The sequence below is a fragment of the Molothrus aeneus genome, chromosome 11 (genome assembly GCF_037042795.1).
Source record: "Molothrus aeneus isolate 106 chromosome 11, BPBGC_Maene_1.0, whole genome shotgun sequence".
Taxonomy (NCBI): domain Eukaryota; kingdom Metazoa; phylum Chordata; class Aves; order Passeriformes; family Icteridae; genus Molothrus; species Molothrus aeneus.
Window position 1 is genome coordinate 710,530 of NC_089656.1, and position 144,179 is coordinate 854,708.

Consider the following 144,179-nt stretch of genomic DNA (forward strand, 5'->3'; position numbering starts at 1 on the left):
CACCCTCACTCAGTGACACACCCTCACTGTCACACCCTCAGTCAGTGACACACTCTCAGTGACACACCCTCACTCAGTGACACACCCTCAGTCAGTGACACACTCTCAGTGACACACCCTCAGTCAGTGTCACACCCTCACTCAGTGTCACACCCTCAGTCAGTGACACACCCTCAGTGACACACCCTCAGTGACACACCCTCACTCAGTGACACACCCTCACTCAGTGACACACCCTCACTGTCACACCCTCAGTCAGTGACACACTCTCAGTGACACACCCTCACTCAGTGACACACCCTCACTCAGTGACACACCCTCACTCAGTGACACACCCTCAGTGACACACCCTCACTCAGTGACACACCCTCAGTTAGTGACACACCCTCACTCAGTGTCACACCCCTCAGTACCTGCTGTGTGCACAGGGCTGGGCTGGTGTCATGGCTCATCAGGACACAGCCCAGGGCTGGTTGGTGTCAGTGTTTGCCCTGTTCAGGTCCTTGTCACCTCTCGTGCTTTCTTGGGGCTGAAGGGCAGCCTGAAGTGCCACAGGAAGAAAAGCTTTTCTGTTCTTGCACAGCACATTTTGGCTGAATCCTGGTAAAACTGGCTGAGCTGGAGCTGCACAGCTCCCACCACACACGCTGTCCCTGCCAGGCCAGGATGCCCAAGCACCTTCTGTCTGTTCAGCTTTACCCACACAACAGCACCTCCCCTACCAACAAAACACATCAGCATCTCAGAGCACAACCAAAACTAAACTGTTCTCCACTAATGGCCTCTAAGCTTTGGTCTTGGCTCTGCCTTGGAATCATGGAGTGGTTTGGGTTGGAAAGGATCTCAAAGACCTTCTCATTCCCTGCCATGGACAGAGACATCTCCACTGTCCCAGGCTGCCCCAAGCCTTGGGCACTGCCAGGGATCCAGGGGCACCCACAGCCTCTCTGCCCACCCTCCCAGGGAGGAATTTCTTCATAATATCCAATCCAAACCCTATAGCTTCACCCCTTCAGCTGGGATGGAATTATCTTGTCTTAGGGAGAAAGATCATGTTCTGCCAAAGCTTGGCATGCAGGAAGAAAATATTCTCCCCCTCTTTTTCTGTCTGAAAGTGTTTGAATAATGTTTCTGTCCTGGGATGGATATATGTGGTACGTGGCTTTCTGAAAGCTACAATATATTTTGGAATTATTTGCTTCCATTGTGGTTTACTTATGGCTAATTTATTCTTTGGGTTTGCTGTTGGTTTTGCTTATTAAAATGAGGTTTGATAGAAATTGTGTTCCTTTTAATGAGTTAATTCTTATTATACAAGAGAGGCAGGAGTTTTGGCTGTGAAGCAGAAATACTGTGACCTGTCAGGTACAGAATTCCACTTTTGTAAAAACTTTTTCTTCCCTACTGCTAATTCATCACAGATAAACCTAGCTGATAATGCACTTTGATACTGCAAAAATAGACATTGGCTTTCTTTAGCTTCTGAGGAGAAAAGCCTCAGTAACAGACCCATCAGAAAACCTCAAAAATAAGCCAGGTTTGCAAGACACAGGAGTATGTTTACAAGTCTGTTATCAATAATTTAAGCCTCACTTGTCAGAACAGAAGATGGAAATATATAAGCTGCTGTGCATTTTCCTTATGTATTTGCTAATCCACCGCCTGCCTGCCAAACAGATTTAAAAGATATTTCCATTTCTGAAAGAAAGTTGCCTCCGACTTTCAAGGTTCCATAGATTTTGTGAGTGTCTTGGAGTTAACTTCTGCTGAACAGCACACTGACAGGGAGCCTGGAGTGTGCATTGTTTCTCCATGGCTGCAGTCGGCTCTGTTGTTGTTCTCGTGATGCCTGGAAGTACCTGGGAGCAGACAAAAGTGAATCTGTGGCAGCAAGAGCTCTTCCTGTACTTTTTAATCTGGTGCTGGAGAATGCTCCCAGAAAAAGTTCTCTGCAGGTTGCTTTTGAGCTCTGCATCTTTTCTGAGCATCTTCCAATGAAGTCACTTTGTTAAGGAAACTTGAAGGGATGTGTTGTAGCTGCACTGTACACAGCAATTAGGAGTCAGGGGTGATGTGTCTGTCAGAGTCACAGGAGCAGCACAGGCTTGCTCAGTCAGCTCTGCAGGCTGCATGGCCATGTAGGAATGAGAGGGACATTGCAGAAGGTGTGATTTTAGGTATTATTTTCAAGAAATCTGCAAATTAAATTCCTGCTCCCTGGTGTGTACTGATGTCTGATCCAAGGGGACTGCACGGCTGGAAACTACCACAGCTCATTTCTGCAGTGCCCAGTGCTATCCCCAGCAGATCTATTTCTGCTTTAAAGTCAGTAAGAATGGATTTCAACTCTTATTTTTCCCTTCTATTGCTACAGGAGAGAGAAATACTTCCTATGGCAAGCTCAGAAGATATTACCATCATCACTAATGAAGACATGGCACGTTCCTGGTACATCCTCTCCTTATTCACATCTAATGCAGCATTCCCACCCTGTGAGGGTGGGCAGGCCCTGGCACAGGGTGCCCAGAGCAGCTGGGGCTGCCCCTGGATCCCTGGCAGTGCCCAAGGCCAGGTTGGACACTGGGGCTGGGAGCAGCCTGGGACAGTGGAAGGTGTCCCTGCCATGGCAGGCATGGAACTGGGTGGGGTTTGAGATCCCTTTCAACCCAAACCATTCTGAGATTCTGTGATTTATGATTCTCTGTTAGTTATGTAAAGAAGTGGATCATAAGGCCGCCCTTTGTCTCATGCACTTGAGCCAGCAATGGTTTAGCAGAGGGAGCTCTGAGAGAGCCCCAAGGATTAACTACAAAGGCAATCTCAGCTTCTCTCTGTCTCTGTCCCGTGTGTTCTGTGTATTTCCAGGCTATAGAAACCATTCTGGTTTATCATCTAAGAGGCAAACAGCACAGACCACAACTCTCCCTTTTTCTTTTTTTCTTTTTTTTTTCCTCCCATGACTGACTATTCTGCTTGTCCCTGACAAGGCTCCCAGGTAATCCAGAACAGGGATGAGCAGTGGTTCCTTATTGAGAAGCTCCCAGCCTTTGTTCCAGTATCCCAGGGGCCCAAGGGTAAGAGAAGCAAGGTGTGAAAGAGGCAGTGTTGTGCTGAGGGCAGAGCAAGTGGAACGCTCCTTTTTCCAGGGAGCAGCTTGTGTCCCAGCCAGGCAGATCTGTCATTTACAGATCCCTCTGCCCTAGCTTTGACACTTTGAGCAGTTGCAGATGAACATTAATTGCCCAAATGACTCCAAGCTCAGAATATCAGCTGAATTGAAGCAGACAGCCATCTGACAGAGAGATTTCCATCAATATTCCCAGTCTTTGGAGTGCAACAAAGAAGATTACAATGTGATCCTGAGCTCACTCTGGCAGAGATGGGCCCACATCTCAGGAGAGGACTGCACTCCAGCCAGGAGTTCTGTCCCAGCACAGGGATGCACATGCAGATACAGCCCAGCCTTGGGGAGGGTGCAGACAGTTGTCACATTTCCTTCTCCATGGAAGGGGGAAACAATAATGCTCTTTGCTTGCCTTTTAAAATAGACATAAAATTTCAAACCAAAGGGTTTTTTCAGTCTAGGTTGGCAGCTGTAATTTTAAAGGAAAATCTTTTGTATGTCTGAATTTGATCAGTACATTAAAAAGTAAAAGAGAAGCATGAATTGATGAATTGGTGATTGTTCAATCACAGAATCACAGAATGACATGATTTAGAGGGACCTAAAAGCCCATCCAGTGCCACCCTGCCATGGCAGGGACACCTTCCACTGTCCCAGGCTGCTCCAGCCCCAGTGTCCAACCTGGCCTTGGGCACTGCCAGGGATCCACGGGCAGCCCCAGCTGCTCTGGGCACCCTGTGCCAGGCCCTGCCCACCCTGCCAGGGAATATTTTTTTTCCCAATATCCCATCTAAACTGACTCTCTGGTAGTGGGAATCCATTCTCCTTTATCCTGCCACAACAGACTCCTTTAAAAAAGACCCATCTCTATCTTCCTTGCGTGTCTTTTTAACCTTAAGGCTACTGGAGATCCCTTCTTTCAAGCAGATAATGATGAAAAAAAGTGGTCTAAAAAGATATCAAATTATGGCTGACCATTGGATATCAAGTGGCATGAACAAAAAAAATGCACAGTCAGTCTTGTACCTGCCCCAGAGCAATAACCTCAACAAAACTCTGATGCCCACCAAGACAGCAGAAAAAGCAAGCAGGGAAGGGGATTTGGTAGAATTATGTTCTCTCTTTTGCCCCATACTTGTAAATATTTACATGTGCATTGCTTTTGAACTGCTCTATGTTAGTTTGGATCCAGCTAAGCTGATTCCATTTCCTTTAAGAATGAGACAATATTCCAGACTGTTTAATGTTCCTGAGGTGGATTTCTCCAGGATGTAACACACTTATTGGTGTTCTCAACTGAGCCTTGAGCACATCTGAATCATTTAAGGGTTCACCCTTGTCTAGTTAAAAATCAGTGTTTGAATATCTATCAGTATGCAAAACACTAATTTGCTAGCAGAATTAGAGCTCCTTATTATACCAGGAAGAATTTAAGTTTTAATTAGCATTTCCTCTAGTGTACTAAACCCACTGAGACTACTAGACTTACTAAAATTTAATTAACTTGACAAAAGATCCTAATTGTTTTCATGCCACTAGTCCTTAGTGGGACTAAAAATAATACCCTTCAAATTAAGTGTCTGCAACCCACCTTCCTTTTGGATGTCCTACATACATCAAATTGGTTGGCCTACATATAATTATAGCTGGTAGGAAGCCTTGCCCACTCTGAATCAAGATTGTTTGCTCAAAAATGGATATTTTTATGGCAATGCACAGTGATGAAAACCTATTATTTAAAAGGCCTCACCTAACATTAATTCTTTCCACCATCTTATTAAGTTTTGGAGGTTTATTGATTTATCTTGATGCACAAACTAATCATCAAGATGTAACATTCATTTAAATTAATATAGAAGCCTAATATTGGCAATAGAAAAGAAAGATTAATGTATTGGTAGTGCAACTATGATAAACAGTATATATCTATATGAAGTGTAGTGTGAAATTTGGAATTAAAATAAAAGTACTCCCTGCTCAGGATGCTTCTCATATTTTTATCTCTTTCCCAGTTGAGCTGCTCACATCATTCCAAAGCTTTGCTCACTTTGAGACACTCATCATGAAAGAAATGTGAGTGTGGAAAGCATTAGGACACAGCCTTAGGAGCACTGGGGACAGCTCTGTTACAGGAGTTTGCATGCAGAACAGAGGAACAGCAATCCAAGGAATGCTTTGGCTATGGATGTCTGCAGACAGGGTTTAAGGAGAAGGGATCAAGGAAAAGTACCTGAGCTCTTTTGCCCAGATAAGGATTCCTTTGCGAGCATCCCTACATTACAGGAATCAGATCTGTTTGTCTTTTACCTCCAAAATTTAAAGAATGAATCAGCTTGGAAATCAAATAAAATCCATCACTTGTTCTTCCTCTGCTGAACTTTGTTGGGACAGAATATCCCTGAAGTGCCCAGAAATCAGTGCTCATACAGATGTGTGTTTGGCCATGTAATCCATTATGTGGATGTTCTTTGAAGAAACTGGGGTTTTGGGAAGGCTCAAACTCCACTGCCTCCTGCAATAACACAGTTCAGGCTGAGGCTGCACTACTGTGAATGCAAGAGAATATAAAATAGCTGCATTGTTACATCCTCTCAGCACTGGGAGGGAGAAACCTGTAAATCTCTGTGCATCCACAGCCTTTGGCTCCTTTTTCTGCCCAAACATCTGGCTGCTTTCTCACTTTCTCACATCTGAATACTAAGGAGATTATCTTGGCTGATGAACCATCCAGACTGTCTGTTCAACACCTCTTTTCCGCTTTCCTTGCCAAGTTCCTCCTTTGTTTCCTTCCCTCTCAACTGGAACCACAAGGTACTCTCCACCCCCAGTTTCCATCCAGATTTATGGATGTGAACTCAAGGTACCCAAGTACAATTGCATTGTACTGCAATTATTAGAATCTCCTGAATATACGTACATAAAATATTTTTAATGAACAACACCATAGAGTTCACATTCATAACTTTTGCCCTAATAAATAAAGCCTTTTTTGTGAGCCTTTCACTAAAAAACCACCAGATGTCTGTATGTGTCTCTTTAAGACAAATATTTAAAATTAAACTCTCATTAACTTTTCTCTGCATGTATAAAATAGTGAACTCTAAACACTTGTCAGAGGCATAAGTTTAGTACATAAAATTTAAAGAAAACCTGGTATACAGTCAATAACATGGGACTGCAGGCCACCAAATAGTCACTGCAGAAACCTTTATGCATTTGGAAGAAATTAAGTTCATGTTTGTAGGAAAATGTTCACCTTTGTCCCTGTAGATAACATCTTATGAACAATAAAAATCTAAAGTAAACTTCGTTCCTCTTCCCATCTCTGCCTTGTATTTGATTTCTTTCCTGTGGCTAATGAATCATTTGCAACTTTAGATAAAACACAGGGATTTTATCTCCTGGGTTTAACAATTGTGAGGATCAGATTGGAATCCTCTCACATACTTATCATCACTTCTTAGAATGCACTGACTTTTAAAAAAGCTGCTTTCAGCAGTTTTTCGTGGCCTGACCTCCTGTTCACCTTGAGCATTCAGACACATAATATCTCTAATGAAAGAGAAGGTATTTTATTAAAACAATTCATTATAATCCAGTTTTCTGATCCAGCATTTTTGCACACCTTTAGAGCCTTACATTTGACCAGAACAATTTATGAATTTAGAAAATTGAAGCGTAATTGAAAATTATAATGTGCAAAAGCAGTTGTGATTAACATAATGTGGAGACAGGTAATAGGAATGGCAAAGACTCAGAGAAGAAAATAAATTACTTCAAGCTTGTGAAGTTTAAATGTCTTTATCCAAATATAAGTCATCAATAACAGAGGGTTTTTTGAGAATGCTGAGAACACTTACAAAATCATCTCATTATCTTTCACTGAGAACACTGATAATTTCATTTGGATGTAGTCTTGCTCTGTTCTAACATCTTTCTTTTCTTATGCAGATGAATAGTTTTTAAATGGTGTACTTTTGATATTTTATTTTAAAATTGTTTGTCCACTATAAAGTAAAAACAATTGGTACTAAATTCAGAAGGAACCTTTTGAGAGAAATTTTTTAAAAAGAGAACACATGCTCAGTTTTAAATGAGTCTGGGTGTCTTAGGTACACTGCAGTTTCTCCTTTTTTATAGAAAATGTAAGATTTAACTCTGTCTGGTTCAAGCAAAGGAATAATTCATTATGGATAATTTATCAGGACTTTATTTCTTTTTTCTGTTAATAGGTGATGGAAGGATAGATATGGTATAGTTCCCTTAATTGGAAAACTGTGATAGAAAAACAAATCTGTGGTTTGGATTGGGATTCGATTTAGGAGAGATAAGAAAAATATATGATTGGGATGAATCTCTGATATTTGCCCAGGAAAAAAACTTTGTATAACAGTCTCTTAACCAATTTAAATATCAGTATAATGAATATTCATTTCCTGCTGCTTAAGAAAAAGCATTAAAAAAAACCTGAAGAAGGAATAGCCTAGTAAGTGTTAATATCTCTCTCTTGAAATCAGTTATGCTGATTTACACTTCAGGCCTGAACAACAGAAATCATACATTTTTGTAAAGAAAAACAGTTTATACTTTAATTATCAAATCCCTTTGCAATTCCACAGTGACAGATTTTTCTGGGAATGAAACAGCATCAGGCTGGAAGAACATTGGTGCCATGAGGAAGGAATAGCTGCTTCTCAAAGGTTTGCCAGCCCTGAGCATAAGATACAAAATTGAAAAGAAAAGTCAATATTTGGGTAGGAAAAATCCCAAACTGATGGAAAAACATCTGCTCCATTTAGAAACTAATGGAAAATATCAGTGCAATCAAAAGAAATAGTGCAATTAAAAGACAGGGAATTGCTGAGGAAATATAGTTGGTGGAAAATGTTTATTAACTTTGAACATCTATGAGAATTGTGTAGGCATTCCTCTTCAATCACCAGAAACACAAGTAATGCTCTAGTACATGCAAACAGTGATTTTTAAAGCATATCTTACCAAATTTAATATTACTTCATAGAAACCATCACAGCCTCAGTGTTACAGGACTTTTTCCTCTGGATTTTTCAATAAATGGAAGACACGGATTCTATTTACAAGGGGAAAGAGCATGTTGTTCTTATTCAAGAAAATATCCTTATGTTCTCTGAACCTAAACAAAAAGTAATAATAATTTGTCTTCATGTCTGCAACAACCACAAAGCCATGAGTATATATAGGTATTTTCTGAGTATATTGGCCAAAATCACAGGGTTCTCTTCCAAACTTTACAGAATTCAGGGAGTTTTGTGTGCATGGACAGTTTGGTTTTCATTACAGCAGGATATGGGATGGAAGAGAACTCATCCCACTCTTGACTGCATTATCCCAAATTCATCCACAGCTCCCCAGACTTCATGGAACAGAGGCTGCAGAGCTGGAATACAAATATGAGCTGAAGAAAACCCAGTTAGAAGTGGATCTGAGCATTAACCCATGGTAACTGTGATTAGATTGGAAGGCAGAGCTTGCAGCAGAGAGTTCAGGCTGCATTTATTCCCCTCCATCTTGTTTCAGACTCAAAGTGCCCAGGACTGTGGTCATCCACTGGTCTGAGCCCATTGTGACCGTGTTCACAGGGGTTCTTGGATGAGGCAAGAGACAAGAATGTTGACTCCATGATCAGAAGGCTTGATTTATTATTTTATAATATATATATATTACATTATAACTATACTAAAAAGAAAAGGAAGGAAAAGGTTTCCTCAGATGCTAACTAAGCTAAGAATAGAAAAGAAAAGAATGATAACAAAGGCAGCTGTCTTGGACTCTGTCCGAGATAGCTCGGTCCTTGATTGGCCATTAATTATAAACATCCAAGATGGGCCAATCACAGGTGGACCTGTTGCATTCCACAGCAGCAGATAACCATTGTTTACATTCTGTCTCTGAGGCCTCAGCTTCTCAGAAGGAAAAATCCTAAAGAAAGGATTTTTAGTGAAAAGATGTCTGCGACAGCCCATCATTGCTCTGAGCTCCACATGGGACCTCTCTGGACAGAAGAACTCAGTTCCTGATTTAGGATGCAGGGTGAATATCAAAACTCTCAGCTAAAAGCTTATACAGCTTATACAGTTCTCAGTAAACATGTGGCCCTAAACCCAGATCATCTTAATTCTCATGGGTTTAAGACTTGACTTGATTCAAGTCACTCATCAGTGACAAAACTGATGTTTGTGACTTAAAACCTGACCCTGGCTGCTTCAAAGCAGGACCTGAAAATCAGCTCCAGAGGTTATTGAACTCCCCTTAATCTCATCTCTGATTAAGTTCTATAGGAAATAGTAACCACAGAGAACCTCAAAATTTCCTATTAGATGTAATTCAAGGCACATATCTGAATTTATGAATCCTGTAGTAAATAGCTAAATATTTTGAGAATGATAATATTATGTGAGAATATTTGAACCTGATGGAAAATTTTAGCTGGAATTTTCTTCTAAAGTAATGTGACATCAGATATCCTATTCAATCTCTGAATATACTAGATAAGCATGTTCATTACCATTTCTGATTCAAGAATTTGCTTAGTTAGCCATCTGTTCTTTTATTTGTAAGAATTAATTAGATTTAAGTATTGATATATGATTGACCACAAATCAGGAAGTCTCTGATTTATGCTTATACTTTTTTTTGGTCTTGGTTTTGAAAAATTGATTGTAGTAGGAAATAGAAAAAAAAAAAGAAAAAAAAAGAAAAAAAAAAGAAAAATAAAGGTAGGCACATGCTGACCACCTTGAAACATTGATTGGAAAATGCTGGGATCTGTAGACCCCAACAGGACTTGATAGGCAGGAGCATTGTCAATATATGCAACCTGAATTCTGAATTAATATTTTAATAGAATTTATTTGCAGAGCTAGAAGAGCAGGATATAGGACGTCTGTCCTTGTCACCTGCTGATGTGTGATCCTGTGCATGTCCCTTTGCACCTCAGATTTCCCAATACCAGCCAAAGTCCTGCATTCCCTTTTGTCTCCATTTCCCTCTGGTTCTGTCACCTCTGGAGATCAGCTTCATTGTGGATCTCAACACACAAAGAGGGGGGTCTGACTCCTGATATTGGGCTCCCAGGGAGATGGGTCACAATTCTCTAGTCCCAGGCCCAGGCCCATAAAATGTAATGCTCAAATTCCAGTTTTAAATGTCCTGCTGACTGTCTAACCATGGAACCTGACTGTGTTCACATGATGATAAATCTAGGGCTGCTCTCCTTGTTGTTGTTATGTTTATGTTGTCTATCTGCCTATATTAAAACCAGACTTCCCTGGTGGAATGTTGATGTTAAAAAAAGACCTCACCCAAACCAGGAATAGCTCAGAAAATGCTCTCTTTACTTGTCATGGTTAAACTGGTCCTACTAGTTACCCTTCCTGAAAAGATGGAGATCTCTCAAGGAGCTGCTGCTGGTGCCTGATGGGCAGATCATTCTGTAGATAAGCAAGTCCTGGAAGCCTTCTTCCAAAACAATGTCCAAAAATGTCTGAAATGCTGGAAAAGGAGAGCTCCACTGACCAGAAATTAGACCCAGCAGGCCCTGCAGGGACACTGGGGATGGAGAACTCAGAACTGCAAAATGATTTCTTGGTTATGCACAAAGCCTGTTCAGATTTCTTTTATAGGAAGATCAAAGGCTATGGAGGGAAATGCAGTTTGAATCCCTGTAGAAGGGAGTGTGCTGCATTCAAAGCAACCATGCTCTGGAGTGCAAGGGGGGGGAACTGAATTTATAGTTAATGGCTCAGTTGTACATTGTCTCTTCAGAGGTCCCAGGTGCCACCAGACCTCAGTTCAGACACTGTTGTTTTGTTTCCTGAGTTCACTTTTTGAAGTTTTATCTCAGATCAAGAAAGGGGTGGACAAGAATATTGATGGTACCAATGGAAGCAATCAATTAATATGCTTGGTATTTTGGTTCTAAATTCATAATTATAGGTGAAATCACCCTTTCTGAAGAGCTGCCAGGAGCACTCATGTAGGGCACAGGCTTTATGCTGGCCTGCACAGAAGATAATTTGTGTTTTCAACAGTGTTTTCTTGTTTGATTTATGTAGATCATGCAGCCAAATGCTTTGTATTTTTAGCTGACATGAAAAGACTTTCTCAATACAGTGTGGTTTAGAAAAATCCATTCAGTCAGGAAAAAAGGTTGTGATGACCCATTAAGGAAACATTCCTTAAACCCCAGCAGTTTAATTTAAAAACATCTTCTTTCTTCAGTCTGTTAATCCTAAAGAAGCCCTGGACATTTTTGAACTATGCAACTAATCCTGAGAATGCTCACCCATGCAAATTGTTGCTTAGAATGGGAATAAAAAATTATGCTGTCAGGTTTCATATCTGGGATATAGAGTGTAGCATTGTGTGTCCTGTATGGGTTTATTGTAAAGTTGGTTATTTTTTATAAGTTAAGAATTTGGTTTGACCCTCAGTTCCCCCCATGTTCTCCCTCATAATCGTTCGTTCCTTCCACCAGTTACCTGTCCCTCATTGTAACCAACCCCCTTTCCTTTCTAGAAATTTCTACGTCAATCTTCCCTTACCTAACATATGATTTGTCCCCTGAGCCTTTTCCCTCCCCTGGGCCCTTCCTATTGGTTCTGTGTGTCCCTCACTCCTCCCCTGGGTTTTGTTCATTGGTCCCTGGTGTCCCCGTTACACCGTCCCCTTTATCAGTGCCTCCCTAACGGTTTTCCCTGACACCGTTACTGGCCCCACCTGAGTCAAATAAAGCGCCTTGGCATCCACATACGTGTCCACTCCTTCCTTCCTTCCTTCCTTCCTTCCTTCCTTCCTTCCTTCCTTCCTTCCTTCCTTCCTTCCTTCCTTCCTTCCTTCCTTCCTTCCTTCCGCCACTTCCGCCACTTCCGCCACTTCCGCCACTTCCGCCACTTCCTTCCTTCCTTCCTTCCTTCCTTCCTTCCTTCCTTCCTTCCTTCCTTCCTTCCCCTCAGTGCTTTGCAGTCCTGCTCTCGCCTGCACCACCATGCCGCAGACAGAGCCACTACTCAGGGTTCTCGCAGAGGACCTGGGAGTGGCGGGATTTGTGCTCTCCAGCGGTCACTCTGGGAGCGGCTGGCCGGGACCTGTCAGCTCCAGTGGCCGCGGTACGGGACTGCAATAGAGGACTTCGCATTTTAGATTATAGAAATGTCACTAATCTTCTGAGGGGATGAAACACACTTTAACCTTGTCCAAGTACTCCTTTTGCTGTCATTAAGGTAAACAGAATGAATATTAAGAGGAGAGTTTGGCCTGTTAAGGATGGAAGGCAGTATCTGTACCAAAATGCAGTTCAGAACACTGAAGTTGGCCTGCTTGGCTGAAAATCCTAAAATGCATTAACCTGCCAAATGCCATAAGGAGCTGATGGGAGTTTTTAAAGGTATGAGGCTAAAACTTCCTTCAACACTTGCAGAGTAGAGGATGCCTGCTGATGGAATGGGGCAGGATTGATTTGCTAATGGATGTTTGTCCATTTACATCCATGGATCTTCCAGCCACAAGGTAGCAGATATGGTGGGAACTTCCATTTGTTGTGGCAAGAGGAGGAGAGCATGAGATCATGGCCCTGGATAATATGGCCATAGTAAATCATTCATTATTGTGATGTATATATAGTCCTTGCCTTGGGTTACCTTCAGCAATGTGAAACGTGACAGGTTGTTTCTTTATTTCTAATGATTAAATAGACAAAAAGCATAAGATATCTTCTGTTTTCCATTTCTCCTTTTTGGGACTTTTATCTACCATTGTTTTCAGCTTCCTGAGGGTGTTCTTTATTTAAAATAATGGAAGAATGGGGAAGAAATGAAGAAGGAAGGAAACAGCAGAGAATGGAGACAGAACTCCTTCTCCAACCACTGTGTGAATCTTCTGACATGCCTTGACATTGCTCCTCTCATACAGATTTAAAATATGTATTTCAAAACTTCTCCATGCCCCTAAGCCATAAATATTTAATTCTCAGTATTACCATCAATCAGCTTAGAGGATCTATGAAAGATACTGGTGGTAAAAGCTTCTTGTGCTATTTGCTGTAGACCTCCAAAAGCACTCCAGTTTCTCAGAGAGCTTCTGAGGAGCTGCTGGCACAGGGGGGGTGTTGATTATTGGCTCCCTGGGACTCTCGGACACCTCTGCCTGGATCAGAGAGATGAGAGGCAGCCCAAGAGCAGAGCTTTGTGCAAGGCAGGCAAAGGTTGGCAGCATGCAGGAATTCCTGCAAGGAGCAGGAGAAAGGCAGCAGCTCCCTCTGGGGCAGGATAATGGGCTGCAAAGGGGAGCCAGACAGTGAAGGAGCATTTTGTAGTACTCAGGCAAAAACAAGAGACAAGACAGATGATGTGAGAGGGTTAGAAAAAAGGCAATAACAAGAATCCACAGAGAAAAGAAGCTTAAAGTGTGTCAAGTTTTGGGGTTTTTTTATAAAGTATAGTTTAATTTATCATCCATAACAGAGGGCTAGTATCAGGAGGGTTTTTTTTATTTATTGGTTTTGCTACCAAAATACACCGTACTTTGGACAGCAGGTGAGGGAGGGGATTCTCCCCCTTTACTCTGCTATCCTGAGATTCCACCTGGGCTGGGGTGGTGCCACCTGTGAACAGTTCTGGTGTCCAGACATAAGAAGGACATGGAACTGTTGGAGAGAGTCCAGAGGAGGCCATGGAGGTGCTGAGGGGACTGGAGCAGCTCCCCTGTGGAGCCAGGCTGGGAGAGCTGGGGCTGCTCAGCCTGGACAGGAGAAGGTTGTGTGGAGAGCTCACAGCTCCTTCCAGGCTCTGAGGGGCTGCAGGAACCCAGAGAGGGACAATTCCTCAGGAACTGCAGTGACAGGAGCCAGGGAATGGCTGCCAGTGCCAGAGGGCAGGGCTGGATGGGATCTTGGCAATGAGGAATTGTTCCCTGTGAGGGTGGGCAGGCCCTGGCACAGGGTGCCCAGAGCAGCTGCCCCTGGATCCCTGGCAGTGCCCAAGGCCAGGTTGGACACTGGGGCTGGGAGCAGCCTGGGACAGTGGAAGGTGTCCCTGCTCTTGGCAGGGAATGGAATGAGGTGAGCTTTAAGTCCCTTCCAACCCAACCCACGCTATGATTCTATAATTTGCCATTCTGATCAAAGCTCATTTCTCTATCCCAGCAGTATCACCAATTCATCCAGTACATCTAACAGTCCAGTATTTAGTTAAAATAATGCTCACACTCAGGGGTACAGGAAAATTCAGATAGGTTGGTTAGAGCAGCTTGTTCTGCAAATGTGAGCTATTTGTGATAATTAGCACAAAACATCTACTGTAGCCAGGCAGTTTCTGTGTCTCAGGGACATTTCTTCCATGTAAAGCAGAACAGAGTGCAGGAATTTGCATTGCTCAGTCGTCCATGTATTCCAGTGCCATGCCATGTGAAGAGTCCAGAAACACATGCTCCACAAAACTGAAAAATTGCATCTTAGAGTAACTTTATCGTTTTCTCAGCCCGTGCTTAGAATTTCTGGTACAGAGAAAGTAGGGTTTTTTCACTCAGTTTCCACTTGAAGTCACTGAAATACTTTTCTGGAGTAAAATGCCATCCCACAGGTTGCCTTCCTGACCAGCCAGGGAGCTTTGTTATTTACAGATCTAACTATCTGTAAATGCCCTGCATGGAAATAAAGGTGGCTTTACTTTGCAAATGACATTTGCAAGGCAAGGCATGAGGCAGTCTTGGGAGAATTCTGTAAATAGGGGTTGATTCATAGAACCTGGGAGTCATTGGAGGGGAAAAATAAATTGGCTTTAATGAGCTTTGATTTAGTATTCAAAGTAGGAATTTTTGACACGTTTGGGAGTACTTTGCATTAGTGTGAATGAGCCAGGAGCACAAATCCTTGGAATGGGAATTATTTCATAATGATGGTAGGCTGACATCACTGAATGGGTCTAAGTGCATCACTGTTAGTGGGAAAAGTAAGGGAAAGAGGTCCTTCAGGGCATGACAATATAGAGTAGAGCCTGGCATGGAGTCTCAAGAAGGGAATACCTACAACATCTCCCAGATGTGGGTGGGCACTGCCTAAAAACCCAGGGGTGCTTTCTTCCATAGGAGCCTCTATTAACTGGTGGCCATGGAGGGAGAACTGCAGAAAAATGACAAAAATGTCAGGGATATCCTGCTTGACATGGAGGTATGGCCACAACTGAAAATCACCTCCAGGAACTCAAGGAAAAATGGTTTCTTTGGGTCAGGAAGAAGGGTTTAGAAAGGTTCTCAAGGAGCTTTTATTGGAAGAGTCATTTGGAGTGACATTTTGAGGCTGCAAGGACACATCATCCACTTCTTACAAGTGTATGAGTCCTGAGAGATCCCACACCACCAATGTGTGCAGTACTCATTTCCTAAATGACAGCAGCAAAACATAAACTTGGGAAGCAACACAGTTTCATATGGAGTTGGTCTTTCTGGTGAGGATTAGTTACTTCTAATTTGAGACAAAGCAGCAAAAATAAAAATATTGCATTTTTTCATGGTAAGAAAATGATTTTTAACATTTTGGTGTCAAATTATGTGCAGAGGGTACAATGATCTTATTTGCTGCTGGGCATAAGTGAGCACTAAAATTTGTGCCATGCTCACTTCTGAGAGGCAGCATTCTAATCCAAAAGCATAAGATTTTTAAAAAGGCATTAAAGAGATATTTTTATTGGGCAAGTGAGAATTTTGGTGCCTATAGATATTTTTAAAAATCCCACTAAATGCCCTACAACAGTGAAGTAGCTTAAGAATGAAGGTTTGTAATTCCTCAAGGAAGAGAAGGCACCTCCTTCACCCCCAGGTCTGTGAGATCTGGCCATGCCTTTCTCATGGACTTGGGCCTTTAATGTCAAGGCTGTTATACCTTGACATTAAAGAAAAAGAAAAGCAACTCTGTGAGGGGACTTTTGCTAGTTTAAAAATCTTAAAAGTACCGTCTCACTAGGGAGGACGTTTGGAAATAAAGGGATAAGCTAATTATTTATAATTAGGTCAGACTGAGTAGGCTGATTGCCATAATTAACACAGCCTAATGACTGGCCGAGGGGATTGTACTTGGCTGTACCGGGTGAAATCTGGTCAAATGGATCTTGATTGTGCTGTGCTGGTGTGAGAGCATCCCCAGCCCAGGCAGGCTGGGAGCAGGGAGTGTGTGGGTCAGGGAAAGAGGTGTGGGTGACTGTGCTGGAGGGCCCAGTTGGGATGGTGCTCCTGGGCGGGCTGTGTGGGCTGGGACAGCGCTCGGAGTGAGCGGTGAGGGATTGGGTGAAGGTTTAGAGGGATTGGGTGAAGGTTTAGAGGGACTGGGTGAAGGGTTAGGGAGCCATGCACCAAAGCAAACAGCAGCACCCGGGCTGGGTGAAGGTTTAGGGAGCCCTGCACCAAAGCAAACAGCAGCACCCGGGCTGGGTGAAGGGTTAGGGAGCCATGCACCAAAGCAAACAGCAGCACCCGGGCTGGGTGAAGGGTTAGGGAGCCATGCACCAAAGCAAACAGCAGCACCCGGGCTGGGTGAAGGTTTAGGGAGCCCTGCACCAAAGCAAACAGCAGCACCCGGGCTGAAAAGAGATCACTGGAAAGCAGAGGAGCGTTCCTGCGGCTCAGGGAACCGAGGGCACGTCCCAGACTGAGCTAACCCAGGGTAAATACTGCTCAGAGAGAATGAGCCAGGAACATTCCCAGTCCCACAGCCACTTGCAAAGTTTAAAAGCTTCTTAAGTACCTTTCATCAGTTTTGCTCACCTTTGGGCCGTGGGAAGGGAATTGAGGTTTCTTTCCAGAGGACTGTTCCACCAGGCGAGGCCTGATGACCTGAACATCTCATGAGCAAAAGATAACAACCATCAATGACCATCAACTCCAAACATCGCTGCCATGGTTGAAAAAGAGAGAAAAATGGTCTGGGAAACAGAGAGAAGAAAGAGGACCTAATCAGCATCAGAGGATCCATATGCAATAGGAAACCAAATACTGAGAACTGCACAACTTACGACCAATGAACATTTAACCAATGAATTTCTATGGATTTTGACTGTATAAAATATGTGAAAAATATGGTAAAAATCATGTATCATGGAATTATTTTCTCTGCACAATGTGGGCTATGTGTGGATCAAAGTATTTCTGTTGCACGTCCTAGCCAGAACAACATTCTGGCTAGAATAAAGTAATGCCTAACACTAAAAATTGATTTTCTAACTCTAGAAATGTTTTTGGAGAGTTTTTGTTTTCCCCACAGTTTTGGTGACATCAGGCATCATTGTAGCACAGGAAAATGCTTGCTCTTGTGCTTTGCTCACCAAATAGAAGTTGCCTGAGAAGAGAAGACATAAAAATGACTGGTATAAATAATTTCATACATAATAGGTGATAGGAAAGAGACCTTCCTGAGACCTTGTGTAGCTCAATAAAAAGATTATTTCCATCTTTACTGACATCAGGCCCAAATGTTTTAATGTTTTAAGATCTCCTCGTCTTTCATAGGTATTTGGTAGGATGGTGAGGGAAAATAAATAGTCCCAACTCCATTGCTCTGATCTGAGTAATGTTGGTGCCTCTCTGGTGCCCCTTTGGAAATGTGGCTGGGTGTGGGGGTCTGTACTCAGAGTTGAAGTGGTTGTCTGAGGAAACAAAATTCTTAGAGGATCTGCAAGACCCACAGTTGTCAGATGCACAACCAAAATACAGACTACTGGAGCTGTGTGACAAATACAGACTCTTGACATTGATGGCCATTTTCCCATCGCATATTGCTTTCATCAAAGTATCCATGGCTCCCCAAAAAGACAAACACAATGCTTTACAAAAATCAAAGGGGTTTTTTTGACAATTTTTAAACATATTTCCCTGCTCCTATTTGCATAAGATTTCATTTGGAAGTTTATTTCAAATTCAGGTAAACTCCCTTTGAACTGTACAAAAGTGTTGTTGAAATACTGAAATACAAAATGAAGTGTTCAGTGCAGATCAAAGTAAAGGCTTCAAATACATGCTTGCCCATCCCCCAAACTTTAAAAATATCGTTCTTACAAACTTACCTTTTTTTTTTTTTTTTTAATTAATGAAAAGCAAGGCAAAAACTTAATCTGGAGGTGACATGGACAACCTCCTGATCAAACTCAGCCAGAAGCTCCCAGTGCCACAGCACTGTATGAGCATCTCTCACTAGAATGACTGTTAAAAATGACCTTGGAAATGCAAATTTTGGTAACTTAGCACAGTTAGGTGCTCAGAGGGCAGTTTTCCCACTTGCTTCTCTGATGGTCACTCTCCCCAGGCTACCACCAGCACCTCATTTGTCAAAACCCCAATTATCCAGTGTGTTAAACATTCTCTGGGGTGCAGAGCTTTGACATGTCCCGGGACCCCAGGAACAATAATGCTGCACTGTCTTACAGCCACAGAGTGCTTTAGAGAGGGGCATTGTACCCTGCAACCCCCAGGTGATGTCAGCCTGGAATTGGCCCTTGGAGGAGCCACAGCAGAACTGGGAACGCAGTGAATGAGAGCCATTGGAACTGGTGCTGAAAGAAAAGCCCTTGTAACCAAGACTGGTCATTATAGATGCATATATATACATATCTATATATATATATATATCGCACATCCACATTTTAAACTAATGATGACTTTTAGGCACGGTGTAATTACAGCACCAGTGGGAACCCATATGTCAGCAAGCTTTCAAATGGAAAGGTTGTGCCTACAAAATGAAGCCATATATTCCCATTAATTGAAGCAGTTCATTTCCAGTTACACAATATTAGTTTTAATGGTGGGACTCATAGAATGTCCATGATTTTTTTTCTTTTTTCTATTGCTCTATGGTGTTAAGGTGGCATAATTTAAACTGAGCTGAGTGATACTGGTGCCAGCAGGGTTGTGAATATAAGTGACTTTCAGGGTGCTTGTCTGTGAGGTGGGGTCAGAATAACCTTGGAGGAATGGTCTGTCAGCACTGCCTGCACAGCCAGAGCAGAGAGGATTAGCAAGAGAAATTTTGATTAAGGTATTTACTACTAATGACTGCCTTCAAAATTGCCTTTTATCTACAGCTTTTCAAAGCATTTTCTATTCATTAGGCCTTATAAAACCTTGGTAAAATTGGTAGAAGATATAGAAATGCAGATATCTCTGTGCCAAAGCACACAGAAACACTTTGACAGAAAAGGGCAGCGGTACACACTGAACATTATTTAAAATAGGAATTGCACAATGTTACAGTGATGCTATCATTCCGTTAATTAGAGTTAGACCAGAACAGGAGAACAGTCCTGCTCTTATGAAAAATAGTGCAGAATGATCAGTAAATAGTCCTCAGGGCTTGTGTTTTGTGTAGTAGCAGTGAGACAGATGTATGTTATGCAGTGATATAAAAAAAAAAAAGTTAAGAATAAGAATGGCACCTGTTCTTTTATTGTAATGAAATCTGCTTCCCAAACTGCCATCCCCAAGAGATAAAAGCAGTGAGTCAGACCTACTAAACTGCTAAGCTGAAAACACTTAGTTTTAAAAAATTATAAATGTAGGGTCTTTTTTTAAAGAGCCTTTAGAGTCAGTTTTCCTTTTCTCTGCAGCCTCGAAAGAAAGAAAGAAAGAAAGAAAGAAAGAAAGAAAGAAAGAAAGAAAGAAAGAAAGAAAGAAAGCTGAAGACAAATCCACAAAGATGTTCAGTCTGGTGGTGTTCAAGAGAGGCCAGGACCAGTCCTGCAGCTGCTTCAGAATGTGAGGGCAGGGAAGAGAAGTTGGTATTTGGAGACTCTGTTATGGCAGTCATGATCAACAAAGACTTAGATAACAGATTTTTTGGTAAGCTCTATTTCCTTCCTTCCTTCCTTCCTTCCTTCCTTCCTTCCTTCCTTCCTTCCTTCCTTCCTTCCTTCCTTCCTTCCTTCCTTCCTTCCTTCCTTCCTTCCTTCCTTCCTTCCTTCCTTCCTTCCTTCCTTCCTTCCTTCCTTCCTTCCTTCCTTCCTTCCCTCCTCCCTCCCTCCCTCCCCTCTCTCTGTCTCTCCACACAAATTCAAACTTTAACAGGTTAATTTTCACTGTTGATGTTTAAATTCCTCCTCCTTTGGAGTACCCCAAGAATTCAGCAGTTGCTATAGGAGCAATGTTTAAGGGCTATCAAAACCATTAGTCTATCCTATAAAAACACAAGCAGTTTAATAGTTGAAGGCTGCCAAAAGATACAGTAATCTGTTGGAAACCTGAAGTTCTGTGCACATGTGTCAGAGTGAGTCAATTTACATTAAATAAAAAAAAAGAGCAAATTTTTTACATGGAAATGATTTGTGGAAGGAATCTCAGAGAATGTCTGAATATTTTTAAAGGGAAAGATGTACAGATAATGCTCAGGATGACTTGCAGATTCAGCCATGCCTGCTCTGAGGGCCACAGGAATTCTGTGCATCTCTGAATGCCAGCTCCTCCCTGCAGGGCTCTGAAGATGTGGTAAGAATGAAGGGTCATCATCACAGTGAGTAAAATGTTGCATCCAGCTTGGGTGGCTTCCAGGAAATTCTCATATTTAGTTCATTTGCTTATTGCTTTACCATTTCTGCTTGTTAAACCAGCCAGTGTGAAACTCAATTGCAGATAAATAAATTAATTAATTGATAAATATTCAGTGATGCAGAAGAAGGCTGGATAAGAGCTGGCACACTGAGAGCTGAGGAGGAGGGTGCAAGAAGGCTCTTTGCAGCCCTCCCCCATAGCTTTTCTAATGGTTGGTAGAGGGAATCTATAGAAATTTGCTTTTTGATTTTTGGACACTGTGAAAATCCCCACTAGACTTGTCTAAGGGCCTGACTGTGTCCATAATGGTTGTATTAAGATTGCTATGAAAAAATGACCGAAGGGTTTTCTAGGTAAGTCAGTCTGTAAGCTTAGGAAGAAGTCAGATTTTTTTTTGTTTCTCAGGGCTGTAAAGCTGCATAATTGTTGATTGAGGAATCACTTGGTGGGTGAGAAGTACTCTCATTCCTGAGTGCAGTTCAATTTGGTCATCCTGATTAAAAAATTCCCATGCTGCAGTGTTAAACTACTATTAAATAGTTTATTTTATATATATATATATATATATATATATATATATATATATATATATATATATATATATGTAATATTAAATACTATTAATAGTTGAACTACTATTAAAGAATAGCCTGGCCTTTGGCCATTGGAATTCACTGTAGGATTTTTTTTCACCCAGTTTATTTCATAGCATTTTGGACTATTTTGACAAAAAACAGACAACCAAGCAAATACAAAATTGCTTCGTTTCACAAGAAGATGGAAACTTTCAGAAAGGTTCATGGAACACAGATCCTTATACAGGGAGGATCTCAGGAAATGCTTTGGGAAAAAAGGACACTGTATTTAGGGTCTTTTGAAGCCTCCACCAGGCACCAAAGAGCTTTGAAGTTTTTTAAATGGTTCAGTTAAAGCACTCATCTAATTTTTAATCAGATATATGAAAAAGCGTAGAATAAGAATGTGGATTTCTTTTCTGAGGCTTGTTGGTTTTCAGAGTAGTGCTGGAAAAAAGGCAGCTCCATTTTAGTGCTTAATGTGCCTTAATACTGCATGACCACAAACCATTAGGTTCTTCATCTATAGGTGATTAATTTCCAGGGAACATATGCTAAGTGAATGAAGTATATCCCCAGATTTCCTCCCCAAAAGGTTCTCACCAGGCAATGTCAGTGTTTTGTATTTACTGACACAAAAATGAAAAAAAGAAAAAAACCCAGAGAGATGAAAAATTAGAAGAATATTTTTTTTCAACAAAACTAGTTTTAGTCATTACAGGGAAAACAAATATTTCCCAAAGCTCTGTGAAGCAGTATGGTGATGATGAGGAAAAAAATATTGCAGCTAACTTAATGTGAGCATGAAATGCATCATCACTGTTCCCTGACTTCTGAAACTGGTAATGCAAGTTCATAAAATGACTATAACTTCTTAGGCAAACCCCCTATTTAATCTCCTTTCAAATAAGCAGAAATGTAATTATGTTGCCCCTTTCCTACTTTAAACAGACAGCTCAGTGCTCAGCTCCTCTGTGGGGGCTGATGCTGAGCCTGGGGAGGACAGGGGCAGGATGGGAAAACTGTCTGCCCAGACTCCTGAGAGAATTTGGCTGCCAAGTGCTAACAGGTCTTCACTGACCATCTGTAAACTGAATTCTGTTCCCCTCCTCCCCACCCAGGCTTAGACATCTTCTACACTGGGATGGGTTTTCTTAGGGCAGGATCAGTGATGAACGGACGTGGTTATCCAGGATCCTGCCAGCCCCCACAGCTCAGCCCCTGAGCAATGCTGACATTCCATAACAAAACTATTGCCAGGATTCTCTTCATCTTAGCTCTACCTTTACATTGAAACTTTTCACCCGCTTTATTTCTCCAAAACTTGGTGTTCTTTGAACAAAACCAGGAAAAAAATAGTCTAAATAGTTTATATTTGACAAATTATGGATGTTTGTTTGTATGTGTGTCTGTTCAAGGCAGATCTTAGTGTGAGGTTTCAGTGCTAGCTCCAGTATTGTGTAAGGACAGCCCAACAGGGTTTTCAAGTTATATCAGTGCAATTGTTTGAAAAATTATGTACAGCTAAATCTGTCTTTAAAACTTCCTATTTATTGTGTAAGCTTTCAACAGATGGACCTAAATATCAGTATTGAAGTCATCTATTTCACCTGTCTCATTAGAGAATTAAATGTAAGAGCCATAAGAATGTAAGGGTTATATAAAATTGTATTCACTATTTATGTATTATTGTCTCCAACACATATGTCCTTTCCATATGGGATGTTCTCACTGTACAGAACATGGTCGCTTCCAAGTATAACTCAACAGAAGCACTCAACCTTTGATTTTAAAACTGTGATCATCCCCACTTCAACAGCCCACGTTGGGAGGAGATTCCAGATTGTGGGGGGAGGGGAATGGCTGCCAATCTGAATAAGGAGGAACGTCGTCAGATGGCAGGGAAGTATTTGTACGAGTTGTATTAACAGAAGCACTGACCTTTACACACTCCAAAACAAGCCAGATGGGCCTTGGATCACAACACCCGTTTGTCAAGCAGAACTCCTGAATCATCTCAGGCAGTGTTCAAATACAGCCAGGAGAAGCCTGAACACAAAGATCTCCCCTAAAATACAGCCCTGATGCAGCGAAGGCACACCAGGTTTTGAGGTGAATGCTATTCAAACCTTCAAATCCTAGGCACTATTTTGTTGTGTAAATTTTGGCCTATCCATTGTCTGGGATGGAAAACAGATGGGCTGCAGTTTAGCTTTGCAGCAAGAATCCAAATTCAATTCTCTGGCTTGTTGTTAAGAGAGTTAATGCAAGTTGAATAATATGCACTGGCAGCCCCTAAAACCCTCTGTGGTTTTCTTTCTCTTTTCCTTGGCAGGGAGAGGCCATTCTGCATTAAATTTGCATATGGCCACCTTTCTCCCTAGAGTAACTCCAGTGGTTCTTCTGACCATATTTCTCGTGGATAAGGGTCCTAAACTTCAGGAACTTTGCCCTCACCGACAATCCCCATGCTCCTTGCAGCTCCTGCAAGTGAACTAGAGGGACCTGCAGAAGTGAGCAATGATTTAGCATTTACCCTGTTTATTCATTAAACTGGTGAGGGTGATATTCTGCTCCTTTATGACAACACTGATCTTTACCTGAAACAAATTAAACTTTCTTAAGGGAGAGAATACATTGAGTTGTGGATGTTTGTGGCAGGGATATTAATAGATTGCTCAGGGTGGCAAACAGAACACATTTTAAATGGACTCTAAGAGATCAAGGAAGAAAACACCATCTTTCTGGAAAAACAACAATAAAAAACCCCAGACAAATGGAGCATGTAAGCTTTGTTGTGAGTAGTGTGAGTAGAGCAAAAAAAGTACATTGGGTTTTGCTTGGAGAGTCCGGAGGAGAGGAAGGGCTCATGTGTCAGAACTCAGAGCTAAGAAAACACCACAAACATTGCAGTCTTCTGAATTTAAATGATGATGGGATTCAACCTGATAGACTAATTTTGAAGTTTCTGAGAGAGATGGAAACTCTTTGCCAGATAAATAACTCTGAATTTGGCCAATTAGGAGCAAGAGCCTTCTTCCAGCTGGACACTGTTTCCCTGCCATTTCATTTTGGGCACGGAAGCTTTCCAGAAGGAAGGACTGGAAAGATTTATCCTGCTTTTGTTTTTCTGACCTGCCTGACTCTCTTCTCAGACAGCAGTGATGTGCTGAGCCCATGGGGAGCCCTGGAGCACAAGAGGGTTGGAAGGAACACAGTAGAGAGGGGATGAAAGTTTTCAGGGGTCTGTCACTCTTAAAGATCAATGGGCTCATGAGAGAAAGGGATTTTAAGAGCTGCAAGGTGATATTTGAAGTCAGCAGGGACCTGGATTCTTTCAAATGTTGCACCCTAACAGACCTGCAGGGCCTGTCAATGGAGCTGGTCCCACTCACCTGGGTGTAGAGCAGCCCTTCCCTGTGGCACAGAAGCCAATCTACTGCCCATGGCTGTGTGTCCCCTGGGCTGTGCTCTGGAGCTGGGTCTCCATCATGGCCATGCAATCAAAGTGGTGGCTGAGGTGAGCATCAAGGCCTGAGTCCCTCTCACTCCCTCACACATACTCAGATTATCTTGTTGGCTTTGATTTCTTATCCCATAGGACATTGAGCCAATCAGACCAAAAGCACTTTGCCTGAATCTTTTCTTCTCACGCTCTTCTCTGAAAGAATTTTCAAGACAAAGAGTAAAGCTCAGAGAGACCAGGATGGTTGAAGGTGAGCTCCTCCTACTTCCCCTGCAGTCTGGTATTTTCAGGCAGGCTCCCTTCCTTAGAAATGCTTTTGTCCCACTGTTTCCTGATTCCTCAAATGAAAAAATGTTTTTTCTGGCTGCAAGGTGGTGGTTTTGGTGGTGTGGTCACAGCACATCATTCTCTTGGAAGATGCAGCTCTGCATTAGCTTGCCTCCACTGCTGCCAGGGCAGCCCAGGGGTCCCATCCACTGGGCAGGGAGCCCTGCATCTCTCATCCATCAGTGGCTGTTCCAGCTTGCAGCTCCCAGGGATATTTCATTAATGCTGCCCTCAGAGTGTGCACCCAGCACAAACTGGAAGCAGAGGATGATGACACCTGCGAGGTGTGAGGGAGGTCACAAGAAAGGAAATAGCCTGGGCTGGTGGAGACAGACGATTCCAGCAACCCCCACAGCACCAACAAACAGAGCAGCCGACTGCTCCTGGGTCTGGCTCACCTCTGGAACGTGTGGTGGGAAGGGGCCATGTCTGCAGTGAATTGCTGGCATCTGGCTTCCTACATTGCATGGGAAGGGTTGGTTTGGGCTCTGAGTTTTATAGGTACACTGGGAGTCTAATGCTCTTTTATTAGCACGACTCCACTCTGACCTCCATGCTAAAAAAAGCAGGGACTTTCATTTCATCTCATAATCCACCAAGGGCAAATAAACAGACAGAAATTCTACTCTTTCTTTTTTCCCAACTCTCATTAAAACTGTGGTCTCTGTTATTACCATGCAGACATTTTGCACTAGTTTTTTATGACAGTCAAGTACAGATGCCCTTTTTATTTTGAGGCAGAGTTAATAGCAAAGGGTTTTTTTGCTAAAGTTTCTGATTATCTGCTATGGCTGAGAGCACTTTGCCAGCAATAATCTCCTTGGAATATTCAGGGTTATGCACAGCTTTTAATTCTTTAAAGAGTTTGTCGGTAAATAGCTTGTGAACACTGTGATCTCACTTGAAAAGCAGCCAGCAGATTTCTGAACGTGCTTGTCCACTTCTCCCTCACCCAGCCACTGGTCCAGCATCAGGAACATGAAGCTGCTGATGCAAAAGGCACATAGTGGATTTAATTTAGGGGATTTTACAATGAGCCATTTGGCACAGCACAAGCCGTGCCCCATGTCCATTATTTTGGTATTGTTGTGGCTGTTTGCTCTCTAGGATATCTCTGTGCTCTGTAGGGTGGCTCTGTGCTCTGTAGGATGGCTCTGTGCTCTGTAGGGTGGCTCTGTGCTCTGTAGGATGGCTCTGTGCTCTGTAGGGTATCTCTGTGCCCTGTAGGGTATCTCTGTGCTCTGTAGGATGGCTCTGTGCTCTGTAGGGTATCTCTGTGCTCTGTAGGGTGGCTCTGTGCTCTGTAGGGTGGTTCTGTGCTCTGTAGGGTATCTCTGTGCTCTGTAGGGTGGCTCTGTGCTCTGTAGGGTGGCTCTGTGCTCTGTAGGGTATCTCTGTGCTCTGTAGGATGGCTCTGTGCTCTGTAGGGTATCTCTGTGCTCTGTAGGGTATCTCTGTGCTCTGTAGGATGGCTCTGTGCCCTGTAGGGTATCTCTGTGCTCTGTAGGGTGGCTCTGTGCTCTGTAGGGTGGCTCTGTGCTCTGTAGAATGGCTCTGTGCTCTATACGATGGCTCTGTGCTCTGTAGGGTATCTCTGTGCCCTGTAGGGTATCTCTGTGCTCTGTAGGATGGCTCTGTGCTCTGTAGGGTATCTCTGTGCTCTGTAGGGTGGCTCTGTGCTCTGTAGGGTGGCTCTGTGCTCTGTAGGGTGGCTCTGTGCTCTGTAGGGTATCTCTGTGCCCTGTAGGGTATCTCTGTGCTCTGTAGGGTGGCTCTGTGCTCTGGAGGGTATCTCTGTGCCCTGTAGGGTATCTCTGTGCTCTGTAGGATGGCTCTGTGCTCTGTAGGATGGCTCTGTGCTCTGTAGGGTATCTCTGTGCCCTGTAGGGTATCTCTGTGCTCTATAGGGTGGCTCTGTGCTCTGTAGGGTGGCTCTGTGCTCTGTAGGGTGGCTCTGTGCTCTGGAGGGTATCTCTGTGCTCTGTAGGGTATCTCTGTGCTCTGTAGGGTGGCTCTGTGCTCTGTAGGGTATCTCTGTGCTCTGTAGAATGGCTCTGTGCTCTGTAGGATGGCTCTGTGCTCTGTAGGGTATCTCTGTGCCCTGTAGGGTATCTCTGTGCTCTATAGGATGGCTCTGTGCCCTGTAGGGTATCTCTGTGCTCTGTAGAATGGCTCTGTGCTCTGTAGGATGGCTCTGTGCTCTGTAGAGTGGCTCTGTGCTCTGTAGGGTATCTCTGTGCTCTATAGGGTGGCTCTGTGCTCTGTAGGGTGGCTCTGTGCTCTGTAGGGTGGCTCTGTGTCTTGTGGGAGGTTGCTGGCCTTCCAGCTCTCACTTGGAGGTGGCATAGGAAAGGTGAGGCGAGGGCAGCAAGAAAGAAAAAGCGATTCTGTTTTGATCTGTGTGCTGGAAGTGCCCAGGACCAGGCTGGGCAAGGGCTCTGTGCCCTGGTCTAGTGAAATGTGTCCCTGGCCATGGCATGGGGTGGGAATAGGATTGTCCCCAAGGCCCCTTCAACCCCAGTCATTCTGTGATACTTTGATACAGTGGCTGGACAGTCAAGGCTGACCCTGCTGGAGATTTACAGTGGCTCTCAATACAGCAAATTTCTGCTGATTTTTTCTTTCTTTTTCAAAATATTGAAAAGCAGCTCCTATGTCTTTATTTGTTTTTGTTTTTATTCTTACTACACTTGTGTATTTTTACTTAGGTGAGTGAAATAGTCAGCTCTCTTTGGGTGGCCATGGGAAAAAAATCTGCCTTTCTACCTGTTCTTAGTGGAGGACTTAGGTGTTATTGGAGGGATTTCCTCATGAAAGGAATGGCTCATGACACCAGGCACTCCAGAGTAGTCTGCAGCGCAGTGGCAGCCTGGGTGGGCACACAGAGTGTCCATATTGCTTCATTTTATGATGTTTAAACACAATGTGACACAGCAGCCTCAAGGAGTGTGGGAGCACTTGGATTCCAGCAGTGCTAGCTCATTACACTGACTGTCCTGAGTGCTACCATTTAGTCACAGTAGTAAACACTGTGCCAGAGCATGTACACAGGATCCAGGCTCTACAAAATGATACAATTATGAGGACTGAGCAATCCTGAGAGACTGTGCTTAGTGGAAAACATTTGCTGGAGAATTGTATAAAGCCACAGAAATGGGCAGTTCTTAGATGTCAGGAGACTTTCCAAGGTTTTTTACCCAGATAAAAAACTCTGATAGAAATTAAATATCTGAGATTAACTATGATTCATTAGTGAACAAAACTGCAGAACTTGGGGGCCATTCAGTACCTGAGCTCCTTTAAGACTCTTAGCAAGGGTGAAGGATGGCTGGCTGAGGACAGCCTTTGAAGCGTAGATTTCTGCTAAATCAATGGACAAGATTTATCAAATTTCCAGTCATTTCCCAGGGCTTCTGCCAGCCCCCAAAACCAGCTACTCTTTCATTCATTCTGTGCTAGAGACACATAACAGGAGAGCAAACCGTGTTCTCTGGGGTTTTACACTTAAAGGCATCCAGCTTTCCATTTTAGAAAGCAAAGAATGTAAACAATTGTTTTGTTTCTATGTCTGGCCAACGTACAGCAGGTCTAGAATCAATAACAGAAAATGTTCCTGAAAGGCCCAGCAGACCTCAAAGAGATAATGTGAATTGTCCATTAACAGTAAGTCATTATGGAACTTATTAAGTGAAGCCTTGGGACTGTCATAGAGCCTAAAGGTTGACATAAATTTTTCATACACATTGAACTTTGCTAAATGTGCTTGCATTTGATTAATGATTACTTTCTCCAGTGTGCTAATAAGAAGAAGGAAAATGTGATCTGGGGCTGCAGCAGGGAGAATGGGCTCCTACAAGGAAGGGCAGTGTTGGCAGCAGGAGAACAATGGGCTTTTCTAGAGATGCCCTGCCAAGCAGGAGGGAGTTTATTACTCCCTGAAAAACTGCTCCTTACCACCCAGAGACAGGGCACTGAGCACAGCATGAAAGCCAATTTTGTAATTGTGGAAGTAAAAGCCTCATAGCTCCAAAATACTGGTGGAAAAATCCACCTCCCAGCCCCCTAAAGCACTCATATATCACAAAGAACAACCCGAAACCCCAACCTCAGCCCCTAAAGCCCCCCATACATCACCAAGGACAACCAAAAGCCCACCCTCAGCCCCTTAAGCCCTCATATATCACACAGAACAATACAGAAGATCTTCATATTCAGCAAGAGAGAGGACTTGTCTGCAAGTCCTGCTGGAGACAGAACTGCAGGAAATTTGCCTTGGCAGCAAATGCAGTGAGTCATGGACTCATGGAATGATTTAGATTGGAAAAGAAGACAACAACAACAAAATAAAGCCTTCACTTGCAGCTAGGTCTGGACAACAGCATATGGATTTGTTCAGTTAAAATAAACATGTTTTTCCCTTGTTTGGAAGTAGAACAAAAAGGGAAAGCAATCAGCAACCTCAGTCCAAAGCAGTCACAAAATCCAAGACTCTTTCACTAACCACCAAAAAATGCAAGGCATGCCCTAAAATTCAATTAAAATTGAATTCTTAAAAAACCTACAGGGTAAGTTTTTTGGGATTATTTTTATATTTCTAGTTTTAAAGTTGCTAAAAGCCAAACTTTTAAGCTTTTATTTTGTTTTATTTTAAAAGAGCACCCCTTTGAACAAGAGTCTGCCAAACAGCCATAGCAAAGAGGACTCAGGATGAAGTCTTCTCCTGGCTTAGATAGCTGAGCAATCAGGTATTGGTCCTGATTTTACAAAAGGAAGAAGAAATGCAGAAAACAAGAGATGTGGCTGGCTATTCCATTTCCTGGCAGCATGGGGTAGAAGACAATAATTGTTTCCCCATCACCATCAGCTATAAATTTGCCACTACAGAGCAGTTTTCCCCCAGCCATGGCACACTTTACCCATAAACTTGGTTGGTGTATCAGCTGTTGCTCTTCTCTATGCAGTTATGAACACTGCAAATGGACTAAACAAGTACAGAAAACAAAAAGGGGGTGGGGAGGGGAAGTATCAGGTTTTGAGTTTGACAGTTAAGAGAACTCACAAGGACTTTGAAAATCTCAGGTTCAATTCCCTGCCCTGGATAATATTTATTTATAAAACACAAACCGGCTTCACTGGGAAGTCTGAAAGACTCTTGAGAAAGACCTTTGCCTGACCTGGAAGGAGTTCTGAGAGCCACTCACAGTCCAAACAAGTCTCTCTTTCTCTCCTCTTTCTCTCTTGTTTTCTTTCCACGGGGAAGCATGAAGTGCTCTGTACCCTCTGCAGGCCACCCCCCAGCCATGGATCAGGAGCTGTCCCTTACAGCACATGGCCCCAGCAGGAGGAGGCGGTCTGGGGCATCAGCAGAGTCCCCTGTGTGTGCACACACATGAAGTTCCCTTGGCAGGGCTACTGCAGCTTCTGCCCCTGCTCTGTGGGACAGGGCAGGACACCCACTGTGGATGTGGGATTTGCAGCTCATTAAGGGAGGGAGTACAGAGATCTAGAGTGGGTGAGCAGGCAATGCCCAAGATGCAGAAATACAAGAAAAATGTTTTTCAAATTACGATGAATTCATGAACTGGAGTGGGCTAAAATTGTTCTATGGCTTGGGTAATTGTAGCCAGTGCAGCTAAGTCAGGTTTGAAAGGACCTTTCTTATCAAACACAGAGACCAATGACAATAAATAATGGAAAACTTGGGCACTTGCATGCAGGGAATGGAACTGGAACAAGATGGTTGATCCCCAGTCTTGAGCTATAAGAGTGAAACAATAATAGAGCTCCAGAGACCTGCAGCTCACTCCCTGAAAAGCGCACTCAGTCCCTTTCCCAAGCCATTTCTTTTGCTTTTCTCTCTCTCATCTTTTTCTTTCTTTTTCTTTCTTCTTTTTCTTTCTTTTTCTTTTTCCTTTTCTTTCTTTTCTTTTTTTCTTTTTCTTTTTCTTTTTCTTTTTCTTTTTCTTTTTCTTTTTCTTTTTCTTTTTCTTTTTCTTTTTCTTTTTCTTTTTCTTTTTCTTTTTCTTTTTCTTTTTCTTTTTTTCTTTTTTCCCCTTGATACAGAATGTGATTCTGATGCCAATTAATCAGTTTTGGTTACAGTAGCTCAATATTTAGAGCAAAGACCAAAGGGAAAACCTGCACAAGTCCTACCTGGATTTTTGCTTACTGACTCTTTCATTACAAAAGTAATTCTGACAATGCAGTTAGATGGGGAAGATGTACAAGAATTTCACACTTTTGGGTCCCCGAGATTGTCCCTTTGTGAGCCTTATTTAAATTCCTACTGTTCTCTTTACCTCTGAGCTTACCAGCAGCAACACGATAAGCTTCAGCATTTTATTTTGCCAGTCAGTCAACAACATGGAGCCAACAGAACCTATAAGCTCTTTAAAAAGCTTTTCTCATCTGAGTTGTAGCAGTCTCTGGGGCAGGATCTCGCCCGAGATCACAGAAATGCTGGTGGTGAGCTTGCAAGCTTGTATCCCTTACCATGGTATCAAAGACTGCTTGACATGGTGGCAGGAACACGGCAGAGGAGATCTGAGAATTCCCAAACAAACCCTCCCCTTCCCTATCAGTGCAAGTTGGGAGAGCTCCCTTAGCAACCAGCCCTGCACTTGCTTCCCTAATTGCTTCTTGCCAGGAGGAGGAACAGCGTTCCAAACACTGCAGGGACACCGTGGCACCTCAGCCTCCTGCTCTCCTGGTGATACCCAGCTAGACCAGGAGCTGAGCAGTTCTGTCAGCTGCAGCTCAGGATTCGCTCAGTTCACTACAAAATCCCTCTGGTCAGGTTGTCTGTTGCTGATGGTGTTTGGAGGGGCATTGCTGTAGGCCCTCAAATGAGCCTCAGGCCAAAGCACCACCTTCACTTGCCACCGTCCCCTGCCTTACCTGGCTCAGCCATGGTGATCCTCCTTGTGGTCAGGGTTTTCTCCAGACCCACTGAGGTTGTAATTAACTTTTCAGTTGTCTTCCATGGATGTGAGGCTCCATCCTTGGGGAAGGCAGTGCCACTGCGCTAAAATAACTGGAGTGGGTGAATCCTTTCCCAGGTGCCTTGGATCTTTGGAAATGCTGCAACAGCCCAGGGCCCACAGCAGCCTTGGGTGTGTCAGGACTAACCCGGAGCCGCCGTGCTGGGCTGGGTTTTACCAAGCTCGGATTAAAGACCCGAGGCTCCCGCGAGTGCCGCGGTGAAGTTCAACGCAAAGCAATGTCCTGTCGTGGTGCCAGAACACGCTGCTCGTCCAAGGTGCTGCCGACAGTCCAGGGTGAAGACAATTCCCAGCATTTCAGAGCTGGCCTTGGCTGAGAATAGCAAGCATAACTTAAAAAAGCACTATCATAATTGCACGTTCACTGGGAAGGGGAAAAACAATCAAATGAAAAAGGACAAAACCAGCAGGGAAAGAAAATTTATTTCCAAGCATCTACGAGAGTGCTACAAACAATAGAGACTAAAACTCAAAGCATTTGAAACTATTAAAAAATGTAGTTGACAATGTCCTTCTTAAAAATTAAACATAAAAACGTAGAAAATGCAGTTATTAATTCTAAAACTTGCTCAAAAGTGAAATAAATCCAGATAGCATCAATGAGGATGGAGTCCTACAAATTACCTTTTTTTTTACTTTATTTCAATTTGTTAATTTTCAAAGTGATACTCATTTACTTTCTCTTTTTTTTAATGTTTATTTAAATTTATAATGGAGAAATGTGCAAATCTAGCAAAATATTCTTTGGATTATAAACAGAGAAAAATCAGCAACCAAAGAAATTTGAACCAAGTTAATAAAATGCTATAGAATTATATAGAATACATACAGCTATAATAAAGTGAAATATTACAATAAACATTGTAGAGCAAATCTGCTAATTTAGCAAACTCTGCCTTATAAAACATAGGGATATAATGGGACAAGTGAATATGTTAGGGATGTAGAGCTGAAACATCAGTCATCATTTTGAGGAGTTAAATTTTAATCTAACTACATATATGAGGGGTCTTCAGAAAAGCAACACACCAACAAATCAGATTTCCTCTCAGATCAAGCAGTTTAGTACCCGACTGCAAATGAAGGACAGGGTCTGTAAAACAAATGTAGAAAAATGTAGATAATTTTTATTTATTGCCTCTTCCCATATTGCAGCTGCTGATCTCTGACCCTAAACAGCCAACTATATTAAATTCAGCAGAGGTACAGCTGTACACAGATGCAGAAGATGTTGATGTGCAGAACATACCCCAATCCCATGCTTCCTCTGAACTAATACTTAAAAGAAAAAAAAAAGTTATAGATCCCTTTTTTGATTAAAACATGCATTACAAAGAACAATTCTGAAAGCATTCTGTATTTCTGTCATCACAAATTAAAATGTTTCCCTATCTGCAGATGATGCTATTCTACTGGAAATTAGAAGAAAAAGAAAACCAAACAAACCACGCCCCCCCCCCCAAAAAAAAATAAAAAAAGCAAAGAAAAAAAAGCCAAAGGAAAAATAGGAATTAAGTGCTGGAATCTTAATTACTACTCAGGTAAGGTAATTCAGGTGGAAGAGTCCTTAGGGAAGTCACAGCTAAACTGGGTCAGATTTCAGTCTCTAGAACCTGCAGAAGCTCAGCACAGATACGGAAACTCACAAGGCTGGAGTAAAGTGTAAGCACAGAGAACTCCCGTCCACCCAAAAAGTCACTCCTGAAGCCTCGGGAATCTCTAAGATATAAGATAAATGCTAGTACATGGGAAATATTGAAAAATATTACACTTAATTTAATCCAGAAAACACAGTAGGACTATATGATGATTCTTACTGTGTTCTGGGAGCAGCCACAAGCTGTAGATAGAGAGGGTACAAAATGTTCACCAGACGTTACATTTGTTTTAATCTAAAAAACATTTGTAAAATGTACTTGATTTTTAAATAATCACTTAACAAGGCAACAAACCAACTACAAACACATAATAAATAAGGCTATTAAAAGGTCACAATTGTAGTAAATTAGTCAGAACTATAAATGGGACATTAGAAACACTATGTTTTTCCTTATATGCTTAATAACCAGAACAAGAATTAAAAAAGAATCAGTTTATTTCAAAGTTTGCTTCTTATATTGAAGCACATATTAAAGCAACAGTACAATGTTCATAAAATATAAGTGTGATGCTGTAACATTTCTTACATGTCAGAATACTGATATTTGTATGTATACTAAAATAAGAATTTTAAAATTGTACAAATAGATACATTAAAAATGACATAGAAATAGGGTGCCTCCCACCGAACAAGACAGAGTTTTTATATCTGGCACGTATTAGTTTAAGATGAAAGAATAAGCAAAAAGATTTACAAGAATCAGCAGTAACAAGTTTGATGCTCAAGAGACATAATAATTGTACATTGTACTGTACATACATCATATGGGTTTAAGCTGGCTGAATATTATATATTTCAAGTTTAAAAATGCACTACCATATAGAGTGTCCATAGTTTAAGGCGAAATTACAGCTCAGAACTGTTATCTTTTCTAATTTGTGGAAGCTTCTTTGAAATAAAAGATTTAGATGTTCATAACACGTAAAAGATTTCCCTTATTTGTAGGTTTGCTTTTAGCATTTTCCTTCATTTAAATATTTCGCATATCTTAAGTGGGTTTTTTCCTTCAGTGAAGCTGGCAGCCAGCTTCCAGATTTGCCTTTTGTAGGAAAAGGTACTTCACAGTATTTACCACTTTCATGTCCTTTTTTATCAAAGGAATCCTCTCTGTCAAACTTAAATGTTTAAACGAGATTTTTCTTGATTTTTAAAAAAATACCTGCTTACATTTCCTCTGGATTCTTCAGAACTTCGGACACAGTTCTTAAGGCCAAATCTTAAACTTTATTGTTAAGAATCATCATCAAAAGTGTCTTTGGAGCCATACAAGTCTGCAAGTTTCTTAAATCGAGGTCCCCAGTTTTGTAGATAGTCGTAGTCCAAGTCAGAATCTGTTGTTGCTGACTCCAAGGAGCTGAGGGACCCAGCCACGGAGCCCCTGCCCTCGTAGCCATAGATCTGGATGGAGTCATAGGGAGGGGCAGTGGGGTCGTTGTCAGCCTCCTGTATCCTGCTGTTGATGAAATCATCCACGTCCACGCTGTTGGGCGCGGGCCGCAGCCCCGGCCTGGGCAGGTACTGGTACTCGGGCTTGATGTCCTTGCGCGGGATGAAGCCGTTGATGCCGTCGGGGTTCTGCAGCGTGGCGATGTCAAACGCCTCCGTGTCCTCCTCGCCCCCGCCCTCGTCATCGTACGTGATGATGTTCTCCCGCACGTCTTCCTCCTCAAACACGATCAGGGGCTCTTTCTTCTGCCTCTTCAGGGTTACAAACAGCACCACGATGACTGGGAAAACAAAACATGGGTTAGACTGCACTGTCAAACAGCAACGCCTTTGTAAGTAATTATTGCATCCCCGAGCCCTTGGCTTTTCTGCTGGATTGTTGCAAACTTCTGCATTTTTAGTGCTCCTTGCTAGGTAAAAGCAGAGATGTTTGTACACAGAACTAAACATACTGATCTGAGGCTTTCTGTCTGAGCTGCATGCCAGTGCTCTTACTAATTGCTCATTACTGCAACACTAATTCAAGGGAAGTGTTTGTGGGGCCTCAAGTGCTGCAGAATACTGTGACACTGCCTTTGAGTAGCCCAAGCACATAAATATCTGCAACAAAACAAAGATGAATCTTTATCCTCTCCTGTATGCCCAAAGCTTAACTCTAGTTCCAGTGTGTCATTTCCATTAAAATGGAATTTTTTTAAGCAACACCTTCAAAGACATGTTTGTTATGCATTCTCACTTCAAATTTCTATAAAATAAAATACATGAAAAAAAAAAAAAGAAACTACAAAATATTGCAGGGAAATTAGAAAATATTGTGTAATTTTTTTCCAAATAATCAGGAAACATTTTGCAGCACTTTCTTAAAAGCAGGTCTTCCAAGCCACTCATCTGGTTTCAACACAAGATGGGTTTGAGGGAAATAGCTGTAAGGGGCCATTAATCCTGGATGACCTCAATAAGGAACTTGTCATTCAGGGAAGATCACAAAACTTGGAACTGTATGTCATGACCTCCTTTAAGCAGTGTCCCTGATTAGCTGGCATTAGGCCACGGCAGGACACTCTCTGAGCACATCTACACAAATTCATTGGTGTTTGCTATTGAAGATATCACAGAAGCCCAGAATGGTTTAGGATGGAAGGGACCATAAAGCCCACCCAGTGCCACCCTCTGCCATGGCAGGGACACCTTCCACTGTCCCAGGCTGCTCCAAGCCCCAGTGTCCAACCTGGCCTTGGGCACTGCCAGGGAACAATTCCTAATTCCCAATATCCTATCTATCCCTGCCCTCTGGCAGTGGGAGCCATTCCCTGGCTCCTGTTCCTCCAGCCCTTGGCAATTGTCTCTCTCCATCTTTTCTGCAGCTCCTTCAGGCCCTGCAAGGCCACCCTGAGCTCACCCCAAAGCCTTTCACAGCCAGGCAGATCAGCACTCCCTATAAAAATAAAAGCTAAAAAATTCAGATTCATTTCTCCATCCTAGAGCAGAGGGCAGGATTACTTTTTTAACACAAGCCCAGAGAAGCAGCATGGATGGAGCATTTTTCACCTAGGAGAATGACGATGCAGGCCAGGATGGCGATGAGGGCGCCGGTGCTGAGCCCCGCGTTGAGCACGTAGGCCTCTGCGTTGCAGGACAGCAGGGAGCCGCTGCCGTCGCAGCCGCACACGCGGATGCTCAGCGTGTTGGTGCTGCTCAGCGGGGGCACGCCGCCGTCGCTGATGACGATGGGGAGGAGGTACAAATCCTGCTTCTGCCGACTGAACCCTTCTCGTCTGACCAGCACACTCGCTGTGTTATCTGGTTGAAGAAAAGAGAGGATCATTGTTAATTCTTCCATAGTTGTCCTCTGAGCCAATATTGAAAAGGAAATTATCTCGCTGCAAAGGCTCTCAATTTTCTGGGGCTTTAGCGTCATTTCTACAATAAACCAGTAGAAAGTGCTGCCTTTGTAATGACCTAAGAGCAATTACAGATTGTATTTAATTCATATAGCACCACACTCAGCTTTAATTCTTTAATTAACACAAGCAACACAGATAATCTCTGTCTGATAGCACCTATTAGTATCTGTAACTTTCTGAGAAATTCACAATATTTTTTCAACTATCCAAATGGCTGGACCTTCTTTTTGCTGTCTTATCTGGTTTTACTGTCTCTCCAGAATTAAAGCTTTCAATGGAGGGGTAAAACCAGTATCTTCCTTATGTGTTCTTGGAGTCACATCCAAAAGCGTGGTAGATGCTGTCCCCAAATGGGTTCTGATAATGAGACTCCCACCATAACGAAAGCCAGTATTTGCTGTGTATGAGCAAATTTGAGCCTTGTTTTTTCAGCAAGAAATGCTGAAGGTAACAGCGTTTTATCAGAATCTGGTTTTCACCCAAACTTCCAAAGCCGTAATTCAGGGAGCTTGATCATACATGCACAGTATGTCTGGTCACATTTTGAATCGTGGATGTGAGGAAGAGTTAAATCACAGTCTCAAAAATGCTCTGAGTTGGAAGGGACCCACAGGGATCCATGAGTTCAACTCCTGGCAGTATTTCTGTAACTCTATTCCCGTTGCCCTCATGAGAGGTGACCTGCCATGGTGCAGGACATTTTGGATGGTCCTGCATACTTCCTCTGGCTAGAGCCTTGGAAAGGGGACAGTGTGAGATGACACTCTGGGCTGAGGCAGCCCGTGCTTCCTGCTCTCAGTGGAACACCAACAGGGCTCCCTTGTTGTGCCCCTCCTCTGTCTCTCAGCTCAGCCTAAACCAAAGTTTATAACAGTTGTAAACATCCCAAAGTAAATAAAGGGAAGCAATCACATCCATGGTTTTCAGACCTTCAAAAGCCAGTTTATACTGAAGATTTATTCCATGTTCTTTATTTTTCACTGTATAACAGAAAGGGAGGGGAAAAAGAGCAGTTCTTTTATCTTCTGAGGGAGGGCTGTTCACCTCCAAAGGTACCTACTTTACTGCTGCCTCAGGCTTCTGCAGATTAATCGTTTTCGTGTTGAAGAGTCAGCATAAATCCCAGAATTTAATAATGCAAACCATAAAACCTCTCCTAATGATCTAATCACTGTGATTTCCATGAAAATCTGTGAATAAATTATACCTGAAGAGAAGTGTTCTTGCCTTGCATTAACCACCCTCGCAGGCAGTGCCCCTGATGTAGGACAAGGTCTGAAACTGCCCCCAAATTTGGTCAGTCTATGGGATGAGAAGGATTGCACTGCTTGACTCTCCCAGGAACTTCACCAGAAAGGATGAATATTTAAGGTAGGAGCTGTTTGTTACACAGCAAATGAATCCATCCCCCATGTCTGCCCCCTGTCCTGCTGCACCCCTGGTGCCCTGAATGGCCACCTGGGCTTGACACAACTGTTGCTTTTTGGTGTCGAGTCTCACAAAAACAACAACTGGGTAGAAAGGAGCTTGTCAGCTTGTTAACTTCTCCTTTGCACAATGTCACATTTGCTAAGGACAGAGAGGCTGATAAAGATCTGATTGTTTATTACTTGTGGCTGTTGGAGGTGTCTTTTGTCTCCCTCAGAGTCCTCCTAATCTGAATGTTTACATGCACCATCTAAACTTTGAGGCACAATTTTTTACGGGACCTTGGTGATATCAATGTCTGCATAACAAAAGCCTTATTTTAGGACTTTAATGGGCTCGTAACAATTTGGTACAAATAGGAATGCAACATCTAATATCTATTAACTTATCAGCTAACTTGAACTAATAACAGGGGAGCTGAGCTACAGCTGCCCCGAGGCTGCCAAGGCAATGCGTAAGGAATGACAATACCATATATTAGTATATATAGTCTTTGGCTATGCATTTTTTTATCGTATATTTTATTTTTCTTATCTTTTGTTGGCTGAAATAGTATTCCTATTTTAAAATAAGAAAAGGATGGCAAATTATTTAGCTGTTATGCAGACTGGCCTGGTCCACTGCAGTCACTTACACTAAACAAAACAGATTTTGATCCAATGGCTGATTTATCTGTTTTAATGGGAAGCAATTTTTGGTTTAACATAAATTTTTAAAAAGAAAAATCCAATCAACATGCCTGACTAATGTTTAAAAAGGACTACAATACATCAAGCCCAAAAGGTCATTTTTTAAACTTTTACTGTTTATGTTCACTTCTCACATTTAGAAGAAACATAATATCCATTATAGGAAAAAAAACCCCTTTCTTACCTAGATAAAAGATAACATATAATCCTAGCTAATATTCTCATCCTTGCTTTTTTATTATTTTCAAGGCCCAGGAGTAGAACTATAATCCTGGTAAAATGGCATTTTTTAAGCCAACAGAAGTTAAATGTCAATACCAGCTTAAAACTATTACTTAAAACATATGGGAGCTACTTGACTGTCAGTCCTAATTAACACAATGGGGGTTAACACAGGAAGGAAAAGAACAGTCATCTCAAGGCCATTCCCAAAATATATCACATTTTTCCAGCTATTATTGCCTTGGCTGTCCAATATCCAGAGATGCTGCAAGTGAAGATTCCCTGTGCTCTCCATGAAATCTTCACAATTAGAAGCTAAAATTGCATTATTTTTTGGTGATACTTATACTGATCTCCCTGACCTTTGATTTTTGTCTTTTTCTCTGGTGATCTTATTGATGATTTCCAATTTTTCCTGTGTGCATAGACAAATGTAGCTTAGTTTTTGGGGCTTGTTAACACATAGATTGTGTAAGGAGGATTCTAGATTACAGGAGCTGACTGCAGTGTGAACTTTATCACCTATATCAAGTGTGAGTGCTGATTCAGCCAGAAAATGAAACAATTTCAGGGGTCAAGCTGTCTAAAATCCTTACCTTACCAGGAGTGGCAATCACTGTGGATAATCCATGACAAAATCCTGTGACTTGATTGTGTGTTTCAAATTTTCTTGTTGAAAAAGTGTGAAGCACATGTTTGAATTTAAAAAGCGGACTCTAGTCACTGATTTTCGGGGGCTCACAAGTTTAATTTCAGGCTCTGTAAAGCTCTAACTTGTGAATTTGGGACTGCAGCCATTCCAGTAATGCCGTGCTGAGGGAGCCCAAGGAAAGGGCATCTCAGCACAGGACCCAGCAGGGTCAAAAGCAGGAAATCCATTCACTCAAAATCTGCCTCTCTGCTGTGAAGTGCCACGAGCCTCTGCTGCTGTTTTGAAGGCCTGAATTCAGTGGGAGCGGAACTGAGCAGAGCCCGGGCAGACAGTGCTGTTTGTTTATGAGCTATAATATAAGGAAACAGTGCAAAAGTAATTCTGTGTTTTATCCCAGCGTGGGCCAAGCCATTATCTCATGTTTTCTATGGGAGATGGGCTCAGCTGAAGAGTTGGTAACACAGTGGGCTATTAATAGGATGTAGAACGTGATTATGCTTTTTTGGATTACTGCAATATGTGATTACTTTCAGGAGCTGGTAAAAAGAAACTCTATTAAATGATAATTATGAGACTGTATGCACTTTAAAGTTCTGTAATAGGCCCAAACACTGGAGTTTTCATTAACTGTTCTCCACAGTTAATAAAGCCATTTTTCTCTGAAAGTAGCAATTCCCTCTGAAAGCTGTGGCATGGCTTATAGAATACTCTGACTTACAACTGAAAAAACAACTTTGAATGACCATGGACATTATTTGACTTGCAAATGGTAACACATTCTCCCTAAGAAGTTTTTTCATATGGGAGTACACAGAATTTTAACTTTTTTACTTTGTTCTAGTATAACTTACTATAAAAAACTCACAAGAATATGTAAATAATAACATAATTGCACTGAGGATTGAAAATGAGGGAAGGAAAGGATGGAAATGAATGAATTTCCTCAGACTATTCATTTCCTAAAAAGAAAATTATATGGGAAGATTCAATCCCTTAATACTATCTTCTTGAAATAACCTTTTGCATTATTGTCAGGTAGAAGCCTTACATTAAACTGACATCATAATTTCAACTACAACACATTCTATCTGAGTTAATTTTGTCAGAAACAAATTTTGCTGCATATGGAAATGAAGGATGAGTGGGATTGGCTGGACTCAGAAACCATAATACCATTCAGAGTATCTCCACTCTGAGCTGTGCTTCCTCTGCTAGATTGTAAAATCTAATCTAATTTCAGTTTGATGTGGTGACCATAAAATGTATTTTATAGCAAGACTTGGCCTCCGGGCCTCAAGCAAAGAATACATGCTTATTTACTCCTTTCTAAAAATACACCCATGAATTTTTCAAAACTTGTGTTTTACTACTTTAAAGAGAATAAATATATGCCCTGCACTGGCTCCTTTATGAATTGCTTAAGTATGTACAAGTGTCAAGCACCAGGCAACAGTGTTACTTTGATCAGTCAGGAATAACAGAGATTCTGTTTGGGAACTCTGATGATAATTACACTCCCTTCAGATGAGGAGAGAGATATAAAGTGTGCCTCAACAGAGCAGTTTTTACTGAAATCATGTATCTGGATTGTGTTGCCTTTTGCATTTCTGGCACTCTTGGATTCATTATTTAAGCCAGTTCAACCAAGTTTTACTTTTCAGAAAACAGTCAAGTTTCCTTCAAACATTGAAGCTTGCTAATCAAAACAAATTCTTTAGAAGCTGAACAGGTTTGGCCCTGTGAAGGGAAATAAAAAATGAGCATTTGAAAATGAAAAAAAAAGAATCAGAATATAATTAAATAAATTGAATAAATACATATAATGGCCAAACCTGTCCTTTTTTTTTTTTTTTTTTTTCAGTTTGCCCACTTCCTCTGGCTCCCTCAGCCTCTGGCAAGTTCAGGTTACTGATGTTATTATATTGTGATCGATTGAATTTTGACACTCACCCAGGCCTGACAATTTTTGCTTACAAATTTCTTACATCTTGCCATCAATCTGAATGCAAAGCTCTACTTTATTTTGTGAATATGAAAACTGACAAAGGGATCAGGATATGCAGATCCTGAGACAGCCAGTGCAGGTATGTTCCACTGCACAAATCCCTGATTCATTTCCTGCACTGGGCAGTGATTTGATTCCATTGGGAATCTAGCCCACGTCTCGTGATCCATAATTTACAAAAGCTGGCAGGCACAGTGGTGAACAAATACAAGCAGCCTAATAATTTATGCTGTCTCAGCTAATTTTAGGTTTGTCTAATTCAAGGAGATCTGCCAATTCCATTTACTGAGTGTTTGGCAGTGTTTTTATCCTCTTCCTGGGAGATAAAATGGCAGTGGATTCTTCCTGTTGGGTATTATGATGTAATTTATAATATGTATTCAAGAAAATTAAAGTGAGTTAACAAACATCCCATTTTCCCAATAACATCCTTGTATCTCAGCTGTATGCTTTTGCTTTCCTCCCCTAAATCTTGGAGAAAGACACTCTGCCAAAGTTAATGACAATGCTGTTACATGACATGACATTGGCCATTAGTTCTACTTTGTCATTTCTTTGGATTCTGGTAGAGTGGGAATCTTCACACAAACCTCTGTTGTCTCTGAGTGTAAAATTTGGATTATGAATAATTTCAGGTGGTAAACTGAAGATAAATCTTGGTCCATTGGCCGAGTCATCCTTATCATCAGCACTAATTGTAATAAATTGCTGTAAAAGAAAAGCACTCCGTAAACAAACAGCTCCTTCTCTGGGTACATCACATACAGACAGCATTCTGAGACAGCCCTTGAGTAAGAATTGTAAAATAGCAGAATCCCCCTCAAATTCAAATATAAGCAATTAGAAACACAGAGCTGACTCCAAACTACAACAGGCAAACTTTAATTACTATTGCATTAACCACCCCAGAACTACAGCTGTAAAAGCACACATCTTCAACATTCTTATACACAAATATGTGTTAATAGTAACACAACAGATTAAATAAAACTCTGCAGAAAACTCAGCAGCTGAGAAAGTCTCTTTTAAGCTTCTACACTGACTGCAGAGGCACAGATCATGTGCAGAACTGAATTTCTCTATGATCCTAACCCCTCTTGTCACAGACTGCCAGGAACAAATTGTTGGCTAGACTCTACAGGCACTGCACTGCGATTCTTCCCATAAGACACTGACCATTTCTGTAATATCCAAACCAGTCTCACAACTGGGAAAGCTGCCCCCAGCTCCACTGGCCCTGTGCTGGTGGGAACTCCCAGCCAACACCAATCCCACTCCATACACAAAGCACTGGATAACTGCTGATAGCAGTTCAGAAATAAAGTGCCTTTCTGGGTGCTCAAGGCTTTCTGGTCAAAACCTCAAAACAAATGTTCATTTATTCCCTCTCATTGGAGCTGACAGGACAAAGCTGGGCTAATGCCTGAGGGAGGAGCTGTGTGTGCAGGGAGGTGGGGGGAACAAAGAAGGTGGTGGGAACAGTGAAGGTGTTGGGCACAGGAAGGTGGTAGGAACGGGAAGATAGCTGGAACAGGAAGATGGTAGGCACAAAGCAGTGGGCAGAGGAAGGTGGTGGGCACAGGGAAGGTGAGGCAGGGGAGGGTGGTGGGCAGAGGAAGGTGCTGGGCACAGGAGGTGCTGGGCAGGCCATACCTGGTTGCTTCGGGCATTCTCACACACGAAGGCTTCATAGGCAGCTGCAAACTTGGGAGCGTTGTCATTGACGTCAACGACCTTGATTGCAACGGGAACTTTGGCTTCCTGGTGCTGTTTATCTGAGGGAGAGGCAACACTGAGATGAGACAGAAACAGGAAAACCCCTCAAAACAAACAAATTCCCAGCTGCATCCAAGGAAAGATGAAATATGCTGATGTAATTCTGCTGAGATTTCTTGCAGTTTATCAAACTGAGACAATTGGAGGATTACAGATTCGTACCACTGATTCTCAAACACCTCAGTGAAATACTCACGGACTTCAACTGCAAAGACAGAGATATTATGCCAAGCCATTTCTTCCCTATCCAAAGTCTTTATTGTCTTGATATTGCCATCTTCTGCATTAATAACAAAATATCTTTCAAGGTCGGTGTGTCGATCAATTGAATATCTAAAGAAGATTGAAAGCCAGTAATTAGAGAAAAGAAGGACTTAGGAGTTTCATGCATCCAGATTTGTTCTATATAATTATAATTTCTAAATAATTGTAAGTAGTACACCTATTGTTGTCCTCAACATCATTGTCAAAAGGACAATATGTGTTCTTTTAAAAAGGAGAATGACCTGGTTGGTTTCTACATTTAGAAAAACAGTACATCAGAATGTTTGTAATAAGTGAAAATGCTGGCCTTTGAAGTCTCTATATCAAAGCTCTGATATATTCTTTATTTTCCTCTCTTATAAAATATGATAAAAATATCTACTGAGATATTTTTTCTCTTCTGTTTCATATTAAACTTGATGATTTTTTAAGTCTTCCAATCTTTGGTTTACTTGGAATAATAATTGATCCTACCAGTTTATCAGATATTATCCACTCTCTGCACATTTGTACAGCTTTACACAACTCTGACTTTCATAACTTCACATTAAAATTCTTTGAAATTTTAAGTATACCCACAAAAGAGGTCTTCATAATTTAAGTTACACTGAGAACATGACAAATAAAATTAAATTAATAGAAAGCTATTATAATATAAGAATTCTTTACTATGAGGGTAGGCAGGCCCCGGCACAGGGTGCCCAGAGCAGCTGTGGCTGCCCCTGGCAGTGCCCAAGGCCAGGTTGGACACTGGGGCTTGGAGCAGCCTGGGACAGTGGAAGGTGTCCCTGCCATGGCAGGGGGTGGAAATGGATGAACCTTAAGGTCCTTCCAGCGCAAACCATTCCATGAGTCTGTGATTCCAAGACGATCCAACATAACTGCAGTAAGTAGGGGTCTGTGTGGGCTTGTCTTTAATAATTAACACTTAACAATTACCCAGCCCAATCCCTAATCTACATCTTAGACTTTGATATGATGAGAAAAATCCATGCTGTGATAACAGCACAAGATATTTGTGGAAAATTTAATTTAGAATAGAGTCTACCAAAGATGCCCTTAAGTATATTTGAATTAGACATAGTTATAGTATGATACAGCCTTTGAGAAACTGGCAGCTTGTGGAACAGGCACATAAACAATGCTGGATGGTTAAACTTTCAATATTCTGGATGTCTGTAGATCTGTCGCACTGTCTTCAGAACTCGCCTAACAATTCCATAGCTAATGCTCAGAAGGAAAGAGGAAATCCAGCAAACCTTATAGCACTGTTGGCAGCATCCGGATCTTTGGCATGTACTTTTCCAACCACAGTACCAGATGCTGCATTCTCCTGTACTTCAAAAATGTAACTTGGCTTCAAAAACACTGGTGGCTCATCAGCATCTTCCACTGCTATTTTCACTGTCACCGTGTCCTTGAAGGGCCCATTGCTGATGAACTTGGGGTCAATGTGGACATTGGCTGCCTCCACCTTCAGGCTGTAGGACTTTTTGGTTTCATAATCTAAGGTCTGTGAGAAACAAGAGGACAGTGCGTTCCAGAGTCAGGGAAACCAGGCTGTAAGAGCAGCAGGCAGTGCCCTAGTGTTCAATGACATCAAACAAAGGTGAGCGTCTGTCAACGAGCTTGGACTGAAATGTGTGTATTTAAAAACATAAAGACTCAAATGGAAGGAGCTACATTCTATGTATGGAGCAGCATAGAAAGGCACTCAAAATATCACCACAGAGTCTTGGTCTTGCTCTTTGCTTGCGGTATCACTCAGGAAATCATCTATACTGGAAATGTGAATTTTGTCTCCATCCAGCCTTCTAGGCAGCACAAAAGTGCAAGGGATGGGAAAGGGGCTCCCACAAGAGGCCTGGCTTTATCCAGGTTGGCAGGCATTCCATGTGGATGTGGTTTCAGGTGCTCCTGGGTGCACCATGAGATAGCATACTGATGAGTTAAATTATTTAGGTAGTGGAGAAAATACAAAGATGGTTTGGAGTGCTTTCATTCCTGTAGTTCTTTCCAGCACAGAACTCATAACACTTTCCAAAGGGGAGGTAGAATAATGCCCCATAGTCCTTTTGGGAGCCTGATCAAAGCCACAGCACCTCTGTACCTGCATTGGCATGAAGCGGCTGCGGGGTTGCACCTCAAAATGATCACACAGGTGCCAATCACAATTACAAAGTATGTTAACACCAGTAGAGTGGAGTGATAGCTTACCCACATTTCAAAACACACAAAAAATCCATTCCCACCTCTAGAACAGAGACAGAAATCAAACCAGGGCAGTTTTGAGCAGAGGAGACCTCTGGGTCCCTTTCTGATGGTCTGCCCTAAAGGGCAGGGCAGGGTTGACCAGAAGTTGACCAGGCCTTCTCCTTTGATTTCTGATTATCTTCAAGAGAGATAAATAGCTCAAAGATACAAAGGGCAAAATGATGATGCTTCCATAATAGTAAAATTTATGTTCTGTAATTTGCAATTTAAAATTAATTTGATAATGCTTTCAAAGCTCCCGCTGACGGGTTGTGTGTGAAATCCCCTCTGCTGCTTTTCCCATAGCCTGTGACTCCTTCAGAACACTATTGTGGACAATGCACAGCTGAAGAATTCAAACTATAGGGTATGAGGCTTTTCAGACTGAACATAAAGCAACAGTGAATGTCTGCTACTTATCAGCACTAGGCAAAACTTCATTAACAATGAAGCTGATGGCATCGTATTTTACCGTGACTTTTTATTATGAATTCATTTAGTTTGTGCAATTAATCCACTGTACAGTATTTATGTAACTCTTCTTGGTTATTTTCTTCCATTCCAATTCAGCTAATGGGGAAATGGAATATTAAGAGTTAATCACACCTTGAAAAATTAATTAAGTGAAATTTGCATTTAGTAATATTTTAGCTTAGGTGGTAATCCATTATTACCAAATATTCTGTCAGCAAAAAACATTACATAGCAATAGGCATCACTCACCTTCTTAAGCTTCACAACCCCTTCCTGAGTCTCATAATCTGTGGTGATTTCAAACATATCCATGCCATCTCCATCGATGATGCTGTAAGCCACCAAGCCATTCTCCCCAATGTCAGGATCTTTGGCCTTCACTCTCCCCACTTCCTCTCCTGGGACAGCTGCTTCCGACACCGACATCTGGTACACACCTGGGCCAGGGAGAACAGGGAGAACCGGCGTGTGCCCCGAGTGAGCAGGTGCTCCCCACTTGGGTGTTTACTCTTTGAACTTGGGAGTTCCAATAAACACAACACAGCGATTTTTGGCATTGTCACCCCTGTGAAGGAATGTTGTGTTGTGCTGTGTTGTGCTGTGTTGTGTTGTGCTGTGTTGTGTTGTGTTGTGTTGTGTTCTGTTCTGTTCTGAAGAGCTTTGAGCAGCAAGTCAGCTGTGAAACCTTAACCCACATGGATAACGTGTAGAACATGACCTCCTCCCTGTTATCCCTCTGCTCAGGGAGGGGCTTAAAAGGACAACCAGGCACCCAGAATGCAGCAATTGTTGTGGCATCAAGGTTACCATGGATAGCAGAGATGTTATTACAAAAATGGAAGGAAAACTCTCTCACATGTCTCATGGTAAAACCTTCATCTCTGTTTCTCATTTCTGCCCATTCATTCAAGAGCCATAAATTAGATACAGTGAACTGGATAAATCCTGTCTGCTGTGCTGGCTAAAGTGTAAATCTGCTGCTTTCTATGGCTTGAATTTGGAGTGTGAATGTAGAGCAACAATGATCATTAAAATTTCACACCACAGAGAGTATGCACCAATTTGTATGTGATTTCATGCCAAAGAAAAAATGGCTTTCCCATGGCAAGCTCCAACAGGAAAACCATCCCCAAACATCCCCACAGGTGTTTCCCTAGCTATTCAGGGACACCAGAGAAGAGCAACACTGTTCCTGGGTAAATATCTCTCCAACAGTTGTCCTTTAGGCACTACTGATTCCAGAACTTTCCATCCACTTCCAGAATTCAGATAACATAACCTGATCCTAAATAGATAAATCTATGTCAGCATTTTCTGCCACATCATCAACAGTAATAAATTGGGGAGAAAAAAAAGGAGGATGATGAAATAAAATAATCTAATTTATTCCCCTTTGTAATTGCTCTTCTTTGCTTCATGGGCACCCTAGGAACATTAGGAGACTTACACCAGGCAGGGACTTGGCTCATTACCCATAAAAACAATTGCCACATGTCATTGAAATAGGTCATTAACTCCAGTCACAAAGAACCCAAAATATAAGCATATAACTCATTAACAGCTTGAGCAATGAACATTAAAAAAAAAAACACAAAACAAACAACAGAAAAAGGAAAATAAGAATGAAAATATCAGTCATTTGGCTGTTTATACAGACAGCTAAACCCTGGTTCTGAGTTACAAAACATTCCCAAATCAGATTTAACCTGGGGATGAATGATTAAGTAGAGGAACTGCTTTTGGGCGTTTCTGATAATTTAGCATGTTCTTGCAAAACACTCAGTGAAGGGGCTTGAATTCATATAAAAAAATCCATAATTTGATGGAGTTAACAAAATTTTGTATCCTGGTGTCCCAGGTTATGATGTGGAGGGAAAAGGCTTGTTTGTAAGGTACATAAAACCTGATTTTTTATTATTTAATCCTTATCTTTTTGAAGGGTAAATAATGCTGACACAGATTTTTGCATTCAGCTCTTGCATGAGAAGTCAGGGAGCTGCAGCACTGGAAGAAGAGCTTTTAGAGCTGTTAGAGGGATGGCCATGGCCAGGACACATCAGGGTCAGAAGTGCTGCTCAGAGGAGAAACACGGTGGGCTGAGACAGCTTTGAGTGAGTCTGCACTGCACTCAAAAAACCCCAAACCCACGCAGAGATGAGCTGCAGAACAGATGTGTGGGCCCATTAATGTACTTCCACCCAGCTGTGAAGGCTGAGTCTGGTAATGTCAGCCCTGATTAATTTTATATGTGAAAAATAAATTGCTCAGGTATAAAAAAATTCCTGTATTCGACCTCCATTAATACACTTCAACAATTTAAAAATGTAATTGTGCAAAATTTAGTTTGTTTTGTCATGGTAACTATGAGTCTTGAAGAATATATACATAGGTCTCTCTGCTCATGCAAGTTACACAGCATGGCCCGGTAGCTTCAAAAATGAAGTGTAGGGTCAGGAATCTTTGCAATTCAATGCTGGCCCTAAAAATGTCTCACTTTGCAACACAAAGCAAATATTCCAGACACTAAAGTTCCATATTTTACCAGCCACAACTTCTTTATTCACATGTGGTGCAATAATCCATCAGTTATTGCCCCTTCAAGCCTTGGGTGTGTCTGATACTTCACAAACATGGGTCCTGGTAGGAGATGGGAGAAGGACTGTGTTGGTACTCACTCTGTGGGAACTTTGGTGGGTTGTCATTGACATCTGTAAGCGTAATTGTCACTTTGGTTGTCCCTGAGAGGCCTCCCATGTGTCCTCCCATGTCCTTGGCCTGTATCACCACGTGGTACTCCTCCTTGGCTTCTCTGTCCATGTTGGGAAGGGCAGTTCGGATGATTCCTGCAGGCACAAAGGAAAGTGGTAAACACAGATTTAATGAAAACCTGGCTGCTGCATTTGGAGTGCATTAAACACAGCAATATTTTCAGTGATGGTGGAGGTTCTGCTTTCCCTGAGCATTGCTGTGAGGAAAGCAGCCCTAATATTCCACACAGAGGACAGGCCTGCAGAATTACAGCTGAGCACAGAAACAGCCTTTCCAGAACACCCAGAAACAGCATCAGATTTCTGGTGCAGGGGCTCCAGCAAATGCAGGAGAGCAGCCTGCAGCAGAGCAGGAAGATGTGCTCAGACCAGCAGCAGCTGTGCCCAGCCAGTACATTCAGTTCGCTTTGATGCACTCTGGTCATGAGGTGCCACTCAAAGAAACTGTTTAACAATACCTGTTTGAGCCTCCACTGAGAAGTAGGGCTGACCTTCAAGGATACTGTAAACCAATTTGGCACTGTTCCCATAGGTAGGGTCATCAGCATCTGAAGCTGTAACCTGAATAACTGATGTACCTAAAAATGGAGAGCAAACACAGGAGGGAGAGTCAGAGCACGTCTGGAAGGACCATGCAGAGATGCTTTCAGTCACACAGCAGAGCTATTCCTAAAATGTTTTCTTTCCATGTTTGGTAAATGAAAATCAAAATTACTTTACAATTTCTACATGACAAAATATACTTGTATGATCCAAGAAGATCTGTCACCAGCTGTGATGTGGATTAATGTTCTAACCAGTGAAGATATAAAAGTCAGCAGTCACCCTGCACCGTTATGGTTTTTCCCCTCAGTAGTTTAAGCCTTATATTGCTTTTGTCGTTAGACAGCCAAACAATAGAGTTTTCCTTTACATTTTTCTCAGTAAGTTTCAGACAAATCATTCCTGTAGAAATCTCTGAGACAGACACAAGCTCAAACAGGAGATGAAAATGGAATAGTTGGTGAGGCAGTAACTTCCCAGCTTTATTACACAGCTCTGCCAAAGGAATGATCTTTGTGTTTACCCCAGAGGATTCACACTCCATAAATTCCAGGGGACTCTTCTGCTCCTTCCTAGGAGGAAAAATAGTTCTATTCTAGGACTGTCTCCCAGTTAGGAGCTGTGCAGGGTTTGTTTTGGGCAGCAGATTAAATACATCAAGTGAATGACTGGCTGAACATGAAAGTAAATTTTACTTCCCCGAATCCTTGACAATAGGAATGAAATAAAGCCAAGATATCCTGACAGTGCAGCACCTTCCACAAGGGCAGTGCCCTTCTGAGTACTCACCTACATTTGATCTCTCGGGCACATTGGCATGGTAGTTTTCATGGAGAAACTCGGGCGGGTTGTCGTTTATGTCTTGAACTTTGACAATGAATTCAGAAGGGGGTTCCAAAGGTCTGTTTGTGTTCCTGTCCACAGCCTGAGCTGTCAGGGTGTACTGAGCTCTCTCCTCCCGATCCAGTGTCTTGGTTGCATGGATGTTCCCTGATTTGTCATCAATAACAAAAATGATTCCTGCTCCTTCACCTGAGAGAATGTATTTAATGTTTCCATCTCCAGAATCAATATCTGAATGAAGCTACAAAAGGAGAAACAGACATACCTTAACACGGGGCACACATTTCCTGGATGTGCTTATAAAACAAAGAATTGCTATCATTTCACAGTTTTCAAGAATTGTGGCTTCCATCAGGCAATAATCCACACTCAGGGACACACTGTGACCATGGGTACCCTGCATCCAGGGCAGTGCCAGCCCAGACATGCCTCCTGCCAAGTGCAGGGTTCTTCTAACCCCAAAATTTCAGATTTAAGGAAGAAAATACACAAAAAGATGCTTAGAGCAGGTTCTATATTCGCATGAAATTGGTAGGAGGAGTAATTTTTACAAAGCTTTTGTACACTTCAGTGAACCATGTTCTACTGGGTTGCATGTAAAATGCTGTTAAATAACAAATGGGATGAGTTAAGTGATAAATGAATGAGTCCAGCTGCACCCAGGTGTGCAAGAAGGCCAAGGGCACCCTGGCTTGTAGCAAGTACAATGTGGCCAGCAGAACCAGGGCAGTGACTGTCCCGTGTACTGGGGACACTGCTGAGGCCACACTCGGGGCTGTGTCCAGTTCTGGGCCTCCCCATTCAGGAAGGACCTGGAGGGGCTGGGGGTGTCCAGGGCAGGGAACAGAGCTGGGGAAGGTTCTGGAGCCCCAGGAGAGGCTGAGGGAGCTGGGCAGGGGCTGAGCCTGGAGCAAAGGAGGCTCAGGGGCCCTTGTGGCTCTGCACAGCTCCTGCCAGGAGGGCACAGCCAGGGGGCCGGGCTGTGCTCCTGGGAACAGGGACAGGAGCAGAGGGAACGGCCTCAGGCTGGGCCAGGGCAGCTCAGGGTGGGCACAGCAGGAATTTCCCCATGGAAAGGGGGCTCAGGAACTGCCCAGGGGGGTTTGCAGTGCCCATCCCTGGAGTGTCCCAGGAAGGGCTGGAGGTGGCACTCAGGGCTCTGGGCTGGGGATAGGGTGGGCAACGGGCACAGCTGGGACTCCATGGGCTGGGAGGGCTTGTCCAGCCTCAGTCATTCTGGGATTCTGTGTGATTCTGTGATTGCCAACTAGTTTTTAATTATGCGCTCTCTAATATAAAAGAGACAACAAATGCTTACGAAACATTCTTAATTCCAAAACCAGTGCACATTTCAGTTTGATGAATGAGGGAAACATTGAGCCAAATTACAGATTTATTGATTTTATATTGACAGCTACAAATTGCACCATTTTAAACCAGAATATCCGGCATGGTATTTGCTGACATTGATCCTGTTTCTCCACTCCTTTTGTGCTGTGGTTAAGTCAACCATTCTGCTGCTCATTTAGAAACTAGCAAATATATTGGTTTATTTACCTGTTTATATTTTACCTGTGTTAGACAGTAGCAGAATAAAACCAGTCCAGGATGTGTGTACATATACATGTGCACACAGATATTTACCTTCCTCTATACATGGCCCTCAATATATTTCATTTTACTGATAATTTGAAAATGAGAGGATAAAAAGATACCTATTTTACTGAGCTGCTGGGTCAGACATTCAATTTTTAATTGCTGTTTTTAAAGACCTGAGAATGATATTCTTGAGACATATTTTTGCTCAAGTTGTTGATGTGGTTCTTGCTGAGTAACTTCCTGCATACCTTCATTCAGGGACTGCTGAGGTCAATGGAAATATATGTATTGACCTAGGTAGTATTTTGCTTAGCATCTAAACTTATCTACCAGAAAATGAAGAAGCAGCTTATACAGCACAAAAGCAACAGCAAAAAACAAACAAACAAAAAATCCCACCAAGAAAACCCCCCAAAACCACCTCAAAAATAATAAAAATGAAGAATATTAATCAATGGCTGAAAAAGGAATTGTTTCTTACCCTTCCTACCAGCACAGGATCTGGTCCCGTGTACTCCTCTATGACAAAGAACTGGTTCCACACCCAGCCTCTCTTGGAGCGGTGCAGGACTTGTCCCTCCTTGCCCTTGTCGCGGTGCCCGTGCAGCGAGGGCCGGGCGCGGCCGGGGCGCTCCGCAGCCAGCCCCTGGCTGCAGCACAGCACCCCCAGGCACAGCAGCGCGGCCTGCACACAGCGCTCCTCCTTCATTTTTGGTTAGAGTGTAGGCACAGGAGTATCCGAGATTCCACCCCTTCCACCTTGGAAGTCAGGAAGTCTGGGGCCACTGAGGAGTTTCAGACCAACCCTTGTGCACATAGGACGCCGCCACGCATTAAACACATCACCTTAATGCTCTGCAGCTTCCCAGCTCAGTTCCTGGAAGAAGGGAAAATGGAAAAAATCATCAATTCTTTGAGGATCTAGTAGGTTTTTTATTCAGCAAAACAAAACTAGGACTTCCTTGGTAAATATCAAGATAAGAAGATTAAAATAAATACACCAATGCTGATGAAATCCTGAGTAATGAGCAGATTTGATGCTTTGCTACATGCAGCTGCCACATTGCAGAATCTCCTGGCTGGCTTCTTTGGCCACTCAGTAGCTGGAAGTTGAAAGATGGACAGGGAATCATCTTTTCTCATGATCTTTTCAAATAGATTTAGCCCAAGATGCAAGGTAACTGTAGAAATACCTAATTTAGACCTAATCTCTCTTTGGAGCTTAGATATAAGCCTTTGATATAAGCTGCTAAGGCAGAGGTCCAGATACAAGGGAGATCCCAAGACTTATTAGGAATGCAATATTTCTCCACCAGCCCTTGCATGATCAACACATCCTTATGCTGAATGTAACCACCCCTGGGTTTTTCTGGGCAGGAGCAGGGGCTGGCAGACCTCCAAGGGGCTGCAGTTTGGATTTGGACCCTGGAAGGGTCTGAGGATCAAGGCACCATCAGCACTGATTGCCAGTGGGATGCATTCAGATATTTTTGATAACAATTGATTTAACTATTTATTTCTACTTTCCCTGGGTGTCAAATTACTAGGATTACATTGAGCTCCTACTTTCTAATACTTCTTAAAACACTAGGTCAGATTTAATATTTGAGGAAGAAATTGCATTATACAGTGAAACCTGAACTAAGCAGCCCTCAATCCATCACAAAGGCCAATTCCACTTATCCCTGGGGTTTCCAACATATTCTCCTTAAATCTTTACAGAGCAAGAAATTTTACAAGGTCCCTAAAATGTTTGGTTTAGTTTTTGGTATGATTCACTTTACTCTTCTGCAAGATACTGATAAAAATCTTGATGTTATATTTGTACAGGCAAATATATAATATGTACCACCATCAGCTGTAAAACAGAATGATTTTTAAATGTGAAGTAGAAGAAGATCTTAATGGTATTTTCAGCAGAGAAAATGTGAATATAGGCAAAAGCTTGAAGCTAAGCACATTCTGTAACTCCAGCCACAAACATCTCACTAGTCCCAAACCCACTCATTTGGGGCTGTCTTTCTCCCATCCTAAGCAGTCATGTTCTCCTTCCACATCCATTTTACAGTTACATAAAAATACATTGGCTGACAGGGGTTCATGAATAAGGAATGAAATATATTGGTTTATTCCTCAAAAAAGATCAGCTTTCAATTTTATTTTACTGAAAACTGAAATTACAGCACCAAACTAACTCCAGCATAATGAATGAAATGACATTCTCACACATAGATGCAAATATAGTCTGGCTTTCCCAAGCATATTTATTAAATAGATTTGGTGTATCCATTTGGCATTTTCCTATTGTTACATGATGATACATTACACATTACTCACACCAGCATGGAAGACATAAAAAGGAAAACAATCCCTATGATTTTGCTCAGGAAAATGCTTCTATTTTGACACAATGTATGTGTGTGAAGTGTGGAGCATTAGGTCTGTGGTTTCATGTCTCCATTTCATGTCTCCATCTTGCTGAGAGGTAAAAACAATGAAAGGCTTAAATGGTGTGAAAACTGAGATTTCACCTAATTTGGATGCTTGTTTTGCACCCAGCTTTGCACAGGGATAGAAAAGGATGGGATTTGTGCTGTAGGGATCACTCATATGCAGTAGTTAGATGGGATTGGGTTCCTGGAATGTTATAAAGAACTTCCATACTCCAAACATGGAACAGGAAGATATTCCTGGACAGCAGTGCATTTCTAAACCTGCTGTGAAAAAAAAAAACAAAAAACAAAACCCCAACCTAAAAGCTGTAAGTAAACTTCTTATGTTAATAGACTTGGGGTGCATTTGAAAATTAAACTCCCTGACAGTCATTCATCATTAGCATCACAGAATGATATCAGCTACTGAGATAAATAAACAAATCCTTCCACTCTTCCCCAACTCCTCAATGCTGTTATGTAAACCAGTAAACACTTTTTAAAGCTGCTTAACCAGAATGGCAGAGCCAAGCTGATACACACACTGCTTATTATCAGCTATTCAAGTGTGAAGTGCTGGAAACAAAATGTTAATCACAGATCCATGCTTATTTACTAACAAGGATTTAAAGCAAAAATTCTTTATTATCTTTTGTTTTATCCTCTACATGTACAGAGATGAAGCAATAAGGCTCCATGTCTTCAAGCTAAAGAAAACTATTCTCTCTCATCCACCACTTCAGAGAATCCCAGAAACTCAGCATGGTTTGGGCTAGAATGGACCATAAATCCCACCCAGTGCCACCCCTGCCATGGCAGGGACACCTTCCACTGTCCCAGGCTGCTCCCAGCCCCAGTGTCCAACCTGGCCTTGGGCACTGCCAGGGATCCAGGGGCAGCCCCAGCTGCTCTGGGCACCCTGTGCCAGGGCCTGCCCACCCTGCCAGGGAACAATTCCTCATTGCCAAGATCCCATCCAGCCCTGCCCTCTGGCACTGGCAGCCATTCCCTGGCTCCTGTCCCTCCAGCCCTTGGCAATTGTCTCTCTCCATCTTTCCTGGGGCTCCTTCAGGCCCTGCAAGGCCACCCTGAGCTCAGCCCAAAGCTTCTCCTGTGCAGGTGAGCAATGCCAGCTGTGCCAGCCTTTCCTCCCAGCAGAGCTGCTCCATCCCTCTGCTCATCCTGGTGCCTCCTCTGGGCTCTCTGCAGCAGCTCCAGGTCCTTGCTGTGCTGGTCCCAGGGCTGGGGCAGCTCTGCAGGTGGGGTCTCACCTGAGGGGCAGAGGGGCAGAATTCCCTCCCTGCTGCCCACGCTCTGGGCAGGGCGTTCTGGCTGAGCCAGGTTCCTCTTGGGCTACAAACAAGTCCCTTGGGCTGTGCAATTTGGTGCAATTGCTTCTGCTTTGGGTTATAAAGGCCAAGGGCTCTGTGCCAGCAGCAGTCCCAAGCTGGCTCTCTGTAGGCAGTGACCCCCAGGTAAGACAGGCTCCCGGGAAAGCTGGAGCTGCAAGAATGTGTCCCTGGCCTCCTCATGCCCCTTCTCCCCTCCTGGAGTTCATGCTCTGCTCACTCACATTGTGTTCACTCCAGCAGTAAAACCTCGGACTCCTATCCCCAGAAAACCTAAAATAGCATAAATCAACAGGCTCCCACTGAAGGCTGTGAAATCACTTAAATTCAAACCAGCTACAGTCTGGATTTTCATAAACTACTTGTATTCTAAAAGATTAGGTGCACAAGATGTTCTTAAGTTAAAGCTAAAATAAACTTCATTAAGAAATGAAGCAGTAGCTTTTACCAAAAAAAAAACCCAAAAACAAAACAAAACAAACCCAAAAAAACCTCCAAATCTCTTTTTTCCTTCTTTTATTTTCCAAACAATCTACTTAAAACATTTCAAACATTTCAACATTAATTCAGCTGCTGAAAGCCTACAGTTTCCTTCTACTTCAAGCAGAAAACATGGAAAAACAGCTAAACAATTTATAAAGCAATTCCTTTTTCTCTTGGGGAAAAATACCTCATAAGACTGAGACTTTGGAATACAAATGTGAGGATGGCAATTGTTGCAGCTGCTGGGCTGCTGCTCCAGCAAGCTCCTGAAAATTCTGTGTGCAGCACTTGGATTCAGGCACTGCACAGATTTGTCAGACTGATTCGCCATGAAAGGTTGCAGCCTTTTTTAAAAGTCACACCTTTCAGACCTTTGGGTATCTCTGCCCATAGGTTATAATCCTTAACTGCAGCAAAGCCAGTCTCAGTGGGCAGCTGACCAAACTGCAACACTGGGATAGAGTTAGCCTTCCTCCTGGAAGCTGCTCCAGTGGTGTGCTTTGGATTTAAGGAGGAGAATGATGTTGATAACACTGAAGTTGGAGCTGGTGCTGAGCAGTGCTCTACTCTGAGTCAAGGACTTTTCAGCTTTCAGCAGGATGCATGGGAGGCACCAAGAGCAGGGAGTGGACACAGCTGGGATAACTGACCCAGCCTGGCCAGAGGGATATTCCAGACCATTCCACTGTGCTCAGCACATAAACTGAGGGGAGCTGGCCAGGTGTCTCTCAGGAGCTGGCTGGGCAGAAGTCTGTGAGTGGTGAGCAACTGCAGTGTGCATCACTTGTTTTGTATATTCAAATTCTTTCCTTGCTGTAATCACTATTTCCTTCCTTTTCCATCCTATTAAAGTGTGTTTATCTCAACCCATGAGTGTTCTCACTTTTACTCTCCCAAATCCCTGCCCCATCCCTGGGGAGTAGCAGGGAGTGAGCAGTGCCTGTGTGGTGCTCAACTGCTGACTCAGGTTAATTGACAAACGTCCTGATTTTTTTTTTACATTATTATTCAGAATTGTGCAAGGTATCATTTTGAAATCCCAAATTTTCCTAACAAATCTGTAAGAAAAGCTGTTTCCCACTTCCTTGAGCATAGTTGATCCCAAGTTTCATGGAAACATACATTATCCTGAGTGGGACGGGACCCACAGGGATCATCCAGTCCATCCCCTGGCCCTGCCCAGACCCCCAACAATCCCCCCAGGATGATGGATGCAGCCCCTGGCCCTGCCCAGACCCCCAACAATCCCCCCAGGATGATGGATGCAGCCCCTGGCCCTGCCCAGACCCCCAACAATCCCCCCAGGATGATGGATGCAGCCCCTGGCCCTGCCCAGACCCCCAACAATCCCCCCTGTCCCTCCCTGGTGCCCAAAGGCTCCTGGAGCTCCGGCAGCCTCGGGGCTGTGCCCATTCCCTGGGCAGCCTGGGCAGTGCCCAGCAGCCTCTGGGGGAAGCAGAACCTTGCCCTGCTCTGCAGCCTGAGCCTGCCCTGGCCCAGCTCCAGCCACTCCTGGGTGCTGCCCCTGGCCTGACAGAGCTCAGAGCTGCCCCTGGGGAGGAAGTCTCAGACTGCTCTGGCTGAACCAAGAGGGACCTGCACTCAAAAGCAGGAATCCCATTAATATCTGTGAACTGTATACAGATGAATGTTGACAATTTTGGTATTGAATAACAGCGTTATCAGGGGTAAAGAGTGAACAAGAGTTAGATGGCCACCACACAAGGCCTGATCTCATTAGCAATGCACATGAGTGCAGTGAAATCCCTGAATATCATTGGGTGCATACAGGACAGAGAAATATTTTAAAAGTCTAGTCCAGACTCTAAAAAACAACCTGCATGGGGAGGTGTATACCAAATGTCTGCATGGAAATAAAATGTGTCCCTAAACAATTGTGAGAACAGGCCTGCTGGGCATTTCTAGCTGCACAGACAGCGTGGCTGTGCTGTGTGCTTGTAGTTAATGCAAACCTCACCACTTTCAATTTTAACATAAGAAAAGTCTGCTAGAAAATAACACCCATCAATATTCCTAATGGAAATATGCTGTTCATTTGAGAATTCAATCAAGAACACAACACCTGAAAAATAATATATCCATGTCCATGTGGAAACCATATTACAAGCAGCCACTCTGCAAAGTCAGTGTGTTCTCCATAGCTTCACACAGATCTGAATGACTGCTCCAAGATACCAACAGTGAAAGATGAAGAGGCAGCAGAGATGATTTCAATGACAAGAGCAGTGGCGGAAGTGAAGTCTAGCCAACTTTAAATTCCTTTCATTATTTTTATAGCAACAATAATCCCCAGCGTCCATGATGATTTCCTGTATGCTATTAAATGACCATATGCCAAATTATAATAGACTAAACAATTTTTTCTGATTTGTCTAGACCATAACTTCTGGATGATGCATTAAAATAGCAATTGTTCTCAGGGATACACTTGGCAGAAGGCAGCCAAGATCACAGTGTTGCAATATAATAATGGATGATTATGTTCTGAAATGTTTTGCAAAAGTATCAAGTAAACATAGCAAACTCCCAGTCTAAATGAGATTTTAGCTGTAATTAGAATTAGCTGAAAAGATGAAGGATTTATTCTACCATAATTTTATCATCAGACAAGGAAATGAATAGCTTTTTAATGAGAGAATAAATATTGGATCATATTAGTTCTGGAGTTCAGAGTGCCTGAGTTTTGGGCAGAGAGGTGGAGGTGGGGCTCAGCTGGAGGAGGCCTGGGAGGCAGGGAGGGGCTTGCAGTGTCCAGGTGATGTCCCCAGCTGGGCAGGGACGTGTCCCCATGGGATCTGGCGCTGCAAAGCTCCCCAGAAGCTGGACAGATTCCTGCCTCTGGCAGCGGGGCTGTTCTGAGCAGCCCCGGGCTCCCCTGCACGGTTTAACCTCAGTGCTCTGCAGCGAGTCCCTTCCCTGGACTGTGCAATGTCCCTGGGCTGTGGGAAAGGAGCAGCTCCCAAGGAAAGCAGGTGGGGAGCACCTCTCCAGATCCAAGAATCTTTAGGGCATATCACAAAGGTAACTTTGGGAGTTTTAATGAAACACACGAGGTGAGGGATGTGGAAGAGTTCTGTGCACAAGGGTTTCATTCTCCTGTGCATCGATGAGAGTGGGAGGAGCTCAGCCTGCCATGGATCTTTATCCTATTGCAGATTTCAACATGCAAACCCTTGATGCCTACCAATTTTCAAGAAAATTGGTGCATATTAATAAGAAAATATTTTTGAAGGATAAAAGTTATTGTTGTAGAAAGCTATTCAGCCCTAACCAGTCAGTCTCCCACATTTAACATTTATTTTTTTCCTCTTTGACAAAATGTTGTTCTCTTCCTTGAGTCATTTCAAGAAAATAGCATAATAAAGTAAATTGATAGCCTCTTCCTTATTGTTCGTGAAGCAAGAAAAACCATCAGGAATCAGTACCTTGCACGTTTAACTTAATTCTCTCCATTAATTTTTGATTTTAAACTGTTCTGCATTATCAGACCAATCTTTGACTAGTTTTTAGCTTGGACTCATGACAAACTTGTGCAAAAGAGGGCCCCTCGTTTTATTTACACAAAATAACATAATGATATCAAGATCTACTTTGCAGCACATCCAGTTGCATGACACATATGGCAAAGCCAGTTCTTCAAATAAACCCTTTAGTCCTGAAAACAGCTGAAATTTTAAATTCCAGGTGTGCTAAATTTGGACAAGACTCAAATGAGGATTATTGCATCTTTCTGCAACTAGAAACTAGAACTGCAACTAGAAAGCAGCCTGAATTTACCCTTAAGCAGAATTTAGGGAGGTGCAACACTGCTGTGTCAAAATTTGCAAGGCTTCCTTTAAAAGGACAGCTGAACTGGGAGATGAGACAACATCAGCTTTCAGCTGTACCCCAGCAGATTAGGGCTTCCTGTGTATTTCCAGGCAGGAAATCATCCCACTGGGAAATGGAGTTTTGGTTCCTGAAATGAACCCCATCTCCCAGGGCAGCACTGGGACACAGCACCAGCACACTTCCCTCTCAGTGCCAGCACCATGGCCCTCACTCACCAAGTGTGAAATAGGAGAATTAAAAACTGAAGGACTCCCTGTGCATCATGCCTGTAAGCAGCCCCAGAGTCTGGTCATGTACATCTGTGTGTGCTGGGAATCAGGCACCAGGAGCATGGAATGACCGGACAACTGATAGAGGGAAGATTTAGAGGAGATATTAGGAAAAAAAATGTTCCCTGGCAGGGTGGGCAGGGCCTGGCACAGGGTGCCCAGAGCAGCTGGGGCTGCCCCTGGATCCCTGGCAGTGCCCAAGGCCAGGTTGGACACTGGGGCTGGGAGCAGCCTGGCACAGTGGGAGGTGTCCCTGCCATGGCTGGGGTGGCACTGGGTGGGATTTAAGGTCTCTTCCAGCCAAAACCATTCTGGAATTTTTTAATAAAAGCCAATGTGCACTGGTCTCATGTAAAATGTTTTGTTAGATGACAAGAGCTCTGATCTCTATACATTCCTGCTGTATATGTAGCAGATAAATTTCATTTTTCCCAGCGTGTGATCCCAAAGCAGACCAGCAGCAGTTACTCCCTGTGAGCCCCTCTGCAGCTCTGGGTCTCTCTTGCTGGAGCACATTCCAGGCCTCACTGGAGAGAACAGCAAAAACCCCTCAACTGAATGCAAATGAATATGAAGTTTTCTGTGCCATTCACAAAACATAATTAGTCTTATGAGACAAAAGTATTTAGTCCAGAAAGGGAAATTCTTCATATTTAAAGATACTTGGGGGAAAAAAAAAATCTCTTATTTATTGCACTGAATAATGAGAACCTCACACTCCCCCAGTTCAAGTTCTGTGTTTTGCATGGGAGTGCTTTACACTGCAATGTAAAGAATTAGAATTTGAGGCTGCAGTTCTACAGAGGTAAGTGTATATATAACTTTATACATAACTTTATATTTGGTGAGCAAACAGCCAAGATTCTAGAGGTATCCTACCACAGAGGAATTCTAGGTCATGGCAAGATTTGTATGTACTAAATACAGAAGTGAAATCTTTACAGAACTGGTGATTTGCATCTTGACAATAGAAGTCGCTTCAAAAATGCTAAGCAAGTTTTGTAGAATCCTATTCTGAGTTCTGTAGAATCCTATGAAAGGAAAACTTAATCCTTTGCATTTTTAAATTATGTTTTATAGCACTGTATTGGATTACTGAGATGTTTAAAGCCAATAATCCCCACCTGCTCCAAAGAAGAGTTTTTGAAATGTAGCCACCTTTTCCTGTAGCAGCATTGAGACTCAGCATTACAAAACCATAGACAAAGCCAGAAAATGATGGCTCTTTGAAAACAGAAGTCATTGTGCAGAGAAGAGGAGAGAAATAACCCCCTGAACAGTGTGATGTGCTATCTGTCAGCATCCACCTCTGAATTCATCATGGAAGGAGGGCATTTTCCCCAAGCTTTGATTTAATTTGTGCTTGTTGGGGAAGGGTGAGATTGCCTCTTGTCTGTACCTCATATAAAGCAGGGGAAAGCAGGAAGACAACTTAGTACATTATGGAGTGAATGACACAGAAATAAGCCTGAGAGAGTGATATTAAAAGGCTTGGGAAATGAAAAATGGCTGTAAACAGAGTTTTACATTTACTTGCTGCCCTGGGGAGATCCACTTAAGATAAATGTGACAGAGGCTGTCTGGTTTTAAGCATAAACTCTACAGGAACACAACCAGCATAAGAAAGGCAGTCTTATTAAAGAACATGGTGATTGATAGAGTAATTTCAAGTAATGACTAAGCTTTTGGTAGAGTTTATTTTAAATAGTAATTGTGTTCTTGTGCTTCTCAGACAAACTAGAATTCTCATAATTCTGTGGATGCTCCAAGGCCAGCAAGGCTGCAGCCAAGCCCATGCTCGTCTCAGTCATTTTGTTATTATGTAAGTGGCTATCAATGACAGCCTGAGGAGGACACAAATGACAACTAAAGTCAACTTACTTGCAACTACTAATGCTGTATTTACATGCTAAGCCAACCCTGAATATTTTTCCCCCTAAGAATTGATATGTACGCATATCTGAATAGCATTTGTGCTGTGACTGATAATCTCTTTGGTTTGTGCCAGAAATGAGACAGAAAGTCAAGATTAAAGGGTGAAAACCTATCAAAAACTAATGATTGCAGGCAGGTCTATTGAGCTCCCAAACCAAGGCAGACAGAATTCCAGCCAGCAGTCCCTTTCTGCTCAGATCCATAACCTCTTGCTGAAAGGCTGGCAGCCCCCTCAGGAGCAGAAATCTAAATTCAGTCTGTGGTTCTGCACTTACAGCTTCATTTCCAGAGGCAGCTTCAGCAGTGCTGCCCAAAAGCCAGACTACTAAAGCATGCTGGGTGGTCTTTGTGTGGCCAGTGTGTTCCTCTACAAAACATTCTTCCCCTTTGAATTTAATCCTACCGGACTCCTCAATCCCCTTGTCCCCTTCAGTTTGGTCTCCCTCACGCAGGAAAGTTCCTGATGAAAGACTTCCCCTCCTTAGAGAGGTTCACATTACAGGCCCTGGAACATTTATCTTTCTAAAACTCGACAAGTTAGGGAATTACTGAGAGTTCCCTTTACAAATACATTTGCTAAAAAGAGAAAGGTGAGAGCTGAATTAGCAACCAAAAGCCTTCTCCTGTCCCCAGCTTTCTTGGAGCTGCAGAAGGAAGAGCTCAGATCCTTCAGCACTGCCCATGGAAGGTTCTTCTTTTGCTAGCTTGCTTAACTATTCCAGTTTAGTGCAGATTTCTTACATAAAGAGCATAAAAGCCACTTTGAGACTTCTGAATGAAAAATTGAATCAATAATTAATTTTTGCCTGGGCAGAGATTGTCTGTGAGGAGACCAATTTTGGCTCAAAAGTATGAGATAACAACCTCAGAATATTCAAACACACTCCCAAAGCAGCCTCAGTGGCACTAATAAAGGAGACCATCACTGTTTAAATACCTAATGGGAGGCTACAGCTGAAAAGATCAAATCTTCACATTTCTATTATTATTTGCAACCTATTAAATCACAAGATTATAATTAAAACAATGTTTGCATGACTCTTTTCTGAGATGCCTTGCTGTAATTAGTCACCACAGAGTATTTCCATTTAACCTAAGAAACTCCCAAGTACACAAACACAAAGAAAACACCATCTTCATTAAAACATCTTCCTTTTGGCTTCCTGATCTGCTCTGAGCACAAATGAGAGGAATTATATGGATTTTTAGGGTTCACAGGCTGTAAGAACTAAGGCATAATAACCTTTTATTGCAAACCCAAAAATCCAGCAACAGGTGCTAGGATGATGCAATGAGATGCTAAGCATACAAATAAATACAATAATAGCACAAAAAAGACAGACTGGTGTCAGCTTGCAATTAAAATTTGATTTTCATTCAACTGATCCATTAAAAAAAAGGGCAAATGATTCAGCATATTTTTCATTAGCATAACTCATTCTGAGTTAAACCTGTTCATCACATCTTTCTAACTGATCACATGAACCACAAACACATCCCAGACCTGGCTTGGCACTATTTCTGACCTATAATTAAAGATGATGGTGGCAAAACATTTCAAATCTGTTCCTGTGACAGAACCAGTAGCAATGACAGATTTAAGGCAGTGCCTTGCATTAGCTGGAATGATGTTTGGTGCCATTGTTACCATGCAGAAAAGGCAAATTTTAAATACCTGAACTGATATTTCACAGAGTTTGTCATGGGAAATTGCCCAAAAATGGGCATTTAAAAAATTAGCTTAGTGATACTCATAGCTGAATCGATGAATCAACTTCATTAGATGTATTTTGGAAGTGCATTAGGGGGTTTGAGGCTATAAATACCTTTTGTCACACTTACTCTGGTGCCAAGGGCAAGCCTTGGCCTTAAGAGTGCAATAACCAGGTCTGGGGGGGTGTACCTGCAGGTGCTGGAACACCCAACCTCATTTCTGCACCAGCAATGTCTTCTTTAACCAACAGGAGGTTATGGAAGTACTGAGTGGGAATGAACCTATGTCCAGGCAGGTAAAGCTTCACCTTCCACATCAATAACAATTTTCTCATTAATGAAAATGCCTGAAGTGCCCTTAAAAATGAGTTTGGGAAAAAGAAAGAGGAAAATCTTACAATTGGTGGGACTGCTGGATCAAGAACAGTTTAATTTTTTGATGAAATGACCTCAATATGAGGCAAATAGAAGGGAAAAATTTACATTTATAGAAGTGATATAAATCAAAAAACCTATAATTAAAAAAAATGCCATGCATGTACAAATATACACATAAAAATACTGAAAGCTTCATTCACCAGAACAGGATTAGGCTTTTTTTTCCTCCACATTAAACATGCCCTTACATTCAGCCTATTTTCTACCAAAATGTTCTTTTCAAAATGTTGCCAGGGTGATATCACTATTTCAATCCAACCAATTTCCTTTGAAATCTCCCATAACAGTAATTAAATAAATTGCTCTTGGAGTAATTATGTTGGGTTTTTTTTTTCTGGAAAAGGAACTATTAGGTTAAAGAGAGATGAGAGAGTCTGTCACCAAACATAATCTTTCTAGAAACACTGGTGCTTGCTACATTTATTGGAAGAAGGATGGAATACTTAAAAACTTGGGACATTTTTAGCTTTTTTAAAGGAAATGTCAACTTCCCAGCTGAAGTAAGCACCAAGCTAAAATGACTGCTGACAGTCCTGGGAGTGCAGAGGGAAAGAAAATGGAAGTTGTGTCAATAGAAAGCTTTTCAATTCTATGTATTAAGCCCAAGAGGGCTGGTGAGAACTGGGAGGCCAAATTGCGGTGTTAAAGCAAGTGGATGGTGAACAAGATGAAGGGGATGGAGAGTCCAGGACTGATGATCCAGAGGAGAGCACAGAATGGAGCAGTCCCTTAATCCATCATGTTGGAGCCCTTGGAGACTGGGCTGCTGCAGCTGGGGAGGTTCTGTGTGCGTGGCCATCCATCAGCTCCAGTGCCTCCCTCTCTGGGAATTTGATCTGCCCTGACAGAGGCAAACGAGGCTTTCCCAGCTCCACAGAGTTTCCAAATGTGTAACTTTATGTTCCAGCTGTACTTTGGCTTTGGCTCCAAGTCAGGCTAAAACTGCTAGGTGTAGCCTGTTGGGCATCTCATGAGTTTTCGAGTTTGTTTTTTTTCCCAGAATAAATTCTTTTACCTTTGCTAGGGATTCCCTTTTATTTGTGGGGATTTGGCATTCATCTGATAAGCAGCACTGATTTCAGAACAAACTTAGCTAACTCTCACTTTGTTCTCTGGCTCAGTCTGGTACTTCAGATTTCAAGGAATTTAAATTCTGGTGCTTGCTACTATTGTTCACATTGCAAAGAACATGGAGATTTCCATTTAAAGCTTTTCTTTTAATTCCTTGGCTATGTTTTCCTTTATGTGTGATGCTGAAACACCCATCCTCCTTTTCCTTTAAATCTCTCTGGTATATGAGATAATATTGCATAAGGATAACCCACATGGATCAGTATCTGAATTTCTTTATGGATCTTTACCATATCCCACCCAAGGACAGTGAGCCAGTACTTGTCTGCAAGCTAAACCTCTACTTTCTCACCACAATGAAGACCCAAGGACAGTGTTTTCAACTTAAAAACTCACAAGGGTGAGCAAAAGGACAATAAGAAATAACTTCCTGGAAATCCAGTGGTCAGAGGGAATAAAGCACCAGACAGGCACCAGCTGGAGAAACTGGATCTGGGGATTCATCCAAGAACAGGGAACATCTTTCTGAGCAGACAGACATATTTCATGTTCCAATGGATGGCTGACAGGGTAAACATTGCTATAAAAAACTTAACATGATATTTTATTTTTTTTTTTGAACTCTTCATGCAAATTTTGTGAACCCCTTCTGGCTTAAGCTTCAGCAAGTGAGTTTAGAATCAGACCCAAGGAATGGCAAATCCATATTATAAGCAGGAAAAATAATTACAGAGGTCATGCACAGGCACTTGAATTATGTTTGTAAACACAGCTTGAACTAAACCCAACCATGATACGTGACCCGAATGATGGTGTAACAATGAGATTGCCAATAGGAGTGTTTACTAAATGCTTATTTAATAATGGAGCTTAAATAAATAGTGTAAAACATAATTTTCCACATGTTAATGTGAACTTGTTAAAATTTCAGTGCCTTGTAAGCCCTTAGGACAGTGTCACCGTTGCTTGTGACATGCCCAAGCTGGAGTGAGCTGCCAGCACAGGCAGCAGGACCCAGCTGGATTCTTAGGCAGCATCAGCACCACTTTTGGCCTGCCCAGGCCTTGAGTTTGGTTAATTTATTTGGCTGTAAGAAGTTATTTAAGGACCAAAGGGCCATTGCCTGATTTGCTTGGGTTTATTGCTTCACTCAGGATGACTCTGCTGTAACACAGTGGGTTTATGTGTATGTTTGAAATGAAAGGGTAAAAATAATAATGCACTGGTCCATACACAGCAAACTACTTGTGCAGCCAGGAAACAGCACAGGAGGAGAGAGATCTGAAAATTGGAGGATGATGGGGCTGGAAACTGCTCCCCAGGGCTCAGCCGTGGAATCACTGCAGCCTGGGAGCTGCACAAAGCTCAGAGGCAGCACAGGGAGCAGAGGGTGCTGTTCAACACCCAGAAAATCACCTTTCACAGCAACACAGGCTGCCATGTGCCCTACAGAGCCCAGGGGAAAGTGCAGCCTGAGGAGCAGGTTTGCAAATTTAACAGTGACTCTGGAAAAATAATGTGTTAGAAACAGAACAATGGCTCTGGGTCCAGGGAGAAGGATCCATCCCTGAGTTCTCTGGGATAAGGTCCTACCCCCAATGCCTCAATACCTCTGCCTGAGGCAGCTGATGGTTCCTTTCCATCAGGAAAAGGCAGGGACTGGGAGGCTCCTCTGCATCACTTTTGACTGTACATAACTTGTATAAGAGCTCAGTGTGGCAGAACTGATAATTCTCTGGTTAGACTCTTTGAATTTAGGCCAACAGAACATTCTTGGCTTTTAATTTCTGTTCTTTTGGGTTAGATGAGCTCAACAAGCTGCAGCAGATTAAACTGGTGGACACTTCAAGGACCCTGCACTGGGACCTGGATGTAACTCCACAACTGCTCAGAGGCAAAGCACTCAGCTGGACAAAGGGCAATGTGTCAGCACTGTGTGAGCAGAGGAAACAGAGGGAACCTGCATAACCCTAACCCAAGAGAGCACCAGCCCCTGCTTGGGAAAGTGGTTTTGACAGCTGTTAAAAGTCATAACCATTCTATTCTTTGCTGGGAAGTTTTCCCACTTAAACAATTAATTATCTCTGTATTTGTTAAATATAAAACAAATCAAATGACTACAAACCAACAAGGAGAAAAGTGGTCATTCCATTTGTTGGACACACAACTTTGGTGTCATTCTGCTAAGGCTGGGAGCAGCAGAGGGGTGATAACCAGTGGGTCAGGGGCTTTACTGGGAGAGAGCACAGCACAGTCTTTGTTGAGCTGTCCTTGGGGTGAGCCTGTTCCTGGGATGGGGCTGTTCTCTCCTGGGCCTCACACATGGCAGAGGGGGACAGGAGACACAGCTGGCACCTTTGGGCTCATGAACAGGCCAGCAGAGCAGTGAAGGCTGCAGCTGGCTCCCACCCTTGGGATGAACAGCTCATTAGTGAGTGCTAAATGTTTGTGTGAGCACGTTTTCTGGAATAAATAAGGAATATCTTCTACCCAGCGTGCTGCAAGTCACACATGCTGCCTGCAGTAAGAAAGCATGAGAACAGCTCAGGAGGTCAAGGCAGAGCCTTTGGCTTGGTTGGTTATTTTTGCTTCAGTGACACCCTGGTTCACAAAATGCAGCTGATGGCACGAACCCCAGCCAGGATGGCCAGGAGGCCTCTGACAGTGGCCAGGCTGTGCAGGTTATGTAACCTGCTTTCTGTTTTGGGGGAGAGATGGGAGAGTTGGAGGCCAAATGGCCAAGTTCTCCTGTAAAAGAAGGGAAAAAGCTGCAAAAGTACAGGGGGTCAGACCCCATGACCATGAATATTCAGTATTTTAGGCTGTTGTTTCTAAAAGAAGATTGTGTTCATAAACAGAACCAGAAAATACCCTTCAGGGTCAGTCCTGCTTTTGATTCCAAATGGTATGTTGGCTCAGACTTCCCCTTTCCTGGCCTCTCCCATTATCCCATTGAATTCATTAGGAGGCTGTGGCTACTGGCCAAAAGAAACGGGTAATGCATCCCAGAGCCCATATTCTTTGAAATATCTTCTGAGACAGGAATTTATGGCATCAATATAATGAAACTCAGATTACAGCATTAAAGTCTGAGTCTGTCTGCTTGCCACACATACCAGAATTATACAGAAAATTTGAGCCACAGAACCCTGAGGAAATTGGGGAAAATATGCACTCCCATCTAGAGGGAGGCTTTAGGAGATGGTTGCACCAAGTCAGAGAACAAGTTAAACCAAGTTTAAGAACAGCCTCAAGCAAGAGAGAAATCACACATGATGCTACATAGGTAGCAGCAGCAGACCTGAAAGAACTGCTATGGAATCACAAACACTTTGGCTTTGGCACACTGAACTCAGCAAATTTAGCCTGGTCTACAGCAGTTACTACATTAGATAAATAAAAATACGATCAAGTCCTGACTCCATTTTCATTTTGTCCCTCCTCCCCCTGACCAGCCCTGAGAGAGTTACTTTTTTGCTTTAAGGTATCTGTTTAGTACTTTGTATTCTATGCCATTCTCTTTGATATTATGTTTATTATTATATATTCAATGATTATCAAATGGGTGCTTTCTATCCCAAAAAATCCACGTTATTCTCCTGCAGTGATTACAAGAATTGCTTTTATAGACCAGAAACCGGACAGCTTTTTCCTGTAAAAGAACAGGAGAGACTTCACCTAAAACCTTGGAACAAACCTTCATTTATGAGACAAGGGAATCATTTTTTTCCCACTACATGAATTCAGTGGGCTGCCACAGGCCAGTCATAATCTGTTATTGTTTCCCTACAACCTTGTACTATTAATTTTTCTTTTTAATGAACTGTCCAGTCTAGTTTAGCTGTGGAAGCTATGATGGAGCTGCAATAGAAATGGTTTATGTCATGCCTTTGTCAAAAAGCTTTCCCCTACAGCAGCAGAATGTAATTGAAAAGCCATTTTAAAATAAAAGTAACTGAGCGCTTGCAAATGCAGGTTGTCAGGACTGGAGAGGGAAAAACCTTTGCATTACATTAGATTTTACCAATAGCTACTTGTGTGTCTTTATTAGTGTTTATACAGATGAGGAAAGCCACAGAAACTGCATCTGCTGCATGGTTATATCAGCAAGTGTTCCTGCAAGATACATTTTTAAGTTTTTCTTCAACTGTGACTAACAACGTAGTAATTGGCTGGGTTAAACACCTCAAAAGAATTAAATACACTAAATTGTGATTTATTTTATGGCATACAGAATATGTCAATTTTTGAGACAGCAAACTAACATCTGAGCAGAATTCAAATAGTTTTTATTGCATATGAAACCTTGAAAGGCTGAGTGCACAGCCATCTTTTCATATGCTATATATATGTGAAAGGCATGCTATTTACTCTTCTCTTGGGTTTATTTTTCTAGCCCTGGCTATGTGTATTTTTTCTTGGGGACACTATAGTATAGATTTTAAATATGCTATTATTCTCCTCCTCACCATCACTATTAAAATACAAAGTGAGCAACTATATCTAAATATATATATGTATATGTATATACACACATAGATATATAGATATAGATATATGCACAGAGATATATGTATATAGGTATATATGTGTGTATATATACACACTGTCTATTTATGTATTTATTGTTAAAGCTGACAACAGTTTTATCCACAAATTCCCATTAAAATTGTTTCAGAAAGACTCCGATTTCACTTTTAATTCCTACTTTTCACCTTTGAAGCAACTGTGGAAATTTTGCCAGTTCATTTTATTGGAGCACAATTTCCAAGTATTTGAGGTTGTTTTGACCCAGAAATGATTGGAGTTTTGGGGAGTTTTTCAGTCAATGGATCAATCTTTTAATGGCCTTTCTCCTGTGCTGGCCAATCTCTGCAGCCTGTGCAATGCAAATTCCTTAGGGAATCTCATCCTGGAGGGGGATTTTGGAGTTTCCCATTCCTTAGCCCAGCCAGGCTGCTCCAGATCCTGCTCCAGAGCTCCACCCTGCAGCCCAGACATGGCTGGGATGCCCCAGAAAGCTGGAAAATGCAGGGATGAGTCTCTGAGGACTCAGTTGTTTCAGGATTCAACCAGCAACAAACTTTTTTGCCACAAAAAGCTGAATTTCAGCTGAGATACATGTTCATTGTTTCCAAAAACAAATCACTCATTTCACCATTCTTCTACATTGAAGATTCTTTCAAGGACATTGAAGATTCTTTCAAGGCAACATGGAAATAACTTTCTATTAAAAAGTAGATAGGAAAACCTGAAATGTCCATGTTAGTAAGTACTGAGACCATAAGAGACAGGACAGTGACAATGTATTTCCCCACTTGATGTCTTTGAGGCCATTGTAATTTCTAACAAAATAAGCATTCTTCTTTCATATCTGTTTGACCAGATTAGGTCTTATAATTATCCTAACAATGTTTCCACAGGTTTTTCAGCTCAAGCAAGGACTTGAAGAGAACCAAAAAGGCAGAAGTAATAAATTCAGACTCCATCTCATTGCACAGACTATGTGAAATGACACTTACTCTTCTTAACAGTTCACTCTCAGGCATTTCTTTAAGAGCCAACTGGAGATTCCCTGTATTTTGGAGTGTCATCCTACTAAAATCAAAGCTTTTGCCCTCACATGTGAGCCTATTTCATTTAGATTACTAATATCCATCCTAAAATACATGTAACAAGCTAATCCTGGAGACACTGAGTGTCTGTTCTGTGGGCTGACACTGAGAATTCAAAATTCAGGTTTTAAAAACCTACAGAAGTGGATATTTGTAGAGAAGCGAAGTGAAGATGTGAGACAGGATAAAAGGCAGCTGGAGGGGGAACACTGCTCTGACTTGTAGGCTGGGTTCAACATGCAGAACAGGGATTCCAAAGGAAAATTAATTTTCTTTCCACGTGCCATCTGTGCAAAAACAAAACTATAGAGGAATTTCATTCCAGGATGTCCTCTGTGCATTGTGAACAGCCTGGTTTTCCCATTATGGTCTTTCTAGATAAGAATGAAATATTACATATGAAAGAGGCAAAGTATGCATTATACAGCACTAATTTATAGATTTAGGAAGTGAACTTCAGTTTCTCATCCCATCTGAGGAACTCATCACAGCCTTCCAGGATCTGAGGGGGCTGCAGGGAGAGAGAGGGGCTGGAGAGGGGCTCTGCACCAGGAGCTGCAGTGCCAGGGGCAAGGGCTTCACAATGACAGGGGGAAATTCAGTCAGGTATTGGGAATGAGGAATTGTTCCCTGGCAGGGTGGGCAGGCCCTGGCACAGGGTGCCCAGAGCAGCTGGGGCTGCCCCTGGATCCCTGGCAGTGCCCAAGGCCAGGTTGGACACTGGGGCTGGAGCAGCCTGGGACAGTGGGAGGTGTCCCTGCCATGGCAGGAGTGGCACTGGATGGGCTTTAAGGTCCCTTCCAGCCCAACTCATTCTGGGATTCCCTGATTTTATGATTCTATGAGAGTATTCTTCTTTGGGGTCCTGAGGACCCTTTATTCCTGTGGGATGCTTTACAGGATAATATAAAATCATAGGGAAGTGTATTTGTTGTGCTTATCCTCAATCTCTCTTGCAATTCAGTATAGAAAATCCATGCAGCACAGGAAGAAAATGTCCAGTCAGGATATTCCCAGTTCCTGTAGCTCCCTGGTCACCTTCTGCAGTGACTGAGCCAAGGCTGTGTCACAGCCCCCAGCAGCTCAGCAGGGCCTTGCTCTCTGCCCCGCTGCTCTTTGTTCCATGAACAATAGTTAAGCATGAATATTTTACCTTCTCAACTCTTGTCATTATCCAGATACTGTAACAGGAAATTTGCATTCCTGAATAGGCACAGCTGGAAGTAATTTAAGAAAGATCCTTCAAAAGAAGGGAAGAGAATTTAGGAAGCATATGGAGTCACAGGTTTACATGATAATCAACAAAAGCAGCTCTTGTTCCTCCTCATTTGCAGGGAGACACTTCACACTCCAAGCAGAGGGAACATCCCACAGTCTCTCTGCAGGAAGCTTTCTTTCACAAATTATTTGCTTTAACTCTGAAATGCAAAGAAGTTCATGAAAAAAAAAGACAACACTTTGTCAGATAAAACTTGGGTAGGGACCCAGTTAAAATTCACTTATCTCACACACTAGTGAGAGTGATGGGCTGTTTTCCTTCAAGCCTATTCCTCACAGTCCTTTAATTTCTAAAAATTAAGTCTGTTTGGAAGTAGCTCTGAAGTGAAGAACAAGTGGAGTAGAAAGGGGCCTGAACTAAACCATGAACTGAGATATTAGAAAATGCCAAAAGAGGCAAAACTGTGGTGAGAAAATTCATGTAACTGTGCATGGAGCAGAGACATGCAGAACTAATTTCAGATATTTTCTCAATGTCTTCTTGATACCCAGGAATGAATTTGAAACCTAGTCAGCACGTCCTCAAACCAAGCCCTCTTTAGAATCGTTCTGTCAAGAAACTGGATTTGAACAACAGCTGAGCACTGTTTGCAAAATGTGGCTTTTGTGTTCAGACAGGACCAGAATCTGCCATGCTGAGCTCTGTCATTGCTCAGGAGTTAATTCAGCCCAGTGCTGCTGGTGTCACCCAGCCTGGCTGCTGCTGTCCCCTCCCCTAATCTGAGGACAGCACACACACACACACACACACACACACACACACACACACACACACACACGTCCCATAGAGCAGCTCACGAGGATGTTGAAGGGTTGGTCCATTTGGCTGCCAGAAATACGATAATTGTCATTAAAGGGATTTTCACAGAAATTAAGCATCTGTCAAGCAGGACCTGAGTGAATTGAATGTAGAAAGTGTGAATGAGTCAGCAAGACAAAGAACTTTTATATCCTGGCACTGTACTTTTTATCCCACACGATTCAGGTGGGCTCGTGCCTTTGATTCTGTATAAATGACAGTGTTTAGATATTTATTACCTGTTACACCTAATCTGTTTCTGTGTTAAACTTAGAAACAAACAATGGACACTCCTGTAAATGAGCAATTCTCACCTCTGTGGAATTGCAGCAACAGCACAACTGAAAGTCACAGAGAATTTGAAAAATTAAAGGCATCAGAGCAGCAGATCCAAGTAGTTTTACATCTAGTTTCCTAAACTCTACACTCCCACACTTTCCACCTTCTCTGAAGCCTAAGGGTCACCATGAAGTTACTTTCCTAACCCAAGTCTGAGCAGTTATACTGAGCTCAATAGTATTGCACAAAATATCAGAGAAAGAGTCCAAATGTGGAATTAATCACTCACTAGAATAAGGAAGGTATAAACCTGTTTGACTGATCACTTCCAGCTGTAAACCTAAATATCAGAACAATTCTTACATTCCTGTTCTTCAGTGTTCCACTGCTGTGAATTTTCAAGTGATACTCTGATGTTTAAAACAAGAAATTCAACAAAAGGGATTCAAAACATGTCCCTTCTCAAACTGTGCTGTACAGAGGTAGAAGGATGGTCTGTGTCCTACAGCTGACAGCTATCAGGAGCTCTGGTTAAACTCTCTGAGGGATCAGTGCTTGCAGAAATGTTCCCTATGCTGCACAAACATTGTAGACACTACAGAAACAAGGCCCCAGCCATGGATCCCTGACATCCCTCAGGAGATCACAGGGCTGGACGCAGGACTTACCTTCACCCACTGGAAACCTGCTGCCAGTTGATGTAGCATATTCCACACATCTGAAATGCCACCTCAGGAGCTGTGACACCTGTCAGCCCTCTGCTGCCACTCAGCCACTACTTCAGCTCTGGCTGCAAAGAAGGAAAAAGGACATTTGAAATCCAAACTATTGGTGGGACCATAAAAAAGGAAACTGAAGCCTGGCCTATAAACTACCACAGCAGCCTAAAGAGAGTCTAAAGACAAGCAATTAAATACTACTTATAATTAATAAATAGCGTTTATCTAGAATCACAGAAGTCCAGGTTTGGAAAGGGCCTTAAAGATAACCCAGTGCCACCCATGCCATGGGCAGGGACACCTCCCACCACCCCAGCCCTGTCCAACCTGGAATATTTAAGACTCATTTTTGCTACAATGTTCCCATAACTAAAATGCTTGAGGCCATATCAAAATTCTCTCACATCTCTTTCATGTTATCTATGGAAAAAATCTCTTCTGGCAATGTTATCCCAGACAAGACACACTGTAGTGAAAAAAGGAACAGCTGCAGATGCCATTAACCAGCAAGACGTGCTTTGAACATTTCTAAGTGCTCTAAAGGCATATTAGAAAATTAGTGGGTTTATCATTATGATGGAAAAGGGAGAAGATTATTTTAGGAAGTGGAACTGTCACTAGAGTAGTGAAAAAATACATAAGAGAAGACAAAAAAAAAAAAAAAAAAAAAAACCAAAAACCCAAAAAAAATCACAAACCCAAAAACCCCCCGAACAAGTAAGAGGCGCCTCTGCCTGTAAGAAGTTAATCTACAGCTGTTTCAGTGGTTACAATTCTTTCATAAATAGGGCAGGAAGTTGAGTCAGTCTGGACAAAGGGAGCAGGAACAAAGAAGAAACCTGCTGAATCATTTCTCATGACAAGTCTTGAATTTAAATTGGTACATTAAGGATGGTCACAATTTCCCGGAGCAGTCATCCTCACACCTCATCATTTCACACCTCATCATCCCAGGTGTTTCTGACAATGTCCCCACACAAGTAAAATATAGATAAAATATAATTAATGTGACTGAATGCAAAGGAAATACTCAGTGTGATCTGTTGTTACCTACTGGTACAGACACTGCATTCCTGAGGTTCATTTGAGACCCTGATAGACACTTAAACAGCCCTAACTGAATTCTAGGACTAAGATCCATTCCAGCCAAGGAAACCAGGCTAGATTCCCTACTACCTCCAAATGTATTAACTGAAAATTTCTAGAACTAATTATTTAATTATTAAGAAATAGCCTCTGTAATTTGGGCTGATAGATCCAAGTCAGTAATTTTCTGTAGCGTTTAATTGTTGATGATACCTCATCCGTATCAATCCTTCATTTTATACCCACTCTTCACCCCTGTTAAACCTATCAAGTTTTAATTGCAAAAAACCAGTTCAGCAGCACAGGTGGAATTTCAGAGTTCCCAGCACAAGTGTTGAAAAGGAAACAGGCATTGACTGGCTATTTTATATTCAGTATTGCACAAACATATTTCACTCTTGCTCCACCAAAGAAGAAATAAATTCATGTGGCTTCTGTGGCCCCTCACGACTGCAAATACATTGAGGTTTTTTTAAAAATTTGGGATACACGTGCCATAAAAGCACATCCCTAGACAGTGCATTTTGCTAAGGTTAAGCTCTGTGAAGTGATGATTTGTGTGATGACTGAGCCACTAATATAAAAGCACTTGGTTGGTAAAAGTACTCCACACATTCATGCTATGAAGTACCTATGGCACTTTGAAATAGATTCATTTTGCAGGTATTTTTTTTTTAATAAAGGACCCTTTTGAACTAATTCTCAATTCATATGAATGACTGAAACTGAATAAACTCCCTCATTTTGAGAATTTGTTCAATATCTTTACAGGAAACAACATCTTTATGGATGACTTTGCAGCTCAAGACTCCTTTATGCCCGAGGCATTTGAATTTGCTTGGATAAGGACTTCTCAAAATATCCTCTTAAATATCCCTACCATCCAATTTTTTAAGCTCTTTTGTCTTTAAAAGCCTCAGAGATTTGATAACAGCTACTGCCAGTCCCCACCTGACCTGCAGCTCCATTGACTGCATGGACCTGGCCACCAGCAAAGGCACCAATCATGGAACCACAGAGTGGGCTGGGCTGCAAGCATCTTAAAGAATAAAAGATAATAAATGGCAAATGATCATTTCACTGCCAATCACAGCCTCTATTCTGCAGTCACACTGCATTTCAACAAATATCAGGGGTTACACACTGATACTTTTTGTAGCATTAACCATTATTAGAAGTAAATAAATCTTCATATTAACATCGAGCAAGGAGAAACTCCTCCAGATGTCAATTTTCATTAAAAATATAGTTTGAGACTATTTCCATCCTTGTGATTGTAGACAGAACAGTTTGAGTAATTGATATTTAGGTGTCAGATACCTATTTACTTCCTATTACCATTTCATTTATCAGATGCCTATTACTTACTGTATAATAGTTTTATTTTCCTATTTCCTCTGCAGCTGAATATGCCTTCAGGAGTTCTAATAACTTTATAACGCTTACAAAAGGGCAAAAAGCCAAGGGCCCCCAACTGCTGTATTTACAGAAGGCTGTTTCAAAGTCCAATTACAATTACAAGAAAACTTTAAAAAAAAAAAAATCCATTAAACAGTTGCAATGCTCCAAAGAGATTTGCCACAGTGTCTCCTTGAAGCACACGGCCTGACAAGGGTTTTTGGGGCGACAGAAGCCGCGGCTCAGGGCTGGGGGATGCCGAGCGCCAGGCGGAGCCGCTCGGAAAGGCGGCCGGGAGCGGGGCAGAGCCCGGCCCATTGTCCGCGGGGAAATTACTGCACAATGCCGATGGCAGAGCGGCCCGGGCAGCAGCTGAATCCGGCATTGTCCTCGCACCACAAAAAGATTTGGGAGTCTGAAAAGCAGAGGAACGGAATCTCACAGCTTCTTAGAGTCCCCTCTGAAAGGGCCATTGTAACATCATCATAAATCCTGGGCTCCCCAGGCACTTGACAACTAAAGCGGTGGACAATAGAATTCTTGTGCTGGACAAAACACTCCTTGTCTGCCAAAGCGCTTATCTGCTTCATTTACAAATGTCTTTCATTGTACCCAAATAATTCCCTATTAGAAAGACGATTAGGAACAGCACTAAATAAATATTCACAGCTTTGTGGGCCGTTTGGCAAAGTGAATAAACCAATACAATCGAGGTGCACGCAAAATACGAGATTTATGCCGAGGAAACCCAAAACAACCCCAAAGCTCTGTTTATTTTCATTTTCTCTTTTCCTGATACACTGCACACACATTTGTCCCTCTAAAAAACACCCAGGTACATTACTCTTATCAAAAGAGATGAAAAATATTAGAAATCCACAACAATCTCAAATTGGAGAAAAATTGCATCCAGTGTACCCCTAAAATTAAATATCTCCAGGAGAGCAGTTCCAGAAATAAACTTGGGAGCATATCTGAGAGTTTAATGAAATAGAGACAAATTGCTCACAATCACAAAAGGATTTAAACTGTGGATTTCTAACTGCATATGTTTAGGTCCCACTTACAGAGAAATCCAAAAGCATCAGGGATGAGTTTCTGAAATGAAATGGTGCCAGATTTTTGCAACTCTTTTCAAGCCCAATGAAAATTCTGGTAAATATCACAGAACTGACTGAAAGAGACTAAAATATTCCATAAATATGACACTTCAAAAAGCATTTCTAACACAGTCAGAACTCCATTGCCTCAGGTTTCCACATAAATAGTTATTTGATTACAATTTGCTGGAGAAGCGCCTATGGAAACACAACTGACACCACACACAATGATTAAAGAAAAACCCTAATAATCTAAATTATTGCTTAAGCAAAGAGTGCTGATCATATTCAAAGTGCCAGAGACATCTGCATGGCTGAATTAAAACCTGGAGAAGTCAAAACTTCTTGACTGAATTATTGATCATAAACTACTTATTCAAATCCAATATAGGAACAAAGTTTTTACACAGCCCAGGCCAATGGACTGAGTGGCTCAAGGGCTTTTCCCCCGCTGTGATTAATTATTACAAGCCTACAAAAAATTGCAAGTATTCATGACCTATGAAACAGATTACTCGTATTAAATATTCAGAATGTATGCAATAAACAACATCAATAATGGTCAAATAAAAAAAAAGAAAAAGAAAAGAAGCTAATGTAATTTAAAATAAAAATTATGCAGGTTTGAGCTCACAATCACAAAGGTTTAGGAATATGTGAGCTTTCCATGGTTCTATCATGAATTTGCAGTCTGGCCCTGCCACATGTCACTTAACCTTGGAGCCATTACTGAAAGTGAGCAAAGGCACACTATAAAACATTTCACCTCTGAAAAATGCATAATCCATATAAAACTCAGAGCTCCCACATGCCAGCTGAGGATCTCTGCTGTTTGGGTGCAGAGCTTCCCCATTTCTTCTCTCACTTCTCTCCTCACTGAATAATTAGCTGTTCTAAAGATGTAGGTATAAGTTCTGTCTTAAAATAAAGTTTACACTTGACTTCCCTGATGCTGTTTTTTGGTGTTTGCTGCTCTGTGCTATGCACTACTCAAACTCCCCATTCTCCTGAAGCTGGATCATCTGTATAAATATAATTTGCATGAAATTATTATGATTATTTCTGCAATTTGCATTTCAGGAACACAGTTTCAACAAAATCTGCTTCCTGTCAGCTCTCTGAGTTTTATTCTAGGCCCTAATACACACCACAGCACCACACCACATTTTTATATAGAGTAATCTCTGTTTAGGTATAAAAAAATGGATCTGCACTGGGGTTTAAGTCTCAGTGTACAACAGGGATTATTTAACCCTTCTGGAGAACTCAGATCTGGGGGCCTTGACCAAGGTGATTTTCCTTGGCTGTGTAAAAATTGCTCCTGTGCTAGCCATTATCTTAGCAAGTAAATAAGCTCATGCTTGGAATCACCTTGCAGGAGAAACTGTTTTTCCCTCTGATTCCAGGCAGATGAGCCAAGCAATGGGAATCCCACAGTCAGCAACCAACAGAGCAGCCCAGGGATGGGAAGGGGCTTTGGAGGACACCTGGTCCAACTGCACCGCCGAAAGCAGCTCCAAATTCAAAGCTCATTTAGGTTATTAAGGCTGTCAATTAATGTTTACAGCTGACACCAGCAGCACCAAGGTCTCTGTGTGCACATGGACATGTAAGGGTTCCCATCTTGTGCTGAAATATGGTCAGGTGCAAAGGTACAAAGCAAAGGGCAAGAACTGCAGCAGAAAGGACAGAGAGCAATTTGGATAACCTGCCTTCCCCACACACCCCAGTGACAGGTCTGTTGGCAGGCCAGGGTAACTAACTCTGATTTCAGAGCTGGGGGTGTTTTCCCTGCCCTGTGCTCACTCCTGAGCAGCAGGGACAGGAGCACACGCTGTCCCTGTACCACAGAACCCTGCAGCACCTGAGATGGTTCTGCTGCCTTCTGCTTCCGAGGCAGGGCAGAGCTAATGCCTGTGTGCACACACAGGGCTCAGCCTGGAGGAGCCGTTCTCAACCCAAGAAGCCTGACATAAAATGAGGATCAAAACCAGAATTTGGCTCAAATGTTGTACAGTCCTGTACCTTTGTCCAGGAGGAAAGCTCCTCTCCATTCGAGGGGGATGCCTTGTACAGGACAAAATGTGAGAGCTGCAGAGAAGGTTTCACCCAAACAAGGTTCTGTTCTAAGCAGGTTAAGAGCCTGATTTGCTTTCTTATGAACTATTCTGACTTCATACTCTGCCCAAACATTTCCCCTGGTGCTCCCAACCCTTGTCCACCCACACTGCTGTGGCACAGACAGGGAGCCAGGAGAGCAGAGCAGCTCTGCCAAACCCAGCACCCCAACACCCAGCTGGGAGAGCACAAACCAGGCAGAAAGGAAGCTTAGGAGCAGAGTAGCTGTGTGCTCTTGTGAGAGACAAAACCACATCTCAGTGCTTTGCAGGATGTTAACAGTCTGCAGACTAAAGCCCAAATCTCACCCATCTGAGGCCAAATTACCCAGCAGGACAGAAAATGTTCATGTGGGTTCACAAGGAACAAATTAACCTCCCTCCAAAATCCCTCTGCAAATCACATGAGTGCCCAGTCCTGTGCTCACCCATACAATATGACTTTATCAGCTTTTTCTTGCTTTTGGGTCACAAGGGCCTGGAGGCAAACGATGGGCCCTGGAGGGGGAAGTCTGTATTAATTATCCTCATGCTGCTGCAGCCCCGTCCTACCCAGGTACCAGGAATACAAGTGGATTGGGAGGCCTGCAGGCAGGTGTGTTCTGTCATTTTAAATATCATAAATCAAGCCCTCTGTTTCAATGTTTCCAACTTCCCTGAGCTTCCTCTAAAATCTAAATTTGGAAGCATTTTGGATCCACAGTAAGCAGCTACAGACTTTTTGTGCATACACACTTATATAGATGTATATGCATGTAAATATGAATTAAAAATTATACAAGTTTTTCATGCTTAAATAAATATTTCTATGTAACACACTCCATATAATTCAAATTACCTACATGTGGGAAAAGCACTTCATTTGTACTCTAAAAACTTGACTTTTGATTTCCGTTGTCTAGCAGATTATCTCAAACCTTTGTTCTTGAGCCGCTACCAGTAAAAGGCTCGTATATATTCTCTCTTGGAAAAGCAAATTCTACATGCAGAGCATACCAAATCAGTTCCTGCCAGTGCAGCAGGCACACAGAGCTGCTCTGAAGCCTTCTGAGTCACACTGGAGCTCAGCTTCCACTGGCAGCAGATGTCAGACACCACGGATTGGGAGCTTGTCAGCACTGAAAGATTTTTATGGCAAATTTACCCTACAGTTTTGGGGGCTTTTTTCTGGTTTGCATCCTCCCCTTGCCATTTTCCTATTCTTTGGTGCTTTTCTTCCACTAAACATGAATGGCCAGATCCTTCCTCTAGAGCAAATCCATACCAGAGGCTGTCTTCACTAGCATTTGGTGCTCTATTTATATTATCTTTCAGAAGGCTGTTCTCTATTTCTTTCCTCTGGCTTTCTTCTGCTCTCTTTTATCAATCTCTTCTAGTGATCTGAAAAGAAAACCTAAAAATTGAGAGCCACTAAAGTATATGCTGAATGCCCCCATTAGTCAAGCTGTAGGGGACACTCAGCACAGAAAATAAATTCAACTAACCTTTGGAAAAATCTTTATATAAATGTTCTACAAAATCATCCTGCTGGTTCCAGGTCCACTAGAGACACCCAAGGAAGAATAATTCTGGGACATCAGAGATACCATAAAGGAGAATAGCTCAGAGTCTGCCCAAGAGACTCAAGAGAGACAGAATTCTTTGGTCTCAGGGACATTTTTTTCCTACCTTCTTCCTTTTATTAATAAATAAAGAAAAGAGGAGTTGTTCAAAGCCACCCCAGAGATCTGATGTTTCTGAATTTCTGTGAGCCTCATTCAACTCACTGAATATCTCTGTCAGCCCAGGAAGATTCATTATTCATTCTGGGGACCCTATTGCAAACCCTGCAATGACTCTTCAAACATTTGTAAGGCTTTTAAAAAAGTTTCATTCAGTCTTATTTCTGGACCAAATATATCCCTTTGCCTATTCCTATTCCATTCTCCTCCCAGACTCCCAGAGGTCACAGCTTGTCTAGATCTGGGGAGGGTGGCAGGAAGGGAAAATGGATTGTAAATTCATTTTAGGTCACCCAGAAGCCATTCTGTCTCTGTCCTTCCTCACTGGCTTTTCCTTATTTCCTTTTGTGTTTCCTCAAAGGACATTACACACTTGGCTTCTCAATCAAGGACAAGGCAATGTCAAGCACATTAATTTGTCCATGAAGCAGTCTTTAAGTGTGGACAAAAGAAAGCCTAAAGAAGTGCAGACAGACAAGATAAACATTACTGATTCAAAAAGGAAAACAACCCCCAAATCTTCTTCAACTGGTAATTTCAGTTTTCAGGACTGAACAATACTGAGCAACGGATATTTTGATACTGTAATAATATCATTTATTTGTATATATATATTATATACACACATATATATTTTTATGTATATTATATATATGTATATAATTTTTAAGAAATATCTATTAAAATTAAGAAATATCCATTAAAAACAGAGCTAAATACTCAGTGAGTAAGAACTTGGGAGATGAGAAAGGACTAGGAGCATTTCTTGATGCCTGCTGTGCAGTTCTTACTCACAGCTAATAGAGTTTTGCAGAATTTCAGCAACATTTATAGCAAGGATGACATGATTTTCCACCACCTATCATTTCAGGATATCACTCCAGAAATTACAATACACTAATATTTTTTATGGAGTTACTTTGTTATTTGCTAACCTGCCTTCCCATCTGTTCTTGGAGCTGTAACTTGAGCACATATCTGTATTTCAGCTGCAGCAGGTAATGACATGTTCATAACACCAAAGTTCACAGCCAAAATGAACCAGAATAGTTGACAATATTAATATTTAACATTTGTCTGCTCTTCATTATGCCGCCCAAAGCTTTAATTTTCTGTGGTGTAATTATAACAAGCTATAAGCAAGTGCATTAGGAGGTTGCTTACAAACAATGGTTGTGAAGTAGAAATACACACAACCAAACAATAACAGTGCAAGTGCTCTGTTATTCCAGAGAAACTGCACAATTAGGGAAAAATTCCTGCTGGTATCTGTCAGTGATATTGCCTGGTGGAGATAGTCCTAGGTGCTGTAGGCAGTTCTTTAAATAACAATAAATGAGCTCCAAGGTACCACTGGCAATCATGTGCTAAACTTATATTCAACCAGCAAGAGGATATGTTTAGGAAAATAAAAGGATCATTAAAAAAACAAAACAAAACAAAGATGAAACAAAGACGAAACAAAAACAACAAAAAACAACACTAACAAAGCAACAAACCCTCACTGGCCAGATGCTGAGAGCCTGTCTCCACTGTTTCACCAGATTTCAGAACTTCTCCCTAAGTTTCAATGGCTTTTATTTGGGATTGAGCAAGCAGTGCCCGGTGTTAACATCCTTAGAGAAAAAGGAAGACTGCATGGAAATAACTTCCCTGGGAGCTGGGCAGGGGCTGAGCCTGGAGCAAAGGAGGCTCAGGGGCCCTTGTGGCTCTGCACAGCTCCTGCCAGGAGGGCACAGCCGGGGGGGCCGGGCTGTGCTCCAGGGAACAGGGACAGGAGCAGAGGGAACGGCCTCAGGCTGGGCCAGGGCAGCTCAGGGTGGGCACAGCAGGAATTTCCCCATGGAAAGGGGGCTCAGGAACTGCCCAGAGGGGTTTGCAGTGCCCATCCCTGGAGTGTCCCAGGAAGGGCTGGAGGTGGCACTCAGGGCTCTGGGCTGGGGACAGGGTGGGCATGGGCACAGCTGGGACTCCATGGGCTGGGAGGGCTTGTCCAGGCTAAATAATTTTACGATTCCATGATTCTAATTACTAATAAAAGTCAAAGATAGCTTTATAATAATGGAGTCACTTTACCAGCTGTGCAGAAATGTGACTCTCCCCAAAAGCACAGAAAAGCCTGTTTGCCAAAGGCTTGTCTAAAATAGATAAGTGCAATAATTCTCACACAGCAGTAACATTTTTCCTTTTCAGCTGAATTGGACAGGGGTGGAAGAATGTTCTAGGCCATAACCGAAGCCTTCTGGGTGGCCTTGGGCAGCTTTGCTGGGAGTGTCTCCACAGGGCACTGCTGGCAGATGTGAGCTCTTCCTGCCCGAGCTGCAGTTTGAGCTGAAGCTGCACCAGCATGCTCAGCACGGTGTGCCCGGGCACAGGGGCACAGGGGCACAGGGGCACAGGGCTGCTGATCAGAGCTGCTGATCCAGCCCTGGCACGGGGACAAGCACGGGGCTGGGCTCAGGTGCCATCTGCCAACAGCAGGCTTTGTCAACACGGGCTCTGCTCCTCAGCGCCAGGAGCTGGAGACAGCAATTAACGCCTGGGTCTGGGAGCGGCCGGGCAGGGGAGGGAATTCACTCTCACAGCCAACGCCGAGATGCTCTAAACCCAGAATGAGATGGCCATATAATTATTTCTTCAGGGAGCCAACCTTTTTCCATATGTGTGCTGTGGAACTGAGCCAAACTGAAGCTGTCTGCACACTTAATGTTCAATTTGGTGAGCTCTCCACTTGGAGAACGTAAACACACACTCATGTCTGTGCTATCAGCTTCGAGTTCGTGAGACTTATGAGTACTTGACAGCTCAACATGGCTAAACAAACCTGTTATTTCATTTTCAGATAGTGTCAACCGGAGTTACAGGGAAACAAGCCCCCTGAGTTTACCTGAGAGTGTGGACAACTCAGCTTCAACACCTTCCTGGTGCTCCAGTCACAGAAATGATAATTACACTGCAGCCCTTTCTAACAGACAGCATTCTGCATGCTAAATTGTGGCTGAACACTTCACAAAATTCATTTGAGAGGTTCTAAACGCCAATAATAAGCTTCCCCACTCCCTTTCAAAAAAAGAAATCTAGTTATTCATTCTGTCAATCTCATGCAAGATGTTCATTGTTTTTACATAATTGTTTTCTTATTACTGTAACGGCAGTGCCCAGAAAAAAAAAAAGCATGAGGAAAAAACCACAGAAACTCCACTAAATGTTGGATTTTTTCTTTCTTAGTTTGCATTTTAATCAAAGGCTGGGTTTATGTTCTTATCTTTCAGGGCACAGAAACTGCCCCAGCCACACTGGAAAAAACAAACCTCACCACATCAAGACAGTATAATTTTATGAGCAATTATATAAATTACCTTCCAAAATATTTTGTGAAGAAACATCTTGTGGTATTGAGAAACATCCACTGCTGTAACTCAAAAGGTCAAGGTTTCAGGGTCTAAAACACTGCACATCCACAAATCTGGTACAATGGACTGAGACAAAAGTGACCAAAAGTCGTAACTTGGAGAGTAAGATCTGGTGTTTCATCAGAAAGATGAAGAAAGAAATCTGGAGGAGTACCCAAGGCACAGTCACTGCTCTTCCTTCTCTTTGTGATAATCCACAATTTCACCCAGCTGGCCTGGAGCAGCCTCTGAGACACAAAAACCTCCAGAGCTGGACTTAAGGACATAGATGTTCCCAGGTGCCTTAGGAACAGGGAGGAAAATGCACATTATCAGGGAGATGAAGCACAGGCAGCCAGAAGCTGAGCTGTGGACCTGGTTTTTACCCTTCTGGTTGCTTTGTGCCATTGAGATTTCCAGGGCTGGAATTACTTCAGAACAGCACAGGAATATTTCAATTAATTAAAAATAATAGTTAGGAGGAGGAAATAGGAGGAAAGGACATTTACAGGGAAGAAGAAAAGTGATCCGAGGCATCAAAGATTTTTTTGAGCACAAATTCTATTGGCAGTCCAATGCCTTTGTACAAATAAATCATTTTGACTTGGAAAAAACGTGAGATCCTGTACATTTGAAGATCTCCCCCTATATCAGCAAACTCAAACCCTATAGTTAAGAAGTAATAAACCCACATCTGCAATGAAAGTGCAATTATTCAGCACTGTTCAGCAAATGTAATTTATTTTAATTGTCAAAACCAGAGCCAGCACTGGGTTAATGCTCTACAGAGAAAACCTTCCCAGCTACCCAAGCTCCTGGGTGTACAGAGCTGCCTGAAGATCCTTTGGGACATCCCCAGCTCAGAGCCACCACATCTCACCCTCCCTGGATTTCCCCATCTGCCACTTTTAGGAACAACCTGTGGGCTCTCTCATGGCACAGCAGGGGCTGTACAGGACCCCAGGCATCCCAAACTCAGCTCTGAGCAGAACAGAGCAACTCACCAAACAGAGAGACAAGTTTAGCTGTCTTGAGGAATTAAAAAAAAAAGGATCCTTAAAAATGAAGCCAGCAATCTTGGAAGAGCCAGCAGGCTCCCATGTCAGCCATATGCCTTCATATGTCTGTTCTGGGGGAGTGTTACAGCTCCTGCTGTTCCATTCTTCACTTTTTAAAGGAAATGTTACAAGGCCACAAGGACTCACAAACATTTGTTGACATTTCTTCTGGGTCAGCCTTAGGAGGCCTGCAAGAATTTAAACATATGGCAGTATTTAGCTGTGTGAGGGAATGGGTTGTTTCGGAGAAAAGCAGTATTTAGTTGCAAAACAGTTTAATCTACCATAAAGGTTTTAAATTTTTTGGCCCAAATCCAAACTTTTTCTCATTATAGTTTCCACATTATATTTTTAAAGCAATAGCAGCTTAGCCACTGAGCTGGTATTGAGAAATACTGTGATACTTCACAATGTTTTCTACTGCCTTCCACACAAATAATACCTTGATCTGATCAAACAGATTTGATATGTACTTAGATTTAAAGAGGGGGAGAAAAGAAGAGATAATTTGAGCACTAAAATGAAGCTTATTGCCCACACTTAAAGGACATGGAACCTTTGTATTTTGAACCACATGATGAAATTAGCTGGGTTTTCAGCATGTTTCAGTGGCCGTACATATGCATTTGCAAGGCAGAAAAATGAGATTTGCAAGGCTTTGTCTTGTTCTTCAGCTCCCATTGCTGTCAGTCAGCTGCGAGCAAAGGCACAGCAGCTCCCTGGCTGACACTCGTTAGGTCTGGCTGGTAAAAGAAATACATTGCACATCAGGAGCTGAGCTGAGGTTTGTCTGAAATAATGTAAAAAGGGCAGCACAATATTAAACTTCCTCAAAACCACACTGGGAGCACACCTGACCCAGCTGCAGGGCAGGGAAGGACCAAAGGCAAGGTACAGCCTCTTTTGCCTTCACTGCTGGTTTCCTGCAACACAAAGCTCAAGGAGGGCAGGGTTAGAGCAGATATGGGAGAGAAATTCTTCCCTTCCCCCCTGGCAGGGTGGGCAGGCCCTGGCACAGGGTGCCCAGAGCAGCTGGGGCTGCCCCTGGATCCCTGGCAGTGCCCAAGGCCAGGTTGGACACTGGGGCTGGAGCAGCCTGGGACAGTGGAAGGTGTCCCTGCCATGGCAGGGGTGGCACTGGGTGGGATTTATTATCCCAACCCAACCCATTCTGGGATTCTGTGGTTACAGCTCACAGCCAAAAGAGCTCCTGCCACTCTTTTCCCTTCCACAATCTTGTCTGTAAATTGTATAGCACAATATTTAAAATGAGCACTTTAAGCAGCTGGAAAGGAAGATCTTGCACGGGAAACAAGGATGCAAGAGCCACTCTCTGTTTATTTTTTTTTCCCAAGCTGTAGAGCAGACATGGTTTTTAAAATGAAGAGTGGATCCAGAAATTATGCTCTTATAAAATGTTCTGTTAATTAACATCTACTCGAGCACATGAACTAACATGAACCAGGAGGAGACAAAGGCCTCTGGTTTTGAACAACATTTTGGAGCCTCAGAAGGAACCCAAGATTACTTTGCTGGAAAAATTTATGAGAAAATCATGTATGAATGACTGAGATGGATGCAGAAATTTTATAGGAATTATGAGAGAACAGCAAAAATGTCTAATTTTAACAAGTAAATTGCACAAATAAATAAAACCTCTGGATGAGAAAGTTCAAAAAAGAGAGGCAGAATTTCCTTGGGGGTTCATCAGCTGGCAGCAGGCAGGGTCTAGGTGCATCACCTGTGCTGTCAGTCAGATGAAGGGAAGTTCCTTATAGGTCTTATTTTAACTCAATTATAGGCTGGAAAACCATCAAACATTCTGAAATTTAAAATAAGTCAGAGGAGAAACGTCTGTCATTACAATTTTGTGTGGACATAAAAATGATGTGAATAAAACTTCAAGGGAAGTTACTTTTATCCAACTTTCACAGTCTCAACCAAACTATCACCCAAATTTGGTTAGAGGGGTCACTGTCCAAAACGCTGGAGATTGTGCAGCCCTTAAGAAACAGAGCACGTCCCATCTTCTAAAACTTTGCAAAAAAAAGTTTATATAATCTTGCTAAAATTAAGTTGACATTTCCTAAAAGTTACCCGCTTACATTTAACCTTTATCCAAAATTACCTTTTATTCTAAACTCTTTAATAATAAAATGCATGAGGCATTAAGGGAAGGTAAAAGCTGAATTTCAGAATCCAGTTATCAGTAGTGATCACAACCAGGAAAATGAAAGTTACTCTAAGAAAGTTCCAGTAACTCCAGAGGAAACAAAATCAAAAACCCACTAATTTTTGGTCACCACATAACAAATACTAAAACTTGGGAGAGATTTGAAATTAAAAGCTGAATTGGACAATGATGGAAGGCCCTGACTACAGAAGATATTGAAGGGTATGAAGAATCTGGCGACCTTGATGGAAATAACTGGAAAGTATTAATTAAATGCTCATGTGATTAAGTAAATAAAAATTAAAAGGTGAAAACAGTCTAAGGCTGCAGTGCTTATCTTGCAGTTGAATTCCAAGCTTAAGAATTTGTGAGCCAGGTAGATCAAAAGATGTATCAGCAACACAGGAAAAACAACAAAACAATGAACAAAAGGCACCTTATGACTCATTCAGATGTCAGGGAGAAAAGGGCATCAGAGACTCGAAAGCATCAGCTTGCAACAAATAAATAAAAGGTTAAAAATAAGTTTTGTGCATTAAAAACCCATCAGGAAGGCTTAGCTGCAAACTTTCTGATACCTTAATGGCAAGGGTGGACAGCTTTAATCAAAAGCTGGGAATTGTTAGGCAATGTTTATAATGAATTTTTTCTACAAGCACTTGGTGTTAAAACCACATTTTCTCAACTTCATGACAGAAGGCAAGACCCACAAGTTCATTTTCATCTTTGGGTGAGGGAAACAATGTAAGCATTTTAAGTTCCCCGTTGTTATGGAAAAAAGGCTTGTTAGATTCTTGAGTCCATTGACATTTTTAAGTAGGCAAAAAAGAGATGGATTCATTTCTGGATCTGGAACACAAACAAATGTAAAAATAACTGTGAGCATGGAACAGCAAGGCTGAGTGGGGGACCTTACAGGAGTGGCAGTTTCTGCTGGGATGCTGAGGGTTTTCTCAGAGTGGTGAACGTGGTGGTGGTCCTGGTTGAGCTTGACGATCTTAAAGGACTTTTCCAAACTTAATGATTCTGTGATTTTATGACTAAAAGCAGAACCATGGATTTCACTGCTCTGCCTTACAGAGATGAGCAGCTGTGCCTTGGACTCCTGGATACCATTTCAGCCATCAGCTGTGATGAGAACCTCACTCCGACCCCCTGAGAGCAAAGTTTGCCTCTATTTAGCTGCTTGCCCCACGTAATTAATTCTTTTTCCATGGTAAGAAAATGAAAGTAGTCTGATGCACTCATGAGCCATTTTAAAAGCTGTGCAAATATTCTCAAAACACTATAAATATTCATTTCAGATTAAAACATTTTGATCAAATTCACACACTTTCAGGTCCTATATCTGCAAATGCTTCCCTGAATCCATATTATCAAGTGCATTTGCTGAAACAGCATATTTTGTGTAACTACTCACAGCAGCCTTTCAAGTTGTCATTGCTAATATTCCTGTCAGGATCCAAACTCCAAGAACTACACATCTATTTAGGAAACTGAAGGTTGTCACACATCACTTGTACATCACATCAACCCAGCTCAAAATGCAAAGAGCTCACAGAAAAACCCCAAATAAACACAATTTCACCAACAATGTATGTCAGTGACCTTGTGCAAATAGTCAAGTGAGGTGAGAAAAGTTGATCACATACACAAATCCTCACTGAGATTAACTAATTTTCAATTACTATGTCAGCATGTAATTATTGCATGAAAATACCGCAAATGGAAAAGCAGGATGACCTTTACTAGATGAATTCTTGTAATAAATTAAGTAATGCTATTAAAATAATCCAAAAAAATTACTGTATGTTCTTAATTACACCAAATCAGCATATTTTTCTTAGAGTCATAGAATCATTGAATGGTTTGGGTTGGAGGGTAGGTTAAAGCCCACTCAGTGCCACCCCTGCCATGGCAGGGACACCTTCCACTGTCCCAGGCTGCTCCCAGCCCCAATGTCCAACCTGGCCTTGGGCACTGCCAGGGATGCAGGGGCAGCCCCAGCTGCCAGGGCCTGCCCACCCTGCCAGGGAACAATTCCCAAGATCCCATCCAGCCCTGCCCTCTGGCACTGGGAGCCATTCCCTGTCACATCCACATGTTTAATTTTAACACATAAATTCTGAGGAAAGGAGAATGCATGACCATGATTTTATGGCAAGGTAGGAGCATCTGTTTGGATAAACCATAATAATCACAGTTAGAATTTCTCATTAGCTCCATCCAGTTGAACACCCAACAGTTCTGCTGTCAAATCCAAACTAATTGTATCCCAATTTACAGCAATCATTAGCTCCAATTAGCAAACATGATGGCTGTCTCAATGACAAACAACACTGTGAGGTTTTGTAACTCTCCCCACTTGGGCTGAAATACAGGTTTGGTCAAGATTTCGTCCATTGATATGAAGCCTAATAAGATATATTATCTCTAGCATTACTTTTATTATTCAACAATATAAATGGCTTTGCTGCACTGAAGTAACAAACATCATGAGAGGCAACCAGGTGACTTCTGATTTATACTCAGATTTTAGATCCACAAAATTAGGGAAAAGGAGACAATCTGAGCACAAGTTCAGCTCATTAGAAGAATTATTAAGAGCTGAAGCCATGCTGGTGTATTATTCTGCACTCCTGGTAAGATGTGAGCAGAAGCTCAGGCTGCTATTGGAGTATCTCTGCAGTATTTAGCAAGCACTCCATCCTCCTTCATCACCATTTAGTACCTCTCCAAATGAACAACACACAGCTAAAGAGTAGATTCTTCCTGGTCTTGGGAAGGAAGAATGGCAATTCAATAAAATGATGTTAACTTTTTTCTTGCCTTGCATTAAATACGTTTTCAGTACCAGTTTTAGGTCAGATTTTTAGCTGGAGGTAAAACACCCTGTAACTGCTCCCAGTTTAAGCAGGGCTCAGGATGAACCAGCTCCAGCTGGAGGGAAGGCAGGATGGGGCTCACAGGTCTTTAGGAAGAGCACAGCTTTTTCTGGATGGCCAAAATGCCATTCCAGCATCTCATCAGTACAGCTGCTGTGCCTAGGCCTTTCATCCCTAACTCAGCAAGTTTTAAATGCCTTAAAATTTTCATGTTCTTTTATTTTTCACAGCCTTAAGTATCTTCTGTGCATCTGCACTGGTAACTCTTTTGTGTTGACCTAACTCACTTCCTAAGTCCTAAATCCCAAAACCAAAGAACACGTTTTGCTTAATTCACGGGCCTTTTGTATGTAGAGAAGGTGACAACAACTAATAAAATCCAAAGCAGTCTATGAAATACAGAGCAGGAAAGGAAACGGAATATAAAACATTGAGTCAGAACTCTCTCCTATATACAGAGAGTAGAAACCAAAACTGCAGCACATTTCATTAAATGTAACTTTTGGAGAAAGAAGAACAAACAAACAGAACAGAAAATCGTGGTAAAGACAATATTGCCATAAGAGTATATATTACTATATATACTATACAGTAATATATACAATATATGAGGATATTCTTTATATGTTTACCTAGTACTTTTCTCAACCTACCAGCAAAGAAATGATTGGTGTCAGCTGATCCTTACCCTGTATTTGTACTCCATCCCCCCAGTATAAACTCACAGTTTCATTGCTAATAAACCAAAAATGCTGAAAGGGAAATAGCCCCACAAAGGCTCCAATGGAAAGGAATGCTCCTTACATTTGTATCTCCCATCCCTTGCATCTTTTTTCCCCTTGAACATCTGCCTTGGTGTCTCATCCTTGCTCAGCAGCTCGAGCCTGTCTCAACCCACAGCACCAGCCAGAGCTCTGACCTAAAGAAAAGCCAGGCAGCTGAGTCTGAAAGAAGCCTGGCAGATCCCTCAGCTATCAGCAATAATGAAGAGCTTTCTGCACAGCTGAGAGAGGCTCTAGAGCCACTGCTGGGAAATTTCTTGGTGGGTGAGAAGCCAGAGGGTGCAGCAGTATCCTCATGTAACTGCTGTGGGCAGACTCAGACACACACCTGGGAGAGAGGTTTGAGAACTTTCTGTAGTTATTTTTGTCCTACCTCTCCATAAACAGTCCTGTTTTCAGAAAAACACCACAGGCCTGGAGTAAGTATGTTCTGCACGTAGGAGCTTATACAGAGGAAAATGGAAATGGTGCTTTGCCCTGAGGATTGTTGCACACGGTGCATGAATGACACATTGTTCACCAGCAATTAGCGGTGTTTTCAAGCTATGAAGTGCTTTATTTTGCTAATTTAAAATGATGGAGCTAGTGAGATACAGCTCCTGAAGGTTCTGAACTGAAGGACACTGCTGGTCACTGTAACATCCACAAGCTTTTAGGTTAGCACACAGCTTTTATGTAAGAAAAGTCTTTATCCATTTTAGATTACTTAGATTGGAAACTCTTCCTGCCTTGACAGAAGGACCTATCTCCCTAAAGCCTCTAGATTTCTAAAACCATGTGCAAACCTATTCCAAGAGATGGGCACAGCCACCTGGGATGGTGTAAAGAGATGAATGGCCTGGATAAAGGCCATAAAACAAGTCACTAAAGGAATCCACAGTGGTAGGAAGAAAACCTACATTTTTTTACTCAGATGTCTCTAGATTAGCAAATGTGACATTAACCATATAGTCTATCAATCTTTTCTGTCAGATTTTACAAGACCTTAAATCCCTTGCACTGACACCTCTCTGTGTTGGTGATAACAGTGTTTCTTTAAAATTGCGACTCTAGAAATAATGTCTAAAAAATAGCAGAAACTTTAGAGATGTCTAAATTAGCAATGTCTCACTTTCTCTAGCTCCTTGAAAATTTGGGTTCAGCCTACATCAGAGCTGCCTCAGCCCCTCCTGACAGTGTAAGACAAAAACCTGAGAAGTTTTTCATCTGGCAGAACCCAAGTCCTTTCTGCCGTATGAGTTTTATCCATGAGCTGATAAAAGCATTTCTTTGCCAGCACATGCTGTGCTTAAAATAAGGAGTGTTGTTGATACAGCTATCCTGGCAGAACTCTATCAGCAAACACTTTCTGCTGCAGAACAGGACCCAAAACATATCTTCTTCATGAGAATTTTTTTTTCTTTTTGAAGTTCGAACCACAAAATACTCCACGCTTGGAGCAGACGGTGTGGTGAGAGTACATTTCTTTAGGAGATAATGTCTCCATTTGAAGAAAATTCTGTTTCCTGCCACTGTCCTGACCTAAAACTAATTACAAATAGTAATGTTAAAAACAGGAATCATCTCAGACCTCTGACCTGTGAAGTCCACCTCTATTCCACAGCTCCATGGGTCTGTGCTAGTGGATTTTCTCTGTTCCCATCCCTCTGAACAGAGCTACTACTGCTGTTACACAAAGCAAAGGCTCTCCCACCAACTGCACGCACATTTCCATGTGCGCCTTCCAAGATATCCACATATTCTCCTACAGAGAAACAAGAGGCAGACAAAGAAATAAATTTGGCAAGTAGTGTCAACTGAGTCCAACTGACACCATGTGGGTGTCAGCAGTTCCTCTGAAGTTCAATCTTGTGTCTTACCCGAAGACAGATTTGCTGGTGCCTGAAAACTGTTACATGAGTCATTTACTAAGAATACTAAGGGATGGAATTAATTTTCTTCTGAATTAAAAATTCAAGTTTTTTTTCTTCCAGGAAATAAGTAGCTAAAATTACAGCAAGTCTGTCGCTTTATGATTTTTGCCTGTTTTAGCATCTGAGAAACCATCACTTCAAGGTAGTAAATGTCCTTTCTTTTCTGCATTAAGGATGCAACTATTGGATTTATGAGCAAAATAGATACCTGACAACATTATCCTAAAAGAACCTGGAGAAAATAATAACAGTTCAAGAATAAGAAAAATAAATATTGCAATTCTATACCTTAGTATCTGAAGAAAATACTTGAAAGAAATTACTATCCTGTATTAATTTAATGTTCTTTCTTTTGAAAATCTTAATGGTTCCTTGAGATATTATTGCAGAGTTTTATCTGAATTTTGTCTCATTCTGTGGTACTCTCACACGTCCTCAAGGAACATTTTACTACAGGAATAAAATTGTTCCATTTCCTCTATTTAAAATGAAGAAACAAGTAATCAGAACTGAAATAGTCATATTGAAGTAGTAGGAAAAGAACAAATGAAATAAAGGGAACATCTTGTGAACTGACACACTTTGAGGAATTTTTACAAAATTTATTCTTAAACTGTAAAGACAAGACTATGGATTTCACTAGAGGTCCAATATACATGCCTTGGTTTTCCCAGCCTCTGTGGGAATTGAACAAACATGCAATATTTAATTTGAAAGAGTACAACAGATATTTTATACAGAAAAAACATTGTAAATAGAATTTGCCTTCTCTGATCCAAAAGATGGCAAATAAATCTGAACAGGATGATTATAAAAAACGAATTCCACTCTTTATTTTAATTTATCAGAATCTTTTAAGAAAAGTTTTGGTGTTCCTTCACTCAAAGGCCCCCATTCCAGTGGTGTTTCCTCCAAGAGACTTTACAAGGAGCAACTGATTCAGGATGTTGTTTGGGGTGGGGCTCAGGAATAACCTGGTTTGGAGGGGTCAGTGCAGGTTCAGGCAATGAAATCTTGTGCAGCTGAGCTGGGGGGCTGTGACAGCTTCATTGTGATCATTCCTCAGGAGAAACTCCTCTGAGGAGCGCTTGGGCTGGTGCCACCTGAGGGCTGTGGCAGGAGAAATCCAACACTCCTCACTCACTGCCTTGGGCAAACCACGGCCTCTTCAAAAGCCGCTGACGCTGTTTGGTTCTGAGGATTTAAACTGGCTGGTTTAGTGTTTTGCACAACATTTACTACTCTCAAAATGTTTAAGTATGTAATCGTGCTTGAAATAATTAGAATTACGGGAGGGAGAGAGAGAGAGAGCAAGGAAGAAAGAAAGGAAGGAAGGAAGTGGCGGAAGGAAGGAAGTGGCGGAAGGAAGTGGCGGAAGGAAGGAAGTGGCGGAAGGAAGGAAGTGGCGGAAGGAAGGAAGTGGCGGAAGGAAGGAAGTGGCGGAAGGAAGGAAGTGGCGGAAGGAAGGAAGTGGCGGAAGGAAGTGGCGGAAGGAAGTGGCGGAAGGAAGTGGCGGAAGGAAGTGGCGGAAGGAAGTGGCGGAAGGAAGTGGCGGAAGGAAGTGGCGGAAGGATGCAAACCCAACCACAAAAGGAGGATCCCTGTGGATCCCTGTATTAAGTGTCCTGGAAACCCTGAACTGAGGTTGGGAATCCACTGTATGTGGCACTGTGAACCCTCAGACCTGAGCCAGGTCAGCAGGAAGAATCTCATGGAGCTGAAGGAAATCAAGAATGTGAAAAGGGAATCCATGGTGTGAGGATATTGAAAAATGGGCAGTAGAGACATGGGATAAAAGATCCAGGCACTGAAAAGGTGGGAGATGAAGCAACATTGGGGTGAAAATTTATAAAGAAGAATGAATTTTATATCTGTCTTTCATCTGAGAAAGGGCATATGGAGCAAAGAGGATCCATGTTCTTCTTGCCTCTGGCACTGCTCAGTCTATTTTACATTTAAGCTCTTAGGATGGAGCCCATAAAGAGCTTCCTGCAGGGTCAAACTTTACATGAAACAAAGGCTCTAGGTGCAACACCTCCATGATCTCTGTCTTTACCTGCATTTAACCCTACTAACCATCCTCAAAAGTTCAGATGCCTTCCACACAAGTATGTGCTGGGATTCCTTTGATATCCGAGAATATACAAAGTTGCTTATCATCCCCATCCTAATGCTGTAACCTGCCCAAAATTCACTGAAAGTATTTCAGAAAAGAGAATCAAGGAACTGGTATTGGTAATGCCCCTGCATGAATCATATATGAAGTGAAGGGTCCTTTTCCCCTCAAATCACAAGAAATTCTTGGGAAATTTCTGGAAGAAGCAGTGATGCACACGCTGTGCTCAGTGCCACAGGGCTGAGCCGAGAGATAATTACCCTGTGAGCACGGAGTCAGAGCGGTGTAAAAAAGGTGCCAAAAATCCCAGAGCTGTCATTAACAGCTGCTGGCTGCCTGTCAGCTGCGAGGGGAGCACAGCCCTGCACTGCTGATGGGCAGATGAGAACACACCTGAACAAGGCAGGATATTTATAAAATCTAATCAGGCAGGGGAAAAATACAGCCATTGCCTCACAAAGACTTGTAGCACTTATTTCAGGTACAAGACATCTCATTTTTCCTCTCGAGCTGGTAGTGTCATATTGCTGATCTTTCCCTGATTTAAAACTAAGTTTCCAAAAACCTATTAAATAGGTTTTAATAGGTCTAAGCCCACTGGGGGTTTTTTGGGTTTTTTTTTTTTTTTTTTTTTTTTTTTGTTTGGTTTTTTTTTTTTGGTATAGTCCCTGGATTGAAACAGCATCAAGGAGAGAAAGAACCATTAGTGGAATATTTTTCTACTTGCACCAGATCTATTTCCTTTGAAAGCTATCAATTCCAATATTTTTAAGAGTTTCAAAGTACCCTAAAAATAATGGCACTTAAGACAAGGGGGTTCTACTTTCACTTCTATGTTATCATGTAAATTATCAAAGAAATTGCCTCTATGCACTACTGAATAAAAAAGGAACACCAGGAATTTCTAGACTTCGACTCAGGCAGACAAAGAAGGACATGGAAAAGGTGCAGCTCCTGAAACACCATCACAGGTAAGCAGCAGACAGGTTTGAGTATAGGAAGCTCTAGATGTGCACTAGAAGATGGAAAACCTGAAGTGCCATAAAAATAGAGCTTGAGAAATCAAGGACAGATTCTGGAAGAGGAACATATTTGTAATGTAAAAGCCCTGGATGATACCATTAAAAAAAAAAAATCCCATTCCATGTTCCAAAAGAAGAAGAGTACAAATTGAAAAACAACCCCATTGAGTGACCCAAGCCTGCCTAGGTCTTGTCCAAAGCACAACATCAGAGTCAAAGGTGAGGCATCCCCTCGTTCTCCTGCCTGGGTGCCAAACTATGCCCCGGGTTAGAAAGGAGGCACAGTTGTGTTTTAATTACCCTAATCTAGGCACTTCTCTGATTGGATTAGCTATAGCCTTCTACAAAAATAAAAGTGGTCTGTTTAATTGTACATAACAGCATTTACAATAAATAGCTGCTATTTCAAATGATTCATGTACATTTTGTTTTAGTGGCTGCCCAAGTTCTGTAGCCATTTCAAGAGACAACTTGCTAAACTTGTAAAGCATTTTAACTTTATCTGATTTGGCTTTCATCTCTCACACTGAGTTGTAAAACACATTTTTCTTATTCACTAAGAGTGCCACAGACAGAGATTTGGGCTGGAGCCTGATCTACATGACAGCTGCTGAAGCCACGGACAAGAAAAACTGTATCTGAAATTGCAGGGAGCAGGCTGGGAGCGATAGCACCTGCAGCAGCCAGGAGCTGCTGAGCTGGGTTAAGATATATTGCCCTGACTATTGCATTTTATTCTCATGGCAGTAGCAGGCTGAGTGCACTGTTCAGATTTCAGCAGCTCTGATTCCCCTAGAAAGAGGACAGAGCCAGTTCAGAGGTGCTGCTGCAGACTGAGATTACCCAAGCTGACCTGGCAGGTTTAATTCCCTGTCTTAGTACAAATACAGGGCTGCTCCTGGCTCCCCCAGGTTTAAATCCCTGTCTTAATCCAAATGCAGAGCTGCTCCTGGCTCCCCCAGCCTCCAGCTGCAGCTCCATGCAGCCATGCAGAGAGGGCATATCCTTGGATGGGATGAACTGGTATTGCCCCTAATATATGACCCTTCCTATATTCCAACTTTTCCCTGGTTTTCTTTGGCCTTTTGGGAACAGCAATTCTCAGCTGGACCGGCTGGCTCCCTGCTGGTGGCCAGCAGGAGCTCTGGGGATATTCTCATTTTTGGGTGTTTTTTCAGCTGGTGCTTAATCACCAGCAAGATGTGCTGATGCTTGAGCAGATTCCAGAACCTGGTGTGGTCCAAGAGAGATTTCAATTTGACAAGAATATTCTGCAAGGCTCCCAGGATCAGCCTGGGGTGCCTGCAGCTGCCCACAATGGGTATGAGGGGGGTGGGGGACACAATTATAAAAACTGTACGCATTCCCTCACCCCCACCTCTGAAGCTCATCCAGGAGCACTCTAAGGAAGTGAATCCGGAGCACCCATGGGTTATCTCTGAGAACAGGCTGGGCAAAGAGACACCCAAGACTGACTTGCCCTTTCTATGCATCTCTCTCTGTAAACCTTGGGAGATCCTCTCAGATTTTTCAACAGCATTTAAAGGACATGGAAAAATGGTAGGAAAATAAGTAAGCAAGTAAAAAGATGGAAAGTAGGCAAGAGAGGTCTTGCCAGAGGAGCTGGAGAGAAGAGATGGCATTTTCAAAGACTGTACAGCACATACAGCAACTTCTGTGAAAAGCTGGAGAAAAAAGTGACCACTGTTAGGGCTTGAGAGTGTTACAGCTTAATCACCTTAACAGGACCTTTTAGTGGTGAACCCAGTGCAAAATGAGCCTCCCCTTTCCTGGGATTTTCTCCCTCTCAAAGGCGAAGTGGCTTTACATTTGTCTTTTGCCCCTCTCTTAACCAACTGAGCAACCTCTCTCTAGGCATTATTCTTAAAACTTTGGTAGTGTGAACTCAGAGTGCTCCCTCTCCTTTTCCTGTCTGCAGTTGTTGCATCCACAGCGACAGAACTCTGTTTAAAAGCCTTTTGGCAGACTTTGGGTGCCAACAGCCTTGTCAAAGTTTCACTGCAGTTTCAAGCAGAGATTGAAAGATTCATGATTCAAATGTCAGATTTGTGTCTGCTCCTCTCCTTACATAACTTGCAAACACAAGTCACCATGCATGAACGACACCCACAGCCCCTTTTCTTAGCTAAAATAATACAATGCACTTTGGGAGTTTTAAACTCTTCACCTCAGATGAGGGATTTAAGGATGTGTTTAACAAAATTATCTGTATGAATGTTTCCTAAAAGAACTGAAACACCTGTCCATGTACTCTTACAAAGAGCATGGCTGTCAGCATCTAAAGATGTTCTGCATTTCTGTCAGGAGCTTTGCTTTGATCAAAGGTAGATAAATCTTGTACTACCTGAATTTCTGTTCATGTTAGCACATAGAAGATACTGTTTATACTGTTGGATTGTGAGATAGCTGGATAAAATAGAAATAAACGTAAATTCCTACATTTTAGTCTGACTATCCTCAGGCAGCAAAAGGGAGAATGAAACTGTTCCACATCCAAAACTCACCAATTGAAGATCTAAATGAGAATTCTTATGCTCTGAGATGCTCCATGAAGGGCCTGGGTATCCAAACCAAATGATGCATTACATTCCTCATTTATATAATATTTTTAGCTCCTACATTTTTTTTCTCTATGTACTAAAATATAATAATCTTCTATTAAAAAAATTAAATTGTGCTAAGCACTTCATTTTCATAAAGCAAATGTTGGCCTTGGCAGACAAAAGTCTATGATGGAGGTTTTCATTTGCAGCACCTTAATAGCTTTTTAGTCCCTAACTTAGACCTGAAATTTTCAGGGGAAGGAGTCTGTGTAGGAGTTGCCATGAAACAAACGTAAAGGCACCTTTCTATTCATCCTCTGAATATTCACCTTCACTCTACAGCAACAATGGGCTTAAATCAGCTTTCTCCCTAAATCAGGAAACACAGCCCAGTTTTCAAGGATTTCCCTTAGCCCTTCTCATCTTTCAGTATGATATTTTATCCACTTTTTAATTTTTATAGGGATACTTATCCCCACTAAATATTCCAAGGGACTCAAAGTCTTGTGTAATTGAATTACCAGGTTTATAGAAAATCACTTATAGGCAAAATTGCCAAGGTGGGCGTGGGGAAAGAAGGAACATTTCAGCAAGATGTGGCCCATTATGCAAATTTGTCACCACATGCCATACATAATGAATAAACCTTGTGCTCTTAACACTTTGATTATAGACTATACAGACAATGCAAATTAAAATTCCTGCTGCTCCATAAACGAAATGAGAGGAAATTATGTAAATTCTAACACATTAGATTGATTTGGTTGAAACAAAACCTGATCCACTTGATGTTTTAGGGGAAGAGCCACAATTACAATGATTGAGAAAGTGCAGTGTTAATGAAGTGTGTTATTGCTAATCAATTCCTCCTCCTCTGGTAGTGGCATGACCATGAGCTCTGCCACTGCATCATCCACTGCCCACGGAGCCTCTGAGCCCTGGGGCACACACTAGGGCTGCCAGAAACCGCTGCTGGCACCAGGAGTCACAGGAACTCTGTGACAGACACCCAGGAGGGTGAGTGTTCTCAAACAGGATCATGGAATGGTTTGGGGTGGAAAGGATCCTAAAAATCACCCCCTGCCACAAGCAGGGACACCTTCCACAAGATCTGGTTGCTCCAAATCCCATCCAACCTGGCCTGGAAAACCTTATGGCAATCCTGCCTGGCTGTCTTGGATGCTACTGGAAATCCTAACCAAACAACTTCCCCTTGAGTAAAACAACCGCCTTTCTATGGCTGACTTCTCAGAAAATAAGGAATAGGATTTTCACCTGGTAATAAACTGACCATGTTTAGTTCATGGAAATTAAAATTAAGTCTTTCAGGCTTAAAAGTTCCCTGTCCAAATTAAAGAAACTGAAAAATGGGACCCAACGGTTTTAAAAGTTTCAAACGAAACATTCTTCCAATAACAGTTGCCTGTGTTCTGTTGTAGGAATTTGGAATGTCACTAGAATGGAGCTCAGTTGATTAAATTCTGTGATCTGCAGGGAACTGATATGCACAGAGCTGTTAGATAGAGCTGTTCTACAGTTAATCAATAGGTGAAGGTTGCACCTTTACACCAAGCAGAGGAACATCTCTCCAAGCACCCTCTCACCATTTTATACAAAATTCTCTGCAGAGCTCCTCACCAGCGAGCTGCAGAATACTGCATTGCTATCTTAATTATTTACTGTGTTGAATAAAATAATTAAACAGCTTATTAATCATACTTTGCATTTTGCAGCCCTTCCTCTAAAATATTTCCATCGCATTTTTAAAGAAAAAAAATTCATTTGCAAAAGGATCTGCATCATTAGAAATTTGCAGCTCTTATCACACAGGTAAATACGAGCAGGTGGAATGAACCACTGTTTTATTTTCTATTTAGACTACTTTTATATCATTCTCAGAAACATTTGTCACTGCACGTAGTGACTGCAATTTTCCTCTCTCTGCTGATTTGTCTCCCACTAATTTATTTTGGCTCCTGCTGAGCCATGAGGAAGCACAGAGACATCTCGCTGCCTTCAGCAGCAGCTTCACACACAGGACTGGTGCAGGTTGTGAATAAAACGCATCCAAAAGCGCATCCAAAACCAGGGCAGCACAGGCAAGGAGAGAGCCTTTATGCAGAAATGACGTAGCACATAAACACACAACACACACACCGAGGCTGGCACTTACCAGAGGAAATTCTAGTATTCTATGTTTGCTCCATGAACAAGGAAACAACAGGGGTCAGGCCCCAGCTGCGAAAGGAAACGCGGCAGAGCGAGAAAAGAGAGCGTTAAAATGAAAAGAGAAGGGAAAGATACAAAGGAGTTCATCTCTCCCAGAAATAAAGCGACATTTAGTTTTGCGGGCGGAGGATCCATTCTGGGGGCAGCACACGCTCCTCTGCTCGGCGGGGGTTCAGAAATGCCGGCCCATTCCGGCCTCATCGACTGGGAGCGATCTGGGGTTCAGAAATGCCGGCCCATTCCGGCCTCACCGACTGGGAGCGATCTGGGGCTCAGAAATGCCGGCCCATTCCGGCCTCACCGACTGGGAGCGATCTGGGGTTCAGAAATGCCGGCCCATTCCGGCCTCACCGACTGGGAGCGATCTGGGGTTCAGAAATGCCGGCCCATTCCGGCCTCATCGACTGGGAGCGATCTGGGGTTCAGAAATGCCGGCCCATTCCGGCCTCACCGACTGGGAGCGATCTGGGGTTCAGAAATGCCGGCCCATTCCGGCCTCACCGACTGGGAGCGATCTGGGGCTCAGAAATGCCGGCCCATTCCGGCCTCACCGACTGGGAGCGATCTGGGGTTCAGAAATGCCGGCCCATTCCGGCCTCACCGACTGGGAGCGATCTGGGGTTCAGAAATGCCGGCCCATTCCGGCCTCACCGACTGGGAGCGATCTGGGGTTCAGAAATGCCGGCCCATTCCGGCCTCACCGACTGGGAGCGATCTGGGGTTCAGAAATGCCGGCCCATTCCGGCCTCACCGACTGGGAGCGATCTGGGGTTCAGAAATGCCGGCCCATTCCGGCCTCACCGACTGGGAGCGATCTGGGGTTCAGAAATGCCGGCCCATTCCGGCCTCACCGACTGGGAGCGATCTGGGGCTCAGAAATGCCGGCCCATTCCGGCCTCACCGACTGGGAGCGATCGCTGCCGCCGGGAGCGGCTCCGGGAGCCCCGGGCCAGCTCCGCTCCCTCCCGGAATTTATCCCGGCATTTATCCCGCTCTTGGCCGGCATGCCGCGGGAGCCGCCGCCCCCGCACGCGGCTGCCCGCGCTAATTGCGATGTGCTAATTAGAATCTCAAAGCGTGACGTGGTCAGAGAGCCACTCAGAGATCGGCACACAGAGACTCACAACCCAAACTGCGAAACATCGCCCAAAACTGAGGAACGGGGACAACAACGGCAACCAAGCGGCTGTGCAGGAGCGGGAGCTGAGCACTTCTGCGCGGGACAGATGTTTCCTTACATAAAACAGACACAAAGAATCACAGCGGTAAATATCTCACCCCACAGGAATCATCTTAATTTCCAGCTTACAAAGACATTAGAAAACTGAGTCTCTCCACATTAGCTTTTACTTGAATTCTTTGACTTCCCACTGCTTTGTTTATAGGAACAGGCTCTCTTTGATGTTGGAACATTAGAAGGAGTGCAACAATAAATTTCCCATATTCTAATATCCAGCATCCCGAGCTTGTTCAGGGACCCCTTGATTCATGAAGGCAAATAATTCAATTACCTGAGCTTTGATCAAGGAGTCGCTCAGTCCCTTTTTGATGTCGATGGAGGCTGTTTGCAGCTCCACAGGGATAACTGGCCCACACGGGGTTTAACCCCTTTGGCACCAGCAGCTGACTGCAGCAGTGTTCTGGCACTGCCAAGTGAGCCCCACAGCATCATTTGGCAATGCTGCTCCAGAAGGAGCACAGGAGGCATGGCAGGTCCAGGAGGATCCCTGTACCAGACTGGATGGGATGCTCATCTTTAAACAAGCTGGAATTATTTTCCAGTCAAGTCAACCTGTGTTAAAAGCATTTTTTGGGAGCTGCTCTTTGGATGGAATGGCACTGAGACATAAAAATGCTGCTGAGAAGCAAAGGGGTTTGCCTTGGTTATACAAGAGATTTCATCACATCCATGCTTCTCAACAATTCCCCCCAAAAGAAATGGGAGTGGGCACAGACTCCTCTAGTCAGGTGAAAGAACACTCCTCAAACAGGAAAATCAAGTAGATCTAAGCCTTCCCTCTCCTCAAATACAGGCACCTGGATGAATTAATCTGTGCCATGACCAAGTCATAGCCCTTGTCACTGCATGTAGTGACTGCCTGCAGAAAAGCAGAAACTAGTCAATGCAGACACTGTGTTCTCAGCTGATTGCCATTCTGAATATGATTACTGAGAGAATTCCTCCACATAAATGAGGAGTTAGGCTCCCCTTCATTCATTCTAAGATTCTTTTGGGACATGAGGAGGTTACTAAAAGGACATAATTAGAAGGCATAATTAATATATAGAAATCTCTCACTCAGTTTCCTACACAGCTCCAACAAAACAGCCATGGATACATCCCTAATTTTAGCAGCAGTTGCATGGATGATGGAAATGACCTCACCAGACTACTGAGATGTGACAAAAACAGTTCTGCAACAGGACTTTTCTGGTCTTTCACGGCAGAAAGGCATCTGTCCTTCACAGCACAGCTGGGGAAAGGATCCCTGTCATGCAGAGTGACATCTCAATTCACAGGATACAGCCTGCAAAAAGCATAACGAGCATGCCTGCCTTTTCCTAGATAACAGGCAAATTATTTTGGGGCATGAGGATGTAGATGGAAATTCATGTATTTACTTTAGGATGCTTGATGAGTTCTTAAAAAGTTGGGATGTTTCTGATTTATTGGAAAATAAAACTTGGGGCCTCCTGTAAAGCCTGGAGGGGAAATGTGTATAATGAACTAGTAAGAATGAGAAAAGGAGTCAATGTACACACAATTTTATGCATTTTCCATAAAGCCAAAGGAGCTGTACATAGAACTAACATGAGAAATGGGAAACCTTCCTGTTTGAGCCAACACTCCTGGTAACACCAGTGAAAAGCATTAAAGGAGGAGCTGCTGATCTCCAATTCAACAAGCAATTAGCATTCATTAGCTCAGAGTAATAAAATGCCCAAGGCAATTACGGGTTAAATATAGTATGTTTTAAAGAACGTGGAAACAGTTAAAACACAAGCTTTACTCCGGTTTATTTTGAATTATTTCATTTCTAGTAAAAATGGATGTGATTTCCAGATGGGAGATGCCTCTAGGCAAAAACATTCTCCTTCTCTCCTCCAGTAGGCAAAATGACTAAATACCAATGGAAAAGTCTTTTGTAGACATGACTAATTTAATTTACATTATTTTCTTAATAAAGTATCAATGACCTTCTGTAAATTTTGGGCAGAAAAAAACAAATAGAAATTAAAAGTCCTGAGTTTTGGTAGCTCTCCTGTAATGTACAACTTCCAAGAAATGACTTGCTGGTTGCTCATTTCTGAAGGGAAATACCTTAAAGGCTGAGCTGTTCCCCAGACTGCTTGTGGGGGTAGTTACAAGCAGGATTTCACAGCTCTGTGATCAAAATACAGAATTGCACCCAGTCCCTCAGTGATGGGGGACACTGCACAGTCTGGTAGGAGCCCTCAGGATGCCTGGAAGGCAGAAATACACCCTCCCTGACTTGCAGCTCATCCTGAAAAAGCCAAGGTCAGGACAACGAGCAACTGCAAATCTTGGTAGATCTGAGAGCTGGCACTTCCTCTGCAGAACTGGTTATTTCAGCCCAACTAATTTCAACTTGATTGGATAATTAAACATGTATTAGTGCAATTTCATCCATTTGATGGAGCATTGAGTGCATTCCTAACACATTCCAAGACCTGGCTGAGCCCCGGGATGCACAACTCCAGCTAAACTCAAACAAACTCAGTGTAACCACCAAAACTCCCTGAAATGCCACATCAAGGGTGCTGCTCAGTAATCCCAGGGTCACTGAATAACCCCATGGACTCCAGCAGCACTTCTCTGCTTTAGATCAGGTTCACCAATCTGAATTTAACCAGGAGGTGCAGACATCAGATAAACAGCTTAAACTCGCCCACTCATAAAAATATTGTTAAAAGGCTGCTAACCACTATAACAAAATTCTGAGCATGTATTAACCAAGGTGGATATTCCCAGTGCCTTCCAAAAGTACAAATCCATACTGAAGGACACAATAAGGTGGAACTCAATGTCAAGTCCATGCCATGAGGAAAAAAATCAGCAATTTTACTTTTGCCTTTTGATTTTCCTCATGTGTTTTGACTGCTTCTTTAAAGCCCAAGCCAGCAGCCACTTGGTAATTTGTGATGCTCCACAATGACAGCACATCACTGCAGCCTGGAGTGAATCCTTGTGCTACCTTTTCCAAGGAGTTCATCATGTCCTAGTTCCATGTGACAGCTGCATATTGCACTTCTTTGGTGAGGCAGCAGGGCTGGTTCCCACTTCCTCTCTCAGGAGAGTGCTCAGGTATTTCTCAGATCACACTCTTGCCTCATTTCAATGTGGGGTTTTCTTAGTCATGAAGTAAATAATTATTGAAGTCATTGAATGCACCAAGACTAAATTTTAGCTGCTCCCAGCACTTTGATATCTACTGATAAAAATACACAGACAAATGAGCTTTTGCTGTTGGATCCAAAAAGTGAAATAATGTCAGCAGAAGGTCACTGGACATCAGCTCCAAGCTCGTAGTGAGGAGTGTGATTGCCCTGAAGGCTGGACGTGGAAACCTTGCTCAATTCAGGGAGTAGGAAGAGTCAGAGGAGAGGGCAAATGTTGGATAAGCCTGACCCAAGGAAGCTGAGAAGAATGTCTCCACTTTTGAACACAAATGGAGCTGGCTGAGTCAAGGAGAAATATGAAAATTAAAAAAGAAAGGTCAGAAGAGGCTGCTGTACCTGCTAAAGGTGAGGTTACAGCAGGGCAAAGTTTGCATTGCAAAGTGGGAAAGTCTGGGGGTGAAATGTTCACTGAATATTAGATTTGGAGCTGCACAGGGAGAGCAGAATCTGACAAACGGAGGGGCAAGGAATCTCATCCACACCTCAGCAAGGTGAGTGAACTCCAGCTGAAGGTGCAGGAACCTGAGAGACCCCAAGCCAAGGCCAGGAGCACAGGCAGGACTCCAAGGGCACAGAGACATCAGCCTCAGCTGCTGTGAGTGGTTCCTTGTGAGCCAGGGCATGCAGGTGCCCCAGTTAGCTGTGAACGCTCCAAATCAGCTTTGTTTGTCCCGGGCAGTGGCTGTGACCTGCAGCACTGGGTTGGGAAGCACCGAGTAAGGGATCAGCTAAAACCAGTGTCACTTACAGGGCTGTAGCCAAAGCACCACAGAAAACTAGAGATCTCCAAGAGGATTTGTAACTCAGTACTTGAAACATGAACATAATGAATTTATGACTATATTTTTTTCATATAAATATTACAAAATTCATAATTTTAAGGACAGAAAAAGCAATTATGACCTACAGGCTGTCTGACCTACGGCCACTTGTATTGCTACCTAATCAGCCCTTTTGTATGTAAATGACAAATTGTTTGCATGCAAATGCCACTGCCTGCTCTGTTTTCTTCTTGCTGTAGAAAGAGAAATGCTATGGAAATTGCCACCGTGCTAAAAAGAACTGAAATGCATACTAATCAGCCATATTCTCCCAGCTATACCAGCTATAATTGGAACAGTAACAAATAAAAAGGCAACAATCAGCACTGGACAAAATTTTCTATTTGAATCAGAGCCCCAAGTAAAATTATTCAGCTGCTTTTCAAAATTTTGGAACCTCTTACGTCTGGAGAAATTTGGTTTGAAACTGTGAATGAACAGTGACTTTTCACTAATGTGAAATATCGAAGATCTCTGGAATTTCATTTGCAAGAAAAATATCCTGAAAGGGAATAGGAAGGAGCCATTATCATAAAAAAGTCTGTTCTCTGTGTGCACTGGATAAATGTTGGAGTGATTCTCAGTTCCACCAAGCTGCTGATCCCTGTGGCTCATGCAATATGGAATGGAGGGGTTTGATCAGTGCTGAATTAACCTGGCAGCATTCAGCTGCTCAAATATTGCTCCTTCCTGGAAAACAGCTCACAGCCATTCCTGCCTGAACAGGAAGAGCCCTGAAAGCAAGAAATGCACTAAAACCTTGTCTTGAATGATCTGCCATGAGCTGAGTGATGCTGAGAAATCCTTAACTGCACCAGTGTGTGGTCAGGTCTCTGAAGGGAGCACTGCTCTGAGGAGGGTGAGATTGAATCCAACACTTCAACTGTTTTCTATTCTAATGAGACATTTCTTAATTTCCAAATGCCATTCAAAGTCCTGTATTTGCCTCAGGACTCTCTTTATCAAATTAAACTGTGTCAAAAAATTAGGGATAAACTTTTTGAATAGCATTTTCCTTGAGCAATATGAAGGTTGCAATTTTTACCTGTTGCTTGCTTCCATCAAAGTTTTCCTCTATAAATGGTTCAAATGCCAGCCAACTTTGCACACACTCTATTTCTTTTGTTTGCCTACCAAACCAAACAAAAAAACCCCACCAAAACCAAAAACCAATAAACCTTAGTTTATAAAAGATGAAAGGAGTAACAGAGTTATTCACTCAGCAGCCAAGATCAGTGAGATAATTACTTTAAATCAAGAAGGGGCAGACCATTTAAATTTATTACTTAATGCTGACACATGCATGTATTAATAAAACAGTTAACATTAATGGAAATAGGGTTTAGTCTCCTGATTCCAATAGAGCCATCATTTCTGCTTTCCACTGAACTAATGACTTAGCCTTGGCAGAATGATATGTATGCATGTATTTAACTATTTAACTTAACCACTGAGACCAATTAATGTGTTTCTGAAGTTTGATTTTATTTAAAAGTATATATCAGCAACCTCACTGGGATCAAAATTATGTTGAACCAGAGTTTATATGGCAGCAGTTTAACCTTAAGCGTGACTCTCTCCCTTGGAATATCTCTTGTAAAAGGAGGAGCACTAAAACGTGGGGCAGAAGAAGCAGCCCTTCAATGGGATTTGGCTTCCCAGGCTAGCACAGACTGTGATTAGGGGCTCACGTGGGAGGGAGCAGGCTGTGAGAGGGCACAGCACTGATTTACTGCTCCTCTGGGTTTGGAGGACAGGATCCAGGGACAAACCTGACCTAGCCAGGCTGAGCCAAGCTGAGCTTGCTCACAGGGCACAAAAACCTGCACCAGGTGCACCATACAAAGACAGGGGAGTTAAACGCTCAGTGCTCTGCAGCTCCCGAACACAAAAACTCTGTTTTCAAGGGTTTTTGAATAAAATTCCTCCTGCTCATCTCTTCAATGTTCCCCAGCATGGGCTGGTGTCCTCACAGTATCACCCAGGGCTCACGGCAACAGCGTCAGGCTGCACCAACACCATTGAATCAAACCTTAATTGCAATTACCAATTACTGTCTAAGACAGGCATTTCCTACAGCTGATATTCATATATCAAAGTCCTGTCCATTTTGTCTGCATTATCATGCTCCATGATCCACAATTTCTATTAGTGTATCTATAATGTGGCTACAGTCTACCTGTGGATGAACAATTAAACATCAATTAAACAATTAAACATTATAATAATGAATTGTATTTGGAAATCTCTTGCTGCACTGTTCACCAATCACTCTGGAAAATCATGGCTCCTGTTTTACATTCGGTAACTTGGTCCTTTTCTTTTAATCCATTTACATTGATTTCTACTACTCCAACTCTGCCTGCCATTGCATTCCAATTAAGAATTCTGATGAACTCTTGCTGATTCAGAAGGGAGAGGGCTCTCACTCATTGCCAAACTTTGGAGGGAAAAAACAACCAACCACACACACAAAACCTCCTTAGAATTCGCTTAAGCCAGCACTTCAAAACCGAGGAGCTCAGTTATGGCCGGTGGAGCCAGCAGAGCTCGGTGGGACGGGGATGCCTGGGAGGCACCGCAGCACCCCAGCCGTGAGGGAAGGAGCCCGAATGTCAGCGTGCCCCGGGTCTGCTCAGCGGCACGGCTGAGCTCCACACGCCCGCCTGAATTCCTGCTGGCCAGGGAGGCACCGCTGCTGTCCCTGTCCCTGCTGCTGTTCCTGTCCCTGCTGCTGTCCCGGCTGCTGCTGTCCCTATCCCTGCTGCTGTCCCTGTCCCTGCTGCTGTCCCTGTCCCTGCTGCTGTTCCTATCCCTGCTGCTGTCCCTGCTGCTGCTGTCCCTGCTGCTGCTGTCCCTGTCCCTGCTGCTGTCCCTGTCCCTGCTGCTGTTCCTATCCCTGCTGCTGTTCCTATCCCTGCTGCTGTCCCTGCTGCTGCTGTCCCTGTCCCTGCTGCTGTCCCCACTGCTGCTGTCCCTGCTGCTGTTCCTGTCCCTGCTGCTGTTCCTGTCCCTGCTGCTGTCCCTGTCCCTGCTGTTGTTCCTGTCCCTGCTGCTGTTCCTATCCCTGCTGCTGTTCCTATCCCTGCTGCTGTCCCTGTCCCTGCTGTTGTTCCTATCCCTGCTGCTGTCCCTGTCCCTGCTGCTGTTCCTATCCCTGCTGCTGTCCCTGCTGCTGCTGTCCCTGCTGCTGCTGTCCCTGTCCCTGCTGCTGTCCCTGTCCCTGCTGCTGTTCCTATCCCTGCTGCTGTCCCTGCTGCTGCTGTCCCTGTCCCTGCTGCTGTTCCTATCCCTGCTGCTGTCCCTGCTGCTGTTCCTGTCCCTGCTGCTGTTCCTGCTGCTGCTGTCCCTGCTGCTGCTGTCCCTGTCCCTGCTGCTGTCCCCACTGTTGTCCCTGCTGCTCCTGTCCCTGTCCCCGTTGCTGCTGTCCCTGTCCCCTCTGCTGTCCCCTCTGCTGTCCCTGCTCCTGTCCCTATCCCCGTTGCTGTCCCTGCTGCTGTCCCTGCCGTGCGGGATGTTCCCGGGAGGGCCTTGAGCAGCACTGGCAGCTGAAGTTTCCTGGCCAGCCTGAGCACAAGGAGCAGCTGAAGGGCTGTTCCCGGCCCTGCAGCACAGAGGATGGGCACTGAGAGGGCTCCTGACAGGAAATGTGCCCTCCTGTGCAGGAGCCACTGATGCTCTCACCAAGGGTTGTTTCTCCAAGATAATTCTTAATTAATAGTCTCTCTCAGGCCACTGACAGAAAGCTGTACAGCTGTCATGGCACTGCCTGGCTTTGTTGTAGGCAAGAACTTGGATTAGGTGCATTAATGAACTTCTCTGGCTGCATCTAGTGGATGTTCTGTGATTTTGTAGAGTTCTGTACTGTTATTTATGGTATATCCTTCTTCCACAAAGCAATGTAGTTGGTCTGAGTCAAATCAAAGGTCCAGTTTGTAGGAACACCCCAAAGGGGACGTTTAGAAGAGCATCAGAAGAAGGCAGTGGGAATAAGCCTCTTTCCATGTCTGCAACCATTCCAAATCTATATGATCATACATGTCCCTGCTGGTTAACATCCAGCATGGATGGGTTTTGGAGCAGCCTGGGACAGTGTAAGGTGTCCCTCCCTATGGCAGGGGGTAGAAGGAAATGAGCTTTAATGACCCTTTCAACCCAAACCATTCTGTGATTCTGTGGGTAGTAACATCTGGGTGCTGCAGGATATATGGAAATAATTTGGACCAATTTGCTTTTCTCAGTCCTTCAGCTGTAAGCTCCACTGACCTGGATGTGAACTGATAAAACTAGTCCAATTTGGCTTAATATGTCTTTTTTTATTATTATTTTTTCTCCTATCAGGGATTTCTTTATAAGATCTCTCAAACCTGATAACATCTCTAAAAGAAATACATCTTGTTTTGCTGTACCATTTTTTCCACCTTTGAACTCTTGACATGGTATGAACCGACCCTGCCTTTGAAAAGGGACGAGAGAGCAGCAAAAACCCTCCCGCGAGGGGCCCGCGCTCTTATTCCACGTCCCGCCTCCAGCTGTAGAGTCAGCTTTTCTGCCGACAAGCCGCACTTCCAGCATCCCAAAACTCCTCCGCCAGAGCCAAGACGGGGCCGCGCGGCCGCAGCTGGGGCGGTCAGCGGCTGGAGAGCTGTGAAAGCCCGGGGAGAGCGGCCGTGACCCCGCGGGACGCTCCCGGTGCGGGCACAGAACCGGGAACACACGGAGGGTCCGGCCCCGCATCCCGCGGGACATTCCCGGTGCGGGAACAGAACCGGGCACAGAACCGGGAGCAGCCCCGGGAACAGAACCGGGAGCAGCCCCGGGCACACGCGGAGGGTCCATCCTCGCATCCTGCGGGGTATTCCCGGTGCGGGAACAGAACCGGGAACAGCCCCGGGTACACACGGAGGGTCCATCCCCGCATCCTGCGAGGTATTCCCGGTGCGGGAACAGAACCGGGAACAGCCCCGGGTACACACGGAGGGTCCATCCCCGCATCCCGCGGGACATTCCCTGTGCGGGAGCAGAACCGGGAACAGCCCCGGGCACACGCGGAGGGTCCATCCCCGCATCCTGCGGGGTATTCCCGGTGCGGGAACAGAACTGGGAACAGCCCCGGGCACACGCGGAGGGTCCATCCCCGCATCCCGCGGGACATTCCCGGTGCGGGAGCAGCCCCGGGCACACGCGGAGGGTCCATCCCCGCATCCCGCGGGACATTCCCGGTGCGGGAGCAGCCCCGGGCACACGCGGAGGGTCCATCCCGGCTCGGAGCGGCTCGGAAGGCGCAGCACTGCCCCCTGGCGCCCGCCCGCGGAGCGGCCGGAGCGATCCGAGCCCTCCCTACGCGGGGATCGCGGACCCCTCACGGTCGGAGTCCTCAGCGTCAAAACCCGACACAGAGGGGCCGCCACATTTGCTCCTAAAATACTATAAAAGGGTTTTACTCGATGTCCAGCATGTATCAAAGCAGAGGGGCACAGTGCTCCTCGACGGGTAAGAGATAACGTATGATGTACAGAGATACAGATGGCATAAAATGACCATAAAGTCCTCTTAGTTCACCCAGACAAAGCCCCCGACCCAATCTCCATTTAAATCAATGGCCACCATGTCATTTCTGTCCCCAAGCCTTGGATTGGCCCCAACAAAGAAACAATGAAAGCTGAAGTGCTATTAAAAACATTAAAATGGTTATGGCATAGGAAATTGTACAGAGATTTTAGCTTAAAATGCTGGTAGAAAAACTCAGACGCACACACAAAGTCCAGGAAGTATGTTGCTAAACTGTTTCAAATTAATTGATTCCAGATGAGACGTCTGCTTCTCACACACTGAAGATATTTTGCTAAACATCCAGCTCACAAAATGGCTTCAAAATTCAGTTAGGGGGTTCACCAAAAAGAAGATATGCCAATTTTAGGTGTGAGATTATCTGAAATTTCTTTGATGTCTGAGATACAAATAGCTTCTATTATGGAATTCTCATCACTCAAAGATTTATTTGTCAAGTTATGCTGTTATGTTAGGGCAGTTGCAGAAAATAAAAATGCTAGTCTCAGTCTACTGTAACTCTGAACTTCACATATGTTTCTTACACTAAATTAAATATGTCAGATGTTGTCAGAATTGCATATTAATTGAAGCTGAAATCACATTATACACTTTAAATCATTTTATCAGATAAATCACAGAAATCACTCCAATCTTTGCATTTTCCCCATATTTTTATGCAGAAGAAAAATTAATTTAGCTGCCCTATCTCTCAATCAACCATTTCTATACATATTTTCCTCTGAAACTGCTGCTGATAAATTGCAATGACTTATCCCCTGGCATGCCCTATTGTAGCAGCATTTCTGCTAATGAAGTAATCTAGTTCCTACTGATTTCTTTGGACAGGCAACACTTACAATTGTAGTAAAGTTAAAGCTGATGTGGAGAAACCTATAAATAGCATTGTCTGTCCATGCTCATTCTCTGATGTGCAAGGCTGAGGTGAAAAAAAAAAATCCAATTTCAGGGCCTAAGAACAAGAGCATGCCAAAGAAAGATGTCCTTTAGGTAAAATTTTCCTAAAGGATTTCCAATTCTTTTACTGAATATCTTGTTCTTAGTCCTGTAACTTTATTTTGTTCGTCTGCAAGAGGCAGGAGAACTGCTTTTGAACTGCAGCCAGGAACTTCTGTTTTCTAGAGCACAGACTTTTCTAGACTCAGAAACCTGCTCCAAGAACGCCTGGTGTGCTGAGGCACGAAGCTCAGACCAGACCTCCTGCTCCCCATTTCCCCTGCTCTCCCTCCCCTCTCCTGGCCACGGGAACCGTGCAGCCCTGTCAGGGATCTGCTGCTCCCGAGCAAACATCTGCAGTTCCCCTGCCATGGACTCACACATCTCCGTCTATAAAGCCAGCCCAAGGACCGAGCACAAGCATCGATTTGTGTTCCAAACCCCGGCGGACAGACCTGGCTGAGGCTGATGTCACGTTAATTATTGCAGGACTCCTACACTGAAAGGCAATTTATTCATTGGGATTCCTTAGCCAGCGCAGAAAAGGAGAACAAAGTATATACCTAGAGAACCACACAGACTTTGGAAACACCGAGGCAGACGGAAGAGCAAGGGGGGGAAGGAGACGGACATGCAGCAGCGCCTGAATGCGTGCTTCCCTGCCCCTGAGCCCGCACTGCCTCTCTTATTCAACAGTTCCATTATTAAATAATTCAAAACATTGAATTTCTTAATAGAGAGGCACGGAGTCTGTGAAAACCTTATCGTATCACCATCACAAATCAACAGGAAGAAAGTCTTTCCTAGAGACTTGCTAGTAATTGGAACGTGAAAAAGAAGTGAGCATTCTCCTCATAAAGGGCCAATTTCTGAATTAGTGACCTCATTTGCTAAAGAGGTTCCTTTGTCACAGATATCTGGGTAGGTAAATACTGTGTTACACAGCCACTCTGTAGCAGCGTTACAAAGAAGCTCTCCCAGCATATACTGGTTCTCTCCTCACCAAATGAATATTTAAAAAGTAGACAATAAAGGGGGACTTCTATAGGAGGTGAAGGCACTTGTATCATGATGTCAGACTGCTATATGTGCTCCCGAAGGGCTGCACAGGAAGCACTTTTATTCTGAACTTAATGGTATTTATGGGGACCCGCAGCCTGATCTATTTTACCTTCCTTGGGGATGTGCTTATGCATGCATCACCCAGGAGTCTAATGCTTTTTGGACTAGCCCGTGTTAGAGACAGATACCATTTTGGTACCTTGTGAATAGTAATGCATTTGAAAGCCAGCAAAATAATTCAATAAATAAATAAAGGGGGGGGGGGGAGGAGAGAAAGGGTATAAATCAAAGTCTTTGCCTTTTTCATTCTGGCTAGAATATCCTTCATTTTATGCACTCCTAATTCCTGCATATCCATTTCGTGCCTGGGAGCTACGGCGCAAGTAAAAAATTTTCAGTTCGGGGCTTTCGGCATCTGCTTCTCCGGAGGAACATTTTAAAACGTCCAAACGCTCTCCCTCCCCCTCCCCGCCCCCGAGCAAGAACTGAAGGGAAGAAAAAAAAAGAAATAAAGCAGCGTCTGCCAGAGCGTTTTCCTTCTCCCTCCGGAGAGCCGAGCGCGCCCCGGGGCCCCGCGGCCGCCGCAGCGCCCGCACCGCGCCCGGCCCCGCTCGGCTCCGCACACCTGCCCGGCGCCGCCAACTTCGGGGGGCCGGAGCATCCATCCCCCCGTTCCGTTCCGTTCCTTTCCGAGCTGCCCACACGCTCAGCCCCGCCGCTTCCCTGCCCTTCCCTGCGCGGTGCCTTCCCCGGCGGGGCTGCCCCGCTCCCCGCTCTGCCCCCGCCGCTCCCCCACTCACCTGCGGGGCTGGCCGCGTCCCTCGGCCGCCTGCGGAGCGGGGACACCGGGCAAGTCCCATTCACAAGTGGCCGCGGAGCGAGCTCGGCAGCATCTTCAGCCTATTACACTCCAGCGGCAGCGGCTGCTGAATGAGGCTCCGAGCTAGTGGCAGGAATTAGAAAGAGGGAGGGAGGGGAAAGGGGAGAGGGAGGGAGAGGGAGCAAGGGGAGTGAAGCAAGATTAGAGGAAGGGAAAAGCTGGAGGCTGTTGCTTCGTCTCGATTTTCCTGTCCCTTCCCCCAGCCCAGGGGGAGCGCAGCCCCCGGCCCTGCCCTCCCGCAGGGCCCCGCTCCGCTGCTGCCCGCGGGGACCGGCGGGGGCTGGAGGCGCCGAGCAGCGGGGAAGGAGCCCAGGGCAGCCCGTCCCTGCCCCCGAGGGTGTCCCCTCCCCACGGGCCGTTCCGCACCCTCTCGGTCACGCGGGCACCCACGGGCAGGGCTGCGGGGGGCCGGGGACCCCCGCCCATGCCGCGGCTGCTGCCCTGTCCCTGCGTCCCCTCGCTGTCGCCTCTCTGCGCGCTGCCCAGGGCCACCCCCGGCCGCCGGAGCTCCGCGTGTGGGGACGCGGACACGGGGCTCGGGTGGGCAGGGACAGCGCCAGCATTTTATACTCAATCCAGTCATGTTTCCTGTCAGGAGAAGACATTTGTCCAGGAATAAAAAAAGACGAAAAAAAAAAAAAAAAAGACAAAAAAAAGTTCCTCAAGCATTTCTGCATGTGGAAAAATCTTGGTCTCCTACAGCTCACAGCCAGAGGCTGAGGCCAAGCCTGGATCTGGAGGGGGGACCCTTTCCTTCTCAACCAGGCCTGCCCCATGGCTGCCCCTCTCCCACTCCCTGTTCTCCTCACCTGCAGTGATTCGCAGGTGTGGCTGAGATCGCAGGGAGCAGCACCCCGAGCCCGTGCACCCATCCACACCCAGAGGCAGCTCACAGCCCTCCCCCCACGCCCACACTGGCACAGGTGAGCCTGCAAATCCCCTCTGATCCACGAGCATCCAGCGTGCCCCACCCGCGCCAGCCTGTGAGCACAGCCCGTGCCACCCATGCGGCTGTGGAGCAGGGCAAGGAAGGATGCAACACGTGGCTCCTCCAGAATAAGAGCTGCATTCACTGCTGGAATAAACCTGGTACCTCTTTGTGAAGACATTCTGCCCATCCTCAGGCAGCCCATCCCTCTCTTCGTTCCCCAAGGCAGCAGTGGTTCTGCTCTGGCACAGCACCACCCGGCCATGGAGAACAAGGCTTTTATATTCTGTGGTTAATTAGCTCTGCCAATAACTCCAGGCAAAAGGGGGAAAAAAAATTGGCAGAAAAGCTGCCACTGTACAAACAAAGAATTTGGAAGGAGGAAAGCTGATAAACAATGCATCCTTAGGAGGCTGAGGGACACTGAACGTAGCACAGTGAAACACTAAGTCATAAAATTGTTTAGGTTGGAAAAGCCCTGTAAGATCATCAAGTCCAACTGCTCTCCCAGCACTGCCAAATCTACCACTAAACCCTGTCCCCAAGTGCCACATCTGCAAGTCTTTGAGTCACCACTTCCCTGGACAAACCTTTCAGTGAAGAAATTTTCTCTAATAGCCAATCTAAACCTCCCTTGGTGCAGCCTGAGGCCATTTTCCCTTGTCCCATTTCTTGTTACTTGAGTGGCCACGGCCTCCTGTCAGGGAATTGTAGAGAGCTCTAAGGAGAGGAAGCCTCCTTTTCTCCAGGCTAAATAACCCCAACCCAGCCCATGGCAGCCTGGGGCAAACAGCAAGAGCCTTCTGGCTGCAGAGCAGGGATTGGAGAATTAAGGACACAAAGTGCTTCAGAGCGTGGTTGAGAGTTGCCATTTGAGCTCAGAAAGGCCCAGGGACAGGCCTGGGTGTGCATGAGCATGGAGGATGAGGCTGGAGCACGGACACAGCCCCAGGGCCATGCCTGGGGACCTGAGTGGCTGAAGAGGGTGTGAAACAAGGGCCCCGGTTGGGACAGCCCTGAGCAAACACAGAAACACCCCAGGGATTGAGCTGAAAGCAGGAGGTAACAGCACAGCAGAGTGAATAGTACTGAAGGTCTAAGGGCTTTATTTTTGTAGGAATAGGGCTATGGGACTAAGATAACACATTCTAAGACTGGGTTTTGAGAGAGAATTCAAGGAGCAATAAAAGGCCATCAAGAAATGAAACATGCAAAGGATTGTTTGAGAATGTCTTTAGGGAGATGTGGATGAGGAAGGAGGGTGGTGTGCATTAATTTGACAACAGTCTTGTCAAGAAATTGGTTTTGGACAGAAAATACATGTCCCCAAATTGGTTTTATAGACCCAGTCCAAACATGTTGCCTTCAATGGACACCAGTCAATCTCCTGGTGATGGTAAAGAATTACCATTTGGTTTTGTCATGGGTACATGGCAGTACAAGTGAGCTCTTCCATAACTGACACCAAGCTGAGACCTGAGAGCTGGCGGAGGAGCTTTTCCCTTTTCCCCTTCTCTTGCTGATTCCAGCACATGGCAGAGGGGATGACTTCTGTAATTCCCTTTTTTAAACTGCTGAGATCAGATTTTTTTGAATATAAAGGAAATGTGAAAGCAATTTCAATCTAATTAAGCATATACAATAGGTACCCATAATATTCTCTAGTCAAAGAGCATATTGATCTATAATGAAAGGTTTCATTAATTCCATTCAAGGACGCACGTTAACAAATGAGTGCAGTAACATCTGATCTGGAGAGAGCCTCGTATCTTCCCTTCCTTCTGCATTGAAGTCTCAGCATAAACTAATCAGATTCTACTATTATTTTTCTCATTTGTTCATCTTCCCATAGGATCTATGGATGGATGGTCCTTATCTGCAAACAAAATTGAAGGAAAACTCCTGCTGGAATCTGTATTTGTACCTCTGGCTAAGTCCCAAGGCTGATTACCTGAATAACCACTGTGGAATTAATTTCACCTATCTTAAACCATTTTAAAATTGAATCTCTAACAGGCTGTCTGTAGAAAAAGTCCAGTCAATGTCAATAAACAGTCCCTCGGACTGGGACAGGCCTTTAGCTGCATATGCCTCTCTGTATCCCAAAGACTACCTCCTCACTAAAATCCTACCTACAGCCATCTGCCAGCTGGAGGAGAAGAGGCAGGACCTGTTTTTTCTGTTGGGCACAAAAAAGAAGAAGTGCACAAACCGAAATCATCCCATGATGCTGATAAATGGCGACATTTGGAAAATTCCCTTCAGCCACTGCAGTTCCCATTCCAGCAGCTCCAAACCACCATGCCATGCCATCTTTCCAGGAGAGCATTGCACAGGGAATGACAGCAGCTCACACAAAGGAGGCGTGGGCAGGGAGGAAGGGCAGCCTGGAGTGGCTGCAGAGCTTCCCTATGGATTTCTGCCAGTGTTTGTGAGTTCACAGCCTGCCCAGGCCACACCTTGATATTCCCAGCACACATGGGGACAGGGAAAAGTGGATTTGCCACTCCCCATTTCTGCCTTTTGTGACTCCCCACCTTCATAGCCCTGGGCTGGTGGTTCCTCTATGAATGGCACATTGAACCAAGCTAAACTCTGTCACATTCACTGCTGGGAAATCTTTCTAAATATAACTGTCAGCTGTCTTCAAAAAATGTTAGATGCACCCCCAAAAACCAGGCTGAGCTCTCCTGCTGCCAAGGAAGGCATGGGGAGCAGCAGGGGAGCACACTGAGCCCTGCAGTTAGCATTTCCAGCTGCTTGAAACCTGGAGTCAGAATAAAATCAGTGTCAGACATAAATAAAGGAAGTTTATACATATTTTAAACAGTATTGTTTTTGCATATCCATATATTTAGGTTAAGAACATCTGTGATAACAAATCTGTGAAACCAAAAAAAAAAAGGTTTCTTTTCTACTGTGGGTTTACAGAATCTGAATTTTTTTTAAAAATTATGCTTATTGCTGGGTAAATTAACCCTTTTTTGTTTGAAGATAAGCTGGCTGCTTTGTTTTCTAAGCATTTAAAGGGATACACGCACTTCTACTAATAGAATTTTTGTTCGAGGAAACTGTAAGTTTATAAATAAGGGTAGGAAAGCTGCAAGTTTAAGTTGGACATTTGCTTTGGGGTGCATGGAAAAGCTTGAACTGTGAACTTCAGGAACTGAACTGCAAAAAGCCTTTAGCAACTCAAAAGAATTTATCAGTACCCCATTTACTCAGCAGCTTGAGCACATTTACACAGGGAATAGGAAAGGAGAAACGTTTTCCATCTCTTTGACCCTGTTTTCTGCAGCCCCCCCAGGCCTGTTTGGCTTTGCCAACACGTGTTCTTCTCTCTCAGCTCCCTTTAACAGACCTGCAATTTCCTTCACTTTTCTTCTCACCTGGAAAATATTAGAGATTTAAGAGGCACATGAGTAGCATATTGCTATCTGCAGGAGCTGGGAGCACAGGAAGGAGCAGGAAAAGCAGAGGTCTATACGAAAGGATATTCCACAAAACCAGAACAATGTTTTTTGTTCAAAATGTCCTTCAATTTCAGTGTCATTTTGCTAATGAATCAAAGCACAATTTAAATCCTATGTGGAAACATGAAAGGTGACCAGGATTGAAGGAGAGAAAAAACCTTGTTCTTAATAATGCCAAAAAAGGGAAAACTAATTAAAGTCACAATGCCGGCCCAGTGAGAAGACAAGTGTGTAAAAAGAGTATAACTAACAAAAGTGTTTTCCTTGTGGTGAGGAAGCAAGGCTTTTACACCATAAGGTATGCAGGTAAGGCTGTAGAATGCAGGTAAGGCTGTAGATGTTGTTTACTTGGATTTCAGCAAGGCCTTTGACACTGTCTCCCACAGCATACTCCTAGACAAGCTGGCAGCCCGTGGCTTGGACAGGAGCGCTCTGTGCTGGGTCAGGAACTGGCTGCATGGCCGGGCCCAGAGAGTGTTGGTGAATGGTGCTGCATCCAGCTGGCAGCCAGTCACCAGTGGTGTTCCTCAGGGTTCTGTGCTGGGGCCAGTTCTGTTTAATGTTTTTATTGATGACATGGATGAGGGTTTAGAGTCCTTTATTAGCAAATTTGCAGACGACACTAAGCTGGGAGCGTGTGTGGATCTGTTAGAAGGACGTAGGGCTTTGCAGAGGGACTTGGAACGGTTGGAGGGATGGGCAGAATCCAATGGGATGAAGTTCAATAAGTCCAAGTGCCGAGTCCTGCACTTTGGCCACAATAACCCCCTGCAACGATATAAGCTGGGGACAGTGTGGCTGGACAGTGCTCAGGAGGAAAGGGACCTGGGGGTGCTGGTTGACAGTCGGCTGAACATGAGCCAGCAGTGTGCCCAGGTGGCCAAGAAGGCCAATGGCATCCTGGCCAGTATCATGAACGGTGTGGCCAGCAGGAGCAGGGAGGTCATTCTTCCCCTGTACTCAGCACTGGTGAGGCCACACCTTGAATATTGCGTCCAATTCTGGGCCCCTCACTTTAGGAGGGACGTTGAGATGCTTGAGCGTGTCCAAAGGAGAGCAACGAGGCTGGTGAGGGGCTTAGAACACAAGCCATATGAAGAGCGACTGAGGGAGCTGGGGTTGTTCAGCCTGGAGAAAAGGAGACTCAGGGGTGACCTTATCACCCTCTTCAACTTCCTGAAGGGTAGCTGTGGTGAGCTGGGGGTCGGTCTCTTTCTCCGGGCAACAACCGACAGAACAAGAGGACACAGTCTCAAGCTGCGCCAAGGGAGATGCAAGCTAGAAATAAGGAGGAAGTATTTTACAGAAAGAGTAGTCAAATACTGGAATCATCTACCCAGGGAGGTCGTGGAGTCACCATCCCTCGAAGAGTTTAAAAAAAGACTGGATGTGGCACTTGGTGCCATGATCTAGTTGAGGTATTAGAACATGGGTTGGACTCGATGATCTTAAAGGTCTCTTCCAACCTAGAATTTCTGTGATTCTGTGATTCTGTGATAAATAATAAACTGCTCAAAGCAGCTGCTACCTAAAGCCATTTCTTCCAATAACAAATGTCTTCCTTGTTTACTTGAAAAAGGTTAAAACAAAGGCAAAACCATTGAGGTTAAAACAAATGTACACAAAACATCTGATACAGAATCTCCACAAAGTTAGCAATGCAAACATTTTTCGGGGGTTAGACTTGAAGCACTGAAACCTGTAGGGAAAAGGAAATTTTGAAGGGGGAAGAGGATCACAGTAAAAACAAACTGAACGATGGAAATGGTACAATCATAGACAGAGGATTTGGGGGTGGTTTTAAATTTCAGACATGCACATGGAGCATTTTGCAAGGCCGCAGGCTACACTGATAAACCGTCAGCTGGAAACACCTATCCCAAGTGGAACAGCTCTTCATGGAGATGGAAATCCCTCCTGTCAGCCAAACCCAGGCATCCAGGCTCAGGCCACAGGACCAGCACCTTCCTGCCCACAGAAGACAGCAGAATGGAGTCCAGTTTCATTTAGGCTGCAGTAGAAAACAGCTCATTTTTCTCCAGTGTTCAGAGACCTTATAAAGCTGGGTCTGTTTGTGTTAAGGCTTTAGTGGGAGAGTTCCCCTCATGCCTTTGTTTTATAAAATCTGAGGATGTTTGGCAATGCATGGACACTGAAACATTGCTGTCACTGAGCTTTGAGATCATCTTACCCTCATAAAATCCTCTGAATCTTTTGACCCTATTTTATGCAGTTTTATGATGTGGTATGTGACTGTTGTGAATGCAGCAGCATTCTGGCCATCATCCCATTTCCTCAGCTCTGCTAGAGGCAGTGAAGGCCAGGCAGGACTGGGCTGGTCAGCTTTTTTGTCCTGAGGATCTCTCAAGCCTGGAGGTTTCCAGAAGCACTGGGACACTTTTGGTTGCCTTGAGTTACACACTTGGCCCACGAAGGGATCAAGCCCCAGCTGGGTGATTTTGACCACACTGAAGTAGATTATCACAGAGAACATTATTTGTAAGGGCAGTAATTCAAAAATGCTCTATTCTAAAGGGTCTGCTGACCAGTGTAGATTCACAACTGTGAACTATTTATAGCTTCAACCCAGTATCCAAAAATTACAGCACAAAGAATCCAAGGGGAAAAAAGGCTTGCATGGGTGAGTCAGACCGACCTCATAAACTTTTTAACCTATAAATGTCTTCTGCTAATAAGTTCTTTAGAAACACAGATACTAAAATTAAATTTCTCATTTAGAGAAGGCATTATTTAGTGAGGAACTTGAGGCTCATTTATTTCTGACGCTGTGCATTAAAAGAAAGAAATGCATTTTTTAATGTGTATAAACACACAATATGGGACAGGCTGGGAAAGAGAGGCTGGGGAGAAGCCATGAGAAGGGACCTGGGGGTCCTGGTGGATGGCCAGGTGGATCTGAGTCAGGGACAAATGATCCTTGTGAGTCCCTTCCAACCCAGGATATTCCAAAATTCCGTGGTTCTGTGATTCCAACCATGTGTAAGGCACTGCCTGCACAGGCTGCCAAGCAGGATAACACCTCTGAATATATTCCTCTAATGTAGTCAACTGATAGCTTATTAATTTATCTTGTTAGGAAACAAGTTTAAAAAAATCACTGCATCTTCCTAGAGAGCATGCACAGCTTGTACACACATCTGACAGTAAGACATAGCACAGCTAAATAGCTGCTAATAATCATGTCTTTTCATTCCAGGTCTGAATGTCAGTTATTTGGTGCAGGATGTGCTGTACAATTAATGATTGACTATTTCTTCCAAAATCTAAGAAAAAATAGGTAATCTTCACAATGTGGGTTTTTTTTTTTTTTTTTTTTTTTTTTTTCCATTTTCTTGTTTTGTCTGGAGAAATCACGTTTGATTTGTTAGCATGTACTTCTGCTGGGAATATTGTTTCTGTGTGTATTGGGCACACCAACCATCAGTTTGTGAACAGCCCTGGCTGTGCTCAGAAAGATTTAAAGGAGAGTGCTGTCCCTGTAATCTCCCTGCTCAGCCCCCTGTGCTGAGGGACACCAGGCAGTCATGCTTATCTAGCACAAAGATCTTTCTTCATTGAATGCCCACAGCTTGAGATAGTCAATCTCGCCCAGCGAGGCATCGAGTATTTCAGATTGTTCCTGGTGATTTCTGTCCATGTCCCCTCACTATTCCAGGCACCAGGAGCTGGGAGCTACTTATCTCTCCACACAAGGCCATAATCAAAGGCATTTTCACATCTGGATATGAACAGCCATGATCCAAGAGACCAACCACTCTCGAGTTCAGTAAACAGCTATAAATTGTGCATAGACTAGCAAAATAATGGCAAAATTATGAAGTTTTATCCATAAATCACGTGCTGTCACTGCTTGCACATCTATCTGCTATTGGAAAAAACATGGTGGCTTTAATGGAGTAAAAAAGTTATAAAAAGAAATATGTTCACTTCACTATTTAAAGTCCCCAAGATTATAATTCTTTATTATTGATTTTATCAGGAGATAAAAATATAACAGACTTTGGAGTTTGTCAGATGAGTCACAACTGAAAACATCAGATGATTCACACAATAATCAATCATAAAACAAGAAAACAATCTCGGTTATTAAACTTGTTAAAAAAAAAATGAAATGGCACCTCTTTACTATAAATCTGCCACAGGGTTTAAAATCTCATTGATCACACAGCGCAATCTTTTTAAAATCCTGTGTATAATATGGTATCATTTTGCTTGAGCCCAGATAATTATTTGAAGAGTCTGCTGGTTTTTTTTTTTCTATTTTCCAATAATATAAATGAAATATTGAATGCCATTTTTAGTTTCATGTACAAGCAAGTCAGGGGTCATAAATCCCACTCAGAGAAGAGATGATTGAGCCTGAAAACAACAGACAGGAAGCTCAGCCATCTATTTGCCTTTAATTCTCACCCAGATAGATATCCAACAAGCTTCTGTGGAAAAACATGGTGTCCTTTGGGCATCTATAAGAAATCATGAGAATGCCTTTCTGTTGCTTGTCCTTTGCTGATTTTGGTTATTTTTTCCTTATAAGTGGTGATGTTTTTTAGGTTTTAAGAAAAAAAACCCAAAAAAACCAACCTACAAATCTTCTGTCAATTCCACAGTGGAGATGTGTTGCTGTTTGCTTTCCATTTTTCAAAATCAGGAGGTAGATTAACACAGATGCTTAATGCATCAAACAATGTCAGGGTTTTTTCCAAGTGAAATATTGTGGGTGCTAAGAAATCGTGAAAAACATGCCCAAAGTACTGCCACATTGTCAAATGCAACCAGGAGACAAACACATTCCATCTGAGAATCCAATGCGCCCTTCCTCCTAATTTAATCAACAAAGGAAGCAAACCTATGTATTTAAAAAAAAAACAAATGGGAATTTGCACATGGACTAGGCCTCTTCTGCCTCTGTTCAGGTTATACAACACAAAGCAATGCTTCACAGAAGCATTTCATACAATTTAACACAACTGAATGGCTCTTTCCTAGGAAAGAGAAATTGGAAAAAAATACATATGTTCTGGATCTGCAGAGCCCTTAATCCATGGAAAATGCTTTCATTTCCATAAGACCTACTCAGAGAAAGCCTCATCTTTCTCCATTTTCCACCGTTGCTGTGTAGGAATGTGCAAGGAGCCCTCACTAAACTGTTTAGCATCTAGATGAACTCATTTCCATGGAAAGCAGCACCTGCAATGCTCTCCCATGCAGAAACCTCTGAGAGGTTCTCTGTAGTTGCTTCAGCTTTAGGGATATATTGATTACTGTGACTCTTCATAGCTTTCCCAAGCATCTTGGAGAGGGGTGGCCTCCTGCAGCTTTTCAGGATCCAGTGGATGCTCTCTGCCATTGCTGCCTGCTCAGTGCTCCACACCAGGCACTGAGACCTGTCCTGAAGGGACCCAGATACTGGCCCAATTTCAAGACCATACCCACAAGATGTTAAAATGAGCCAGTGCCTACTTTCCTAAGCTTTTAAAAGTCAGTTATATCAGAGTAGTCTCATCTGGACTTGTGCAATGAAGTCATGGACTGGCAGCATGCCCTGCCCTGGGCTGAGCCTGGTGTGGGCAGCAGGGAGGGGATTCTGCCCCTCTGCCCCTCAGGTGAGACCCCACCTGCAGAGCTGCCCCAGCCCTGGGCCCAGCACAGCCAGGACCTGGAGCTGCTGCAGAGAGCCCAGAGGAGGCACCAGGATGAGCAGAGGGATGGAGCAGCTCTGCTGGGAGGAAAGGCTGGCACAGCTGGCATTGTTCACCTGCACAGGAGAAGCTTTGAGCTGAGCTCAGGGTGGCCCTGCAGGGCCTGAAGGAGCTGCAGGAAAGATGGAGAGAGACAATTGCCAAGGGCTGGAGGGACAGGAGCCAGGGAATGGCTGCCAGTGCCAGAGGGCAGGGCTGGATGGGATCTTGGCAATGAGGAATTGTTCCCTGGCAGGGTGGGCAGGCCCTGGCACAGGGTGCCCAGAGCAGCTGGGGCTGCCCCTGGATCCCTGGCAGTGCCCAAGGCCAGGTTGGACACTGGGGCTGGGAGCAACCTGGGACAGTGGAAGGTGTCCCTGCCATGGATGGGGTGGCACTGGGTGGGATTTAAGGTCCCTCAAGCCCAAACCACTTTACCACTCTATGATTTTTATGGCGTCATGATAAAGTACACAGAACTATATTATAGGCCTACATGAATTCCTTTTTAGTTTGATAATGCACCTTGGCATTATTTTGAGGATCTAATTGGACTGCACTACTTGTGGTAGAACATAGCATTGGAAAGTTTGACTCAAGAATACCAGAAACAGAATTTAAATACAATATTGATAAATAACAAACCCTGTGTTCCCAGGAGTTACACATGTTTATACATTTAAACCTGGATCTTGTGACATTTTTGACTTTTAATTGTAATATTAAAATTAGTAATAATGATGGTTACAATTGTCCAACAAAACTAGGGTTAGAAAAATATGCCTGAATGTTTGAACCTCCTGATCATGCAGTGAAAAGAGAGATTAATTTTCTTTCATTGCTGTTATTCATGCAATTAAATTAATACTGTCCCCGTACCATTTCAGCATCTGTTCTGTTTAAAAGGTAATTGAAAAAGACTCTATATGAGAATTGCAAAATAAAGAGGCAAAAGAAATGAGGCAAAGAAGTTAGATGTCCTGGGGTGACTTGTGATGTTTGTATCCCCATTTGTCTGTTTAGCCCAGAAATAAGTTTTGCACCTTTAAGACTGGTTCTGAGAGCAAAGTAGGGTGAGAGAAGGTACACCCCATGAGCTGAGCTGTGGTTCTTCCTGTATGATTGTGGAGAAAACATGAGGAGATGGGATGGAAAACCTGCTGCTGCTCTGGCACAATGGGTGCGTGAATTGAAGGAAGACAGAGCTTGGAGAGGAAGTTCCACCAAAAGGAAAGCAGCTCCAGTTGCCCGTAGCCGAACTGTCAGGTATGATGAAAATGATGATATGTCCGATCCTCTTGAAGGAACATCCAAGATATATGTCCAAGGGAAAGAAGGATAACCAGGCTTAGAGGGGCCCTGCCTCTAACCAGGTAGAGGCTAGGGAAAACCGTGTTTTCTGGACCGTGTGGATTTGTTGGCCTGGCACATCCACAAAAATATAAGGCCTTTGTCGACACTGGTGCACAGTGCACGCCAACCCCATCGAGACATGTGGGGGCAGAACCTGTTTCTATTGCTGGTGTGACAGGAGGATCACAGCAATAGAAAGCTGGAAGCTGAGGTGAGCCTGACTGGAAATGAGTGGAAGAAATATCCTATTGTGACTGGCCCAGAGGCCCTGTGCAGTCTGGGCATAGACTTCCTCTGAAGTGGGTATTTCAAATACCCAAAGGGACTCAGATGGGCGTTTGGAATAGCTGCTGTGGAGACAGAGGGCATTAAGCAGTTGGACACCTTGCCTGGACTATCAGAAAACCCATCTGCAGCAGGACTCCTGAAGGTGGCAGAGCAACAAGTGCCGAGTGCCACCTCAACAGTGCACTGCCGGCAGTACTGAACGAAACGAGATGCTGTGATCCCCATCCACAAAATGATCCATGAGCTGGAGAGCCAAGGGGTGGTCAGCAAGACCCACTCATCCTTCAACAGCCCCATTTGGCCTGTGCATAAGTCTGATGGAGAATGGAGATTGACTGTGGACTATCGTGCATTGAATGAAGTGACTCCACCGCTGAGCGCTGCTGTGCTGGACATGCTGGAACTCCAGTATGAGCTGGAGTCCAAGGCAGCGAGGTGGTACGCCACCATTGGCATTGCTAATGCATTTTTCTCCATTCCTCTGGCAGCAGAATGCAGGCCTCAGTTTGCTTTCACCTGGAGGGGCGTGCAGTACACCTGGAACCGACTGCCCCAGGGGTGGAAGCACAGCCCCACCATCTGCCATGGACTGATCCAGGCTGCACTGGAAAAGGGTGAGGCTCCAGAACACCTGCAGTACATTGAGGACATCATTGTGTGGGGGAACACAGCAATGGAAGTGTTTGAGAAAGGAGAGAGGATCATCAGGATTCTGCTAGAAGCCGGCTTCACCATCAAGAAGAGCAAAATCAAGAGACCTGCCCAAGAGATCCAGTTCCTGGGAGTGAAGTGGCAAGACGGACGGCGTCAGATTCCCACTGAGGTCATCAATAAAATCACAGCAATGTCTCCACCGAAGACATTGTGTTCATTCCAGCAAGAAGGAGACACAAGCTGTCCTAGGTGCCATAGGCTTTTGGAGGATGCACATTCCTGAGTACAGTCAGATCATGAGCCCTCTTTACCTGGTCACCCGCAAGAAGAACACTTTCCACTGGGGCCCTGAGCAGCAACAAGCCTTTGTCCAGGTCAAGCAGGAGATGGCTCATGCAGTTGCCTTTGGCCCAGTCAGGACAGGACCAGAGGTAAAGAACATGCTCTACTCTGCAGCTGGGAACCATGGCTCATCCTGGAGCCTTTGGCAGAAGGTGCCTGGGAGTACTTGAGGCTGACCACTGGGATTCTGGAGATGGAGCTATGGAGGGTCTGAAGCCAGCTACATGAAATTGGTGTTTCTGCCCGGTTTCAAACTGAAACCACCACATTAGAGAACATGATTCATTACTTATTGATGTCACAAGTCTTCAGGTCAAGCTCAAAAAAAGAAAACAAACCTTTTGGCAGGTAAAGATGAAGAAACAAGAGCACACGATTCAGAAACTTTCCCACTTGCTCCCTCAAGGAACTAAAACATAAGGAGGCCATGCCAGATTCTATTCTCATGCCATAAATCCAAAATAACACTATTGGCTTACTTTGATTTTACATTGACTTCAGGAGAGTTACTTTGAATTTACATCACTGTAGGATCAGGATCAAACTGCTGAGAGGATATTAAAAGGAGATTAAACATGATCTTAAACAGTGATTTCCCAGGAGATCCGAGGATTTTCAATTTGCAAGATTTTACAACTGTCTGAGAGTTGGATAAATTTCAAATGCAGTTGTTGATAAGAGCATTTGCAGCTGCCAAAAGAACCTGTTTTAAGGATCTGGAAGTTGGCAGAGGAGCTGAACATCCTGGAAGAGTGTAAGAGAACAAGGGAGGCTGTGAGGGAAGGGAGATCTGAGAGCATTTCTGGCTGCACAGGGGCATTCCTGGATTAATTCTATTCAGATATTGGATGGATTTATGCTCTGGTCACTTATTCAGTAAAAATTTGAGTCTAGGTTTAAGGCATAGATATCAGATTTTGATATCATTCAGCTGCCTGTCTTCTGTTCAAGACAGACTTGTCCTGAAAGAACTCAGAAAACTTTTAAATACTTTGGTCTGGGTTGTTTTGCTTTTTCCCAGGCACAAGACTAATATTCAGCATTTCCATGTCTGAGTGTTGATTTCAACCTTGATGCCTTATCTAGCTTTTCCTTCATTCATTAAACAGGATTTCTACAGAATTTAATGGAAAAACTAATTTTTGTCTGGAACCTGTGCTCTTGGGTCTCTCCAGGTGCAATTTGCAGGGAGCTCTCAGAGCATCAGCAAGAGTGTAACAATCCAATCTGTAATTCTTGAAACAGAGGATGAGTTTCATTTCACTCAAATTAATTTCTCATCTGCCATAAGTGGACACCATATCCATCTTCTCATACTTTAAAAGTCATATGCTTGGTTGATAAATTTTCCTGAATAAATGAGAACCTCAAAGAACTGATAAACAAAGAATGAAGCCTGGTTTGGTGCTCATCTTTGGGAAAGAGATATAAGAAGAAATTAATGCTCCACTCTCAAACTATATGTGCAGTTCTGAGCATCACGTGCCCTTTAAATTTCCTTATGCACCCATGTACAAACTGCCCAGAAATCAAGTTAAACAGATCTACAGAGGCTTTCTGAGCCCAGCTGTAGTGGTTCTGTACACCAAAGAATTGAATAAAACACACACAAAGCAGACATACAAAATTTTTTGTAGCTTTAACCCTGAAAATCAAGCACTGTAAATCATCCTCTTCAGAGATGTGCTGTAGTAACTAAAGTATGCAGATTTTAAAGATACCAAGAGAATAATTTTAAATAATCTAAACTACATTACAGACATGATACATTAAACATGAAACATTATATAATGGGCTAATTTGAAGAAGTCCCTGAATCCTACTGGCCTTAAATTTGGCTGAGGAAAATCCTTAAAGAAAGCATCTTCTCTAATTTACAAGTGATTTTTTTACTGTTTGTGTTTTATGATGCAACAGTGACCTAGTTCAAATTTTATTCAATTATGTAGGGCTTTTTCTGGAATAAAATGGAACTGAAATACACATACAAATAAAATAGTTTAATTTTATTGCCCAGAGCAATTACAGCATGAAATCAGACAAAAAGGGGGCAGAGCCTGCTGTAAAAGATCAAAGAAAGTATTCAGATGCCAATATAACTTAATTCTCTAGAAACAAATCTGCCACTAGGAAATAGAAAAAGGAATTTTTCATTTGTTATAATAAAAATCCCAACAAGAGTATGGCAGCTACTGGAGCCTGTCCCACATGACATTCCTGAGTAATCCATTAAATGTCATTATTTCTGCATTACTTCCAGTGGTGTCCACGGCCTCCATGCATTTCACCTTCCTGTCCCAAATCCAACAGCCCTCGTGGCACCCAGTGTCTCACCTCTCAAAGCATTCCTCTTCAGCTTTTCCAATTAAAACCCCAATTAACACAGGGATGTTTCTTTTCAGCACAAAATATTCAGTGCCTTGTGCAATTTGGGCCTGAATTTGCATGTGCTTTTCTCAGCCTCTGTTTAAATTGTTCAATTCCATAATGGATTTACTTGTTTTCTTTGTTGCTAGTCAAAATATTAAACTGAAATTTTGGCAACAAATTATTGATAAATTGACATTAAATCCAGTGTGCAAATGGAATTGAGACAAATGGAGAAGGGAAACATTTTAGACAAGTCAAAGCATTGTTTTAATATATTTTAAACAAAATGTGTGAAAATGTTATTTATAAATGTAAATCAAAACAAAATGTAACTAAATTTCTCAAACCTAAATGTTTAAAACTGTCTTTGAGCACATTAAAACATCTAGTTCAACTGTAAATACATTTTGGGAGTTTCATTTCAAACAGAAAAAAATGTTTAAATTGTTTCATCGAGTGACCAAAGTGGAAAAAACAGTTCTCAATTTAAATAAGGTTTATGGGAACACGTATAAATGTTGGTAACAAGTAATATGATAATGACATGCACAGAAATATTCCACTGAACTTGTAAATTATGAAATTCACTGGTTTGATAAAAAAGTATTTCCATGACCTTTGTTCCCCAGGATCTTATGGATAGGTTCTCATGTTAATGTACCCAGTATATAAATATATTTTTATAATTGACATATTCCCAGAATAAAAAAAGAGCGGCCTATTTTTACCTATCTCTATACATATTAAGCAACTAAAAGGCAATGATATTGGAAAGGCAGCAGCTAAAATGTGTAAAACCAAACATTTATAAAGATCTATCAAGACTGAGCACCAATGTCACCCTATTCATGGTGCAGATTACAAGGCATCTGAGGACTGATGAAGATGGCAACGTGAGGGTGTATCAAAAGCAGTTCCATGTTCAAGATAACGAGGTCATCACTCCATTGTGCATTTTTGGGATGGAATTAACAGAAGAACTCATTGAAGGTCAAAATCCTGTATTGCAACCCAAGTCTTTGAAAGTGCAGGTTCTCTTTGAGAACCCGTGCGTCCAGATGGCAAAGAGAGGGCGTTAGGTAATCCATGCTTATAAAATGCTATATAATAAGCAAAGTAGAGAAATGCGTAAAAATAAGAGGAAAATTTGAGTGTTGTTCCCAACTACATAGTATGGTTCTTCCACAGAAAACAAAACCACTGCATTGGTTTGTAGTATCCATGAGCTGCACTCAGAAAAAAAAAGAATTGATTCATTTGTTAAAAATAGAGCTTTCCCCAATGACAGAATTAGAAATTTCCTGGGCAAAACCCAGGACAGCCATTAAATACAGGGCTGACCTGGGTGTGCTGATGGTGGCTGAGATCTGGGAAGAGACATCTCAGTGCATGGAAGAGAGACTGAAAGAGGGGAAGTTTATATGGAATATTTGGAAGGAATTGTTCCCTGGCAGGGTGGGCAGGCCCTGGCACAGGGTGCCCAGAGCAGCTGGGGCTGCCCCTGGATCCCTGGCAGTGCCCAAGGCCAGGTTGGACACTGGGGCTGGGAGCAGCCTGGGACAGTGGGAGGTGTCCCTGCCATGGCTGGGATGGGATGGGATGAGCTTTAAGGTCCCTTTCAAACCCAAACCATTCTGTGGTTCTGTGACACTAAGAGTCACACATCTTTTTTCTAAAGATGAAGACTTTTTGTCCAGAGAAGTAAATGTTTCCAAAGTATTTTTTGAAATATTTTGGAATACTAGCAGTGGCAAGAGGAAAGAAAACTTGCAAGTCTAATCAGATTCCCAGCCATTTTAATCTCCAGAATGATGATCGACATCAAGGAAAGAGAAGAATGACTAATTTAAATTAAATTACATCTAATGAATCTACAGGCTTGCCAATGGATTAAGAACTTATGCACTGTCACATTAACAAACAAAATGCCATAACTCCATGAAACAAAAATGCTAAAAATTTGCCTCAAAAACAAGGCAGTTCTAATGAGACTTGTCATTCATCCCCTTCACACGAGGTGTGATTCATCACCTTTGTAAAATGCTTTGAAAGCCTGAGATGAAAGGTGCCAAAGCACCACCACGAGGATCCAGAGGGGTGTCATCATTGCCATGGGACATGGTGGCTCAGGAAAGGGCACTTTCCACAGCAATTCATTTGGGATTTTAATCCTCACTTAGTCCTGGGGGAAACTGCTGCTGCCATCAGATCCAAACCTGTCTCCATGGAGGGAAGCTGTCAGGAATAAACCCTTCACTCCCAGCCCCAAGGCTGCTACCCAGAGAGTTGGATCTGAATTAGAGCTTAGCAGGGTGCAGCATCAATTCAGCATCCAGCTCTGTGGGCAGCAGCTCCAGCTCTGGAGTCCTCTCCTGCAGGACACCGGGCAGACAGTTCCAGAGCTCCTCTCATCCAGGACAGTGGGCAAATCATCTGCCTCTTCTGAGTTCATGCAAATGCTGTTCTAAAGAATACTACACAGAGAGTGCAAAAAAAAAAAAAAAACAAATGCATAATATGCAAAAGCGAAAGTTAATTTCTTTTTAATTTATTATTATTATATTATCTTTTTTATTTTAACATCCCCCTGAATACAGTAATAGTTTAACTTCACAGCTACACTGAATACCTTCAAATTTTCTTCAGTATTAGCTGAGGATTAGGGATTTTTTTTTTTTTGCCAATCTAGGCAGCAACACAGGCTCACTTTGACATCTGTGTCATTAAAATAACAGGGCTGTGCTGCTATTGAAGGAGAGATTGTGGCTCCATACATCAACACCAACTCATCCCCTGTGACACAGCAGCAGGATATCCACAGCCAGCATCTGCCCAGGCAGAGGAATCTGTGGGAAGCTTTGCAGGAGCCCCCACGAGCCCAGGCTCTGCTTTTTGCCACTGCTGTTTCTGATGATGAAATATTAATGATTCTTTGCAAGGTTCAGCTATGCCGTGCTGTAATCTGTCACTTTTACCCACTTATCTGTAAGTAAGCAAATGACATCAATGGTTAAAAGGTTACATTTTTTACTGATCTTAAACCACGATCTGACGGATGTTACTTTCTTTCCACAGATGCTGTTTGGCAACACACCTTAGCAGGATTGCCCTGAAATTAAATTCCTGCTTTGGTTCATTAGAATATTCAACAAGTGAATACATTTATAAATTATAAATAATTTCTCCTTTCTGTTTTGTTTCTCTCTTGAATTGCTTTGCATTTGTTTGTTACAGTTTTGGGGCAGAGAGAAAATACAGATCTATTAAAGATTTTGGAAATTTCCTGGAAAAAAAGTAACTTTTATTGATTGCTGCTGAAGGAATTTGTTCCTGCTTGGAGAGGATCAAGCTATCCTTGTCTTTCTCCAGTTAAACCCAAACCAGTCTGCAAACTTCTGCAGCTGACCAATCACATACGGGGTCTGGCCCAAACTACACCTCTGGCTGTCAATTCTGCTGTTAACTCACAGAGCAGTTTTGAAGTTAATGGAGTTGTGCCAGTTTTCATGTGCAGAATATTCTGCCCATTATTTCTGACACCCCTCAATTACAGAGCAGCTCTGCCAGGCTCCTTGTTTATATCAAGAAACAGCTTATTTAAATCAAGTGTATTGTATTATACAACTCTTTAAAAAGGGCTTAAAAAACCAAGGGAGTGGAAAGAGTAGATCACTGTATTACTTACAATAGGGGGTTGGAAGAGCTTAATTTTGATGTAAATTCCTCTAAGGAATGATGGGTTCATTTTGCCTTGATAACATTCAAGGTGTCAGTAATTCTTTGTGGAAACAACATATCAGTTATACAGAGGAGCTTCCATAAGAGTACACTGGAAACCAACATGTTTGTTCCTTTTAATAGACTAGCAGAGTAGTTTGGGAGCAGTTCCTTTCCCTTTGCTTTTTTCTGATGGCTTGGGAAATAATGATCAGCATTCTCATGGCTCAGCAGAGGATGGTTTCAGGGCATCAAAGGACACATGAGCGTGAACAAAGGGTGAGGGGCTGCTCTTCCTCCTGACCCCACCCGGCCAGCAGAGCAAACTGCCAGAGCTGCTCATCGTGCTGAGGGATGATCAGCACGGGGCTAATCCTGTCTGCTAAGTGGTGATCACAGTGCTAAAGCCCTCAGACAGAGGAAATCAAGGATTGTGCTCCTGGGGTCATTCAGTTCCACAGCTCCACACCGCAGACGTGCACCTGTCTGCCACAGTCTGCCTCTGCTGGCCTGCTGAAGGGTCTGCTACAGGAAAGCACAGGGCTGAAGCTTTCTAAACATGATTCCCAAAGACAATGCAGAATTTAAACATGCCTCAAATCTATCTATGCCTCCCTGCCTCCCTCGAATGAGGGCAAATCAGGGAACAGATCCATCCCCAGCCCTGCAGTGCAAACTCTGCTCCCCTCCCACGAGACCAGGGCACAACACCTGGGACACACTCAGTGGCTCAGGATCAGAGCAGACCACACCACCACTGTTGGGAAGCTCTTCCAGAGGGGCCAACTGCTTGTAATTCCCATCCTCCTACCCGGGAATAAGAACCAGCAGTGGGTTCTTGGCTTGCAGACAACCAGCTCTCTATGGAAGGGCCACAGGGTTCACAGGGAAAATAATGTGATTTAGAGCAGCATTTGCTCTCCCTGACTATTCATTTGGATCATTCTCCTGGTTCAGAAAACAATTTCTCTTATGTGCTGCTGTTCTTCAAGTCACCACTTAACTAATTTGCATTTTTGCCCCTGGCAAAGAGAAATGTTCTGGTCCTTTCTATGTTGATCCTTTTCTGTCTCCAGTTCACAATGTGATTATAAAAAATCAGTGTATTCAGTAAATAAGTGTTGATCTTCCAATAAAACTTCATCTGAAACATTGTCCAGGAAGCCCAAGAAAACAATATAAAGTGAAAGGAAAGGTAGAGGGGGAAGCTGCATATTGCTGCTTCTGTTCAAAGCCCAGACTGCCTGAAAGAATCCAGTGTGAATATAACATTGAAGTGACCTACAGAAACCATAAACACTTGATGTTTGATTCACAAAAGAGAAGAAACTTAGGTAAGACATCAAATACCATAAAAAACAGCAGAGAATAATAGCTACAAGGCAATATACAAAGGTGAAAGAAGACAGATATTACAAAAATCCTGAAACAAAAAGGTGCTAATTGCCATTCATCTTAAAAGTAGGCAATTTTCCAAGGCACTGTAACTAGCCCTCATCTTCCTGTTAGATGAAAGAATAATATTTCAGGTAGAACACTTCAAATACAAAGCAAAATCACCCGACTCAAACCTCAAGTAAGAAAAAAATTCCCCCAGAATATTCTGCGTAAATTGCACCAAAAGTCACTGGATTTGTAAAAGCAAAACATGAGAGCCCAGTTCAGTGTTTAATCATTGCAGCATCCTGTCAGTAATGACTTAGTGAGCAGGTTAACGTGCTTATTTGTATCATTTAGCACAACCATCTGGAGATACAGAAAATATTGTTTAAGGACTCCCAGGGCCTGTTCTGTTCTGGTTCACCTGACACTATCACTTTGAAACAGAAAAGTTTGCTTTTAAACTAGGGTTTTTATTTACTGTTAAATTAAACACATCAGAATGCACTTTCTGCTTGATTATTAGGTATCATCCTCACTCAGCCAACAGAAGTTTGCAGGAATATCTATTCCCAGCTGTACACATTGCAGCCATGGAAATATGCAGCATGTGGAAGATTTGGAGCTCTTCCTCTACCTTTAGAGCCCTAACTGAGTGGCTGAAATTGCTCCTTTGTCTCAGAAAACACTGGCTAGAGTTCACTCTTGGTGGCTCATTGGAGTAGGTTTTGGGGGCCTGTGGAGCAGGAGTAACTCCATCCCGTCAGTCTCTACCCAGTGGTCTCACCCCAACCTCTTCTGGCAGGAGAACTGGCTGGGCTTTCCCCCACAGATGCTTTGAACAGTATGTTTGGCTAATGTTTGAAGTCAAATATTTCAATAGGTTAAGGCCAGCAGAATTAATGATCTACATTAGTAAATCACGCAATCATGTCGGTGCTGGTTTTCCCTCTGTGGACAATAAAGGTAATGGGGTGTGGAATGCAGAAACACCAGATCCTTCTAGCTTTTTTTTTTTTTTTTCTGTCAGTGTTTCACAGGATTTTGGGATAAATTCTTACACAGCCATTACTCCTTTTGTTCTAACCTTTACTGATCTCTCCATAGCACAAAAGGTGGGGATACTGGGCTCTGTTTTGGCTTTTCCACCTGATCTTCCCGCTTCAAGAATACAGAAGGAACTGATCTTCACCTTAAAATGTCAATCCCATTTCAGCTGAAATACTTATTCCAAACCAGATAAGCTGAAGTCATTTATCCAGGGTTACAGAATTCCATTTTTCCTCCATCCTTCTGGCCAGGCCATGCTGGGACCTGAATTACACACCGCCTGTGGACCTGGAAAAGCTGTGCCATGGCCACTTTCCTCCTCTGAATTCCCTTGTATAAAAGGACTTGTTTATGAGAATAAACAGCCCCACAAGTCATGATTCAAACCTTCTACAGCATCTTGAGGGTTTGTACTCATTAAAGTCTTAGCACAGACTCCCCAGAGGAAGCCAAAAACCTCTCAAACTTTAACAGCACTAAGGGATTTATAAAGACTAAAATATCCACCAGAACACACTCAAACATCCAGTGAAAGAATGTTTGGTTTAGACATTCTGATTAAAATCTCCTGTCAGTCTGACTCCATCTGTGACGTGTTGTGTTGGCCTGTTCACCACAATACAGAGCATGGACCAACCCAACCCCAAACCATCCACAGGTTACACACCTGGGACTTCTGCTGGACAGGACAGTGCTTCTATCAGGGAAAATTCACTGGGAATGACAGCAATGGAAATGCTGTGAAAAAAGGAAATGTTTCCATGTTGTTATGCCTCAAATGAAGAATATGACAGAGAAATAAGTTGGATTGCATGTTGTAGGTGCAGAGCTGGCTGTGAGAGGAGAGAAAAAGCTGTTCATGTGGCAAGAGATAATCATGGACAATGACAGGATATCTCATAAAGTCTCCTGGGGAATAAAACTGATCCAGGCTATCAATAAAATAATTCCACTTTATTTTTTCATCTTTGTCTCAGCTTCTTTTCCTTCTTTCCACTTTACTACTACTCTTATTTAACCTTCAGCTCATCATTAAAGTAACCATTGAGCAGCACCAATAATTTTATAGTGTACTCTATAATCTTCTTGCTTTTGGTATTAATCTCGGGTGGTTTTCTTCTTAATATTTCCAGCATGATAAAGCTATATTCTCTGCTTTTTGAGTTGCTTTCTATTGGTGCTAATTATTTCCCAAAATCTGAAAAACACTGCCAGGCAGTGAGATCCCCAGCTTAATTCCATCTTCCTGGCAAAGACTTATTTTGGATTTCTGCAGAGCTCTAGACCTGGTTGCATAACAGCAACCCTTCAGTCCACTGTATCCTTCAACAAATAAATAAGAATTTCATAAAAGTCCTTGGGCTTCTCACTGATGGGTGACACAAATGTACCAGAACACTGGTGCTGATGTGGCCCTGCCAAAGAGGGGAACAAGTACAAGCTTAAATTAAAAAATAACACTCCTACTACTCAGGTTTGTTGTAATTCCGGATATCCTATTATATTACCTATTACCAGGGACTTTTATGATTTCAGTTCTGCAGAGCATAAACATCACCTTAACAGAATTAATAACTCTAAGTATTATGGCTACTAAGAAAGTACCAGCAAAAATGCCGGAAAGCATTAAAGATATTAACATTATCATTTAAAACAAGCTGCAGAGAAATCAAACTGAAATTAAATAAGAATCTTTCTGCTGGCTCTTCATTTTGAGGAAATCCATGAATTTCACTCACAGGAATGCTATTAGGAAATTAAATTAAATTAAACCGATTGTGCTTGCTGAAAACGGTGCGAGCCCCAGCAGATGAGACAGCACAAAGAGGTGACTTGGGAAGCTTTATCCTGACCAGCCCCTGCACAAAGACAGGGAAACACTGGAATTTAAGGGCTGGTTTGTAACTAGAGCTGCACCAACCAACTGTTCTTCATGCCACAGTGACAACAGGGACTTCCAGTGAGAACTGGAGGATGGGACAATGCTGGTTTTTACAGTGTAAATTCTCTGGCAAACACGGTGAACTCACAGACAGAAAACTTTCCTGGGGAAATCCTAAACACACCTGGCACAAACCATGCTGAAATCAGACAAATCCCAACCAGGCATGGGTTTGTGCTGGCTAATTGAACACAGCAGTAATTAAGCAATGGAACCTTCATCTTCTCCCATCGAGGTGCTGCTCTTGTTCAAGCGCTGTTGCCTCATATCATGGGCCCAGCACAGAAAAGGAAAAGGGCAAGAGTTATTGCACAGAAAAGGTCAAACAGATAATCTAATGGTTCCAGCCAATCCTGAAATTAAAACCACTTTTATTTATTTGCTCTCTGAGCTCAATATACATGCACATCTTCATAAAGGCCTCTGTTGCAGGAGAAACTTCCTTCATGTGGTCCATTGCTCACCTTTTTTATTGTTTTTCAATTGATTTTCTTTCTTCTTTTTTTTTAATGGAGAAGAAAACGGAGGGCAAAAGAGATCTATTGATTAAAAAAAATATATATATTTTTATATTATATATACAATATAAATACATATATTTTTGTAATATGTATTTAAACATATATACAATATGTTTAAATACATATGCTCCCTTATGATATTATGGCTGATATTTTCAATATGAATATACCAACAAAGGGGGTGAATGGTCTGGAGTAGTCAGTCAGAGGCCATTCACACTGCAAAAGTGAATGCTGCTCAAAGGAAAGGTTTAGTTTATGTATTTTTATGAAAAATAACCCATTTTGACTTTTTTCCAATCCAAAATCACTTTATTTCTGGACAAAAGAATGCACCAGAATGCATTCAAGGTGAGCTCTTAGAATTAATAAAACCAGGATTTATGTGCTGTCTACAGAAATCTCTAAGATGTGACTCGCCAAAATTACTTAATGTGGCATAAATACAAATGAAAGAAATCAAATCAACAAAACAAAACCCAGGAAAACCCACCATACCAACAAATTGAATTTCTAAACATCCAGTGAATATCTTTGTACAGAAGAAAAATGCATCAAACAATGCATGGATCCCTTCCACCCCAATTTTTATGGCTGGAAAACTGGGCAAAATTCCCAGCATAAATATATGGAATAGATAATCACCAATACTATTTTTATGTAAAAAAAGTTTGTGCCGTCAGGATGTATTTAAATCTTTTTGTAGCTCTCCACCCAAGCACATGCTGAAAGAATGTCACTTTGAGGGTAATAAAAATGTGTTCTAGATTAGAATTGCACATAATGAAGGAAGAATTCCAGTCAAAATAGAATGATTCTCATGTTACTTTATTGGGTTCAAGAATCAGATACAGTTTCCTTTTTTTTTAACTTATGAATTTGAAAAGTGTTTCCTCTTTAGGATATAATCAGGAACATGTGTGAGAAAGATCTAAACTGATGATACTCTCACAAAGCACTGAAAGAAACAGATTTTCAGAGGCAGGATTCTGATTTGGTAATGTATGTACATAATTGCAACTAGGAAGGTGAAAGCATAAATTGCTACAGGCACCTGCACTCAATCCACTTTAAAAAGCAAATAGAAGAGCTCTAAAATTCCATATTTAACCCCTAAAATGTTTAAATCCCAATCCTGTAGGGAACAAAATATCTTTAAAATATATCTAAGTAGCTAAACATTTCTTAATAGCTCACTTAAAATACCCCAATGGAAACAAACAAAAACTCTCCACTGGATCTCTGATTCTCTAAAACACATTTTAAGGATTTTACAATCCTTCCCCTTTAAATTTTAATTCATGTGTTTTTCATCATTCATAGAGTTTATTGTTCTATCCAAAAGGCAATAACCAGAAATGGCCCAGAGCCTATTTGTGGTGAGGACAACACCCAAATTAGTTTGAATATTTTTTAGGAAGATTTGATTTGCAAGTCTTCAAAGAGATGTCTGCTGAGAAATATGGATGTCAGACATAAATTATCCTCTATGTAGCACCTGGAATCTGAGTGGAGCAGTTGAAATAACATCACAGAAGAGAAACACAGACAAGAAATCAGGGAACTGAGTAGCTCAACTCATTTCTCTTCATCTCCACCTGCATCCCCTGCACTGAGCCACATTTTGTGGCCAAATATCAGTACCCAGGAGCTCTTTGAGGGAGCTGGGGTCAAGCAAAAATACAAATTTCCTTCAAATTTTTCTCCAAGTTCTTCCCTGTGACATAAGAAGTCCCATCCTGGCCATTTTGCTCCTTTTATACATTTATTAATTATCATAGTTAATTATAATCTCCCTTATTCTCTTCAATCTTTCGGAGCAAACTTGGGGTTTGTAAACAAGTCAAGCAGAAGAGGTGAAAATATGGGTACTGGGAAACTTGGACTTAACTAACTGCACTGAGAACAGGATTTTCCACCCTTCAATTTTTAGGGGATATTTATGAGATAGAGCACAAAAACACAGTCATGCATTGGGTAAAGCTTAAAAAATAATATTAAAAAAAAAAGGCTTCAAAGCAGTTGGTATTAAGTAAGCTGGTACTTTGGTTCTCTCCTTGGCCTAAATATTTCTGGGAATTTTCTGAGCATAGATAAGACTGTTCTGGTGCAATTGGAAGACAGTAAATCTGAGCTGGATTCCTCCAGCAGAAGATGTGCCCTTATAAGACGAACTTGAAAAATCATATAAAAACCAACCAGACTGAAGGAAGAACACAATTCCAAATGTAACAATACTGATTTAAAAACAAGCAATAGTTCTGTTAGAAACTGGCAGCATTCCCAATAATAATATTTAAACAAGCAAAGACAGAATACAATATGCACAGGCATACTCCAACTATTTTTAACTGACACATTACTGTATACTTTCTGAGAAAAGTTCAACGAGATTTGTCAAATCACTCAAGGTCTGGCTATTCAAACCTCTCTGCACAGAACAATGGCCTTATTTTGCAGAGCTGCCTCTCTGCATCCCATCAAAAATGTGCTGAGGAGCTCCAGTCCCAGGAGGCACCTTGGTACCAACAGGAACATCACACACATTGTCCTGCACAGTTTCCTGTGACAAAGAGAGGGTTCAGTTACTGACGTGACATTCTGATTTACATGCTGTGGACAAGCTGCTTCCTGCCTGCCCATCTTCAGATATTTGGCTCTTCAGGGAGAACATTCTATTTTCCCTAGGAAAAAAAACCATCTCTGGTGACAATGCTCTGCACCAGGATCTGGAAGTTTTCAGGGAGGCTGCTGAAGACTCAGAGAAGTGTGTCCCAACAAAAACTACCAGCAAAGCTCTCTGAGGTTTAACTCCTTGACACTCATGGCATAATTGGAAATTTTTAGGGTGACACAGATTGTCGAGGTCTGTCTGATACTTAAAGACATCCAAGAGTTATGGCTGCACCCAGGCTTTTCAAAGGTTTCTTTATCAGCAAATGACCAAGTGGAAGCCATCAGTGCAGTCCCATGGATGAGATTAGATATGTTTTAGGTCGCAAGCTAAAAGCTTGCTAATGCTTACAGGCATTCCTTGTCTAGGAATGTTTGTTAATTTGAACTCCCCTCCCTTGTTGGGTTTCTTTAATCTCCCAACCAGCTGTCTCCCATAAAAAGATATTTCTGTTTTTAGTTACAAATCTGTTTAGAGATAAAACTTGCTCATAAATACACAACTGCATCCATGGTTGGATTTTTGTTTTTGTTTTGGTTTTTTTTTTGCTGACAGTAAACCAACTCCAGATGAAAAATATTGAACTTTTTTCTGGGATCAGAACATGTTTCCTACTTGCTCAGAGCATGGTGCATGTGTAATATATGCTCTCAATTTTAGGGCTGGCATGACACTATGAAAGAACTCATTGAAACAGCCATTTTTGTCACCTTTTCAGATTTAGAGTTCATGAGATAGGATAAATTGAAGCTCTCTCAGGAGACTGGCAGTATTTTTACCTGCAGAACACCCAAATATCTGAAATGGACTCAATGTAAGCAACTAAAAACCCTCCTCCAAGCCCCACAGTTTTTGCTTTTCTAGTAACAGCAAACCCAGGAAATCTCTAACTTGTTTTCAATTCTCTTATATTCTAGATTCTAGCTAAATAAATTGCAATTATTTCTTATTTGTATATTCACTACAGATACATCAATCCAGAGTTCAGCACTTCTAGGAACAGCATTGAGCACAATTAAGGGCTATGAGCCAGAACCCTCTGGTTAAAGCATGCACATTTAAGGGGTTTTTAAGCATTTTCACTAGAATGTGATAAGAATTCTTTAATTTACCCAAACTATATTCCTCTTAAAGCAACCTCCATCTTCTGAATAATTCCAGTTTCCACTATAATGATTGCCAGGTATTTTATTAGAGATAAATTGAAATACTTCTCCCTGTAATTCAAGTTAAGTAAAAGAGCAATAGAATTCTGGTGATGAATTTCAGTGCTGCAGAAAGTAACATTTCAGAGATACCCCAGCAACATTCTCAAAAATGCTTCTACCCATCACACCTCATACCTACAGGAAAACATTTACTCTCCCAAACCTATCATTCTTCCACTGGTCATCTGCTAATTGAGGCTCTGGAAATTTATCTTGCAGTATTAGTTTAGGATTTAGCCGTGAATATTTCTATACATACAATGTTTCAGCACATCTTAATAATTAAAATACTATTCCAAATGTATTTTCATTAATATTTACTTTACTCCTGCTGCAGTTCAGCACACAATTCAGTAGAAAACTGATTAAAAATATAGTTGCATGAAATACATGAAAATTAAATTCTGCTTGTCTGAAAATATCAAGATTTTATGGACAATGTGCCAAAAGTCTCTGTTATAGTGTAGAGTATAAATATTTACAATTGGGTTTATATATTAGCAGTTAAATGCTGTGGGA

At 42.8% G+C, this 144,179-nt stretch overlaps 1 protein-coding gene across 1 annotated transcript; it reads right to left on the reverse strand.

The window, feature by feature from the left end:
* Positions 1 to 32,460: 32,460 nt before the first annotated feature.
* CDH11 (cadherin 11) lies at positions 32,461 to 116,096 on the reverse strand. Its single transcript, XM_066557695.1, has 13 exons — positions 115,982 to 116,096; positions 74,763 to 74,884; positions 53,063 to 53,458; positions 50,929 to 51,223; positions 50,055 to 50,174; positions 49,504 to 49,671; positions 47,078 to 47,265; positions 45,361 to 45,614; positions 44,034 to 44,170; positions 43,715 to 43,836; positions 42,652 to 42,769; positions 36,710 to 36,961; positions 32,461 to 35,442 (listed from the first exon to the last, which is right to left on the reverse strand). Exons 3-13 carry the CDS (start codon positions 53,288 to 53,290, stop codon positions 34,946 to 34,948), a joined length of 2,379 nt encoding a protein of 792 aa, XP_066413792.1. The 5' UTR covers positions 53,291 to 53,458; positions 74,763 to 74,884; positions 115,982 to 116,096; the 3' UTR covers positions 32,461 to 34,945.
* Between the last annotated feature and the right edge of the window lie 28,083 nt (positions 116,097 to 144,179).

What these genes read in the sequence shown, in the direction of transcription:
- CDH11 (XM_066557695.1), bottom strand. Translation starts at nt 53,290, where the DNA reads ATGAAGGAGGAGCGCTGTGTGCAGGCCGCGCTGCTGTGCCTGGGGGTG. An exon ending in GCCCGAGAGATCAAATGTAG is followed by an intron (nt 50,175 to 50,928) that starts GTGAGTACTCAG and finishes CTCCATTTTTAG; the next exon opens with GTACATCAGTTATTCAGGTT. An exon ending in TACACTCAGAGACAACAGAG is followed by an intron (nt 36,962 to 42,651) that starts GTTTGTGTGAAG and finishes TTCTTCAACCAG; the next exon opens with ATAACACAGCGAGTGTGCTG.